The 144,179-nt window shown below is 46.6% G+C and overlaps 2 protein-coding genes across 2 annotated transcripts in view; both read right to left on the bottom strand.

Moving 5' to 3' along the window:
* The window catches only part of LOC137542259 (protein-tyrosine kinase 6-like), a 70,497-nt gene extending 16,632 nt beyond the window's left edge, over window positions 1-53,865 (bottom strand). Inside the window, exons 1-5 of the mRNA XM_068264038.1 lie at window positions 53,292-53,865; window positions 27,543-27,664; window positions 16,468-16,631; window positions 12,560-12,731; window positions 3,783-3,941 (exon numbers count right to left, since the gene is read on the bottom strand). Of these exons, the coding sequence (XP_068120139.1) occupies window positions 3,783-3,941; window positions 12,560-12,731; window positions 16,468-16,631; window positions 27,543-27,664; window positions 53,292-53,509 (835 nt within the window). The 5' untranslated portion in view covers window positions 53,510-53,865. The remainder of the gene's footprint in view (window positions 1-3,782; window positions 3,942-12,559; window positions 12,732-16,467; window positions 16,632-27,542; window positions 27,665-53,291) is intronic.
* Window positions 53,866-72,861: 18,996 nt separating this feature from the next.
* Window positions 72,862-117,981, bottom strand: LOC137540788 (tyrosine-protein kinase Srms-like). The gene is made up of 8 exons (XM_068261941.1): window positions 117,687-117,981; window positions 95,625-95,737; window positions 88,652-88,815; window positions 84,181-84,337; window positions 80,878-81,036; window positions 76,432-76,613; window positions 75,546-75,699; window positions 72,862-73,436 (listed from the first exon to the last, which is right to left on the bottom strand). Exons 1-8 carry the CDS (start codon window positions 117,905-117,907, stop codon window positions 73,270-73,272), a joined length of 1,317 nt encoding a protein of 438 aa, XP_068118042.1. The 5' UTR covers window positions 117,908-117,981; the 3' UTR covers window positions 72,862-73,269.
* Between the last annotated feature and the right edge of the window lie 26,198 nt (window positions 117,982-144,179).

Below are 144,179 nucleotides of genomic sequence, written 5' to 3'. Positions count from 1 at the left end.
TTTGCAGCCAAATATCAATTATAGTTTAAAGTACACAGCAAAAAATAAAAATGTTATGTATTTTCCCTCAGTAGGGGAAAGATTCTGAATGGTCCACAGGCTTCCTGGATTCTCCTGCAGCCCATAGTTCCAGCGCCTATACCTATCTAACTCCACGTGAGACTAATACGTTTCTTCTGGTCAGCACCGGCTCTATACTTTCTGCGGTAACAGTAAATTCGGGCGCCTGAGGCAAGTGGACAAATCGGGCGCCGCCATTCACTCCCATAATAAATATCGTTTAATGGGCGCCCGACAGGAAAAAAGGGCGCCGGAGAAAAATAACGTTTTATAAGCGGCGCCCGGAGACTTTTACTGTTTTATAACTGCTTCTCATGATTACACATTATTTTATGATTTATAATTTTTTAAACATTATTTTTAAACGAAAAACAGTACAATCTTTTTTAAAACATTATTTTTAAACGAAAAACAGCACAATATTTTTTTCACACGTTATTAATGCTTATCACAGGGGGGTCTTAGGTTTAGGCACCAACAGGGGGGTCTTAGGTTTAGGCACCAACAGGGGGGTCTTAGGTTTAGGCTCCAACAGGGGGGTCTTAGGTTTAGGCACCAACAGGGGGGTCTTAGGTTTAGGCACCAACAGGGGGGTCTTAGGTTTAGGCACCACCAGGGGAGTCTTAGGTTTAGGCACCATCAGGGGGGGTCTTAGGTTTAGGCACCAACAGGGGGGTCTTAGGTTTAGGCACCACCAGGGGAGTCTTAGGTTTAGGCACCATCAGGGGAGTCTTAGGTTTAGGCACCACCAGGGGGGTCTTAGGTTTAGGCACCAACACGGGGGTCTAGGGGTTAGGGGTAGGTACAGGGAGGGTTTCTTACTATTTTTTTTAAACGTTATTATACGTTTCACTTTTTAAACGGAAGATTAACGTTTTCACAATTGCCAATTTCATGCACATTATTTAATGATTTATAACTTTATAAAACATTATTTTTAAACGAAATATAGTACATTATATTTTTAAACGTTATCCATGTTTATCGTTTAAAACCCCGCGCCCTTTTTTCCCAGCGCCCCTTTTTAACGTACGCCTTTCTGCTGCCTGAAGCAAACTTTGGAGGTTGCACCAGACAGGCCAATCACAGCCGCCCGCTGCTCCTTTTAATAACTGGCTGTGATTGGCTGGTCTGGTGCCAGCACCCCCGCCTGATTGGTCATGTGCCACAGTTTTCCCACTGACAGGCCATGATGATCTCTCGCTGGTGATGGGGTATTACCATAGCATGCCTCGATGAGAGGCATGTTTTGATACCTCACAGAGGATGGGATGCGGGGTTGAGTGTGTGTGTGTGCGCCAGGAAGGTGGGCGGGAGAACGGGGAGGAGGCAGGTGGCCAAGGGCGTAACTAGAAATCACTGGGCCCCACTGCAAAACTCTGGATGGGGCCCCTCCCCCCTCGCTTTCTGCACAGGTAAACTGAAAACCAATGTTTCAAAAATTACACACTGCGCGCTGGCTCTCAACCCACTGGTTCGCCTCCTCTGTATATAAGATTATATGTTTGTACCCAGAGGCTGGCGCTCACAGCACTATGCACAAAAAATTGTATTCAAACCATATAAGAGGAATAACTTTACACAGGTAATTAAGTCCAGCACCACTCCTATATATGTATATAGTTGGCAAAGTTCATGTGAATCCCAGCCACAATTCCACACACAGCTGCAATATGTTCCACTGTTTAGGTAACGATGTCACACCGATTCCAATGCAGATCCTCAAATCTAGGTAACACTGGACAGGACAGCCTCCACCACACCCTAGTGAGAGCACTCACCGTGTGGTAAGACCCTCTGATAGGTCTATTGGTGCCTTGGGACCATTTGCTGGTCGTCCCCCACCACCTCCGCTATATCACAGATCCTCTCCTCCTTGCTCAATTCTTCTTAGTCAAACATACCTCAATAAAAAGGCTTAAAATAGTGTAATACTGTCGCTTTATTTAAAAGTATCAAATGAATTGCACTTACAATTTTCCGAATAAAACAGAGCGTAGAGTTTGCCACGGGCTCTCCCCCGTTTGGTGGCCGGCTGGCATAGATGTCACCCGAAGCTAAGGAATGCTGACCGCCGCACGCTCTGTCATCCACTCACTCCCACTGCCTTGGATCACGCCGTCACCCTCGTGCGTACTGTGGTCTCTTCCGCGTCCTGGCCCCGCCTTACATGTTTCGTCATACGTGACTCATCAGAACCTTTTTATTGAGGTATGTTTGACTAAGAAGAATTGAGCAAGGAGGAGAGGATCTGTGATCTAGCGGAGGTGGTGGGGGACGACCAGCAAACGGTCCCAAGGCGCCAATAGACCTATCAGAGGGTCTGACCACACGTTGAGTGCTCTCACTAGGGTGTGGTGGAGGCTGTCCTGTCCAGTGTTACCTAGATTTGAGGATCTGTATTGGAATCGGTGTGACATCGTGACCTAAACAGTGGAACATATTGCAGCTGTGTGTGGAATTGTGGCTGGGATTCACATGAACTTTGCCAACTATATACATATATAGGAGTGGTGCTGGACTTAATTACCTGTGTAAAGTTATTCCTCTTATATGGTTTGAATACAATTTTTCGTGCATAGTGCTGTGAGCGCCAGCCTCTGGGTACAAACATATGAAAACCAATGTTATTCCATTGGCTAGTGCACACTTGAATGTGTTTTCCCCATGCAGATAAAAATAGACAGCAGTGAAGCACAGCATGCATTTTCTCTATCGATTACATTCGCTTCTGTAATAAAATGTGTATGTTTTTAGTTTTTACACATACAGGCACACATGGTGTGCAGAAAAAGCATACAGAAAACCAACAGACGAGTGTGCTCCCAGCCTCAGCTTATTACACTCACTCTGTGCATCTCTGATGGAGCAGCACTGGCTCTGTCTGCAGACTCCTCCAGCATCACTACTGAGTACATAGCACTTGGGGAGGGGTAGTGAGGTTGGAGGCTGGGCGTAGTACACAAGAGCCTGCTGCCCACTGAATAGGGACTATCTACAAAACTTTGGATGATTCCTCATCAGTGGCTGAGCAGATGCAGTCATTAGAACAATTGTGCAGAGAGTAGAAAGCCTTTTCTCTGTGTCCTTAGATGCCAGTCTCTCAGGACAGGGAAAATAAACTTCTCCCCCAATGGGGCCCTCCGCAGCTTCTGGGCACCCCCGCGGATGCATCCCTTGCAGGGTCTATTGTTACGCCCCTGCAGGTGGCCCAAACTGTTTTTCCAAACACCACCACCCCCCCTCCCTAGATTTTCCCACCTGAATCACATGACTTAGGTGGCTTCAAGGTAGGTCAACCCTGCCATTGGTTGAGCTCAACTGACCCGGGCATGCGCAAGTAAAGTCTATGCATGCCTGGTAAAACAAAGTGCTTATGTAGGAAAAAAACAACCTGTGCATGAATGCTACTTCTACTGGGCATGTGTGGACCTGTACTCACCCATGCAAAGCAATACTAAAGCCATCTGAAGAAGAAAATAATAATAAAAAAAAATATATAAAAAAAAAATACTTTAGATATGCATAGCTTGCCAGAAATGAAGAAAAAAAAATCTCCTGAAGGTTCAGACTTTTAATATTCAGGATACAATCTTCTCAGAGAGAGTGGTCTGTGCTCCTCCCCCTTGTGGTGGAGTTTTGGACTTCAGGGGTTACACAATAACTGCTGCATGTTGCCCCTGAAAACCGACACAGTTTGTTTTTTATTGTACTACACTTACCTCTGAGGAATTTCAGTAGGTCACCCTTAGAAAGCAGCTCTGTCACGATGTAGTACGGATCTCCTATCGAGCACACGGCGTAGAGAGCGAGGAGGTTCCGGTGTCGCAATGTCTTCAGAAACGCCGTCTCCTTGCGAAAGATTTCCCGATTGGTGTCATCTGAAGGAAATTAGACAGAGTGTAAATATGTAGTGTGGCTCTGCACAGTCATCCTGTAGTCCAGTCCTGTGTAGTCGCCTGTGTTGCAGCTCTGCACAATCACTTGCAGGGCGCCTCTGCGCAGTCACGTGTGGTGCAGCTCTAGTCAGTCACTTGCAGGGCGCCTCTGCGCAGTCACGTGTGGTGCCGCTCTAGTCAGTCACTTGCAGGGCACCTCTGCGCAGTCACGTGTGGTGCCGCTCTAGTCAGTCACTTGCAGGGTGCCTCTGTGCAGTCACGTGTGGTGCAGCTCTGCACAATCACTTGTAGGGCGCCTCTGCGCAGTCACGTGTGGTGCAGCTCTAGTCAGTCACTTGCAGGGTGCCTCTGTGCAGTCACGTGTGGTGCGTCTCTGCGCAGTCACTAAGAACTTGCTAATGTTCCAGGTAAGTAAGTCACAAAGCAACAAAACCATATGACTGGGATGACATAGGAGTAGACACTTATTAATAATAAACAGCTGCCAGTTTTTCAAAACAAAATGGCTGATGATAGTAATCTGCTAATTACGATTATGCAAAATTTCACATACATTTTTGCAATTATGGCCATATGCAATTACGATTGGACATTTAACCGATTTCATGCTATCAATTTGTAATTTTGTGTTAGTTTCACGTAAGCTTGTGTAATTTTTGTGAAAATTTCATACCGACTTTAAAGAGAATCTGTAATGTCAAAAAGATCCCCTGGGGGGTACTCACCTCGGGTGGGGGAAGCCTCCGGATCCTAATGAGGCTTCCCATGCCGTCCTCCATCCGTCAGGGGTCTCGCTGCAGCCCTCCGTGGAGTCCGGGCAGCGGTGACGTCAATATTTACCTTCCTGGCTCCTGCGCAGGCGCTCTGACGGCTGTCGGCTCCGAACTACACGGAAATACCCGATCGCCGTCGGATCTGCTCTACTGCGCAGGCGCAAGTTTCCTGCGCCTGCGCAGTAGAGCGGACCCGAATGAGATCGGGTATTTCCGTGTAGTTCGGAACGGAAAGCCGCCACAGCGCCCCCGCTGGAGCCAGCAAAGGTAAATATTGAACTGACAGTCGGCACAGTCGCCGGCTGTTCGGAGGACTGCGGCGAGACCCCCGTGGGACAGAGGACGGCGTGGGAAGCCTCATTAGGATCCGGAGGCTTCCCCCACCCGAGGCGAGTACCCCCCAGGGGATCTTTTTGACATTACAGAGTCTCTTTAATGGTTAATTGCAAAGCACCCCCCACCCATACATGCTATCGTCACCAAAATTGCTACGCATGTTCAGTAGTGCTCATCACAACCTCGTGATCACAAGCCAATTTTTACAATCACGAGGTCGTGATTGGTACCGATCACGATTGCCGGTTTAGAATGCACTCGTGATCGCATTTGAAATCCGACTTGTGATTTAGATTCCAGCCGCAATCACGAGTCTGTTAAAAACCCACCGACTTTAGCGGTTAATAACAAAGCCCCCTTACATGCTAGAAACACCAAATTTGCCAGATATGTTAAGTAGAACAGTGGGAACAAGAGGACATTTTTTTTTAAAAAGACCTAATCGTTTCAATGTATACATTTAAATGCGGTAAATGACAGATAATGTAGCAAACCTGACGGTAGTGTAAATTTACATATAACAAAAGAAAGAGCAATTAATTTTGCGTACGTACAAAAAGTGCGCCCGGACAAAAAGGGCGCGGGGTGTAAACTCTAATCAATAATTAATCATTAATAGCGTTTATAAAAATAGTGTGCTATATTTCGTTTACAAATAATGTTTAACAAAATTATAAATCATTAAATAATGTTTATGAAATCGGAAATTGTGAAAACGTTAATCTACCCTGTTTCAAAAGTTAAACTTATAATTACGTTTATTAAAAAAACAATAATATATGTTTAATTGTTATAATTGTATATTATTGTGAATAACCTTCATTTATGGTTTGTTCTTATAATAAAATCTGAAAATCTTCTTTATAACGATGATATAAATATAACTACGTTCGTAATAATTGTTGTAAAACATTAGTAATTATTACTAAAATTTTACTAAAACTATACCTAAGCCTACTCTTACACAGAACCCTCCCTGTACCTATCCCTAACCCCTAGACCCCCCTGGTGGTGCCTAAACCTAAGACCCCCCTGGTGGTGCCTAAACCTAAGACCCCCCTGGTGGTGCCTAAACCTAAGACCCCCCTGGTGGTGCCTAAACCTAAGACCCCCCTGGTGGTGCCTAAACCTAAGACCCCCCCTTTATTATGTGGATAATAATGTTTTACTAATTGTGGATGCAAAAAATATATTGCAATTTACGTTACGTACTGATCGCTTTATTTTGTGAATAATAATGTTTTACAAACAGTAAGGAATAAAACTTTAAATAATGTTTTAACTAGTTAAATAAGATAAATATGTTTAGTATTTTTATAAACGTTATTCGGCACGGGTGCATTTTATAAACGTAAATCACCACAAGCACACTTATAAATCATTAAAAATCTCCGGGCGCCGTTTGTAAACGTTATTTATGTCCGGCGCCCTTTTTTCCTGCTCGGCGCCCATTAAACGTTATTTATTATGAGAGTGAATGGTGGCGCCCTTTTTGTCCACTAGCTGCCTGTGCCCTTTTTTCCCGCTTCCATTAATTTTATGATGGGGTTTCCAGTGCGTACGGACCCCCTGGGAACCCACCCCCCCTCCCCCGGAGCCGCAACACTTTGGCCAGAGATCGTTATACAGCCGCAATATGGCCATATAAAGATCCCTGGCAACTTTTCATATATATATAAAAAATATATATATATAAATTTAAAAAAATAAATAAAATATATATATATATATATATATATATATATGTATATGTTAAAAACATATATATATATATATATATATATATATATATATATATATATATATATATATATATTTGTTTTTAACTTTTTTTTTTTTTTTTAAATGTTCAGAGTGTGGGAAATTAAAAAAAAAATGACATGGGGTCCCCCTCCCAAGCCTCTTTAACACCTTGTCCCCCATGCAAGCTGAGATAGCCAGAATGCAGAGCCCGGGCCGACTGGGGCTTCGCACCCTGAGCTATACCAGTCCACATGGTCAATGGTATGGGGGGGCTCCGGGTGGGAGGGGTGGCCAAGCCTTTCCTCCCCTCCCAGGAGCCCTTGTCCAATCCATGCACAAGGGGCTCTTCCCACCTCGGGTGCACCAGGAGGAGGTGGGGCGACAACTCCCTGGGGGGAGGTTCATGGTGGCATCTGGGAGTCCCCATTAACCACCCTGGCGTTCTGATTAAATCGCCAGGGTGGCTGCGGGAGGGTTTTTTTTAAATAAAAAAAAAACTATTTCATGCAGCCAACTGAAAGTTGGCTGCATGAAAGCCCACTAGAGGGCGCTCCGGAGGCGATCTTCCGATCGCCTCCGGCGGCAAGAGATAACACGGAAGGCCGCAATGAGCGGCCCTCCGTGTTTCGCTTCCCTCGTCGCCATGGCGACGAGCGGAGTGACGTCATGGACGTCAGCCGACGTCCTGATGTCAGCCGCCTCCGATCCAGCCCTTAGCGCTGGCCGGAACTGTTTGTTCCGGCTACGCTGGGCTCGGGCGGCTGGGGGGACCCTCTTTCGCCGCTGCACGCGGCGGATCGCCGCGCTGCAGCGGCGATCAGGCAGCACACGCGGCTGGCAAAGTGCCGGCTGCGTGTGCTGCTTTTTATTTGGTTAAAATCGGCCCAGCAGGGCCTGAGCGGCAGCCTCTGGCGGTGTTGGACGAGCTGAGCTCGTCCAGACCGCTCAGCAGGTTAAGAAGGGTACCCCCAGATGCCCTCCCAGGAGAAATGAGTATAGGGGTACAAAGTTAACCTTTACCCATTTCCTCCCTACACGTATCACCCTCACCCATGCTGGCACTCATTGCACCTATGGGTGTGTGGCGATGGTGCATGGAGATCTTCAATCAACATGTAATTGAAGATTGCAAGATTACAGTATATTGGCGTTAGACCTTTCTGAGGATATTGGCATGGGAACATCTTTTTAAAAAAGTATTTCTGAAGTATTTAAAAATTACTTACAAACAAAATTAATTCTGATTTTTCCAGGAATTTCACATTATGATTTTGCATCTTTGTTGAGAATTACGATGCAAAATTACCGTTATGTGAAACTTGTGCTCATTACCTCTTGTTTCCCCCCATTCCTTTAGATCAGCGGTGTCCACACTTTTTCGGCTTGTGAGCTACTTTAAAAAATTAGCAAGTCAAAATGATCTACCTATGTACAATTTTAGGAGCACACTTGTATATACAGAATGGAAAATGTAGTGGGGTCGGGATCTACCATGAAGTCCTTTGCGATCTACCGGTAGATCGCGATCTACCTAATGAGCACCCCTGCTTTAGATTTTAAGCTTGCAAGAGCAGGGCTCTCACCCTTTTATGGCTTAGAATTCATTATGTTACTCTTGTCACTGTAATTACCAATTATTGAATCCATTCTGTATTTTGTATATTGGTGTATAGTACCATTAGTCTGTTAGTGTTGAGCCGAAATTTGCGTGATTTTGCGTTTCCATAATTACGGAACTGAATTTTGCTGCTACGATGAGAATTTGTAATTTCACAATTGCCATACAAACTGTAATCCGTAATTTCCATCACGTAATTTCGTGTTCTGCCGAAACTTTGTTTGAAGCAAAGTTTCGTAATTTAGTGTATTCCACAGAAACGAAGTTATTTTAATTACGAAAATGGACGTACATTTCATTTCTAATAGTAATCATGCAAATTTAAGTGATTACTAAACTCAGGAAAGTCTCTCATTTGTTTTCAGTTACTGATAATGCGAAGGTCCCTGCATGTGATGTCGCTTTAAATGTATCAGGAGGCTCTGGACTGGAACACAATTTCGGGAACGGGTGAATTTCCGCGTTCAACACGAAATTACGATTTAGTTTCCGTTATGGTGACTATTGTAAATACGAAAAACGATCAGAATTACGAAATTTTGCACAATTTGGCAAAATTACGAATTTCCGATTACAGCCGTAATCGTAATGTTGCAAATTACGCAAAATTTTGCATAATCGTCATTCCGCTCATCACTCTGTATTATGTACCCCATGTTCACTTCTTATTTTGTACAGTGCCACAGAATATGTTGGCGCTTTATAAAATAATAATAATAATCGCATCACGGTCTGTGAACTGTAGGACCAGAGCATGCAGTTTGTTATGCTGATACTGCCCTTTCGTGCTCATTGTTGGGAATAATAATGAAAATAGCGTGTAGAATATTTCCGAACTCCTTGGATGAAATCCTGGAGAAAGGAGATCCTTTGCCCTAGTTCTTCCACTAACCCCATTGTTTTACAGCTGTTATGGATGTCTCTCCATCTGGCTCTCTACCACCCTAGACTAACTGACCTGCAGGCTAACCCTTGGCCTGATATTGGCCTACAATGCATCTAATCCTCTGCGAAGGCAGCCAACAGCTCAGCTCCTCCCACCACGCATTCTCATACTTCTTGCATGAACACTTTAGAACATACATGGCAAACGCAGGCCCGTGGGCCAAATGTGGCCCTCAAAGCAATTAAATTTGGCCCTCAAGTAGTTTCCCCATTATATTATGGCTCCCTCTAGACCACCAGGGAAACAACATTGGAGGTGAAGCCCTAGATTACCAGGGAAGCCATATGGGGGAGGGAGGGGAAAGCACTAAACACCAGGGATCTGTATAGGGGAGGGTGGGGGGCTCCAGACACCAGGGTACTTTATAGGGCAGGGTGGGGGCCTCTAGACACCAGGGAACTGTATAGGGGAGGAAGGGAAGAGATTAGACACCTGGGAACCTCATAAGGAAGAGAAGTGGCAAGTAGACATTGAGGTTGGCCCTCGACTTTGTCCCAGTGTACAATTTCGGGCAACTTTGTTTTTGCGTTTGACACCACTGCTTTAAAGGGAACACACAACCTGGTATAATGGTATAACAAAAGGCAGAGGAAGGCCCCTTGCACACTTGCATGCTGCTTCACACCGCGGTACTCTTCCCGGGCCACAAGGGCCAAGCAAGTCTATGGAGAGGCATGTGGCGTGTCGGAAGTATCAAAATCAATGTAAACCCCGAGCATAGTCTGCAGCGCATTGCTGCATGATCCGTGTGTGCTGCACGCATCATGCAGTAATGCAAGTTTATCGGCGACACAGGCAGTGTGCACAACGGGAGTGCGGTGCAGTGCACATGCATGAACCGATGGGAGGAGTCAGCGGTGGTGGAATCGGGACATGTGTATTTCGCATGCGGTGACCATCCTAGGGAGGACATTTCCTGTTCTCATAGGCTTTTGTTGCGTCCGTACGCCCAGCGTTTTGTGGTCTGTTCCGGGAAAAATGCTGCAGGTGGAAACGGCAAACTGATCCGTTGTTTTTTTTGGTTTTTTTTTTCACAAGTGCAATCGGATACTATGTTTTAACAATAGGCTTCCTACGTTTCTTGGAGCTGTAGAAAACGTACCGATCGCATGCATTTTCTACACAAGACAAACAAAAAAGACAAATAACATTTATATTGCGCTTTTCTCCTTGCGGACTCAAAGCAGCAGAGCAGCAGCCAGTAGGGCGCGCTCTATTGGCAGTAGCAGTGTAAGGGAGACTTGCCAAAGGTCTCCTACTGAATTAGTGCTGGCTTACTGAACAGGCAGAGCCGAGATTCGAACCCTGGTCTCTTGTGTCAGAGGCAGAGCCCTTAACCATTACACCATCAGCCAACTGCAAAAGCACAGCTCAAGCACAACTGGAAACTAAGCAGTGATGATCACCAGATGAAATTCAAATAGGTTTTATTCGGATTTCATCCAGGTAATTAAAGCACCTGTGCAGGTGGGCGAATAGGTTTATTCAGATTTCATCCAGGTAATTAAATCACCTGTGCGGGTGGGCGAAGGGGGGAGGTTACTCTTACCCATCAGACCTCTTCTTTGATCTGTCCCACGGCACTTCCCACGATGCGGTCCACACGCATCACGTGACTACAAACACTTCCTCCTTTAACCCGGAAGGAGGAAGTGTTTGTAATCACGTGACCGCGGCTTGGAACACATTGTGGGAGATGCCGAAGGACGGATCAAAGATGATGTCTGATGGGTAAGAGTAACCTTCGCCCACCCGCACAGGTGATTTAATTACCTGGATGAAATCTGAATAAACCTATTCGGATTTCATCCGAATACGGATTTTTTTGAGGATCCCTGGAAGCAAGCTTTACTGCTGACATAAAGGGAACCTAAACTGAGAAGGATATGGATTTTTCCTTTTTAAATAATACCAGTTGCCTGACTTTCCTGCTAATCCTGTGTCTCTAATACTTTCAGCCACAGCCCCTGAACAAGCATGCAGATCAGGTGCTCTGACTAAAGTCAGACTGGATTAGCTGAATGCTTGTTTTAGGTCTGTGATTCAGCCACTAATGCAGCCAAAGAGATCAGCAGGACTGCCAGGCAACTGGTATTGCTTAAAAGGAAATATCCATAACCCTCTCAGTTAAGGTTTCCTTTAAAGTGAACCTTAAGTCAAATAAAAAAATGAGTTTTACTCACCTGGGGCTTCCCTCACCCCCCCTGCAGCTGATCGGTGCCCACGTAGAGTTGCTCCGATCCTCCTGGACCCGTCGGCGGCCACTTCCGGTTTCGCCGTCAGCCGCCGACAGGCTGGGAACGCAAGGGATTCTTCGCATTCCCAGCCACAATAGCGCCCTCTATGCTGCTATTGCGGCAAGGAAGGCCGCAATAGCAGTATAGGGGGTGCTATTCTATTGTGGCTGGGAACGCAAAGCATCACTCGCGTTCTCAGCCTGTCGGCGGCTGACGGCGAAACCGGAAGTGGCCGCCGACGGGTCCAGGAGGATTGGAGCGACTCTACGTGGGCACCGATCAGCTGCAGGGGGCTGAGGGACGCCCCAGGTGAGTAAAACTCATTTTTTTATTTGACTTAAGTGCCACTTTAAGCTAAAAACATAAAGCCATTGACCGAGCCATCTATCTCCACCTGGGGGAACTACGCCATGTTTTTACGAACAAGAGGAACAAGGAAGCAGTTCCACTCAGACTTAGGCCTCCTTTTCACAGGCAATTGAACTGTGTGCTCAGCGAGCAGTTGCCAGGGCAGTTACCAGGCAGCAGCGAGCAGTTGTGAGAGTTTGAGAGGCATTTCACTTCGCACATGTGCAGAAGACCCAGGCCGGACCCGACTGAGCCTGTTATTGGGGCTGATCGCGGCTCAAACAGAAGACTGCGGGAGGACGCCGTGGGACTCAGATAAGCTTATGCAGCTGGAGGAAGCCCGGGTAAGTATCAAATCTTTAGAAGTTGACGTCTCTAGTACACTTTAAATAACTGATCATATACATGTCTGATTATTTCCTCACCTCATGCAGTTCTCAAGAGAATAAAAAAAAGCCAGCTGAGTTCATCCAGGGGTACTGACTGACTCTGCCTGTGAAGCATGAGGGCATACGTTTGACTCCCATGTCAGGGGGGAAAAAAGGGGAAAAAAAATTCCAGTGGTTAAAGAACATCATCTGAGCACTTGCCCCACTCACCTTGTTTTATGGTTTTGATGGCCACTCTCATTTTCAGGCCACCCTGCCAATAGCCTTCATGGACCTGAGCAAAGTTTCCTGAGCCCAGCTTCTTCACCAGGGTAAACTCTTCTCTGGGCCTCTCCCATTCGTCCAGAGGTAGCGGGCTAAAGTCTGCAGCCACCGGCTCATCCTACCCACAGAAGATGAAGACAATTAGCTACAATATGTTCTATTTGCCTCCCGTACAGCCTTAGTAGCTCTTGTGTTACCTGAAATAAGCTGATCTGAAGAAGTATGACTGTAGGCCAAACAGAGCCCCCCTGCCACAGAAAGTGTAGTCAATGTACACATCAGCCACAGATCTGCTCAGGAAATCACTTTGTGTACATCTTGTCTATAATGGGAAAGATGTACAGGAACTGTGCCCTCTAGTGGCTGGAGGGAGCAGTTTGAGCCTCTTTCAACAACAGCAAATGCATATAATGGAATACAAAATACAGAGGACAGAGGAGAATATTCTAGTGGAATATGTTTTGGTCATGGAGAGGAATGAAGTGTAGGGCTATACTCCCTCATTTCTTTTTGAAAATGTCTACCAGTCAAGCTAAGTACACACATGTGAGAATTGTCACCCATCAGGGATTGGGAAATGATCCTTTGTGAATCGGGAAGGGGAGGCGGGGAGAATTGCGATCAGTAATGCTCAGGCATCGGGGATTGTTAAAGATCCCTCTGGTTGGATCCTTAAAGGAATACTGTAGGGGGGTCGGGGGAAAATGAGTTGAGCTTACACGGGGCTTTTAATGGTCCCCCGCAGACATCATGTGCCCACGCATGCTCCGGCCCCGCCTCCGGTTCACTCCTGGAATTTCAGACTTTAAAGCTAATGGGAACCGATTTAGAAATAAAAAAGTCAGATACTCACCTAAGGAGAGGGAAGGCTCGGTCCTAATGAGACTTCCCTCTCCCGGTGCCCGGTTCCGCTCAGGATCCCCGGTAGCAGTATTCGACCAGTTCGGTCAAATACTGTCACTTCCACCACTGAAGAGAGGTTTCGGAAGTCTTCGGGAGCACTCGGGCTCCCGAAGACGGGCCGCACCGTACCCAAACGCCCTCTATGACGCACTCGCGCGTGTCTATGATGCGCGTGCGCAGTACGGAGCCGCCTGTCTTCGGGAGGACTCGGCTCCCGAAGACTTCCGAAGTCCCTGCGGCGGGGGATTTGAACGGACGATCCTGAGGGCACCGGGAGAGGAGAGGGTAGGCTCATTAGGATTCAGAGCCTTCCCTCTCCTTAGGTGAGTATCTGACTTTTTTTTTCAGGAGGGGTAACCTTAGCTTTAAAGTCTGAAAACCACTGCGCCTGCGCGGCTGCACCCTCGCTCCCGCTGAAGTCACCAGGACAGGAGTGTACTGCACAGGCCCAGTATAGTCTGTTCCTGAGCAGTACATTCCTGGTGACATCAGCGGGAGCGAAGACACGGCAACGCAGGCGCAGTGGTTTTCAGACTTTAAAGTCAGAAATTCCAGAAGTGAACCGGAGGCGGGGCCGGAGCATCGGTGAGTGGCTGCGATGGCACAGGGCATCTGCGGGGGACCATTAGAAGCCTCGGGTAAGTTCAACTCCTTTCCCCCCCCACTCCCCTACAGTATTCCTTTAATGATGACCACAACGCCTGAGCAATAACGATCGGTGGACGCTGTATACACATAACGATCATTAGCCAAAATGGTTGTTAGCGGGCGTTTCAACCAATGGTTATGGCATGTGTATATGTAGCTTCAGGGTATACTTGGTCGGTCGGTCGGTCGGTCAGTCGGTCGGTTGAAAAAAATAAGTTGTTGGTGATGCTGCAAATAGTGATTGAGATGCTAATAATTGCAATTTGTATGCACATTTAATACAAATAGTATGCATCATCATCTCTTCTTCCCTGCAGCTGTGTGCTCTACGCTGCCCTCCTCTGATTTCCTATCACATGTAATCAGGAGTAGGGATGATCAATGAGATGCAAATTCTTCTGAAATTATGCACATTTTTATGCAAATATATGCAGCTTGAAAAAGGACCAATCAATTTAAACCTGGGTTTGAATTAATTGGTCCATTTTCAACCTGCACTTATTTGCAAAAAAATTTGCATCAACTCGGAAGAATTTGCATCTCTTTGATTATCCCTAATCAGGTTTGAGGCCGGATCCACACTATAAGCGCTTTTCTGAGCACTTTGTGATTGATTAGCGCTTTCTGAGCACTTGTTAAAAATGTCTCCCATTCACTTTCACTAGAATCGCGGTAAAAATCGTAGCAATTTTTCGCAGAATTATGTATTTATTCTTAAAAATGCGAACACAATTGCAAAAACACACGTTTTTCTTATAGCTTCCATTGAGGCAAAATCGTCCCAGAAATGGTACAGGCAGCGCTTTGCTGAGCGGATCGGAAATAAACCGCTCAGGTGTGAACTCTCTCATAGGGAATCATTGCACAAGCGTTTTTAGGGCGATTTTTGAAAATCGCCTGCGCTTGAAAAAAGAGCAAAAATGGCCTTAGAGTGAACGAGGCCAGAGGGCTCGTTCACAACCAGGGAATTTTTGTGCTTATTTTGAGCGCCGACGATTTTAAAAAAACGCCCTGAAATCGCTTGTGCAATTAATCCTTATGGGATAGTTCATATCAGCGCGTTGCGTCCTCTTTCTGCACAGAAAAGCGCTGCATGTACCATTTTTCAGGGCGATTTTGCTACAATGGAAGGTATAGGAAAAATGCAAAACAAATGCAATACATTGGGCTTTATTCACAAGGCGGTGCTAACCTACTTAGCACGCCTAAAGTAGTTTAGGCGTGATAACCTTTGCACTAGTAGATAAGCACCGTTTTCAGGAATAAAACTCGCGCGCGCAAAGTTTTGCGGGCAAAGTCCGGTGCGTGCAGAAAGTTGCATAGGGTTTAATGGGTGCATAAAACTTTACACGAGCAAAACTTTGCGCGCGGGAATTTCGCCCGAGTTTGTTTTTATCACACCTAAACTGAGTTTAGGCGTGATAAAGGGCTTTTCACCAGCGTGCACTGGCGTAACAATAGGGCCTGCAGCCCCTGCTCCCGTGGGGGGGCCCGCTCTGGGCCGTTTTGTGGGGATTGGAGGGGTGGCAGCATGAGGGGAAAGCCTTGGTCACAGTCGGCGGGGAGAGGGGAAGTCCCCCCCCCCCCCTCTCCCTCACCTCGGGGCTCTCCCCTCTGCGCTCCCCTCCAGCTTAAGTTACAGTGTGGGCAGCGGGCAGCGGCAGGCAGATACATACCTTCCCTGTTTTCCACCCCATACTCCTCGCTCTAGCGTCTGTTGTCACTTCCGGAAGTGACGTCAGACGCTAGAGCGAGGAGTATGCGGTGGAACGCACGGAAGGTATGTATCTGCCCGCCGCTGCCCACACTGTAACTTAAGCTGGAGGGTGGAGCACAGAGGGGAGAGCCCTGAGGTGAGGGAGAGGGGGGGGGGGGACTTCCCCTCTCCCCGCCGACTGTGACCAAGGCTTTCCCCTCATGCTGCCACCCCTCCAGCCCCCACAAAATGGCCCAAGCGGTCCCCAGGGAGGGGGGGGGCGCTCTGGAATTCTGCAGGGGGGCCCGGTGGGGCCTAGTTATGCCCCTGCCAGCGTGCTAACAGTTTGCATCGCTTTGTGAATCAAGCCCTTTGTATTTATTCTTTTCCGAGTGAAAGAGTTCACTTTCTGACTGACGTCAGGAAGTGAAAAAACATAATCGCTCTGAAAAAGCACTTAGAAATGCGCTTTGCACAAAATCGTGCAGTGGAGCAAAAAACGCGCAAAAAAAGAAAATCGCAGTCAGCGATTTTGATTTTAGATGTGAACAAAGCCTAAGTATCTACCAGGGATGAAATGCTAGAATGTGATATTATGGCAACTTACCTTCACACAGGGCTCGCTCAGCATCAGGCCCTTCATCACGGGTTTGGTCTTGTAGTGGTCGATGAGCTTGGTGAGATCTGGGAAGAGGTGTGTGTGGAAGAGGTGATATTCCCCCTGATCACTCCGCATGATCTTAAAGTGCTTCACAGCATCGCTCATTCGCACTGGCATGGAAAAACGAGCACATTTATATTACACTGAGATGTTTGTATAATACAAGCATTGTGGATAAAGTTTTTCTTATCGTCTTATCGAGCTACCCTAAATAGTCTGTGGGAGGGGCATACATAAAGGGTGGGTGGGGCGTCTGGACATGTGGGCGCCGGGTGGACTGGCTCCCATCTACACCATTAATGACTAGGGCTACCTAACATCCGAACCCTAGGTGTCCGATCATTTAACCCCACCACTGCCATCTGTCCCTCCCGTGCTATCTATTATTATTAATATTATTATTATGTATTTATATGGTACTGACATCTTCAGCAGCACATTACAGATTACATAATCATGTCACTGACTGTCCTCAGAGGAGCTCGCAATCTAATCCTACCACAGTCATATGCACTGGCGTAACTAGAAATCCCTGGGCCCCCTGCAAAAAAAAAGACAGTGTATGGGTCAGCGCTGTGCTTAGCTGAAAAATGCGTGCAGCAGTGCGATAGCGCATCACATTGCTGTGCAGCGCATATGATCTGAACGTCAGACGTGCTGTACTTCTGACGTTCTTGTGTGTCACACATTCTTCATGCTCCCAAAATGCGCATGGCGGCGTCTACAGTGTGGACGAGGCCTAAACCCTTATACTACATAGAGATGGTAAAATTGGTCAGTGATTGGCCAATCATAGTTGAAAGTGTGTACCAGGCTTAAAGTTAACCAGAGACAAAGTAATATAACTTATTGATGCTTACCTGGGGCTTCTTCCAGCCCTATAAGCAGGAGTGAGTCCCTCACCGTCTTCCCACGGTCTGCCGTTCAGCCATGATCAGCTCCGGTAATAGGCTCAGTTGTGTCGGTCCGGGTCTGCTGCGTATGTGTGGGAGGTCCGCGCATGTGCAGAAAACCCAGACTGAGAATGCAAAGTATATAAGCGCTGCATAAGTTGCTTATCAAAGCGTTTATGCAGTGTTTGGGGGGGGGGGGGGGGGGGGGGGGTTAGCGTTGTAAAAAACTTTAACCTCCCTGGCGGTACGATAAGTTCTGGATTTTAGGGTCTTTTCAGCATGTTTCAGACCCTAAAATCAGGAAAAAATCATGCCTCCAAAATGCCAGCAGCAGCCCCAGCACTCACCTTTCTGGGCACCAGCACTGCAGTTTTCCCTCCGTCCTCCGGGTAGTGCTGTAACTATGTAGTGAGATCAATGACAGCGATCTCACCAGAGTGATTCAGAGCCTCCGTGGAGAGGAAGTAGAATGGCTGCACGCGTCTGGATCCCCCGGGAGGTGAGTAAAAACGCCCGCTGCGCTCCATTGCTCTGCATTGAGCTCCTGGCGGCTAGCCTGAGCATAGCTTGGGGTTACTGCCAGGTAGGTTATTATACTTATCAGGTCTCTGTATTTCCTTATTCCGTTTGTAGCTCCGCTCTTTAAAGGATACCTGAAGTGACTTGTGACATTATGAGATAGACGTGGGTGTGTACAGTGCCTAGCACACAAATAACTAGGCTGTGTTCCTTTTTTTCTTTCTCTGCCTGAAAGAGTTAAATATCAGGTATGTAAGTGGCAGACTCAGTCTTGACTCAGACAGGAAGTGACTACAGTGTGACCCTCACTGATAAGAAATTACCCTTTTTACCTCTTGCTTGCTCTCAGATGCCATTTTCTGCTAGGAAAGTGTTTTATAGTTGGAATTTCTTATCAGTGAGGGTCACACTGTAGTCACTTCCTGTCTGAGTCATGACTGAGTCAGCCACTTACATACCTGATATTTAACTCTTTCAGGCAGAGAAAGAAAAAAAGGAACACAGCATAGTTATTTGTGCGCTAGGCACTGTACATACACAAGTCTACCTCATCATGTCACATTTCACTTCGGGTATCCTTTAAAGAATGAGGTCACAGGCGCTTCTCTGATCATAGAGAAGCACCTATGACCTCTTTCTTTAGGGGTGGGGCTATGGATGGGAGAAGGATGCCTGGTAAGTGCAATAAAGTTTTATCTAAAAAAAAAAATCCCTCACAAATCGGAAGTGCTGTATAGAGATGTAGCGAACAGTTCGCCGGCGAATGGTTCCAGGCGAACTTTGGGGGTTCGCGTTCGCCTGCACCAGGCGAACTTTTGCGGAAGTTCGATTCGCCCCATAATGATGTAACTTTGACCCTCTACATCACAGTCAGCAGTCACATTATTGCGAAACACATTGCTCCCCCCTCCCCCCTCCTCCAAGCAAGGTCCTTATGCCATATCACTCGCCTGCCTACACTAATTAGTTAAGGGACAGCTGCCTCCCTCCACCCTCCTACCGGAGGGAGGAGGGTCTCATCTGCCAGGGAATTATACTATTTAAAAAACCAGTTTACATACCATGGCTGGGAATCGAACCCAGATCTCACTGTGTGGTGGGCAAGTCACCCTAACCGCTGTACCACAACAGTACTAACTGAAACTGGCCTAGCATTTACTATTCATGCTCAATGCAATAGAAACATTAGGTTGCTTAAAGGGAACCTTAACTGAGAGTGATATGGATGTTTCCTGTAAACAATACCAGTTGCCTGGCAGTCCAGCTGATCTCTGTGACTGCAATAGTGGCTGAATCACACCCTGAAACAAGCATGCAGCTAATCCAGTCTGAGTTCAGTCAGAGCACCTGATCTGCATGCTTGTTCAGGGGCTGTGGCTAAAAGTATTAGAGACACAGGATCAGCAGGCGATTCAGGCAACTGGTATTATTTTAAAAGGAAAAATCCATATCCTTCACCGTTTAGGTTCCCTTTAAGGATTTGTAGCATAAAAGCCAACTCACATTGGCTGGGATTTGAACCCGGGTCTCACTGTGTGTTGGGCAAGCACCCTAACCACTGTACCACAACAGTACTAACTGAAGCTGGCCTAGCATTTACCATTTATGCTCAATACAAGAGAAAAAGTAGACAAGACAAATAACATTTATATCACGCTTTTCTCCTGTCTTAAGGGCTCTGCCTCTGACAAAGGAGACCAGGGTTCAAATCTTGGCTCTGTCGGTTCAGTAAGCCAGCACCTATTCAGTAGGAGACCTTAGGCAAGTCTTCCTAACACTGCTACTGCCTATAGAGCATGCCCTAGTGGCTGCAGCTCTGGTGCTTTGAGTCCGCCAGGAGAAAAGCATGATATAAATGTTATTTGTCTTGTCTACTTTTTCTCTTGTATTGAGCATAAATAGTAAATGCTAGGCCAGCTTCAGTTAGTACTGTTGTGGTACAGCAGTTAGGGTGCTTGCCCACCACACAGTGAGACCTGGGTTCGATTCCCAGCCAATGTGAGTTGGCTTTTATGCTACAAATCCTTAAAGGGAACCTAAACTGAGAAGGATATGGATTTTTCCTTTTAAAATAATACCAGTTGCCTGAATCGCCTGCTGATCCTGTGTCTCTAATACTTTTAGCCACAGCCCCTGAACAAGCATGCAGATCAGGTGCTCTGACTGAAGTCAGACTGGATTAGCTGCATGCTTGTTTCAGGGTGTGATTCAGCCACTATTGCAGTCACAGAGATCAGCTGGACTGCCAGGCAACTGGTATTGTTTACAGGAAACATCCATATCACTCTCAGTTAAGGTTCCCTTTAAAGAGGAACTCCAGTGAAAATAATGTAGTAAAAAAAGTGCTTCATTTTTTTACCATAATTATGTATAAATGATTTAGTCAGTGTTTGCTCATTGTAAAATCTTTCCTCTCCCTGATTTGCATTCTGACATTTATTACATGGTGACATTTTTACTGTGGGCAAGTTATGTAGCTGCTCCTAGCTGTTTTGGCTGTTAGAGACAGCTGTAAGCAGCTATTCCCTGTCTGTGAACATTGTTACATTGTGGCAGTTTGCCCAGAGTACCGCAGTACTCAGAGCTTCTTGTATGAGGGGTTTCAGCACAAAATCAGTCACACAGCGCCCCCTGATGGTCTGTTTGTGAAAATCATTATATTTCTCATGTAAAAGGGGGTATCAGCTACTGATTGGGATAAAGTTCAATTCTAGGTTGGAGTTTCTCTTTAAGCAACCTAATGTTTCTATTGCATTGAGCATAAATAGTAAACTCTAGGCCAGTTTCAGTTAGTACTGTTGTGGTACAGCGGTTAGGGTGACTTGCCCACCACACAGTGAGATCTGGGTTCGATTCTCAGCCATGGTATGTAAACTGGTTTTTGAAATCGTATAATTTCCTGGCAGATGAGACCCTCCTCCCGAATAGGAAGGAGGGTGGAGGGAGGGCCTCCAGGTATTAGAGCCCTTGAAACATGTTTTCTATCATTTTTGCAGCCAGTAGAATTTTTTCAAATTTTTAAAGTTCGCCTCCCCATTGAAGTCTATTGCAGTTCGCGAACTTTTTCGCGAGTTCGACACTCGACAGTCTTCACTGTCTATCAGCTGCTCATGTGAAAGGGCCCTTACCGTTCATCCACTCCTGAAGCTCCGCTAAGCACGTGTTTATAATGAATTCAAGAAGCCTTGACTTATTGCACTACATAAACACATTGCAGTGGATTACGGTATGGCATTTAGGTTATTATACTTGTTACACAGTGACAGACTTTTATCCTTTTGTTAGTACTGTATAGCAGAGTTTTACAACATTTTAAACACAGAGAGCAGCAGCCAGGATTATCATTTCCAGGAATAGTTTGCAGCGGAATCAGCAGAGAAATAGACTTTGTGGGGGGGTTGCATCGGCCGTACCTACAGTCCTGTTCACACATACACACATGAGCTATATTGCACTTACACTTTGTGCACAGATTTTGGCTGCTGGTTAGCAGTTATCAGCATAATAGTACAATTTGTGCTAGATTTCTCTCGCCTGTGCTTCTTGGTTGGTCCACCACCTCATTAGCTTCACAGTTGGTACATTTCTGAGAAGAACGTACCACTCTGGTCTGATAGTTTGCACATAAGAGAGAGATCCAGAGCTGTACAGTACTAGAGATTGATTGCATTTGTACTTTTTGATTCGTTAGAATTGTATGGGCACCTTAAAAGAGAACCAGAGATGAAGCACCCTCTTGTATTTTACCTTATAAATCAGTGGGAACATGACAGTAAACACCTAATCTGCTCTTTGTTTTATTGTTCTCTGTTTAATCTGACTGTTATCACCTCTGATAAGAATCCCGGACTGAGCATTCAGTCTGGCTTTGCTATGGAATGATTACAGCTGAGTCTGTCTTCTCTCGTGTCTTTTCAAGTCCAAGCCTGCCCCCTTGTGGCTCTGCTATAATGACTCAGCTATAATCATTCCCAGCAAAGCCAGACTGAGTGCTCAGTCCGGGATTCTTATCACAGCTGATAACAGACACTTTTAGCAGTGAGGATGAAACGGTGAGCAGGGTAGGTGTTTTCTCTAATGTTCCTACTGATATATATGGTAAAATACACAAGGGTAATTCGCCTCTGGTTCCCTTTAAGTGGAACTGGTGTAATCAATCTATAGGTTGAGGGTTCAGGGCCAAGTTCAGTATGAACGCATCACTAGCCTAGAGACTAGGGACACATCTGTCAGGATGGAGCAGGTAAGAAAGTTGATAGAGCGCCCTCTGGTGGTCGTGGTGAGTTGTGAACAATGCGTTTGGTGCAACCTCAGGAGGGCTCCCATACACCCACTAGATTCTCTCCAGATTGAAACCTTTATCAGCCGTCATGTACGAGTTTATTCCAGTGCGTGTACACGGCTTGAGGCTGAAGACAATTTTCTGACCGTTTTTTGTTTGGTTTTTTTTTAAAACGCTCTCATTAAAATTGTGGTAACATTGCAGCAAAATTGCCGCAATCGTGATTTTTTTAAAAAATCGTGATAACTGTTGCTGTTTTTTTTAAAACGATCTGAAAAGTGCTCTGCGGTGTGACAGCGCCCTTCAAGGTGCTCATCAAAGCTTTTATTGCAGCCAAATTAGGGCCCTGACACACTGGAGAGCGTTTTGCGGGTCTTTTTTTTTTTTTTTTTTTTTTTTGCCTCTGTTGACTCGATTGAGCAAAATAGCCTAAATAGCGATTGTTGAAAAAATTTATTTTAATGGAATGGAGGCATTTTTTTTTTTTTTTAATGAAAATGACCCTTAAAACGCTCTTAGATTTGTCTGGGCCGTCAGACTCAATAAGTCTTTTTGTATCCTGCAGCTGACATTTAAAAACAATACGTTGTATGAAGTGGTAGTAAAATTTGCTTCCAGTTCTTTCATATTCTTCCTCTTGGTAGCTTACAAATACAGGATCATCCTAGGCCTGGGACCTAGTGGATGTCAGGGGGCCCAACTGCCACTTTCTCTGTTCCATCTCCCACCTAACCTTCCCAAAAGGACCATCAGGATGAGCCAAAGTTTCTACCTTGCTTTGGGCCCCTTATCATCTAAGGGTGTATATACGCACATCCAATTTTGATTGGCCAATCACTGACTATTTTTGCCACCTCCATGTAGTATAAGGGTCAACAGAATGTGTACAGCCCCAGGCCGCCCATGAGGCAGTTTCCTTGGGCAGCGGAAGTGGTGAGGTGGCACCCGCCTGGCCGTGGGGGGAGGAGGGAGGGCTGCCGAGCTGGAGGGGTAGCAGTCAGGAAGGGGGCAGCGGGCACAGCGGTGGGGAGGGGGGTCCCGTTATGCGCTCCCCCTCCAGCTATTAGCGCAGTGTACAAGTATCAGGCAGCAGGGGGGGGGGGGGGGGGAACGATGACTCCCCTCCTTACGTTCCAGCGCTGCGTTCCACCGCTCGTCACTTCCTGCAATGCCACCTGCGGAAGTACAGTGGGCAGTACTGCAGGAAGTGGGGAATGCTGGGACGCAGTGCTGGAATGTAAGGAGGTGCGTCATTGCTTCCCCTGCCCACTGCCTGATACTTGTACACTGCGCTAATAAGCTGGCAGGGGAACGCAGACAGGGGGAGACCCAGAGGGGGGGGGGGGGGGGCATATAAAAAGTTTGCCTAAGGCAGCAAAAAGTCCAGAACCGGCCCTGATTGTGTATATACTATGAACGGATTGTGTAGGTAAGCTGTCATACTACATCAAAGTGGTAACATTGGACAGTCAAAGCCCAATCAAAATTGAATGTGTGTACCAGACTTTAATCCTTCATTGCTGCTACTTTCATTAGTGGCAGTGTGTGTTTATAGAAGCTCCCCGATCAGCCAGGACTGGCGATTCCATAGGGGCAAACTAGGTAGTTGTCTAGGGCCCCCTAACTGGCTCCCCCCTCCCCCCAATTTTTTTGGTCCCTAGAGGCCCCTGCAGAGTTTTCAGCAGTGGAGCGACTCACCTGTATGTCCAGCATGCTCCTCCCTCACTCCGTGCATTCCTTACAGATGATGTGCATTAAACCACTTCTAGTTGTGAAAGCCTAGCTGGTGCAAACATCCAATTTTTATTGGCCAATGACAGGCCTTTTATCACTTCCTTGTAGTATGAGGGCTTCCTGATGTTGAATACCGTAATAGTGTCGGTAAACTCTCATACTACATGGAAGTGGTGAAATTGGTCAATCATTGGCCAATCAAAATTGGATATGTGTATGAACCCTTGAAGCCTGGTACACACCTTCAATTTTGAATGGCCAATTTGACCACAACCCTGTAGTGTGTAAAATGAAGAGGAAAAAGAATGCCTATAAGGTCTTAAAACAGGAGGGGACAGAGGCTGCACTAAGCAATTATAAGGAGTGCAATAAAAATTGTAAAAAAGAAATTAGGCAGGCAAAGATTGAAGCTGAAAAACAAATCGCTAAGGATATCAAATCTAACCCAAAAAAGTTTTACAAGTACATTAACTCTAAAAAAAGAAAGGTTGACTGTATAGGACTCCTAAAGGATGAGGATGGGAACTCAATGGTGGATGACCAAGGTAAGGCAGAGTTATTAAATGCTTTCTTTGCTTCTGTCTTCACAAAAGAAACAGCACTGTTGCAAACTACAGAGGCGGAAGAGTCTCAATCTTCTAACTGTAATATTAAATACTTAACGCAGGAAGAAGTGAAGGCAAGACTAAATAAATTAAAAATAGACAAGGCACCTGGCCCGGATGGCATGCATCCTCGGGTCCTAAGGGAATTAAGTTCAGTTATAGATAAACCCCTTTATCTTATCTTTTGTGACTCTCTTGCAACTGGCAGAGTCCCAGTGGATTGGCGTACAGCCCACGTTTTCCCATTATTTAAGAAGGGCAAAAAATCTGATCCAGGAAATTATAGACCTGTAAGTTTAACATCAGTTGTATGCAAACTATTTGAGGGGTTACTAAGAGATACTATACATGACTTCATAGTAGAAAATAATCTTATTTCTCAGCATCAACATGGGTTTACTAAAGACAGGTCCTGTTTGACTAACATGCTCAGCTTTTATGAGGTAGTGAATGCTAATATGGATATTGGGAATGCTGTAGATGTGATATACTTGGACTTTGCAAAGGCCTTCGACACTGTTCCCCACAAAAGTCTGGTGCAAAAGTTGAGGATGCAAGGACTGGGGAAGAGTCTGTGTTCATGGATAGGGAACTGGCTAATGGACAGAAAACAAAGAGTTGTGGTCAATGGATCATACTCAAAATGGGAGACTGTTAGCAGTGGGGTCCCACAGGGGTCTGTTCTGGGTCCAGTGCTCTTCAATTTATTTATTAATGACCTAGTAGATGCAGTAGTGAGCAATGTTGCTATTTTTGCAGATGATACAAAAGTGTGCAGAATCATTAACTCTCAGGAAGATAGTGTCATATTGCAACAGGATCTGGATAGGATGGCTATATGGGCACATACATGGCAGATGAAATTCAATGTTGACAAATGTAAGGTCATGCATTTTGGACGTACTAATGGTCTAGCACCATACAAAATAAATGGGATACAGTTGGGGACATCAAACTTGGAGAAGGACTTAGGAGTACTCATTGACAACAAGTTAAATAATCGTACTCAATGCCAAGCAGCTGCAGCTAAAGCTAACAAAATTTTGGGATGCATTAAAAGGGAAATAAAAACTCGAGATGCTAGCATAATATTGCCCCTGTTTAACTCTCTAGTAAGGCCACATCTGGAATATGGAATTCAGTTCTGGGCACCACATTACAAAAAATATATTGCAGTTTTAGAGCAGGTGCAGAGACGAGCAACAAAATTGATGCGTGGGATGGAAGGTCTCACTTATCGAGAAAGGTTAGATAAACTGGGTTTATTTAGTCTAGAGAAAAGACACCTTAGAGGGGATCTAATTAACATGTATAAATACATCAGAGGGCAATATAATACCTTGGCGGATGAGCTTTTTGTCCCTAGGCCTTCTCAAAGGACTAGAGGACATGATCTGCGCATGGAGGAAAAATGTTTTAGCCATTTATTTAGGAAAGGGTTCTTTACAGTAAGAGTGATTAAGATGTGGAATGCATTGCCACAGGAAGTCGTTATGGCAAACTCTATACCTGCATTTAAAGGGGGCTTAGATGCTTTCCTTGCGTTGAAAGACATCCATGGCTACAATTACTAGGTAATGCCTAATGATGTTGATCCAGGGATTTTATCTGATTGCCATCTTGAGTCGGGAAGGAATTTTTCCCTTTAGGGGCTAATTGGACCATGCCTTGTAAGGGTTTTTTCGCCTTCCTCTGGATCAACAGGGATATGTGAGGGAGCAGGCTGGTGTTGTACTTTATACTGGTTGAACTCGATGGACGTATGTCTTTTTTCAACCAAAATAACTATGTAACTATGTAACTATGGATTACGTACACAATCCTTTGGAGGTGGTAAGTAAAATTGGCCAGTCAAAATTGGATGTGTGTATGCAGCCTAAAGCTTGGTACACAGCTTCAATTTTGATTGGCCAATGGCTTGCCATGTTTTACCACTTTCAATTAGTGTGAGGACCAACAGATTTTGAATACTATAAACAGATTGTGGAGGTTAAGCTGAGTACACTATGCAGAGTGTGGGGAAAAACAACTATAAAGCCTGGTAAACGCCTTCAATTTTGATTGGCCAATCACTGACCAATTGTACCACCTCTATGTAGTATGAAGGCCCAACAGCTTTCACATACCATGAGCAGATTGTGTAGGTAAGCTCTCATACTAGATGCAGGTGGTAAAATTGGTCATTGATTGGCCAATCATAAGGTGTTTACCAGTCTTAACAGGTAGTGTTCGGGCATGCCGGATCTCTTGCCGACGTATCTGGGCCTCTGTACACACACAAGATTTTTAGCAGGGGAGAGCTTTAGCGGTTGCCTTGGACAAGTTTAGTCTAGTGTGGGTACAGACCTTTCGGGCTTGTTCACACGAAGGTCGCTTTTAGCTTCTTTTTTTTTTAAACGTTGCGATTCTCAAAATCGCCCTAAAAGCGCTTGTGCAATGATTCCCTATGAGAGAGTTCACATCTGAACGGTTCGAGTCTGATCCACTCACCAAAGAGCTGTCTATACCATTTTTGGGTCGATTTGCCGATAATGGAAGGTATAGGGAAATCGCTTGAAAAAGCACTTTGTATAGCGGTTTCCTGAGCGCTTTGATGAATAAATACATTGTATTTATTCTTTTCCGGGTCTAAGAGTTCACTTCCTGACACTTGTGTCAGGAGTGAAAAAACAAATCGCTCTGAAAAAGCATTTAGAAAACCTCTGTACAAAAAAATCGCGACACACAGGTAAGCGTCGGGAGGCACTAAAAAGAATAGAGCACAAAATCGCAAAACAATGGCATCAGCGATTACGATTTTAGATGTGAACAAGGCCTTACAATAGCATGTTGTTCCCATATTTTTGTAGGCTACCTCTAGTCAGCCACACTTCCTCCCACAACCCCTCCCCACAAATATCCTGGTGGGTGAACAGACTCCCTAAATCAATCAATCAATCAATCAATCAAGTCGTAACTGGCGCTAAAAGGCAAGTCTGTGGGTGTTACCTGATAAGGCATAGACGAAGCCCTGCTTATCGCTGACTCGGATCAGGAACGACCCCGTCGTGTTGCCCTTTTTCATGAGTAGGTTGACGGCCTCGGTCCGCGAGAGATCTCCAAAGAACCATCTGCGAAAACACACATTTTTAGTGTGAATTAAAGACGAAAACATTTTTTGAATGGCAATACATATATGTAGTCCATGCACCATGTACAGTTAGAAGAACATAGAAAGTTTGCATCTGGTACATCATAGTGGATAGAACAGACTCACATTTATATCTGTAGTAGCACCTCCATCTTTCTCCTCATACTGATGCCGTGCAACTAGTACACCCTCAGCATTGTGTCCTTCCCTCCAGCCTGGTGCCCTCCCCTGCCATTTGCCAGCCTGGATTAAATTACATCTCTTTTCACAGTATGTAGGAGAAGAGAGACAGCAGAACAGCTGCAACCTGCCTTATTATGTTTGCTATAATTCTTATATCACATGTCTGTCTGCCTGCATTAAGCTTCGTACACATTTTCAATTATAATTGGCCAATCACTGACCAATTTTACCACCTCCATGTAGTTTGAGGGTCAACAACAGATATTGAATACTCTGAGCAGATTGTGTAGGCACGCACTCATACTACATGGAGGTGATAAAATTGGTCAGCCATTGGCAAATCATAATTGAAAGTGTGTATCAGGCTTTAGATTATGTCTCTCTTTACAGTGGCTGGGAGCATGACAAGGTCATGACATCAGTCCTCCAACATCCACAAAGGCTAGGAATGAAAAACAAAATTTCCAGGCTCAATTTCAGACAGAGGGCAGGACTATCAAGGCCATATGTGGAATATGTTTAGTGCCTCTTGTATAGGAGCAACATATCATTGATCATTCCTAACAGTGACCAATAAGAATCACTCTTTCATACCGCCAGGGTCGCCTTCAGGGCATCACAGAGGGGACTGCTGTATGGGGCCCGAGTGAATCTGGGGCCGGCGAACATTGCCTATTAATGTGATGAGAGATGCCGGATGCTCATCCAAGAGTCACCTTAGTCAGTTAGTGATGAGACAAATGGGAGAAAAGGATTTTTACTTACCCGGGGCTCCTCTCAGCCCCATGTAGCCCCATCAATATCCTTCTGGGCCGATCCGTTGTGCTACTGTGAAGTCCACACAACCCAGCTGCGTTGCGGCACACTGCGCAGGCACTGTTCTGGGCTGCGTGACTCCTCCATCATATCCCATAGCTGAGAGTGTTCTGTTCAAGCGCAGTTACAGTTTTAACAAATGGAGCATATGCCCAGCCAAGGCAGCACGAACGTTAGTATGTTCAGGCCTTCAAAGTGTGTGATTTGCCATGTGGGGGCATAGGGATGTAGGGGGGCCCAAGTAGGATTGCCCAGTATGGGGCCTAAAAATTTCTGATGGCGGCCCAGCATACCGCCAAACTGGATGAGAAATCTGAGAACTAGATTGGGGTAGGAGGTGCTTAAAGGGAACCTGAACCAAGTTAAATTATTTAAAATAAAACTTATGATTTAACTGCAAATTAATATTACATACTTAGCTTGCTCTCAGAAGCTCTTCTTACAAGGATTCCTTCCAGTCCTGATGAGATTTTCTCAGAACTGAAATATATTGGTTGCTGTCGGTTATATATCAGTTGCTGTCAGTTATAACTGAATGGACAACTGATGTGCTAGGTAATGTCCATGTCTCCCTATGGCTCAAGTGGGCGATATGGGAGGTAAGTATGTAAGTAAGTGTGTATGTTTATTTTAACTTTTAATTTTCAGTTCAGGTATGCTTTAAACAGATAAAATAATTACCATTGCTGCTTCTGCTGAGTATCTGTATTTAAGAGCACCACTGCATCATTTTGTGGAGGGAGTGTTATTAATGAAATGTGGTGTTTTTTTATACCAGGCGCACACACAGGGTTACTCTCGCAGACCTGGACTGGACTCGAGCCCTTGGACAGCAGTTTAGGGGTGAGTGCTGTACGGACGCATCGCTGGCTACGGACGCATCTGCAGATATGGAAGGGACTGGAGCAACGACTTCTGGTGCATGCTAGATCGGCTTATGGTGAGGAGTAGAACACTTCGATTAGAGTTCAGTAATGGGTCATTGTCGATAAAGATCTTTAGGCGACATTGGGGGACACACTGGACTCCTGGCTGAGATGATCCTTAACGTCTGTCTCTGCTGCGTGTCATTTAGCACGTGTACCTTGTAAAAGGGTGCACAAATCCAATTTTTTGATTGGCCAATATTCCTCTTTTGTGTAATATGAGAGGGCCAACAGTTTTTGGATACAGTGAGCAGGTTGTGTTGCCCTGTACTCGCACCGTCACGCAACAATCCTCCTTTCCCCTACCGCAGCCAAATGTTTGCCGCGAACAGCGGATGTGCGAATAGCGGAAGTTCGCAGAATACTGTTCGCCGGCGAACCGTTCGGGCCATTTCTAATGGCCACTACCTTGACCAACCCTTCCCCCCAACACACACACAGATGTGTCCTGCTCACCGCCCCCACCGATGTACAAAGTATATATGCACACAGGGAGATGTTGCTTGCTTCGAAGTTGGGAAAAGCTGTTATTTCCCACAATGCGACAAGGTTCACAGACAGCTAACTGTCAGGTCTGGAAGCAGGGACACAGGAGGACACGTGGTTTTATTATGAGCACAGGACCAAAAGAGAGCCAATACTGTTGTTGAGGGCCTTTTGGGGCCCCTCTGGCCCAAAGGTCCCGATGCAGTCGCAACCTCTGCAACCCTTATTGCTACACCCCTGTATAGGATTGGTGGTGCTGCTTATCAGGCTGTACCTCTTTTGGGAGGTTGATATTTAAAGGTCATTATTACATAACTTCCCACTGGAATGTGACCCAGAGAAAGACCTTTACAACTGACTGAGGATAGGTCAAGTTCCTCATTTGTTTTGCTGTGGTTGCTTTGTGCCCTGTATTATGAGTATATTTCTTGTATTTTGCGTCTATCCTTTTGCTTGTGACGTACTACTACCCCCATCTACACTATATCTGGCTCCTGCTTCTTTGTTTTCCTTAGAAACATAACTCTTTCACTGAGTGCTGAAGAGGACAAGGCAATCTGGTTGAGACACTTTGTTGCCTTGAACACATACCTCAAATATTGCATTCAAAGAGAAACTTTAACCTAGGAATGAACTTTATCCCAATCAGTAGCTGATACCCCCATTGCCATGAGAAGTATTTACCTTTTCTCTAATAGATCATCAGGGGGGTCAGTATGGCTTATATTGTGATGAAACCCCTCCCATAGTGTGATGTCATGACCATGGCCCTGACAGTTTCTTGTCTGTGAACCTAGTTGCATTGTGGGAAATAACGGTTTCCAACTGCTAAGCAAGCAGTATCTCCCTCTCTGCATAGAACTCTCAGTAACAAACATTCTGTACAGATCACCTGGCACGACTAAAGATGTCACCACCTGTGATAAATGTCAGAAAGTAAATCAGGGAGAGGAAAGATTTTACAATGGGCAAAAATGGGCTGAATAATTTATAAATGAATTTTGTAAAAAATACACTATTTTATTCATTGTTAATTTTATTACCGGTTCTCTTTAAGGCTAGGCTCACAATAGGCACCGTGTTCTCTGTAAATGCAGGAACACAACGGAATGGAAAAGTTGCGGATTCACGGTGCACTTTATCCATGTGCTGCTTCGCGTACAGTGAAGCATATGGTCCATGAAAAGTATGCTTCACTGTCAGTGCACACATTTTGCAGTAAAGTACTGCATGCAGGGCAACGCTGCACGCCATTAGACCACAGCGTCTGCACTATGACAGCTGCATTGGTGAAGCATTGCAGTGTGACGTTCCACAATTACATTGTGCCTGTTATGTCGCACAGCAACACCCCCTGTGACTGTAGCCAGTGAATCTGAGATGGTTCACTAGCCCCTGTTTATACTTATCCTGGCTTTCCTCCAGCCCCATAAGCACTGTGGCCTCCTTCACCGTCCTCCTCGGCCTCTCCGTTCAGCCACTATGACTCTAGGCAATCTGGGCAGTTGTGGGCTGTTGCGCATGAACGACTCGGCTGTGTGCGCACCCCTCCGCACAGAAGCCCACGAGTAGTCGGCGACTGACCGGATTACCGGGAGTTGTAGCACCAGATCGGAGGGGCTGAAGTGGACGGCGAGGGAGGCCACGGTGCTCATGGGGCTGGAGGAAGCCCCAGGTAAGTAAAAATAAACGCCAGTGTACCATTTCAGGTACACTTTAAAGAGGATCTGTACTCTCCAATTTTTACAATTAAAAACATACCAATTAAATCATTGTGATCTCCTGGATCCCTCTTTGCCGTTCCCCGCCGCGATCCTGGCTTACACACACACACACACTCACACACACTCACACACTCACACACACACTGAATTATCTGCTCTCTAGTCTGGGATTCTCACAGTATGTCAGCATGTGACAGGCAGCTCCCTCCCCTCTCAGCCTCACAAACTGCATCACAGACAACACTGAAACTGAGAGCAGGGACGCTGTCTGTGAGGAATAAACAAAGCACACAGAGCCTGCAGGGGGCGTGCAGAACTTGTCCCTATTACAACAGGGGCAGCCCATTCCTCCCTGGGTCGACAAAGCTTGACAAAGAAAATAAGATTAGATATATTACAGAGACAGTGCAACTAGAAAAGGCTGCAGTAATCCGGATCACATTAGGACACGTATAGGAACTTATAGGATAGAAGAAATAAGGCTGAAAATGTTGTTGAGTCTCTTTAAGGCTAGTATATGCAATTTTTACTTCAGCTCTGATTCGACCAAGTGATCACATCAATATTCAGACATCGATTGGATATAGCAGTGCTAGCATACACACGTATGCGACTTCTTCTTCAAATTCAGATCAGATTTCTGATCATTTTTCCAATTGGATATCGATTGAAAATGAATTTAAAGGACGTACACACAGAATGATAGCCAGTATTTTGATCAATATTTTCCAGCATGTCTTATGTTTTTGGGCTTGGATCAGTCGGTGGCAATCAATAGGCTGTATCATTGGCCAATCAAACTTAAAGGTGTATATTATGCTTAAAAGGAACCCGAGGTGTGACACCTAAGGAAGCTGTCATATTTATTTCCTTTTAAACAATACCAGTTGCCTGGCAGCCCTGCTGATCTTTCTGGTCAGTAGGGTCTAAATCACACACCTGAAACAAGCATGCAGCTAATCTTGTCAGATTTGTCAGAAAAATCTGATCTGCATGCTTGTTCAGGGGCTATGACTTAAAGTACTAGAGGCAGAGGATTAGCAGGACTGCTAGGCAATGTGCATTAGTTTAAAGGAAATAAACATGTCAGCCTCCATATCCCACTTACCTCAAGTTCCCTTTAAGCCTCGTACACCATCCCATTTTAATTTACCAATCAATGACCAATCTTGCCACCTCCATGTAGAATGAGGTCCAACAGATTTTCAGTACTATGATCAAATTGCGTAGGTAAACTCTCATACTACATAGATGTAGTACATTTGGCCAATCAGAATTGGATGTGTGTACCAAGCTTATAGTACAACCCACAAGGACTATGATCATACTTGCCTCTGTTCATCATATGTTGTTGCTATTGGTGATGTTTGCACTTGTTCTGACGAGGGATGGTCAATGAAATGCAAATAATTCTGAGTTCATAAAAATGTTTATGCTAATTACATGTGACTTGAGACATCATAAAAATTGACCAGTCGAGTGTTGCAGCCGCAGCAGCATTGGATTGGCCCTTTTCAGGCTGCATCAACTGACTTGAAATCGGCATAAACATTTGAACCGACTCCGTATGATTTGCCCTCTTATGGATCTTCCCTTCCCAGGGACACAAGTTTATTTGTTAATAGACTGCCTGGGCTCGACCTTATCAATATTATTGATTATAGTATTTGTTCTGAGCGATTGCGGAAGGTTTCTGTAATGTTCACGCGTGTTTAATTGTTTCCGCGTGTGCCGTTAGGGATTTGTGTGAGTTGAACGAGGCGGGGTAATTCCCGTGAGCTGTAGTCGTGGTGGTCACAGTCCAGTTCCAGGGGATAAAGCCGGCGACACATACAGTCGAGGGCAGGGGTGTAACTACAAATCACGGGCCCCCCCAGCCAAACTTTGATGGCTCCCCCAATGGTCACACCCTTTCCCTTGCCTACCCCTGGTGACCCTCACAGCATAGGGGCCCATCTCACAAGGGTCATAAAACAAGTGTGGCCATCATGATCGTCACTCTCATAACCTGTATCCACATACATGGCAGTGGCGTAGCAATCACCTCTGCAGGGGATGCAGGCACAGGGGGGCCTGGAGCAGAGACCATTAACGAGGGAGGGGGGGCCCATCCAAAGTGGCCAAGTGATTTCTAGTTGCGCTCATGAGACATGGGTGTCCCCAGTATAGCCAGCAGCCTTTACTCACCTCCCAAGCTCAATCGATGAGCAGCTCTACCCCTCTCCGCTCTGCCTGGCATCCCTGCTCCCACTGCCACTAAGTTCCGGGTCCCAGCTTGATGACGTCATCAAGCTGGGACGCACCATTAGAGGCAGAACGAGGCAGGGAAGTCGGGCAGTGCGGAGGGGAGTGACGATCACCGGGTGAACGTCAGGAAGGTGAGTCCCGGTCCTCTTCTTTTTTTTTTTTTTTTTTTTTCCCCCTCCTACCGCAGCTGCTTACGGTGATCACTGCGATCGGCTGGTGATCATGTGATCAGGAGCCAATCGCCATGGCTCCTGATCAGTGAGGGGAGATGTCAGCTGTCGCATGACAGCTTTTTCTCCCCTCTCGGGTATGCGCGATCGTGGCGGGAGTGGTTAAAGCAGGTGGCGTAAATCCTACGCTGCATCAGGCTCAGGCAGCCACAAGTGCGGTGTAGGATTTACTGCACGCGGTCCCCGGGAGGTTTAACATATGCCTTGGTTGCCTGGAATACCTTGTCCCAGCCCTGCTTGTAGCACATATAGTTTCTTCTGTCTGCTATACACCTGGAAAGCTTGTGGTAGATGGTAAATTAGTAACTACAAGTAGACGATAAAGAGTCTAAAGTCTGCGTAGAAGTTGCTTAAAAAAGATATGAAGTCTCCTGTACTGCAGCTCAGCAGCATTAAATGACTTGAAGTCCTATTGTGCAACATATCTCTGTCCTGTAACATGAGACTGCCAAAGGTTGTTGGATAGGGGAATATTCCGGAGCACCTTTTATTCCACTTGCTCCCAATTTCCTCTCTTTTCTGCTGCATGATGGGAAGTCAAGACAAAGAAATATAACTGAAGCTATAATATAAAATATGCTTAGGAATTATGCATTTAGCAGGAGTGTAGTCATAGGATGGCTGCAACAGGGCCCCAGGGAAGAGAGGTGGGTATCTCAGTGGCAGAGTCCAGACTCAAAGCTTCATGAGATGCTTTAGGTCCATATATATAGATTCCTGAACTTTCTCGGATTACAAAGTACACAGGTACTTACCTATAAAGAGGGAAGGTGCTGGGTCCTATAGAGCCTCCTCGTTCCTCTCACGCTCCCCTCGTTCCAGCACTGGCACCGCCGTTCAGATCTCCCACCACAGGAGGCTTCAGAAGCTTTCTGGAGCCTGAGTGCTGCCGATGACAGGCGGTTTCATACTGCACATTTTGAATGCATGAGAGAGCATGCTCGCGCATGCGAAGTCCGGAGCACCCCCTGGAACTGGAAGGCTCTATAGGATCCAGAGCCTTAGGTAAATATCTGGCTTTTTAATATAAATATTTATTCAGGTTTGTTTTATGAAGTGGCTCTCTGTAGTACAGGAAAAAGGGGTTACACCCCTCCGCCAGGGAGGGATAGCAATAGGTATGAATGATCAAAAAACAGAGGCGCCATTAAAGGCGATCATTAAAAGCAGATTGAGTGGGAGGTCCTAGTGGACTTACCTGCAGGTAGTCAGATTCAATGAGTTTCATTTTAAAAAATACCTTTTATTTTCACACACAAAAACAACTGCAACGTGTTTTGCGAGATAACCGGCTTATTTAGGCAAAAAAGATTTACGTATCTGCTATCCAAGGTTTGAAGCTTGTCACAGGAACCCATATTATTCAGGAACCCATCATGTGCAGGAACCGATATGAAGCAGGAACCCATATTATGCAGGAGCCCATATTATGCAGGAACCAATATTATGCAGGAAGGAACCCATATTATGCAGGAACCCATCACGTGCAGGAACCGATATTATGCAAAAACCGATTATATGCAGGAACCCACATCACATACAGGATCCCTTATTATGCAGGAATCCATATTATGCAGAGAGCTATCACATGCAGGAACTTATCACGTGAAGGAACATATGTGCAGGAACAGTTGGGAGCCTTGCATGACTTATGTAAGGGTGGGTGGCTGCACAGTACATTGAAGAAGAGAAAGGACCTTGTGCTGGAGCAGGTGAATGACTTCCTTACTCTGTTGTGCCTCTCTGCATCGGGGAAGGGGTGAGAGGTCTGTGTCCAGGGCTGAATTTACCATAAGGCACTGTAGGCGAGTCGCGCCTACAGGCACTTGATGAAGTAAAGGCAGTGCCTCTCTCTCTCCTAACCTATGCAGAGTCTTGATGAGAGTCTAAATGAGAGTGCCACTGATGAGATCTCCTTTCAATCAGGGGCATCTCTAGCTACTTAATACTGAGAGTACCTCTGGCTACCTAATGCTGGGGATACATGGGTCGACCGACCGGTGGCTCGATTAGCCGCTGGATCGACCCCACCCGCGTCCCCGCCCGTCCGCGTGGATCGATTACCGCTCGCCCCCGCCGGCGCTTCCTTATCAGCGCTCGATTCCCTGCCATTGTCCGCAGGCGGGAATCGAGTGGGCGGGGGTCGAGCGGCTTGATCGGGCCAGCTGAATATTATCAGCTGGCCGGATCAGCTGGTCGATACATGGTACAGAAACGTACCGTGTATCCCCAGCATAATACTTTGGGGCACCTCTAGCTACTTAATATTGAGAGTTCTTCTTGCTACCTCATACTTAGGAACACCTGTAGCTACCTACCTATGGGCAAGGTAAGTAAGGGAGAAGTGACAGCTGGGCCAGCCAGCACACTTGCGGTACGGATCGGTGGGGGTTTGTAGGTTTACGGAGAGTGAAGTCGAAGGTGCCAGGACATCTGTGCCTATAGGCTCCTGTGAGTTTAATCCAGGCCTGTGTGTGTCAGTTAAGGGTGACATCACTTGGGTAAGGGGGCTGGATACGCTGGCCAGCCCAGACCTACCACCTCTGCTGTCCCAACATGATCTGATCTAGCGTTTTGTGTCTTTGCCTCTTATATTGGGGAAAGAAGTGGCCACTCCCCTTGTTTGCCCCAGGATTAATCGGGAGTATCTTAGTATCAGTATCTTAGCAATTATAGCCATTGGCAGCTTGTTTATTCGTTGATGAGAAACCTCCCGGAAAATCTTGTTTTTCTGCCAAACTTCCTCCTCAGAGCTGCTTCTTATAATGCCTATATTATTACTAGTCCATACACTAGTATGAACTCTTTCCAAGATATTTCCCATACCTGCTTCCCTGCCCTCCCCCTCTGCATGCCATAAACCATATAAATAGGACATTTTCCCCCAATGATGCTGTGACCTATGGTTAGTTTTCTAAATTAGGTCCTATAGGTGTTGGTAGCTGTTTACACCCTCCTCCACTTACTCAGAATTTCTGCTGTGTGTTCTAATTCCTTCCCCCAGTTTCTGTGTCAGTTCACTGAGAATAATTTCTGTACAGAAAGACCCTGAGATTTGCTATTCTATGGAAACTCACAAATACTTGTTAGTGTATAGAGAGTCACTGAGATTTGCTACCCTACAGGGATTCATTACCATACTGGGAGTCAAAGCAATTTGTTTTTCTGCAAAGAGTCACTAAGATTTGTTACTCTATAGAGACTTGTTGAGATTTGTGGCTCTCTAGAGAGTCACTGAGATGTATTGGCAAGAAGTTTTGAATCAGGATGATACCATTTATTAGCTAACTTAAAAAAATAAACGTAAGCTTTCGGCTATTCTGCCTTCATCTTATTCGAATCCTGTATGATGTTAAAGGATACCAAAGCCGAGACTATTAGGAGAAACGCAGGGGAGCAGACATGTATGGGGACCTGTCCTTGATAGCTACTGCTCCCCCTGTTCTCCTTTGCTCCCACCCCCCTTACGTAAAGACCCCGAGCGGCCTCTTCCAGGTCGCTGGAGTTGGGTCACATTGTGCAGGCGTTAGCCCGGCTTGCGTGCGCCCCTCAGTGCGCAATCACAATGTATAGGGTCGAACACGCCATATGTTCACCTGAGGGGGCGAATGCGAACATTTGTTTTTTGCTGCGAACTATTCGCTGGGGGAACAGTTTGGGCCATCTCTATTTAGAATAACAAAGAAGGGCTGAATAGCATTTAAAATAATATGGCAGGTGGTATTCATAACCTTGTTACTCTCCCTAGCGCTCAATTTCTGCAGGATTTCTGCGCAAAAAGTGGTTCAATTAATTTTTGTGAAATTTTTGCTTGCAACTTACTAAAATCCATCAAGCAAGGGTCTAGTATCCATTTTGAGTATAATAAAAGTTTTAAATACGAAATCATGTCAAAAAGTTAAATGAAAATTTCTAAAATAAACTTTTCAATCACAAATAGAAAAATCTTCTTTAAATATGGATGAAGAAATAAATCTACAGATGCAGAAATAAATACTGTCCAGTGTTTACCTAAAACATCTTCCTTGTGTGGTACAACTACTAAGGGCCCACGCACACGCACACTTGCACGTCATTTACCGCTGTTTATGCTAAAGCAGTATTTTGATCTTTATTTTTCCCACTGTCTGCAAGCAGCATGGTCTGGTCGTTGTGGGGTCCATTAGCTCCGCACTCCTGTATCCCCCGTCACACATCTTTCTCTTGTGGTAGTACATACACCGTTATAACTCTTTCCATGCCAATTTTCAGCGTTGACGAAGCTAACTCGTCCATACCGTTTGTAGCAAGTTTTTTAACAACAAGTCAGCCTTGTCCTTACTAGTGTTGGGCGAACAGTGTTCGCCACTGTTCGGGTTCTGCAGAACATCACCCTTTTCGGGTGATGTTCGAGTTCGGCCGAACACCTGATGGTGTTCGGCCAAACCGTTAAGAGGGCATGGCCGAACGTTCCCCGAACGTTCGGCTAGCGCTGTGATTGGCCGAACGGGTCACGTGGTTCGGACCCGAACGCGCTCTGATTGGCCGAACTGTCACGTGGTTCGGGTAAATAAATACCCGAACCACGTCATATCTCCGCCATTTGTCTGTGGGTTTAGCTTTGGGTAGGCAGGCAGGGTAGTTCGCGCTCCAGCCACGCTAGCCAGGGTTCCCCCAGTCATTGTGTCGCTGCTGGGAATAGTAGTACACCGCTCGCTCAGCCACACTATATAGCATTCTGTTTACTGCCACTCTGTGTACCTCGCTCAGCCACACTATATAGCATTCTGTTTACTGCCACTCTGTGTCTGCTGGGAATAGTAGTACACCGCTCACCCGCCACTGTATAGCATTGTGCTCTGTGTCGCTGCTGGGAATAGTGGTACACCGCTCACCCGCCACTGTATAGCATTGTGCTCTGTGTCGCTGCTGGGAATAGTGGTACACCGCTCAGCCACACTATATAGCATTCTGTTTACTGTTCTGTGTCTGCTGGGAATAGTAGTACACCGCTCGCTCAGCCACACTATATAGCATTCTGTTTACTGCCACACTGTGTACCTCGCTCAGCCACACTATATAGCATTCTGTTTACTGTTCTGTGTCTGCTGGGAATAGTAGTACACCGCTCGCTCAGCCACACTATATAGCATTCTGTTTACTGCCACACTGTGTACCTCGCTCAGCCACACTATATAGCATTGTGTTTACTGCCACTCTGTGTCTGCTGGGAACAGTAGTACACCGCTCGCTCAGCCACACTATATAGCATTGTGTTTACTGCCACTCTGTGTCTGCTGGGAACAGTAGTACACTGCCGCTCACTCAGTCACCCCATTACTATATAGCATTGCTGGGATCTGTAGTACTCTGCTCACCCACCCATACCATTGTACTGCCAGTCACTGTGTATATTGCTGGGATCTGTAGTACTTCACTCACCGTCAACCACTATATAGCATTGCGTACTCTGCCAGTCAGTGTGTATATTGCTGGGATCAGTAATACTCCACTCAACGTCAACCACTATATGAGCTCACCATGAGTTCCTCAGAGACCTCCGCTGTGAGCAGCACTCCCAACAACAGCAACAGCCAACGCCCCACGCAAGCTATAACATAAACCCCAGCAGCCAGTGGTCAGCAGCAGCCCTCCCCGGAGGAGAACGTTGTGTCCATCGGTCCGGCACCAGAGCGATTATTGAGGGCTGCCATTGAGGAGATGATGGGGCCTGATGAGGAGGAGGAGGTCGGGCTCAGGCCAGCATCCCAAGTTAATGTTGAGGACGATGAGGGGTCTGTGTCTGGGGATGTTGGGGTGGCAGAGGTGGTGGGTGGGTCAGACTCAGGAGAAGAGTTGTATGATGAGGATGATGATCGGGACCATCTGTATGTGCCTCAGAGTCCGACCCCGGAAAACATGTTGTATCGTGTGTTTAGGTACTAAAATCTGCGTTCCCACTTCCCAGTACTGTCCGGGTCCACCGATCCATATAATTTTTTGGGCAGCACTATCAAACTGTGGTACTATGAGTGGGTTGCCATGGTCCTTCTGTGCTGTCACACTCACCGTCTGTCTGCAGATGGATTGTTCAACACAGCTACGCCATCTGACATGTAGTCCTTGACCATCTTCTCCAGGCGATTGGTGTTGGAGGACGTGGAACTGCCCGATTGCTGTTCTGTGGGCTGCTGCATGGGTGTCAGAAAATGTTCCCACTCCAAGGACACTGCCAATACCATTCCCTTTTGGGCACTAGCAGCAGCTTGTGTTCTTTGCTGCCCTCCTGGTCCTCCTGGGTTTGCTGAAGTCAGTCTGTCGGCGTACAACTGGCTAGAGAAGGAGGAGGATGTCAATCTCCTCTCTAAAGTCTCCATCCTCAAGGGCCTGCTGGAATTGTTCCATTTTTGACCTGTCTGACACTTTCTTCAATCAGTTTTTTAACATTGTGTTTGTATAAACTGGGTATAAACCCAGTAATTGGTGTTGTCCAGAATAATAAATAATAATGAATAGTGAATAATGCGCGGGCCGCGTTCAATGCAGTCTAGCATGAATTGAGCCATGTGTGCCAGAGAATCCTGCCAGACTCCTCTGTCTTCATGTTCTTGTGAGCGTTGTGATTGTTGTGATGCACCATATTCGTCACCAGCATCACTTTCTTCCTCTTCTGCTGTCCATTCCCGATAAATTGTGGAAGTCCAACGTGCACCGCTCTGTCCCTCGGCAGTGGGGGCATCCAATTCCTGCTCCAACTCCAGCTGTTCCTCGTCCTGTTCTTTGTCATAGCTGGGACCAGCGTTTCCTGAGGCAGGTTGCCTGATGTGGGTATCATCACGCTGATCGTTTTCATCTTCAGATTCCCCCACTTGCATCATGCCAGCGGTTTCCATCTTCAACATTGATTTCTTCAGTAAACACAGCAGTGGTATTGTAATGCTGACTGTAGAGTTGTCACTGCTCAGTCACAAGCAACGTGGATTGCTCAAAATTTTGGAGGACTTGGCAGAGATCCAACATGGTGGCCCAATCAGATCCACAGAAGCTTGGTAGCTAGCTGCTGGAATCGCCTCGGCACTGCGCAAAAGCGTGCTAGCATGTGCAGCGTAGAATTCCAGCGCGTAGGGAGGGACATCACCCAGCGAGCGATGGTGCGCTAGATTGAAGCGCTCCTGCATCTCTTGGTGAGTCCTTCAGAAGCGGTACTGGACTTAATTAAAAATGTTTTTTTTTTTTCCTTCAACAGAAGATCTGCCACGTTGGATTGAGGAGGACGCCGCCGACCCCGACACCAAGCTGAACCCCGGCGAACTCCAAGCAGAGGATCTTCAGGAACCCTCAAGGCTTTGAGCAAGCTGAGGAGGATCAGCAGTACCGACGAGACCTCTCCTCATATGTGACTGTGTGCAGTGGAGTAGAGCTCCCCAGAACAACCTCTCACTTGTCACTTTGTCACTGGTCACTTTGTCACTTTGTCATTTTGTCACTTTGTCACTTTGTCACTGGTCACTTTTCACTTTGTCACTTGTCACTTGGTCACTTGTCCAGATGATCTCGGTACACCTCCTGCGATTCAAATTCCTGCACACATTGCTCTGGGATTTGGGTGTGATGAATGATGCATCTAACTGGCCACCGGAGGCAATTAAGGCCTTCAAAACATTGAAAGCAGCTTTCTGTTCCGCCCCCATTTTGCGTCATGTTGAGTTGTTGACGTCATGTTCATCCTCGGCCTCGCCTTGCATTTCAGTGCGAGGTGCATTTTCCACAGAAAAAGGTTGTGAATCCGGGCACAACATTTGTGGCTGTTCCATTGACCTTTCACAGGTAGAAAATTGTGGGGGTGGGAATAGCTCCTCCGAATAGCCCATTGTGTCCTGAAAACTACTCATTGCATTGCTTTGCGCACGCATTTTTTTGTCCTCATGCAAGGCCTGAGTTGCGCCTGAAAGCGTGGCCTTCTCCTCCTGCGCCTCCTCCTGTTCCATCACGTCTGCTGCTGCTGGGTTAGCGTTGCCGCCTGGTCCCTGTTTATTGAACCTCTTATCTTTATTTCATTTATGACTGCATGGCGGTACAAAGCATGCTATCCGCACGCTTCTTGTCCTCATGCAAGGCCTGGGTTGTTGTGTCTCAAAGCGTGGCCTTCTCCTCCTGCGCCTCCTCCTGTTCCATCACGTGTGCTGCTGCTGGGTTAGCGTTGCCGGTCCCTGTTTATGGAACCTCTCATCTTTATTACATTTATGACTGCATGGCGGTAAAAGGCATGCTATCCGCACGCTTCTTGTCCTCATGCAAGGCCTGGGTTGTTGTGTCTCAAAAAGCGTGGCTTTCTTCTCCTGCGCCTCCTCCTCCTGTTCCATCACGTGTGCTGCTGCTGCTGCTGGGTTAGCGTTACCGGTCCCTTTTCCTGGAACCTCTTCTCTGTATTACATTTATGACTGCATGGCGACAAAAAGCATGTTACCTGTGCAAAGAAACATGACATTTTCCACATTTAAAAGACAGTTTTTCCTTTGAAACTTTACAATCAATTTTCTCAAAAACTATAAGCTCTTTTTCAAATCTTTTTTTTTCCTCTTGTACCCACTCCCAAGGTGCACATACCCTGCAAATTTGGGGTATGTAGCATGTAAGGAAGCTTTACAAAGCACGAAAGTTCGGGTCCCCATTGACTTCCATTATGTTCGGAGTTCGGCGCGAACACCCGAACATCGCGGCGATGTTCGGCGAACGTTCGCGAACCCGAACATCTAGGTGTTCGCCCAACACTAGTCCTTACCACCAGGGAAGCTACAGCATACCTTAGCAAATTAAAAAATGTAAGAACGGGGGGCAACAGGCATGTGTAGTGGGCTCTCCTGAGGCTCACCGCTCCCCCCGCCTCCGTTCTCCTCCATCACTGTATACCATTCCCCCGAACTTACTTCCTGGTCCGGGTTGGTTGTGGCTGACTGTGCAGGTGCTGCCCAGAGGACGCGCATCCTTCATTGCACGCCCTCAGTCGGGAGCGCTCTGCGCAGTTATGATGTAGTGAGACAGTGTGCACGCTCAAGGATGCACGTCCGCTAGGCAGCACCTGAGCAGTCAGCTGTGACCACACCGACCAGGAAGTAAGTTTGGGGGATCGGTACACGGTAATGAAGGAGAACGGGGGAGCGGTGGGCATGAGGAGAGCCCGCTACACATGCCTGCTACCCCCATTCTTACATTTTTGTATGTGCTAAGGTATCCTTTAAAACTGTAATTGATCTATATTGATTGTTGCGTACTTAAGTTCCAGATTTCCTGGATAGTATTCTGACACGTAAAGACTCAGGCTGTACGTAAACCGTATCATTGTTTTCATGAAGTGGATACGCACACAAGTTAATGATTAGAGGAAGGGTTTGTTGTGTTGGTTTAGTAAGTTTGGGTTGATGATCTGTGTCTGGCCTGGAAATGATTTGTGTTTCCTTTCACAGGAGTATTTAGAAAAACAATTTTGTATTTGTATAAAACATATCAATTTGTTATTGGTGCCGGCAAAAAGAATAGATGTAAGTTATGTTCTCCCTATTTACAAGATTGGGGGTGCAATAGATTCCCTGCCTGGGGAACCAAAATGACCAGAAATGGCCCGGGGTACATGATTAATTTTGGACGTATCCTACATGGCATGCTATATATGACTTGTCCTATGTGACGCAACGGAGACATGGAAAAGCAGTGCAAGCATTGTACTACGCAGGGAGCGGCCCCCTCGTAGTGTATACCACATACATGAAAAATAGGCACCTGGAAAAAAGAGTGAACGGATTGTTGCAAGTAAAGTATTGCTAAAATTAGCGATATTGTACAACTGGATTTTGATGGTAAATATTACCAATATTTTACTAATTTTTTGCTATGGCTAAACCTATTCCTCACACAGATCCCTTGTGCCTAACCTTAAGACACCCCCTATGGGGGCTAACCCTAAAACTGAGGCCTCGCTCACATCATATGCGCTTCCGTGTGCATTTGGAAGCGCGTATGATGTGCGACATGCAAGAACGAAAGAAGGGCGTAGACGGCTCTTCTGCCGTTCACATCATATGCGCTGCGCAGCAGTACGATGCGCTATGATGCTATGTTGAAATATTATCTCTAGTGTCCATTCTAGTGTCTATAGCATCAGGTTTCGTTGAAGTTAACCACAGTCAGTGGTGCTCAGCAGAGCTCGAATATTCGAGTAGCTCGAATATTCGAGCTCTTTCTCAGCTATTCGAGCTCGGTATTCGAGCTCCGAATAGCTAGAGCTATTCGAATGGGGTATTCGAGTACACTCGAATAGCCCATTCACTATTCGAGCTATTCGAGCAAACGGCGCTATTCGAGCTCGGTACCGAGCTCGAATAGCGTCATAGCCCAGATTGATGTCCTTAGAGCCAATCAGAGGGCTCCCAGGCCCTCTGACGGCAGCCAATCACAGAGGGGGACCCTGGCCAGCCCCTACCCTATAAATAGCGGCCGCCATGTTCCGTTTCTCCGTGCTTGCCTGAGACTTGTACAGAGAGAGAGTTGCTCCTTTGTGCTTTGGCTTAGCAAGAGCTCTATTGTGTTCATTTACCTAGCGTTTTTGCTCACATACACCTCCTATATACACCTATATTGTTGTTAGTTAGATAGACATTGTATTTTAGTTAGTAGCTTTTGTGTTACATAGACAGAGACACAGCTGCTGCAGGCTTACACAGCTTTAGGCCTCAGGGCCTGCCTGTGTGGGCAGCTGTTCTCTCCTGTCCTCTGTTAGTATATTTCTCTCATCTATACCAGTATTTCTGCTGCTGTCCTTTACTACTGATTGATTCTGTATTTAGTATTGTAGTTAGGCTAGGACACTCACTGTCACTGTTCATAGGCTAAGGCTAAGGCTACTAGCTCCTGCGTGTGTGTACTCACTGTCTTGTACACACACACTCTATTTCCTTCTGATTAGTGATTGATTATTGTAATTAGTTAGTTACTTACTGTTACTACTTGTTACTCTTACTGTACTAGGAGTCTAGGACACTCAGTCACTGTTCATAGGCTACTAGCTCCTGCGTGTGTGCACTCACTGTCTGTGTACACACTACACACACTCTATTTCCTTCTGATTACTGATTGATTATTGTAATTAGTTAGTTACTTACTGTTACTACTTGTTACTCTTACTGTACTAGGAGTCTAGGACACTCAGTCACTGTTCATAGGCTACTAGCTCCTGCGTGTGTGCACTCACTGTCTGAGTACACACTACACACACTCTATTTCCTTCTGATTACTGATTTATTATTGTAATTAGTTAGTTACTTACTGTTACTACTTGTTACTCTTACTGTACTAGGAGTCTAGGACACTCAGTCACTGTTCATAGGCTACTAGCTCCTGCGTGTGTGCACTCACTGTCTGTGTACACACAACACACACTCTATTTCCTTCTGATTACTGATTGATTATTGTAACTGCTAGTTGTACTTCCTGACTGTTACTACTTACTTACTGTACTAGGGACACTCACTCAGTCACCTCACCCACCAACCCACTCCATTAAAGTACCCCACTTTTCACCCGCCCTTTTAAAAAACTTTTGTCTATACGCCCAAAACATCGAAGATGTCTGGAAGTGGCAGCCAGCGCGGTTTGGGCAAGGGGAAGGGCAGCAAGGGAATCAGGAGGAGAGGGAGCAGCATTGTGGCAGGCCGCGGCCGCGCCACCATGCACAGTTCCGCAGCAGCAGCAGCAGCAGCGTCAGTGGCTAACATTCCTCCCATAGCCACTGGCCGTGGACGCCTTGGGCGCCGCCCAGCAGGAGCATCTGCAACTCACGCTGCAGAGACACAGCAGCAGCAGCGTGTAGCACCTGCTCCGATTTTCCTCCAGCCGGGTCGGAAACGTCCCATTGAGGAAAAGGATGCAGACACTGTGGTGCAACTCATGACGGAGGATGAGCAGCCCGCCATCAGCTCTGCATCCGAGGCCTCCACCCTCACCACCACCACCACCACCCCTGTTCGCAGCAGCCGCCCAGCAGGGCCTGGGGGGGAGGAGGAGGCCAGTTCACCGTCACAAGTTGGCGACTTGTCACTCAGCAGTATTTTTACCCCAGGCACCATCAGGGTATTGTCTGCTGTTGTTGGCGATTTTGAGGAGGAGATGCTGATGGGCACTTTGGGGGATGAGGGATTGGACAGCAAGACTGTGGCGAGAGTCAAGCAGCCCATCCATGCATCAGGAGAGGAGTTTGGGGGGTCATCATCCCAGCAGGACATGTTTCAGGAGGGGGAGGATGATGATGACACGGTGACAGACAGAGACTGGGTGCCACCACCTCCAGGGGATGTCGTCCTCAGCAGCTCTGAGGAGGAGGAGGAGGATGCGCTTGTGGGCCTTGCAAGGAGGCGCATCATTGCAAGCATTGGCAGCAGTAGGCAGGTCCCACAGCCTGCTGGTGTCTCAGGCTCAGCAGCAGCAGCATCTGCCAGTACCACCACCAGCCGCACCCAAGCCCCCCCCCCCAACCACCACAGGGAGACAGGCAGCAGCGGTTCCATGCCGTAGGGGGTCGTTTTTGTCACCAATCTGGCGTTTTTTCACCATGCCCACAGTGTACAGCAAGTACGCCACTTGCAACCACTGTCAGCGGAAGTTGAGCAGAGGTGCAGACCCCTTAAAGTTCAGCACCAGCTCGCTCATCAACCACCTTGCTGCGAAACATTTCCACCAGCATGAGGAGTTCCAGAGGCTGAAGGCATCTGGTGCTGGCAGTGGCACCACACCCATCACTGCACAGCCTTCAGCAGCAGCAGCAGCAGCAGCAACAGCAGCCACCCGCCCTCCTGCTCCTCCAGCAGCACCAGCAGGAGTGCGGAAACGCACTGCTCCTCCCCCCTCTGCAACTCCAGCCGCCGACACTGAGGCCTGTTCTGGCAGCCAGTCCTCAGTGGCCTCCTCCGCTGTGTCTGCTGATTCCCGTGCCAGCAAAAGGCCACGCCAGAGCCTTTTGAGCGAGTCCTTCCAGGGGGTGGTTAGGGCTCTGCCTCCCAGCAGCCGTCGCGTGCGGCAGCTGAACGGCTTGCTGGCACGGGCCATGTGCTCCCAACTCCTGCCGTACACGCTCGTGCAGGAGGGGGGTGACATTCGTGCGCTGCTTGCTTGCGCAGCCCCAGACTGGCAGCTCCCCAGCAGACACTTCTTTGCCCGCAAGGCCATTCCTGCACTGCACCGCTTTGTGATGGCCAATGTGGAGCGAGGGCTGGAGCACGCGGTTGGTGAAAGGGTCCACGTCACCATGGACTCCTGGAGCAGCCGCTTCGGGACAGGCCGCTACCTGTCCTTCACTGTCCACTGGGTCAGCTTGGTGGAAGGGGGTGAGGATGGGAGAGCAGCAGCGGGCACAGCAGCAGCAGCAACACAGTGGGTGGTGCCACCCCGCAGGGTCAGGGGAACTGCAGCAGGTTCCTCCGATCCTCTGCCATCCTCCGGCACACCTGGCCAAACCCCCCGCCTCAGCAGCAGCGTGAAGGCCCGCCACTGCCAAGCGCTGCTGCACTTGGTCAGCCTTGGGAAGACCAAGCTGACGGCAACCCATGTGTTGGCCAAACTCCAGGAGCAGGAGAGGATTTGGCTGACCCCCAGAGGCCTCAGAGTCGGAGAGGTGGTGGCCGACAATGGGGCCAATCTGGTTGCCGCAATAGACAGGGGAAACCTGACCCACATCCCCTGTCTTGCCCACGTGCTGAACCTGGTGGTGCAGAAGTTCCTGCGCACCTACCAGGGGATGGGCGAACTGCTGGAAACGGCAAGGAACGTTGTGCGTCACTTCCGGCGCTCGGCTGCAGCCTGTGCGAGCCTGGAAGACGTGCAAAAGGAGCTGGATCTGCCACGCCATCGGCTGATCATTGACGTTCCGACTCGCTGGAACTCCACCCTGCGATGTTGGAGCGTCTGGTTGAACAGAAGCACGCTGTCAACCAGTACCTTGCCCTGGCCACTGTTTCCGCCGCTCAGAGAAGGGACAAGACCAGCAACATCCCGTCCATCGTCCCCGATGATGACTGGAGGCACATGCAGCAGGTGTGCTTAGTGCTGGCTCCCTTTCTGCAGGCCACCAACATGGTGAGCAGGGACCATGCTATGGTCTGCGAGTGGGTGCCCCTGGTTTGTCTGCTGAACAGGGCCCTCGATGCTTTGCTGGAACAGGGAGCGGCAGCCTTGGACCAGCAGGAGCGGCAAGCAGCTGCACAGTCCACCTCTGAGGGGGAGGAGGAGGAGGACTTGGTGGAGGTCCCTGACCTTGCTGCTGATAAGGGGGAGCAGCACAGTGCAGCTGAGTTGGTGCGGGGGTGGAGAGAGGATGAGGCTGACGAGGCAGAGGAGGAGGATGAGGACAGCAGCACTGCCGTCGATGTGCCAGCAGACGTGGCCCGCCTCTTCCCAATGGCAGCGCACATGCTGACGTGCCTGCGCAGGGACCCCAGGGTGATCCAGATGAAGCAGAGGGAGGACATCTGGATCAGCATGATGTTGGACCCACGCCTCAAGGGGAAGTTGAGCCAGTTCCTGCCGCCTGCAGGAGGAGACCCAGCGCAACAAATAAGGAGCTTGCAGCAGGCCCTTGTTGAGCGCTTGGAGGAAGCCTTCCCCCAGCCTTCCACCCCCACTGTCCAGCAGCCAGCACAGAGGCAGCAGCAGGTGCCTGCATCCAGCAGCAGCAAGCGCCCCACAGACCTGCTGTCTCTCAGCCACGAGCTCTACAGGACTGTAGAGGCTCCGGCAGCAGTGACTAGAGAGGAGGTGCATGCAGCAGCATCCTCCTCCGGTCACAGCCAGCGCCTGACCCGCATGGTGGCTGACTACATGGGGTCCTACAGCGGGCTTGACAGCGATGCCCCTGTTGATCCCATGGAGTATTGGGTCAAGCGCCTGGAGATCTGGAGCGAGCTGGCACAGTACGCCCTGGAAGTGCTGTCCTGTCCCCCTTCCAGCGTGCTGTCCGAGCGCTGCTTCAGTGCAGCTGGTGGCGTGGTCACCGAGAAACGCTCACGTCTGTCTCACAAGTCTGTGGACAGACTGACGTTTCTCAAGATGAACCAGGCGTGGGTGGAAGGCGAGTTCCTGGCCCCTGTTGTCGGCGAGAGGGGGACATGAACTGGCTAAGAACCATCGTTAATGTGCCTTACCACCCTTTACCACCTCCTGGCTCCTGCTCACTAAGCCAGCCTGGTTCACTTTGACTATTACGTCGCCTGCAGCCACACATTTTACACCTACAGTGGGCTGCTGTGTGCTGCTGCTGCTGTCTGTCTGTGTTTCCCACTGCCAGGGTACACAGATTTACCTTCTGCTGCCACTCTGCCACCAGCTATTACGTCAAACAATAGCTATATATCTGTGTAATTTCTTTTACAAAAAAAACCATTAAAAAAAAAAAGGTTTAATTTTTCTGAGGTGCCCGGGTTGAAAACTGTGTTGTCCCAGTTGTGTATTGGACACAATGTGGGCTGCACGACCGCTGTCTGGGACCTCCTGTTGTGTTTATTTACAGCCCTGGTATCACCGCTAGGTACCAGGGCTATTATGTCACGCTGCCTACCTGCTGCCACACTCACACTACTCCTCCATTCCTCCTGCTGCTGCTGTCTGTCTGTGTTTCCCACTTCTAGGGTACACAGAATTACCTTCTGCTGCCACACTGCCACCAGCTATTACGTCAAACAATAGCTGCTCACAATACTCCTCCATTCCTCCTGCTGCTGCTGCTGTCTGTCTGTGTTTCCCACTGCCAGGGTACACAGATTTACCTTCTGCTGCCACTCTGCCACCAGCTATTACGTCAAACAATAGCTATATATCTGTGTAATTTCTTTTACAAACAAAACCAAAAAACCATTAAAAAAAAAAAGGTTTAATTTTTCTGAGGTGCCCGGGTTGAAAACTGTGTTGTCCCAGTTGTGTATTGGACACAATGTGGGCTGCACGACCGCTGTCTGGGACCTCCTGTTGTGTTTATTTACGGCCTGGTATCACCGCTAGGTACCAGGGCTATTATGTCACGCTGCCTACCTGCTGCCACACTCACACTACTCCTCCATTCCTCCTGCTGCTGCTGTCTGTCTGTGTTTCCCACTGCCAGGGTACACAGAATTACCTTCTGCTGCCACACTGCCACCAGCTATTACGTCAAACAATAGCTGCTCACATAATTACTCCTCCATTCCTCCTCCTGCTGCTGCTGCTGTCTGTCTGTGTTTCCCACCGCCAGGGTACACAGATTTACCTTCTGCTGCCACTCTGCCACCAGCTATTACGTCAAAAAATAGCTATATATCTGTGTAATTGGTTGTAAAACCAAAACTACAAAACCATTACAAAAAAAGGTTTAATTTTTCTGAGGTGCCCGGGTTGAAAACTGTGTTGTCCCAGTTGTGTATTGGACACAATGTGGGCTGCACGACCGCTGTCTGGGACCTCCTGTTGTGTTTATTTACAGCCCTGGTATCACCGCTAGGTACCAGGGCTATTATGTCACGCTGCCTGCCTCATTGACTGCATGCTGCCACACACTCATCCTCCTCCTCCTGCTGCTGAATTTACCTCCTGCTGTCTGTGTGTTTCCACTGCCAGGGAGCACATACAATGGCGCTTCCAACATGCGTGCGCCACCAGCTATTTGTTGTTACGCTCAAAAATAGCTGCATTTCTTTAAAAAAAAAAAAATGAAAAGAGAAATAAGTGAAGAAGAAGACGATATAGAAGAAGATGAAGAAGAAGATGAAGAAGATGAAGAAGATGAAGATGAAGAAGATGAAGAAGAAGATGAAGAAGAAGATGAAGAAGATGAAGATGAAGAAGATGAAGAAGAAGAAGAAGAAGAAGAAGACAATATAGAAGAAGAAGATATAGAAGAAGATATAGAAGAAGAAGAAGAAGATATAGAAGATGAAGAAGAAGAAGAAGAAGAAGAAGAAGTATATACAGTACTGAACAAAATTCTGGACACAACTTCTCTTTTCACCTTTTTTTTTTTAAAGGAACATCCCCACATAATCACTTGCTGTTGTTACGTGGAAAAAAATGTTTCTTGCATCATTCACCCTCAAAACAAGTGTTGGGAAGCTATTTAAGGCCAATTCGAATAGTCAGCTCGAATAATGAGCTCGAATACCGACTCGAATAGTGAGCTCGAAGTCCGAGGTCGAATCGAATAGTAAAATTTATTCGACTCAAATATTCGACTGACCTCGAATAATTTACTATTCGAATTCGACCAAACTCGAATTTTAAAAAGGGGTATTTGAGCACCACTGACCACAGTGACTTAAGTTTACCTCTATACTGTGCAAAAAATTATTAACAAACAATATTTTAGTAAAAAAGGTGGTGACTGTGGGGACACCATGGTCACCTGTATGACATGGAGAGACCAGGAGCCAAATGGTGCAGTACTGTGGGGTATTAGATGTTAGATTGTAGTACAAGAGTATTTTTACTCACAAAGGTGGGCTGCAGTCCCTGCAACCACCGTATATCGCCAACGGGGAAATGACCGCCCCCGCTCTGCATTTCAGGTCCTACTGGTACTGGATGGCCGCACTCCTGGTTGGTCCTTCTTGGTTGTAGATAACGCCACACCCGGAAGTTGAACACCTCTAAAGGAGATGTAATGTATAGTACTGCGGGTGGAAGCGCGCAAAGATAGGTAATGTGATGAAACAACAAGATAATAATAAAGTGGAGGGCGGTATCTTTATCACTCCAGATAGAAGAACCCAATCCACAGGGTAAATGTAAAAATTATTTATTCAGCACGATTAAAAAGTGAATGCGTTTCAAGGGTCTCAGTCCGCTTCATCAGGTCAATACAAGTGCCTTTAAAATATGGTCACAAGCATGGATGCCAGAATTTCTGGCACTTGTATTGTGTCTAGTCTAATAGCAATCAGTGTGTGACGGCTAGGGTGGGAGGGATGGAGGGGCATACTTTGGTGTCTCAGCCTTGGGTGCTGGATGACCTTGTCCTGGCTCTGATCAGTAGTGTCTGAATCACTCACATGAAACAAGGATGCAGCTAATCCAGTCACACTTCAGTCAGTGCACCTGATCTGCATAAAATATTAGAGGTAGAGAATTATCCATAGACCCTGAACAAGAATGCCGAGCAGATGTTACTGACGTCTGACTAGATTACCTGCATGCTTGTTTAAGGTGTGTGATTCAGACACTACTGATGCATGAAAGATCAGCAGGATGCCAGATAAATGGTATTGTTGTAAAAGTAAAATAAATATGGCAGCCATTATATCCCTGTCAATTCAAGTGTATTTTCCGAAGTTTTTTTCCCACCCCAAAATTGTGTCATCTCAGGGCTCTTCTTGACTCGACACACCTGTTGCCTTCATCAGAGACGGATCATCCACAAGTCAAACCTAGGCGCCCGAGGCGCTATACTTGCTAATACCGAATTTCTGTTTGTTCCCACCCTATTGCCTGATGAAGCGGGCGTTGCCTGCAAAACGTGTTGCACTTTTTTTGGGTACTAATTAATAAATGTGATTGTTACTATACAGTCTTTCGTGTCTGCTTTCTGGAGGTAAGTCCACCACTTCCTCCAAGCAATTTTTAAACGTCTTATCCATTTTTATCCTGCTGGCGCCTCTGTTCTACAATTGTTATACCGTGTCCACCTCTGGTGGAGGGGTGATCTACCCCTTTCTTCTGATCTACAGAGAGCGACTTCTTAACCCTGAGTGAGGACAGGCCTAATCTCCTCACCTTCTTATACAGTGGTTGCCTGTGTGGTAACCCATGTTTGTGAGTATAACCTTCTCACTGCTCGACATACTACACTATATTGGGCTCTCGGTCTCTCCAATTTTTACAAGGCAAACCTAGGCAGTTGCCTAGGGCCTGGAGAGTGTCTAGGGGCCTGGTGAATGCTAGCCCCCAAAAACTGCTATCTTGCCTAGGGCATCTTAATCCACTTTTGGCCTTCACCCAGTGCTTGTACTTACGGCTGTTCTTGGACAGATCCTTCTTCTCCCAGGTAGTTAGCGGGTACATATCCTTTCTCACCGGTTCTGCTGCCGATAGCGGTAATCCTCTCCACAATCCACCACTCCTTGCTACTGTCCACAGCCTGAAAGCGGTCCCCTGTCTTGAAGCTCAATTCTTGCTCTCCACACCCCTCGAAGTCCCACAGGGCGATGTATCTCTGCACCACCTTGCTCATGATGACCTAGCCTTCTGCGGCCAACAGACAGATCTAACCAAAAGCTGTCGCTGCTACATGACTGGGGCCGGCATGTCACGGCCCGGAATTTCCAGTCGAGGAACCCTGCAAGGAGGACGAGAGAGACACGAGACTACAGGGAGTATGCGAATGGAACCGGCTGATTGAGTCTTTAGGTGTTATTAGGTCACACGATTCTCCAGGTACTTCCTCATTGCTGTCATTTGCTACCTGCACACGCCTCCACACTTCTCGTAAGAAAGATGAGGAGAGGGACTGGGCAGAACTTCACCTGCTGTTTCTTCACCTCAGGAAGGAAACGCGTCTCCTCACAGCGGGAGATTTCACTGCTGACTGGCGTTCCTCCAGAGAGCTGGTCACATGGCGCAATGTGATTTCAAAACTTCAGGGAAAACAAGGATTGGCCAATTGAAGCTGCCAAAGAGTGACAAAGTGCGGTGACACACGCTGCAAGCTCTCAGAAATCATGTATAACTCACCTCCGAGAGGTGGCTGCTTTACTGCGCTTGCCATGTCCTCATCGCCCTTCACCCTCATTTATGAAGTGGAGCTGAACGTTACAAGTCAAATAGTGTCCTAGGAAGTTATTTATTTGTATATAGATTTTTACCTAGAGAGATTCAAAGTACTGTACAGTGTACACAACTGTCATAGACTCAAAGCAGTGTCAGTGTAGCTGGGGGACACTTACCTGTGCTCCCTATGTGCACAATGCAGGGTCAGTGTAGCTGGGGACACTTACCTGTGCTCCATCTATACATAATGCAGGGTCGGTGTAGCTGAGTGACACTTACCTGTGCTCCATATGTATACATTGCAGAGTCAGTGTATCTGGGGGACACTTACCTGTGCTCCATATGTATACATTGCAGAGTCAGTGTAGCTGGGGACACTTACCTGTTCTCCATACGTAGACAATGCAGGGTCAGTGTAGCTGGGGACACTTACCTGTGCTCCATATGTATACATTGCAGAGTCAGTGTATCTGGGGGACACTTACCTGTGCTCCATATGTATACATTGCAGAGTCAGTGTAGCTGGGGACACTTACCTGTGCTCCATATGTATACATTGCAGAGTCAGTGTAGCTGGGGACACTTACCTGTTCTCCATACGTAGACAATGCAGGGTCAGTGTAGCTGGGGACACTTACCTGTGCTCCATATATATACATTGCAGAGTCAGTGTATCTGGGGGACACTTACCTGTGCTCCATATGTATACATTGCAGAGTCAGTGTATCTGGGGGACACTTACCTGTGCTCCATATGTATACATTGCAGAGTCAGTGTATCTGGAGGACACTTACCTGTGCTCCATATGTATACATAATGCAGGGTCGGTGTAGCTGAGTGACACTTACCTGTGCTCCATATGTATACATTGCAGAGTCAGTGTAGCTGGGGACACTTACCTGTGCTCCATATGTATACATTGCAGAGTCAGTGTATCTGGGGGACACTTCCCTGTGCTCCATATGTATACATTGCAGAGTCAGTGTATCTGGGGGACACTTACCTGTGCTCCATATGTATACATTGCAGAGTCAGTGTATCTGGGGGACACTTACCTGTGCTCCATATATATACATTGCAGAGTCAGTGTATCTGGGGGACACTTACCTGTGCTCCATATATATACATTGCAGAGTCAGTGTAGCTGGGGACACTTACCTGTGCTCCATATGTATACATTGCAGAGTCAGTGTAGCTAAGGGCACTTACCTGTTCTCCATACGTAGACAATGCAGGGTCGGTGTAGCTGAGTGACACTTACCTGTGCTCCATATATATACATTGCAGAGTCAGTGTATCTGGAGGACACTTACCTGTGCTCCATATGTATACATTGCAGAGTCAGTGTATCTGGGGGACACTTACCTGTGCTCCATATGTATACATTGCAGAGTCAGTGTATCTGGGGGACACTTACCTGTGCTCCATATGTATACATTGCAGAGTCAGTGTATCTGGGGGACACTTACCTGTGCTCCATATGTATACATTGCAGAGTCAGTGTAGCTGGGGACACTTACCTGTGCTGTAGAAGGTAAAAGAGGCGCCCAATTAATATAAAACAATTTAAAATCAATAAAATGAAAAGAATTGAGGTGGCTTACCTTGCCCACTTCCTCAGGCCAAATAAAGTGCCTTGACAGTCTATATGCCGCACTTGGGGCGCCTCTAGGATGATTGTACTTTGTACTGTGTATTTTATAATGTTATTTGTGTGTATATATGAAGCACTGAGCACCTCTTTTTGCTATCTATAGGCACTTTATTTGGTCTGAGGAAGTGGGCATAGACCCACGAAACGCGTTAAGCTAGAGGCTCCCCAAGTGCGGCATATAGACTGTCAAGGCACTTTATTTGGCCTGAGGAAGTGGGCATAGACCCACGAAATGCGTTGCCTGTGCTTATTATTCTATTAAACTTCCTTACCTATAGTGAGTTTGTCGTCTCATGAGGTAAGCCACCTCAATTCTTTTCATTTTATTGATTTTAAAGTGTTTTATATCCATTGGGCGCCTCTTTTACGTTCTACTGTACCTATTTCCCCCGTCCTCCCCGGAGGGGGGCCTTGCGCACCCACCGAAGGAGTGCAGGTTTTTTGCTAAGAGAGACAGAGTCCAGGATCTCTGGGAAACCTGAGTGGAGTCAGGTTTTAAGACACTCCACGTGCCTAAAGTGGTCGGTTGCCCCCTGGTGCAATGCAGACTCAATGTAGCTGGGGACACTTACCTGTGCTGTATATGTAGACAATGCAGACTCAGTGTAGCTGGGGGACACTTACCTGTGCTGTATATGTAGACAATGCAGACTCAGTGTAGCTGGGGGACACTTACCTGTGCTGTATTTGTAGACAATGCAGAGCCAGTGTATCTGGGGGATAATGACCTGTATAAAACCAAGAACGATTCTGTGCGCAATGCCACACACACTGCAATCTCAATCTAAATTGCTACCGATCCTAATTGATGCTCAAAGTCAATTTCCGAAGGTAACCAAAAAGTCTATGTTGAATTGATCAGCACAGAAGAATCCTCAAATAAGTTCACAGGCTTCAATATCCTCGACCACACCAACTGTAAACACACTCACCAGCTCCTCAGATCATAAGAAATGATCATACGCGCTTGTCAAATAAATATCAGCCCGTCTGGTCAAAGTTGGGCTCCTCCTTTATCCTCTTCAGTTTCTCATTGGCATAATATAGAATATAAAATGCTCTACATAGCAGGGCCGGGCCGAGGCAGAGGCTGAAGAGGCTCCAGCCTCAGGGCGCAGTGTAGGAGGGGGCGCACAATTCATTCAGCTGTCATTCACAATTGTGTTTGAAGCAGAAAGAAATAAGAAAAGGGGATACATGGCAGTGACTGCAAGCCAGATAACTAGATATTAAGGTGTTGGGGAGGTTGGGGGCCCTGGGGCGCCTATTAGTCTAATAGCAATCAGTGTGTGAAGGCTGGGGTGGGAGGGATGGGGGGGGGGGGCGCACTTTGCTGTCTCAGTCTTGGATGCTGAAGGACCTTGTACCGTCTCTGCTACATAGCGTAATAAAGTCTCCTAAAATTTATTGTTCGTATAAAACAAATAAAACACACTCACATGTTCCCCATGTATGTCTATTATAGGCATACAGGTTAGTGCAAGGTTAGAAGGCAGCAGACCGCAGACGGCCATTCACTCCACGCAGCACCGGCGTTCCGCTGACATCCGCCAGTTCCTCCATTCCCTCACCTGCTCTCTAGCTCCCTCCCGACTGATTTCGTCCACGTGACTTGGAACCCCTTGAGAAAGTCACGTGGATGAAACCCGTCGGGGAGGAGCTACAGAGCAGGCGAGGGAGTGGGGGAACTGGTGGATGTCGGCGGTGCTGCAATCCCTACATCTTTGTGTGTGTAGATAGATAGATAGCTACACAATGCAGAGTCAGTGTAGCTTGGGGACACTTACCTGTGCTCCATATATATATACATATACACAATGCACAGTCAGTATAGCTGGGGGACACTGACCTGTGCTCCATATGTAGACAATGCAGACTCAGTGTAGCTGGTTGACACTTACCTGAGCTCCATATATATACATATACACAATGCACAGTCAGTATAGCTGGGGTACACTTACCTGTGCTTCGTATGTAGACAATGCAAAGTTAGTGTAGCTGGGGGACACTGACCTGTTCTATCTCTATCTATCTATCTATCTATAGTGAGAAAGTGGCTGGCAAGTGTCACTCTCTTTGTCACAAGTGGTGTGTGATGGACGGGATGTTGCACCCGGGATCAGACGCTACATCTTGTAGCAGCTCCGGAGTATAGGCTTCTGCTGACTGTCAGGAGTGACGGGTTAAAGCCTTGAGATTGGGTCCGGAGCTGACCAGATTTAGGGCAGGGTGAGTGCATCTGGTCGCCAGGTCCTGGGTGGATAATTTTGCATTGCATTTGTGGGCTTCTGCCTGTCTAGCCCACAAAGGGTTAACAACAGAGCTAATAATGCTCTGGAGAGGAAGAGGTGAGAGAGATGGGTGTCCAGCAGGTTCTGTCAGTCTGCATGGAAAGGAAATCTGTCCAGGAAGTAGCTCTGCTGAGAAGCTGCTGCAGGTGACTGATGATTTTGTGTTACTCAATGCTGAAAGTAAGCACCTGGCCAGAGTTGACCTTACCTTTATTTTGTGGATTTACTTTCTGACTGAACTGCAAACTGTTGTTTGTGAACCTGCTGTCAAATAAACTTTGGTTAAGTTTGGATACAACCCTGCTTTGAGCTGCTCTATTCCCGATAAATGCTTACCATCTGAAGCTGATCCCTCACAATATATATCAGGGGATGAGCAGCGCAAACCAAATTTTATGCAAAGCATGCACGCAGCACTGGAGAACCCCAATCTCCATAAGAAATATATAAATACAGAGGGGCTGATGCACACAACAGGAAAACAGTGACAGGGGCTCTTGGTTACGCTTTAACGCGTTTAAGCTCACCAACTGCGCCAAAGTGTCTCCAATCTGGTGAGTCCTACTCTAACCAGGCAAAAATACTAGTTTTTATCAGCATTCTAGTGGGAACCATGCCAAAAGCCCAGGGGTCAACTAAATGGGAGAAATGAAATACACCTCACCTTCTACTAGCTACTAACTAAACTATGAGCTCTTAACTCTCTCTCTCTCTCTATCTATCTATCTATCTATCTATCTATCTATATATATATATATATATATATATATATACTGTATTTAGTGTTTTGTTTTATGGTACCGTACTCTCTATTATAGTGTTCTCTATTATACTCCAACCCCCTTTGCGACAGAGCCAGATTACCAGGACTGCGCACAGGAGTACGGAGGTACTTCGGAGGACAGCAAGGGACTTAGCAATAGAGATGCCCCGAATGGTTTGCCGGCGAACTTCCGGGGGATCGCGATCACGGAGAACCGCAAACTTTTCCGGAAGTTCGGTTCTCCCCCATAATGCACCATCAGGGTCAACTTTGACCCTCTACATCACAGTCAGCAGGCACATTGTGGCCAATCAGGCTACACTCCCTCCTGGAGCCACTCCCCCCCCCCCCCCCCCTTATAAAAGGCAGGCATCGCAGCCATTTTACTCACTCCTGTGCCTGCAGTAAATAGAGAAGGGACAGCTGCTGCAGACTCTCTCATAGGGAAAGATTAGTTAAGCTCTTGTAGGCTTGTTAGCTTGCTCCTTGCTGATTCTTATTGCTAAAATGGCACCCCTCAACAGCTCTTTTGAGAGCTAATCTTGTTCTTGTGATCTATTTTTTTTTTTCCTGTGTGTCCCACTGACACTTGTGTTGCATAGACAGCCTTGATAATTCATACTGTGTGTGTGCCACTGCCAGGCACAGCACATTCAGTGACTACCTGTGTGTGTGACAGGTGCACATTGTAATACCCAGTACTGCATATACCTACCTACCTGTTGTTTACAGTGCACCCACCTACCTATGTGAGCGCATGCAGTGTCACTGTGCCTGTCCGCTACCTGTCTGTGTGTGACAGGTGCACATTGTAATACCCATCACTGCATATACCTACCTACCTGTTGTTCACAGTGCACCCACCTACCTCCGTAGGTGGCTGGATGGTGTAGTGGTTAAGGGCTCGGCCTCTGAGACAGGAGACCAGGGTTCGAATCTCAGCTCTGCCTGTTCAGCAAGCCAGCACCTATTCAGTAGGAGACCTTTGGCAAGTCTCCCTAACACTGCTACTGCCTATAGAGCGCGCCCTAGTGGCTGCTGCTCTGGTGCTTTGAGTCCGCCAGGAGAAAAGTGCGATATAAATGTTTTGTCTTGTCTACGTGAGTTGAGCGCACGCAGTGTCACTGTGTCTGTCCGCTACCTGTCTGTGTGTGACAGGTGCACATTGTAATACCCATCACTGCATATACCTACCTACCTGTTGTTCACAGTGCACCCACCTACCTACGTGAGTTGAGCGTCACTGTGCCTGTCCGCTACCTGTCTGTGTGTGACAGGTGTACATTGTAATACCCATCACTGCATATACCTACCTGTTGTTCACTTCAGTGCACCCACCTACCTATGTGAGCGCACACAGTGTCACTGTGCCTTTCCGCTACCTGTCTGTGTGTGACAGGTGCATATTGTAATACCCATCACTGCATATACCTACCTGTTGTGTTCAGTGCACCCACGTACCTATGTGAGTGCACGCAGTGTGGTATACCACTCTGTGCATACCTGTTAACTGCACCTGTGTGATTGCACATTGTATTAGTCAAGTCAGTGCATACCTTTCACTTCATCCCCCCGATATGGACACAACTGACAAAACAGGCAGAGGTAGAGGCAGACCCAGAGGAAGGCCACCCGGCAGGTCTGTGCGAGGTCGTGTTGAGGTGATTTTGTGCGGCCCTGGCCCAAAGTACAGTTCTCAGAAAAAGGCACGTCCCATAAACTCCCAAGATTCTCAGGACGTGGTTGACTATTTAACACAGAACACCTCATCTTCCGCAGCCACCAGCGCGACTACAAGCACCACATCCGTTGCATTTGACACTTTGCAGGAGTTAATTGGTGAGGAATTAACTGATTCACAGCCATTATTGTTACAACCAGATGAAGGCGCTGAGCAAGTTACACCACCTCATATGTCTGAGTTAGGCGGCGACACTATGGACGTAACGTGTGAGGAGGAGGAGGATGAAGTACCTGCTGTTGGTGCAGTTTTGGAGGTGTCTGAGGCAATCGAAGCTGGGCAGGATGATTAGGGTGATTATGATGATACGGATCCCACATGGGTTCCTAATAGACAAGATGACCAAGGGGACAACATATGCCCTTCAACGTCAGCTGCTGATACCCACCATAGTGCCATCACCCCGGGGTGGCTCAGCGGTTTGGAAATTTTTTAATGTGTCTGCCTCAGATCGGAGCAATGCCATCTGTTCTCTCTGCCTCCAAAAATTGAGCCGTGGAAACTAAGGCCAACTCTTACGGAGGGAGTCTAGGGACAAGTGCCTTACGAAGGCACATGGAGAAAAGGCACAAACTGTAATGGGAAGACCACCTGAGCAAAAGCAACACACAAAAGAAAAGCCACCCTCCTTCTCCTCTTCCTCCTTCAGGTGCAGCATCTTCAACCGCTTTCTCCCTTGCACCTTCACAGCCACCCCAGGACCGCCATCAGATTTTTCTGGGCCCCATACTTGGCAAACCTACAGGGCCCCCCTCATGCCAAATAACAATCTGATAGGTAGATTGTGTGGGGCAGAGCCACGGTATGTGGGGTAGAGTCAAAGCAACTTGCCTGTCGCTCGTAGCACCCTTCCCCCTGCATTGATGCGTGTTCAACAATCAAGCAGCAGGGAAGAGGGAGATGAGCACAGAACTCCTGTTATGCCACGGTAGAATTGCCAGCAGAGGCTCGAGTGGCACTGCCACTGTTTGGGCCCCAGACCCTTCCTGGGCCCCATACTACTGTCCCTCTTGTACCCCCCTGATGGCTGCCCTGAGCCACCCTCCTCCACTCCGCCTCTGACCTTGAGCGGTTCCTGCTCCTCTGCCCAGAGCAGCAGTCAAGTGTCCGTGAAGGAAATCTTTGAGCGTAAGAAGCCAATTTCTGCCAGTCACCCCCTTGCCTGGCGTCTGACAGCAGGCCTAAGTCTCAGTTTCTTTAGGTACCGTACCACAAAAAAACAGTTTAATGAAAACACAAGAACCCGGGTTCACTGACCTGTTCCTACTTGGTATCAGCAGATGCCTCTCTTTAGGACAGCCTCAGGCCTGCAACCACACTTGCAGCCTTGATGGGTAGCTGGCGTAGAATCCTAAGCTCAGGGCAGCTGACTGGGAACAATCTCCACTCCAGCAAGCAGGATTCCAGGAGAAAACAGCGAACAGCCTCTCTACAGCTTGGATGGATCCAGATTGTTCTTTTCACAGACAGCTGTACACAAAAACAACCATGTCTGTCTCTGTCTTCTCTTCCTGGACTCTCTAGAGCTGCCAGGCCCCACCTCTCATGCTTGTTCATCCCTCAGCAGCATTAGGTTACCACTTTCTGATACAGGCGGCATCTAGTGGCCAAAATGCAAACTGTCACTTCAGAACTTAATTCAGACAAGATTCTTGACAATCTCACATGCCACCCCACTAGAGGTTGTCGTCCTCGGCAACCCTCCCCAAACAAACTCATCTCGTGCGTAGCGCTGTGGAGGCACACCAACATTAGGCCTCGCCGATCTTCGCAGCGTGGGAGGCTCAGAAACATCAGGTATGTCAGGCATATGTGGTAAGGGAGGAGCTGTTGACTGCTCAGCATTACACCTAGGAGGTAAACCAGCCACAGCTGGAGCCCCTGCAGACATCTGGGCAGGGACAACCCACCATTCCTCTTCCTCCTCATCTGAGGCGTTTCCCCCCATACTCTCAACATGCAGGGGTGCCTCCTCCTCACACACTGGCTCCTCAAAATGACAATGTCTCAACATATTACGGTGCAAGTTTCGTGAGGGTCCCCCGGTCCCTACCGGCTCTACCTCATAGACCGGAATAGCAGGGTCAACCCTTCTTTTCACTGTGTACGGAACGGCCTCCCACCGCCCATCCAACTTTCCTGACGGCCGTTTGGCTTTGACCATGACTCTATCACCTGGGGCAAACCCATCCCTTAGTACTGGTTTTGGATTAGGGTGTATCACTCGTCCCAGGCGTTCCCCCACAACCTTATGCACGGTTCTCAGGCGGCGGCGGTGCTCCTGCACCCAAGCAGTGGTACTTCTTGGTTGTGGTCCCATTGGATTGGGCATGTGGAGGTCTTCAATCTCCCGTCCGGCTCTCCCAAACATGAGCATGTGTGGGGAGTACCCGGTAGTACTATGTACTCTATTGTTATAGGCCCACATCAACTCAGGCAGGTACTCGGGCCACCGAGCCTTTTGACTATCCTCTAGAGTCCGCAACATCTGGAGCAAAGTGCGGTTGAAACGTTCGCAAGCCCCGTTTCCTTGGGGGTTATACGGTGTGGTGCGGGAGCGTTCGATCCCATACAGCTGGTACAACTCATTCATGAGAGTACCCTGGAAACATGCCCCCTGGTCCGAATGTATTCTCTGTGGACACCCAAACACCTGTATAAAGTGTTTGCAGACCGCTTCAGCAGCCGACTCTGCTGTCTGGTCCCTGGTGGGTACAGCTACTGCATACTTTGTGAAATGGTCTGTCATGACTAGACAGTATGAGTGTCCTGAGGTAGAGTACCCAATTTGCACATAGTCAATCATAAGAAGCTCTAGTGGTGCTGAGGTGCAGATGGCCTGTACAGGAGCCCGCTGTTCAGTGCTCTTACTCAGCCCGCAGAGTCGACACCTGAGACATGCAGTGGCCACCATATCACCCAGATCTGGACAGTATACCAGACGTTGAAGCCACTTGAATGTCTTTTCACTCCCGAAATGAGCATCTTTTTCATGAGCTTCCCTGGCGGCCTCTGGCCCCAATGACATGGGGATGACAATCTGTTGTCGGTGCTGCAGTTCTGACTGTAAGTATATGGTCCGGCACAAGAGGCCCTGAGTAACTGTCAGCTTGTCCCATTGCCTCAACAACTTTTGACCCTCTGGGGTCAGGCCAGCCTGCTCTTCTGGCCGAGACCATATCTTGTTCTGAACCCACTCTTTTACTTTCCACAAATCCGGGCAGGCATTCTGGACTCTCTCCCAATCAGCCAGAGTTTTTCCCAGCACTAGTCATCTCAGACGCCACCCCACTTGTATGTGCCACATCCTGGAACATAGGTAGGCGACCGAGGTCAGGAGTTTCAGTGTCTTCTAACTCCTCATCGATTCTCTGAGCTGACTGTCCTACAGGGACCCGGGAGAGTGCATCGGCGTTGCCATTCTCCCTACCGGACCGGAACTTGATGCGATAATTGTACTTGGAAAGGCAGGCCATCCATCTCTGCTCAAGTGCACCGAGCTTGGCATTCTCCAGATGTGCCAACAGGTTATTATCCGTCATCACAGTTACTTCTGCACCTGTCAGGTACTCGGCAAACCTTTCGGTCATGGCCCACACCAGCGCCAGTAGTTCCAGTTTAAAGGAGCTGTAGTTATCAGGGTTGCGCTCTGAATCTCTCAGGGACCGGCTCCCATAGGCGATGACTCTTTCCTGTCCATCCTGGATTTGGGATAAGACAGCCCCCAGACCATGAAGGCTTCCATCAGTGTATAGGAGGAATGGGGTGTCGAACCGTGCATTAGCCAAGATCGGGGCACTGGTCAGTGACTCCTTCACCGCTTCAAAAGCCTCTTGTTGCCGAGGTCCCCAGTCAATGGGACGCTTCTTTGGGCCCCCAGACGTGCCCCTTAGTAACTCATTTAATGGGCCCACCAGATGGGCAAACTTGGGTATAAACCTCCGGTAGTAGCCAGCCAGTCCCACGAACGCCCGCACCTCTCGCAGTGTACTGGGTTTGGGCCACTTCTGGACAGCCTCCACTTTGTTGGGGGCCGGCTTCACTCCCTCTGAGGTGACTACATGTCCTAAGTACTCTATCTGCTGTTGGAACAGTTGGCATTTCTTGGGCTTGATCTTGAGCCCATGCTCTCGTAGTCGTCCTAGGACTTGTTATAGCTTCTGGAGGTGATCGTCAAAGGAGGCCCCAAACACTACTATGTCATCCACGTATATCAATACTGACTCAAAATTGAGATCTCCCAGACAGTGCTCCATCAATCGCTGGAATGTTCCCGGAGCATTGGAGAGGCCGAATGGCATCCGATTAAACTCATAGAGCCCCATAGGTAGAATGAAGGCTGTCTTGGCTTTATCTTTCTTGGCCACCGGCACCTGCCAATACCCACTAGCCAGGTCAAGAGTCGAGAAGAATTTTGCTTGACTTAGGGCTGACAATGACTCCTCAATCCGCGGAAGGGGGTAGGCATCCTGGACGGTCTGAGCATTCAGCTTCCGGTAATCCACACAGAACCCGAGACTCCCATCTTTCTTCCGCACTAAAACTACTGGAGCAGCCCAAGGGCTCTGACTCTCCTGTATCACCCGGTTTTCCAACATGCTGGCCACCATATTTTTCACCTCCTGGTACATCTTAGGTGGGATTTGCCGGTAGTGTTGGGCGAACATCTAGATGTTCGGGTTCGGGCCGAACAGGCCGAACATGGCCGTGATGTTCGGGTGTTCGAGCCGAACTCCGAACATAATGGAAGTCAATGGGGACCCGAACTTTCGTGCTTTGTAAAGCCTCCTTACATGCTACATACCCCAAATTTACAGGGTATGTGCACCTTGGGAGTGGGTACAAGAGGAAAAAAAATATTTGAAAAAGAGCTTATAGTTTTTGAGAAAATTGATTGTACAGTGGTGGGTGAGCGGTGTACTACTATTCCCAGCAGCGACACAGAGCACAATGCTATACAGTGGTGGGTGAGCGGTGTACTACTATTCCCAGCAGCGACACAGAGCACAATGCTATACAGTGGTGGGTGAGCGGTGTACTACTATTCCCAGCAGTGACACAGAGCACAATGCTATACAGTGGTGGGTGAGCGGTGTACTACTATTCCCAGCAGCGACACAGAGCACAATGCTATACAGTGGCGGGTGAGCGGTGTACTACTGTTCCCAGCAGAGACACAGAGTGGCAGTAAACACAATGCTATACAGTGGTGGGTGAGCGGTGTACACAGAGTGGCAGTAAACACAATGCTATATAGTGTGGGTGAGCGGTGTACTACTGTTCCCAGCAGCGACACAATGACTGGGGGGACCCTGGCTAGCCTGGCTGGAGAGAGAACTACCCTGCCTGCCTACCCAAAGCTAAACCCACAGACAAATGGCGGAGAAATGACGTGGATCGGGTATTTATTTACCCGAACCACGTGACCCGTTTGGCCAATCAGAGCACGTTCGGGTCCGAACCACGTGACCCGTTCGGCCAATCACAGCGCTAGCCGAACATTCGGCCATGCGCTCTTAGTTCGGCCATATGGCCGAACGGTTTGGCCGAACACCATCAGGTGTTCGGTCGAACTCGAACATTACCCGAACAGGGTGATGTTTTGCAGAACCCGAACAGTGGCGAACACTGTTCGCCCAACACTATTTGCCGGTAACGTTCCCTGATTGGTGCAGCATCGCCAGTCGGGATTTCGTGTTCAATGGCAACAGTACACCCAAAGTCTTCATCATGTCTCGAGAAGGCTTATTGAAACTCCCAAAGGGTTTCTTCCAGCAGCTTTTGTTCCCCCGGAGTCAGCGTCCGGCAATCCACTCCCATCCGGGCCATAATCATTTGACCGTTCCATTCTGCTGTCGGGGTTTCCTTTTGATGAGTCTCCACAGCGTAGGTCCAGGCTGTTCTCCTATCAGGCTGTAGTGTGAAACCCCTGCGTCGAACAATACCACCATCAAACACACAGACTGCGGCCAGCAAGGTGTTTCCAGGGACGGTCAACTCGCAGTCCACCACATTGCGGTAGCGTACGGGTACACATCCATCCTTCACAATGGCCAGGGCCCGGGCTACCTGCGGATGAGTCGATGGTTCCCCCTGATAAGCGGGCTCGATCAGGACCTCCAGCCCATTCAACCTTCGTCCAGCCCCCATCGGCAGCATTAGCACTCGTTCTTGTCGAGGTGGGATCTTCACCGGGGAACTCCGTGGCACCCTGACCTTTCCAATGGGCTGACCAGATAGGTTACTCTTTTGCAGGCTACAGCTTTTACAACAGATGGTGAATCTGTTGTAAAAGCTTCTGAGTAGGCTGGTGCGTGGTGGCCCGTTGCCAGTACTTCGGCCCTTCCTTGGCATAGAGCTGGTGGTCTAAGTCTCTCAATACATTCCTACCCAGGGTCACATCCATTCCTTTTCGTGCCGAATGGTCAACCAGCACGACCCCCTTCTTGCCGATGTCTTGTCCAAACAGTCTGACCTGCATCCAGACTATTCCTCGGACATCCATCTCCCTGTTATTGGCAGCTGTCAGCCGGATAACGCTCCCATCTTCGGGTTCAATCATATGCTGGAAGTGCCTTTCAAAGAACTCTAAAGGCATAAGGGTGCACTCTGACCCTGTATCAACTAGGCAGCAGACCTTCAGCCCTTCCAACTCAGCTTCGATAACGGGGCTGCTAGCATACAAGTCATGGTCTTCACGCATAGGGCTTAACTTCTGGTGTACCGCTGCAGGATGCCCAGCTACTGCAGCGGTTGGGAGTTTAACGGCGGCTCAGGTGCTGCCTGTCTGAGGCACTCTCTGGCGATTTGGCCGTATTCACGACAAGCCCAACAGAGCGGCCCTCTTCTGATGGGCCCCCTCCCCTGAGTCACCCTGGGTGGAGTAGAACGAAGTGTGGAGATTGTTGCCAGAAGCTGGGGCGGCTTTGCCTTCATCTGAGACACTTCCAGCCGAAGCTCTTTCATTTCTGCCCACAGAGCCTGGACTACATCCTTTAGAGTCTCCGATTCTTCAGGACCCGGTTGATCCCTTGTAGAGTGCGTGCTATTCACTACCCTCGCAGCCGCCGGTAGGGGTTCTTCTTCTCTCTCTACCGCAGCTAGGTAGATGCTATAGAATGTCATATCGGCCGTTGTTCGGGTCATCTCATGTAACTTATCTTGTAAGAACTTATCGGAGAGGCCCACTATGAACTGATCTCGTAGTAGTCGATCCACTTCCCGGAAGGCTCCCATGGCATTGGGGTCTCGCCGTCGTATCTCATTCAGCGTCTCTTGTAGAGCATTGGAGTATTGCATCAGTGTCTCACCCTCTCGCTGGGGCCAGTTAAAGAAGTGACTGTACCACTTTGGCAAGCCCCCCTTGGGCCCTCTCTAGCAAGGAGAATATCTTCTCCAGAGCATCTCTCTCGGAGTCGGGCCTTACCATTACTGTCCGTCTGACGTCACCCTCTAGGGCTCCCAGCGCAACCTCTGCCTGCAGCTCGGGAGTCAAGTTACACATTTTAACTGCGCTTCGCACCCTTTCCATCCAGTCCTGCAATGTCATGTTTTTACCATCATATTTTGACAGATGATGCAGCAGTGCCCCTACAGGGATATATCCTACTTGGGTGGGCATGTTGTTGGGGACAAGCTGGCCTTGTACCTGTGCACCCGAAGCTGGGCCCTGAGCCGGTGCCCCTAGCGCCGGGGGAATGGTCTACCGCCACGTTCCCGTCCATATCGGTCGCTGTATCCTGCCGAACTACGCCAAGTTGTAAGACCGTGTACCGAGGGGTACCTCAGGATACAGCGAAGTCACGGAACAAGGAAGGTGATACAGACACCAGCTTAGTGCAAGCAAAACTTTCTTTACTGGAAAGTATTAACAGGAACAGTTACAAACACAACAACAACAACAACAACAACAACAACAAATAACATTTGTAAAGCGCTTTTCTCCCGTGGGACTCAAAGCGCATAAGCATGGCTCAGACCATCGTGGTACAGAGGAAGACATTTTATAAATCTGGAAATGCCAGGCTAAACAGGTGGCTTTTCAGTCTGGATTTGAATAGCTCCAGGGATGGTGCTGTCTTTACTGGGTGTGGTAGGGAGTTCCAGAGAGTAGGGGCAGCATGGCAGAAGGCTCTATCTCCAGATTTTTTGAGGTGCACTCTGGGAGTGACCAAGTTTACAGAACTTGCTGATCTGAGGTTGTGAGAGGTGTGGTGCAGCTTCAGCAAGTCCTTCATGTATCCAGGGCCTAGACTGTGCAGGGATTTGAATGTCAGCAGTCCAATCTTGAAGAGTATTCTCCATTCTACTGGTAGCCAGTGCAGTGAGCGAAGGATCGGTGTAATATGACAGTGGCGAGGCTGGTTTGTTAGCAATCTGGCAGCAGAATTCTGCACTAATTGCAGGCGACGCAGGTCCTTTTTGGGGAGGCCAACATAAAGGGCATTGCAGTAGTCCAGACGTGATGTGATGAAGGCGTGGACTAGGGTTGGAAGATCCTCTGGGGGAATCAGATGTTTAATCTTTGCAATGTTCTTCAGATGACAGAGGGAGGATTTAACTACAGATGAAATTTGGTTTCTGAAACTCAATTCCCCATCGATTAGTACGCCAAGGCTGCGCACAAAGTTGGAGCTGTTTATGTCTGAATTCCCAATCCTGATTGGTGTTGCTTTAGGATAGAGCTGTTTTGATGGCGGGCACTGGCTTTGGACAAACAGGACCTCAGTTTTGTCAGCATTCAGTTTCAACCAGTTATCATTCATCCATGCCTGTAGCTCAGCTAAGCAAGAGTTTATTTTTGGGGTAGGGTCTGTTCCACCAGGTTTGAAGGACAGGTATAGCTGTGTGTCATCAGCATAGCAGTGGTACGTCAGGCCATGTCGTTGGATAAGTGTGCCGAGTGGCAACATGTAGACTGCAAACAGCAGAGGGGATAGGATTGATCCTTGTGGCACTCCGAATTGTAGAGGTGCAGGTTTGGACATTATGGGTCCTAGGGATACTCTCTGTTTTCTGTCAGTCAGGAATGATCTGAACCACTGGAGGACTGATCCACTGATGCCACAGTACTCCTGCAGTCTGTTAAGCAGGATTTCATGGTCAACTGTATCAAAAGCCGCTGAGAGATCCAACAGGATTAGGATGGAGCATTCCCCTCTGTCCCTTGCCATGCCAAGATGTGCAATACACAGGGTACCCTATACCCCAGAGTCCCCACTTCTGTCCAACAGGACACCTCTACCTGATGGCAGTTTACAGTAGAGCCTCAAGTCACACTGAACTGCAGAATCACTCTTAGCCATTAGCAGACACAGCAGAGCGGACAAGTCATGCTGAACTGCAGGATCAACCCTATCCGTTGGCAGTGTACAGTAGAGCCCAAAGTCTTGCTGCACTGCAGTATCAATCCAGTGTGACCTGCTAAAAACAGTTCCTAACTATCTACCTAAAGCAGGCCTAAGTCTCAGTTTCTTCAGGTACCGTACCACAAAAAAACAGTTTAATGAAAACACAAGAACCCGGGTTCACTGACCTGTTCCTACTTGGTATCAGCAGATGCCTCTCTTTAGGACAGCCTCAGGCTTGCAACCACACTTGCAGCCTTGATGGGTAGCTGGCGTAGAATCCTAAGCTCAGGGCAGCTGACTGGGAACAATCTCCACTCCAGCAAGCAGGATTCCAGGAGAAAACAGCGAACAGCCTCTCTGCAGCTTGGATGGATCCAGATTGTTCTTTTCACAGACAGCTCTACACAAAAACAACCATGTCTGTCTCTGTCTTCTCTTCCTGGACTCTCTAGAGCTGCCAGGCCCCACCTCTCATGCTTGTTCATCCCTCAGCAGCATTAGGTTATCACTTTCTGATACAGGTGGCATCTAGTGGCCAAAATGCAAACTGTCACTTGAGAACTTAATTCAGGCAAGATTCTTGACAATCTCACACAGCACCAGCTGGAGATCGGCAACGTGGTGTGTGACAACGGCAGCAATCTCCTTTCCGCTTTGAATCTGGGAAAGCTGACACATGTACCCTGCATGGCACATCTGTTGAATCTAGTCATTCAAAGAATTGTGTCAAAGTACCCAGGCTTAGAGGACGTCCTGATGCAGGCCAGGAAGTTGTGTGGGCATTTCAGGTGGTCTTACATGGCCATGGCACACTTTGCGGACATTCAGCAGAGAAACAACTTGCCGGTGAGACGCTTGATATGTGATAGCCCAACTCACTGGAATTCGACCCTGGTCATGTTCTCTTGCCTGCTAGAACAGGAGAAAGCAGTCACCCAGTATCTGTACAATTACAGTAAAAGGACACTATCTGGGGTGATGGGGATGTTCTGGGCCAACAACTGGACACTGATACAAAATGCATGCAGGCTCATGTGGCCGTTTGAGGAGGTGACCAACCTGGTGGGTCGCAGTGAAGGCACCATCAGCGACTTGATCCCGTACGCTTACTTCCTGGAGCATGCCGTGCGTAGAGTGGTGGATCAAGCTGTGGAGGAGCGTCAAGAGAAACAGTTACGGCAGGAACAGTTGTGGGAGCAATTTACATCAGAATCAGATGTTTCCTCAACACCTGCAGCAGCACAGAGGGGGGAGGAGGAGGAAGAGTCGTGTGGGGAAGAGGAGTCAGACTCGGATGATGAGGAAGGTGTTTCTTTGGAGGAGGAGGAGGCGGCAGAAGAACAACCACAGCAGGCGTCGCAGGGGGCTTGTGCTGCTCGACGTTCCCGTGGTATTGTTCGTGGCTGGGGGGAGGAGGAGGACTTACCTGACGTCACTGCGGAAGAGCAAAAGGAGATGGATAGTACATCTGCATCCAACTTTGTGCAGATGGCGTTTTTCATGCTGTCCAGCCTGTTGAGGGACCCCCGTGTATAAAAAGTCAAGGGGAATGAGCTGTACTGGGTGGCCACGCTACTAGACCCTCGGTATAGGCACAAAGTGCCGGACATGTTACCATGTTGACTGAAGAGCAACATTGACTGAAATAATAAACTCGTTACAACCGAGGTATGCAGCAAAGCATTTGTGAAGCCACAACACGCACAACCTTGAGGCGCATGGGCTACAACAGCAGAAGACCCCACCGGGTACCACTCATCTCCACTACAAATAGGAAAAAGAGGGTACAATTTGCACAAGCTCACCAAAATTGGACAGGTGAAGACTGGAAAATGTTACCTGGTCGTATGAGTCTCGATAGAGTCAGAATTTGGCGTAAACAGAATGAGAACATGGATCAATCATGCCTTGTTACCACTGTGCAGGCTGGTGGTGGTGGTGTAATGGTGTGGGGGGATGTTTTCTCGGCATACTTTAAGCCCCTTAGTGCCAATTGGGCATCGTTTAAATGCCACAGGCTACCTGAGCATTGTTTCTCACCATGTCCATCCCTTCATGGCCACCATGTACCCATCCTCTGATGGTTACTTTCAGCAGGATAATGCATCATGTCACAAAGCTCAAATCATTTCAAATTGGTTTCTTGAACAGGACAATGAGTTCACTGTACTACAATGGCCCCCACAGTCACCAGATCTCAACCCAATAGAGCATCTTTGGGATGTGATGGAACGGGAGCTTCATGCCCTGGATGTGCATCCCACAAATCTCCATCAACTGCAAGATGCTAAACAATCAGTAGTGGATACCCCCTTTCCCATGAGAAATCTATTCATTTTCTCAAATAGATCATCAAGGGGGTCTGTATAGCTGATATTGTGGTGAAACCCCTTCCACAGTGTGATGTCATGACCATGGTCCTGACAGTTTACTGTCTGTGAACCTTGTTGCATTGTGGGAAATAACAGGTTTTTCCAACTGCCAAGCAAGCAGTATCCCCATTAAAGGGATTAAAACACACCCAACAGTAGATAAAACTTGGTTAAAACGGCTAAAAATAGACATTGTGATTGACTGAGGCTCTGGCTTGTTGTGATCTATCCCTACTGTAGGTTTCTGAAATCAGTAGCAGATATATAATCATTTAACACTGTGCATTCAGATTTTCTGCAGTTACATTGCAAAGTATGTTTGGTTGTTTTGTATCTGGAGAGGTGTGGTTGGTTCATTCTGAACCAGAGCTCAAAAACTCCACCTGGAGACCAGTGTTCTTATTGCCAGCAGGCAGTGATCTATTCTTCTTGAGGATTCCAAGTTGGAGATGGTCAACTAGAGAGGAGGGCAGCAAGGCAACTGTTCCCACCCAGTAGTCCTTATTAATCATTTCAGCTTACATGCTAATTTTATGCAGTTTGACCTAATTTCAAGCGAAATCTCAGTGTAATCCCACCTGCAGCCCCCATTGGTGTTACATTTTTGTTTTTGGCTGGCTAGCATTTAGACCTTATCCTAAATAGTTATGGACATTTTTATTAATTTATTTGCAATAAAATAGACATATATTGAGTCACATTGTTTGACCCACCAAATAGAAAACAAATGATCCAAAATTCAAAAGTTCACCCTGAAACCTGGTGGAAACCGTAGGTTTGGAAGAGTGTTTTTTTTTTTTTTTGCAAAGTCTGACTTAGGATATTTTTGGAAAACTCTCCAGTTAAGAAAGTGCTGGTTGGCCAAAGCTGCACAGTTTGCTGAGAGAGGTCCTGGGTATCCGTGGTTGAAACCTTCGCTTCCAGGGGCCCAGCGCAATATCCGAGGTGTCGTCCATCTTGGCCAACAATATATTGTTCCCTCGGAACTGTTAATCTAACAAACCGTGAAGTATCCATCGATTGAATAGTTCGTTTTGTGAATTTCCACAACCACTAGAAGAATATTTTGCTTTCCACTATCTGCTGGAACGTTGGTCTTTTACGAGGGTCTTCATACCAACATTTCAGCATTAGGTCGTAGACGTCAGCGGGGCAGAGAGGGGGCATGGGCAGCCTATATCCCGCCAGCATGTTCTTGGCTGCCTCTTTTGAGGTTACACCTGTTAAGAGAAAACAAAAATAGACATTAATCATGTTAAGGGAGTCCATAAACCAAGAGAGTCTTGTCAATCAGATGCTAAAAATTCCCCATTCATTCACGTATGATGCTTATTTTATACTGCTTGAAAATATACTATTCGAGTGCTACAGCTGTTGTATTTGCACTAAATTAGCACCAACTTGGAAATACAAGTATTGGCATCCCACTAATCTCTGACCCTTCTTGTTCAGAATCTAGTCTAATCCTACCATAGTCATAGTCTAATGTCCTACCATAATTCTTATTATTTATATAGCACTGACATCTTCTGCAGCACTTTACAGAGTGCATAGTCATGTCACTGACTGTCCTCAGAGGAGCTCACATCCTAATCCTATCATAGTCGAAGTGTAATGTCCTACCATATTATTATTATATATTTATATAGCAATGACATCTTCTGCAGCACTTTACAGAGTACATAGTCCTGTCACTGGCTGTCTCTCAGCAAAAGTTTCTAATACCCAAAACTCAGTAAAGCTAGGTGCTCAAGTTAGATTAAACTTGGCTGTGATGGCAACTCAGGGCCGTTGGAGGAAACAGGACTTCCTGGAGAAAATGCAAACAAATTTGGGGAAAACTGCATGCAAATCTTGTCCAAGCCTGAAAATGAACCCGGCAGCCTAGCACTGCAATGCAAAAATACTTCTGTGACTAGCATGTGACATAGCTTCTCAATAAGGAATTGTTTGATGGCTCCCTCCACTGCCTTTCCGATGGCAGTCACCAGAGCACTAAGTGTGGGCTCCTGCGGCAAGTAGACTAATTGGGCACTGCCATAGGTGCCAATGCATTTTATCAGTATTTGGGCACTAGAGCGGAAATTTGGGCGACCAGTAAATTATATTGGGCACCCAGAAGCCGATATTTGTGTAGGCGCCTACGGCTAGGTGTCAGGGAGGTAGCTGGGGATGGGGAGGTTAAGGGTTAGGCGCCAGGGAGGTAGTTTGTGGGGGGTGGGTTAAGAGTTAGGCATCAGGGAGGTAGTTTGTGGGGGACAGGTTAAGGGTTAGGTGTCAGGCAGGTAGTGTGTGCGGGGCGAGTTAAGAGTTAGGCATCAGGGAGGTAGCTTGTGCAGGGCAGGTTAAGGGTTAGGTTTCAGGGAGGTAGTTTGTGGGGGGCGGTTAAGGGTTAGGTGTCATGGAGATAGTTTGGGGGGGGGCGGTAAGATTAAGGGTTAGGTGTCAGGGAGGTAGTTTGTGGGGGGCGGGTTAAGGGTTAGGTTTAGGGAGGTAATTTGTGTGGGGGGGGGGCGGGTTAAGGGTTAGGCATCAGGAAGGTACTTTGTGGGGAGGGGGTGTTAAGGGTTAGACGTCAGGCTGGTAGTTTGTACAGGAAGGGGGTTTTAAAGAGAAACTGTGACCAAGAATTGAACTTCATCCCAATCAGTAGCTGATACCCCCTTTTACATGAGAAATCTATTCATTTACACAAAAGGATCATCAGGGGGCTCTGTATGGCTGATATTGTGGTGAAACCCCTCCCGCAAGAAACTCTGAGGACCATGGAACTCCTGGCAGTTTCCTGTCTGTGAACCTTGCTGCATTGTGGGAAATAGCTGTTTACAGCTGTTTCCAACTGCCAAAACAGCAAGCAGCAGCTACATCACCTGCCAGCAGTAAAAATGTCACCATGTGATAAATGTCAGAATGTAAATCAGGGATTTAAAAGATTTTACAACGGGCAAACACTGACTAAATCATGTATGCATAATTATTGTAAAAATGAAGCACTTTTATATTACATTATTTTTACTGGAGTTCCTATTTAAGGGTTAGGCATTGGAAGAGGGAGCGATCTGTGTGAGAGTAAGGTTAGGTTTAGCTATAGTAAAATATTGGTATTTAATACCAATATTTTACACTTCATAGTAAAATATTTGTATTAAATACTGATATTTTAATATCTGCACTACTGGGCGCCCAATTTCCGCGTGCCTTTATTTTATGGATTGGACGCTGATGTCACTGATCTGTTTTTTGGACTTGAAGGCAAAGTGACGTTAAGCGATTTCTGCCTGTTTCGTGAAAGTCATTCTGTGCTCGTGTAAACAGGAGAGTTTGGTTACCTTTATAGGGGGTTTGTCCCAGAGAGAAGATCTCGTACAGGAGAATCCCGAAGGACCACACATCCGTCTTGCTGGAGACCTCCCCCTGCTCTATAACCTCTGGAGGCATCCACTTCACCAGCATCTTTTTACCCGGAGGCCAGACGTGCTTGCCCTGTGAGGGTAAAAGTTCTGTTTAGGAGGGTTTTTTTATCTTGAAGGACATCTGAAGTGAGGGATATGGAGGCTGCCATATGTATCTTCCTCTTAATACCAGTTGCCTGGGCTGTCCTGCTGATCTTTCATGCATCAGCGGTATCTGAATCAAACACCTGAAACGAGCATATGGCAAATCAAGTCAAACTTCAGTCAAACATCTGATCTGCATGATTGTTCAGGGTCTATGGCTTAACGTATTCGATCATACATGTCAAACATACATATCAAAATCTTGCCTGCAGAGCCATCAAATCTGTCCAACAAGTGGTTTCCCCACTTTGCATTATGTTTGGCCCACTCTAGACTACCATGAAAGCCATATGGGGGAGGGAGGGAGAAAGCACTAGACACCAGGAACTGTATGTGGAGGGGGTCACTAGACACCAGGGAAAAGTTTTAGGGGTGGGAGGGGAACCACTAGACACCAAGGAACTGTATAGGGAGAGGGAGGGTGGTCAATAAGGAACTTTATTAGGGAGGGAGTTGGCAACTAGACATTGAGGTTGGCCCGCGGCTTGGTCCTTTGGTAGCTACTCGTAATCGAAATTGAAGTTTTTGAGTTCGGGCTGCCTGCGGCCAAGAGGGGAGGTTAACTTCTAACCTCCGATTTCTATGAAATGCACCAGCACAATATTGAAAATTAGAAATATTAAATTTGCATTGTATTAATAAATAATTTAAGTGAAACCTTTTCCTGGATAGCGAAGCCAAACTGGGAAATCTTGCAAACGAGATCATTCCCGACCAGGATGTTGCGGCAGCACAAGTCGAGATGCAGCACGCGTTTCGCCTCCAGGTACGCCATGCCAACCAGCACCTGGTCTGCGATGTGCAGGAGCTCCGATTCTGATAGACGATGACCTTCTTCGCCTAAACACAGAGATCAGATTAGAGCAATGCTCGCTGCAGATGACTGCACATCATATGCCTGGTCTACAATGTGATAGCTAGGCATAGAAGTCCAGCACAGGGCAAATTGTGGTTCTGTAGGTACCAGAATTTGTGGGGGTAATCTTTAGGGGTTTTAACCAAATTTAGGAATTATCTTAGCCCTCAGGCACGGGCTACACTGGGGCACCCTGGGTCGCATTGCACTGCTACCCCCAATATTCAGTGTGAAACCAGCCTGAGTCTACGTAAGTGTTAAGTAAACCAAGGGTCTTATCTATTTGCCATAAATACCTCACAATCCTTACAAGATCCCTTGTTCTGTAGGTACCACAATTTGTGGAGGTAATTTTAAGGGGGTTTAACCAGATTTAGGAACTGTTAGACAGCTTTCAGGCAGGGGGTCACTCTTGAAATCACAAGAGTTTTGTGGGGGGAGGAGGGGGGCTTTGCTGTTAACCACTAAAGTCAGCATGAAATTATGCTTAATTATAAAATTATGGTTCCTGATTATGGTTACAAGTTAGTTAAGTTATGATTTTTTTGCTCCACTATTCCCCTTAAAGCAGACCCAAACCAAACATTTTTTTTTATTCAAAATATATAGTTGCACCACTCTGACACATACAAAGATAAATAAACACTCCTTCAAACCTATGAGCATTTCAGTGCATGCTTATCACCTTTCTCTTTTCATAACTAGGGTTATACAGGTGGCAGCCATTAGCAATTCCTCCATTGCCAGACACCATCTACTCCACCAGTTTGCCGGATTTTTCCTGGCAATTTGAAAGGAAGGGAGGGGTTCCTCCAATAAATGTAAAATATTTTATATTTGTCATCATGCAGCTAAAAAAAGGCTGCTATTTATTATTATAATTTAGAAAATAGATTTTATTTCTGAAATCTTGTATTTTTAATTTGGGTCCACTTTAACATACTTAGCAATTTTGGTGACAATAGCATGTCTGGGGTCTTTGCTGGTAACTGCTAAAGATGGCACAAAATTACACGTAATTATGGTTACAAATGAAATTAATTATGAATGTATTCACCCCTGGTACTATTTAAATCTTGGTGCAAGCTGGCCTTACAAGCAACTTATTGACCTTCTCTGTGTGCTAACTTGGCCTTGCTGACTGTTATGCTAGACCAGGGGTCCCCCCAAACCTTTTCGGTCAAGAGCTAGAACAACATACTTCAGATTGCTGGGGGGCCGGAACATACATAAAATGATGCTGAAAAACATTACATTGCATCTAGGTATTGGTTGCCACCAATCATGCCCGGAGGAGAACTCCCAGCAGCAGCCATTCAGTCATGCAGCGCGTAAAGAACGTCTTTGTGTACCAGACATTGAAACATACCCAGGTGACAACCTGCCGTCCAATTGGACAGCAGTGTCACCTGATGTAGAATTGGATTGGAAGCCAGCGAATTACTGCTCACTGGCTTCTACAGCATGTGGATGGGTGGTTCCAGCACTGGGGGGCCAGTGAAAATGCCTCGGTGGGCCGCAATCCGCCCACGGGCCATAGTTTGAGGACCACTGAGCTAGAGTATGAAATGTGTCGGCACAAGGCTGCACACCCTACCCCTCCCTGCAGGGGCATGACTACTGGCTATCTGTGCACAGAAACTTTATCGGAGTTTAGTGGATCAGGCCCATTGTCTTTCTATTATTTCCTGATGAGTAGCGGCAAGGTACTAATGATGACTAGCGATGACCACAAGATCTGTAAAAATGGTTCCAACAGAATATCTTTCATACGGTTTGCATTTACACAAATTCACAATCGCCACACATGTAATGCAAGTCAATGGCATCGCCTGTCGCCTGCAATTTTCATGCGCAGACCGTCTGCAGAAAGTTAACAGCCTGCATGTATGCTTCTTTCGCTCTGGAAATGCGATTTGCAAATGGGATTTTTGAATTTCCACGTTCAAACGTGACGTTGATTGCATACAATTTCATGTAAATTAACTTCATTGGTATGCACAGAATTTGCATGAATATAGAATAAAAGAATGTAATTTCGTGAATATATTTTTGAAGTTGAAAATGGCATTTTCGATATGAAAATGGCTGAGGCAAAAATTTGCAAGCAACGCTAATGGGAACGAGTCAACATTTTTTTAAGCAAAATGAAAAATGTTTTTTAAACTCAGTAATATGACATTTTGGTATGCAAAACCAAGTTTAAAAAACATTTTTCCTTTGAATTTTTAAAAATCAATGTTCTCAAAAACTAAAAGGTCTTTTTGATAAAAAAAAAAATTGACTTGTTCCCACTATTGCCCTTAACTTGAATAATAGTAACTGTTACATTGCAAAATCTTAGTCATATGTCGCCATAATTGTACAATTTTGATTAATTGCAATTAGCAGATTACAATCCTCACTATATATGGTATAATATAGTATAATATGTGTGGCATCACTGCGGAGGAGGGGCATAGCTATATTTGTGGGATATGGTTATTCTGGAGTAATGTGATAACATTGCCATGTGGGAGACGAGGGCCTCCGTGTCAGGGCCGGTTCTAGATCTAGACTCTTTGCTGCCTGAGACAAACTTGAGGATAACGCCCCCCCCCCCCCCCAATCCATAGATAGCCTGGAGGGGGTAGCAGTCAGGAAGGGGGAGCAGTGCACACAGCGGGTGGGGAGGTAAGTCAGACCCCCCCTCCCTCACTTGGGGCTCCCCCGTCCGCTCTCCCCATCAGCTATGATTGCTAAATTTAGAGCCGGCGAGTGAGCGGGGAAGCCATTCCTCACTTACTTCCTTGCATGAAGTACAGTGGGCGGTATTGCAGGAAGTGGCGAGGCGAGCAGTGGAACGCAAGGAAGTAAGTGAGATATTGCTTCCCCGCTCGCTGCCGGCCCTAAATGTAGCGATCATAGCTGGAGGAGGAGTTCAGACAGGGGAGCCCCAGGTGAGGTGGGGTCTGACACTCCTCCCCACCACTGTGCCCGCTGCTTCTCCTTCCTGGCTGCTACCTTCTCCAGCTCAGCACCCCCCCCCCCACGGGCAGGCGGACGCCGCACCACCATTTCTGCCGCTTAAGGAACCCTCCTCACCCCACCTCATGGGCCTCCCAGGACGGCTCTGTGTCCATACTTAACGTATGTGGGGCAGACTTTGTGGCTTCACTTATGTGGCCCCCTAGCTGCTTCGCATACATGCCTCTTGGGAATGAAGGCAGACTAACATTTTTTTTGTGTGTGTGTGTTCATGATTTGTGGCTGGGGTAGTTAACTCCCCAAAATTTGAAATCACAATAACAGTTTCTGCTGAAGACCGCTAGTTTTACTGCAGAAGAATTTTGGAATTGATTGGCTCTCTAATGCCTACTAACTAATTACCGTATTTTTCTGACAATAAGGCGCATTTTTTCTCCCCGCCCCCTCCAAAGATGGGGAGAAAAAGTCTGTGCGTCTTATGGTCTGAATATGGCCCCACATCTATGCAGACGCAGAGAGGCTCCCAAATTAGCTGCAGCCTGCAGCCCAGCTATGTCCTCTTGCATTTTCCTCTGTCCCCCTGTGTGCCTTTGTGAATTCCTATGTCTTTTTGTCCCGTGTCCTCCTCTTCCCCCCCCCCCCCCCCCCCGAGAAGAGTGAGTGCAGCAATTGACCCAATGACGGAGCCATAGTCCCGCCCACAAGACCATCAGCGCCAATCAAAAGAAAGCCTTTGAAGTTACTGGCTCCTCCGCATAGCTCCGGTGTCCCGCTGGTTTCTGCGGCTCATCACCCGCTCCAAGCTCAGCACACAGGACCATGGTAAAGCTGGGTACATTGTGTTAGTTCTGCCACGACGGTCACCCCTTCCTGCTCAGCGGCGTGTCGTCCTCCCCTGCCCCGCCCCCTCGCAGTCACAGTGGGAGACACTGTAGCTTTGATAGGGGGGAGTTTCGAGGGGGAAAGAGGAGGACCCCGGGGAAAGAAAGGGACATAGGAATTCACAGAGGCACACAGACAGTAAGGTGCTGGAACACAGGAGATCGCAGAAGGACAGAACACAGGGGGACACTAAAGTTACAAGGGGGAAACGGGGTACACAAGGGAACATGATAATTCAGGGAAGAAGATCAACAAAACACTCCTGCACCTTGATTACATTAATTTAGTATATATATTTTTTGTCCTCTAAAACTAGGTGCATCCTATGGTCAGGAGCATTTTCATGGTCTGAAAAATACGTTATCTTCATAAAGGCAATATATGGGTGATTGAACTGACCACACAGGAAGCTCTGCAGATCTCCTTTCTCCATGCATTCAGTCACGATGTAGACCGGATCCTCTGTGGTGCACAGTGCATAGAGTTCAGCCACGTTCCTGTGGCTCAGGGTCTTCAGAACCTCCATCCCACTCATGAAATGATTCCTTGTGAAAAATTCTGTGGAATATAATGAAGGGGTTTTATGAGAACGCATGGTGTGATGTGGTCTTCAGTCAACCTCAGGGGAACAATGGCCCATTAGTAAACGACAGGGAAGAATTGGCAGCGCTCCTAAACCAAAATAATAAAATGTGTAAACCATTTTATGGCCAACTGCCCCCAGGTTCACTCTTTGTTTGGTAATTAGAAGTTAGGGTCCCTTCCATGAAGGATGACTTCATTGGGGTGGAAGGGTCTACTACGGAACACTCTGCATGCAAACTCTTTCTGGAAGCTTACATCCTCCCTTATGTTAATTTTGGTGCATCTGTTTTGAATGGAAGTTGTGTATCTTGCCTATAATTGGGCTCTGCACATCTATGCTGCTAGTCATTAAGATGCAGCATGTCTTGGGAAGCACTGCCACATCTCCCTGCTATCAATAAACAAGGCAGCATTGTTAGAAGGAACTGGGAAGAAATATAATTCGTAGGACCATGTTTAAAATGACGTGTTTCCTATAAGCTCCATGTATAAAATGGAGATAATAAAACAATCTTGGGCAGTATAAACTTGGCATATGATAATGTACAAAATTCCAAAATTATTTTTGTTCTAGCAATACTTCACCAAGAAAAAATAATAAACAAATTAGAATTGTTGCTAAGAGCATTGAAAGATGGCTCCTCCTGTTTGATCTTACAAGCTTCGCTATTGGTTCTTTGATGTGATGGAGGATCTCTCTGACCAACTGGGAGTTGCGGACCTCTGCTTGCTTTACTTTCAGTTCAACTTTGCCTTATTACCTCTTCAAGTAGGCTTACACTCTGATGTAGTTACTCCTCATATGCTCAGTTTCTGGTTTTGCTTCTAGTTGAAAAACAATATTTCTAACAATAAATGGACTCAATCTCTTTTCTGGGTTTTCATACCAAATTTCTACATTTCAACTTTTTTGATATTTGGCTTTTTTTTAACCTAAAATTCGATCATGACGCTTTTCTGGCTTGATTGAGTGCTTTGTTGGTGACTGTATAGGCAAACACTAGTGTTGACGATGTATTTGGAATTCACAAAATTGGAACCTGAATCTTCATACGCGTGCACCGCAGTGGGAGGTGGTAGCTCAACCTTGTTGCCACCTCTGTGCACTGACCTCCATGTTGCAAAAGGAAGTACACTATATGAGAGCAGGAATGCAACATGGAGCGCAACAAATTATGTTTGCGGGAGAGTTCAGACAATATTATCAGAATATCTCTTTTCTCTTTTCAGTAAAGCAAGTCTGGGCACTTGTGTCAAAGCTACAACCTGGCTAAAAGCAGGATCCTGAAATACTTGGGGAAAGAATGCGCCACCTGCTGGATTTGCAAAGTAAAGGTGATTGATTCATAGTTCATATTGCATTTTAAACTGTTTCTAAAACAAATCCAAATGTTTTTAGCATAAAAAAAAAATTAAAATGTATCTCTGGAGACAGGAATAGGACAGTGTTGCTTTCCATGTGGAAATCCAGTGGCCTGATATATACCGTATTTTTAGACATATGAGAATGAGACTTTCCGGACTGTAAGATGCACCTAGGTTTAGAAGGCAAAAATAAGGGGGGGGGGGGGGGAGGTTTAATACTAAACCTGGTGCATTTTACACCCCTCCTCCCCCAAACTGTCTCTAAGATACTCTATCTAAACTACACTGACCAGCTACACTACCCTAATCCCTGCTGCCCCCACCAGTTACACTACACACTACACTACACACTACACTACTGCCTGCTGCCCTACCAAGTAAGCTACACAGCACTACACTGCACTGCACTACACTACACTGCACTAACACTTTAATACTTTACCTGATCCTGCTGCTGCGCTCTTCTCCATCTGGCTCTGGTCCTGATGTAAGGCAACTTTTATTCTCCTGCAACTGCCGATATCCAGGGACACTGCGGCGGCGTGCCGCTATATAGCTCCACTGGATCCTCTGTACTTGTGGTGGTGCACATCCTGATTACTGTTGTGTTCACCAGCGGCACGCATGGGATCATCTCATGCATGACCCCGGGACACACATGCACTGTGGCGTTACCATCAGTGATGAGCGAAAATGCTGATATTCTTTTCACATTCATTTTTGCGAAAATAATGTAAAATTCGACTTTCGAGCAAAAATGCCGTCGAAATTCATTTTGCAATAAGTTTGACCTTTTTTTTTTCTTTTTGCATTTCTTTCAGCAATTTTTTTCAGGGTAAAATTATTTTACCACTTTTCGGAAATTTTCAAAGTAATAAAATGGCATTTTCAATGCAAAAATGACTTGCTGTAAATTTGCAAGTAACACTGGCTACAGTAACACAACAGTAATCAGGAGGTATACCACTAGGAGTACAGAAGACCCAGCAGAGCTGTATAGCAGCAGGTGGCCACAGTGTCCCTGGATATCGGCAGCTGCAGGAGAAGAAGAGGAGCCGTCTGACAGCAGGACCGGAGCCAGGAGAGAGGAGCGTGGCGGCAAGATCTGGTAAGACCTTCAGTGCGCACTCTGCTATTCTGTATTAGAGAGAGATCTGTTGGCTGCCCATACACCGCAGGCCTATTCCCGATCAATTTCATGCTGAAATCAATGCAGAATTGGCCTTGCGACACCGCATCTGACCGCCTTGTCGATTTCCCCTAATATTACATGTCCCCCTGGTACCCAGTGCATGTTATACATTACCTGTCTGCGGCCTCTTCTCTCCGGGCTTGCTCTGTTCTTCATATGCGCGTGCCACGTGGTTGCCTAGTAAGAGCATGTGTGTGGCGTCAGAAGTCACACATGTGGCCAGTCCACATTACTAGGCTACCATGTGGCACGTGTGTATGGAGAATAGAGAGAGGCCGGAGTCAACGGAGCCCGCAGACTGGTAATGTATAACATGCACTGGGCACCAGAGGGACATTTAACATTAGGGGAAATCAGCGGGGCAGCCGGATGCAGCATCACGAGGCTGATTCCGGAACAATTTTAGCATGAAATTGATGGGGGATCGGCCTGTGGTGTATGGGCAGCTGACAGATCTCTCCTCTAATCAGATTTCATTACGTGGAGGATGAAGGGTAGTTGATGGTGGTGGTGATTTTAGCCGCTCTTAAAAAATCTTTTAACGGCGGCCAGCTACAGACCTCTAGACATGGTGTGGACAAGGACTTTCCTCCTTCCTTCTTTCCAGCTGCTCTCCCAGCGGGTGAATCTGTAGTGGCTGATGTCAAAGTCACTCACTTTCCTCACGAGTGTGAAATCTGAGGAGGGCCTTTCCCAGTTCTCGCTGCTGCTTAGACTCTATGAAGACAAAATAGCCAAAGGAAATATGTTGAAAAGATAAGCTGTATGAGAAGGAGTTACCACGATAAACGTTCTGCCTTATAGTAATGCAGGAATGGAATTGGTTAATTGGGATTGGTGTCCCTTGTCCTGTGTGCTGTGATATCATATGGACAGTCACATGTCTTCTTATGTCAGTTATTCTATCTGATCAGTATTTCTTGTTGGAGACCTCAGGCTTATAGGGAGTAAACGCTAACCTGGAAGTACCAAGCCTTCAATGAGCAAATGCCAGTAACACCAGACTGTCAGCTACAATACCAGGGCTGGGTCAGCAATGCCAGATTAGGCCAATCCAGCTAGCAGGACATCATGCATAGCACCACTACTGCCTAAGTTGAGTGCATAGGAGTTGCTGATGGTAAAAATATCGGTGAATTCAATTAAGAAAACTCAAAAACGAACCCCCCACCTAATGCCTAAAATTAATCTCCCCTCCTAGCCCTCCCCACCTAACGCCTAAGCCTTACCTCTCCCCTCCATCGCCTGCTATCTGTAGCCAATTAGCTACTCTAGTATAAACCTATCTAGTATCCAATCAGCTAATTATGTCAGTTACTACTCCCACATCAGGCACTCAACTCACAGCCTGGAGGCTTGATTACGATACTGGGCATTGACGTCAAGTAGCCGGACATATGAATCTCCTGCTTTGCAGATTTATACCTCTTTGCAACCATCTCCCCAGCTAACTTTCTTGAATGGTTTTCTCCCATGCATAGCAGCACTCCTACCTCCTCTCCTTCCCTACTTTTTTTTTTAGGATTTGAAAGGAAGCTTCGCTTGGGGGGGGTCGCCTGCACCCCCCAGCCTCCACCTCCAGGGTGCTGTGGCGTTCCCGAGCAGTGAGGGCTCGGGGCCCTGTGGCTCCCCGGTTGATGGGGACAATGCGGCGCCTCCCCGTGGCGTCCCTGGATAGTGCTAAATGTTGCACAACCTAATCCCTTCAGGGCAATCGTTTTGCTGTATTAGTTTTAGACCCTGCATATTATGGCATGCGAAAGCAAATGCAAATTTGCACGAGCAGTGCCCCGTGATTAAGCCAATTAGGCCAGATTTGCAAAGCCCCATGTACATCAGGCTTTAGCTTGGTGTTTGATGCACACATTTCTCTGCTGTTGTGTAGCCACTTTCTATTTGTTTGGAGGCAGGTGGTGGATGGCTTTCTCTGGGTGGTGAGAGCCCTAGAGCGAGCTGTCTGTGCCTGTCCTGCCCCCCCCCCCCGGGGTGCATTGCGTGGGAGCCGCCCCTGAGCCCCACAAGCTTGGAACGGCTCATGCTTCACTCCCCTTTCATGTGTTGCTCCCAAGTTGTGCTCATATGGCAGAGTATAATATACACATGGTAAGGTAGGTGTCTACTTTGTGGGAGGCGGGTGCGAGCGGCTCTTCCCGGCGCTGGCCGGACAATGTGGATGCTCCCCGTGGCATCCCTGGATAGTGCTACATGTTGCACAAACTAATCCCCGCAGGGCAATCGTTTTGTGGTATTAGTTTTAGACCCTGCATATTATGGCATGTGAAAGCAAATGCAAATTTGCATGAGCAATGTCTCGTGATTAAGCCATTTAGGCCAGATTTGCAAAGCCCCATATCCATCAGGTTTTAGCTTGGTGTTTGATGCACACATTTCTCTGCTGTTGTGTTAAGGTACAAACACGTCTGATTTTTTTTCAAATGACCGGTCGTTTGGACGTCAATTCGGGCGTGCGTACAAATGGTCGTTCAACTGACAAGGCTGATTTTGAGGAATCCACCAAGCGGATCCGTCAAAACCAGCCTTATCAGCCGAATGATTGTTTGTACTCCTGCTCGATTTGACGTCCAAACGACCGGTCGTTTGGAAAAATCAGACGTGTGTATGTACCTTAAAGAGACACTGAAGCGAAAAAAAAATGATGATATTATGATTTGTATGTGTAGCACAGCTAAGAAATAAAACATTAAGATCAGATACATCAGTGTAATTGTTTCCAGTACAGGAAGAGTTGAGAAACTCCAGTTGTTATCTCTATGCAAACAAGCCATTAAGCTCTCCGACTAAGTTAGTCGTGGAGAGGGCTGTTATCTGACTTTTATTATCTCAACTGTTCCTGGACTATTTGCTTTTCCTCTGCTAGAAGAGAGGTCATTACTTCACAGACTGCTCTGAAAGACTCATTTTGAATGCTGAGTGTTGTGTAATCTGCACATATTATAGAATGATGCAATGTTAGAAAAAACACTATATACCTGAAAATAAAAGTATGAGAATATTTTCTTTGCTGCTAATCTTCTAGTAATTATTCATAGTACACAACCAATTCACTATATCATATTTTTTTTTCGCTTCAGTGTCTCTTTAAATCTCTAGTTATCTGGCTTGCAGTCACTGCCATGTATCTCTCTGCTTCAAACACAATAGTAGAATGATAGCTGAGTGAGGAGCAGAGGGGGCCCAGGTGGTACTTCATGTATTTACCATTAACCATTTTGTGTCTCCCCACCCTCTTTCTTTGCCTCAGTGCCAATGAACTATGTGCAGTGTTGATTGCATGAGAATGTAAATAGCTCCAGTTAACTCATATCCATAGGCTAGTGGCAGGTGGCATTGCTTAATCACTTCACATTCAGATGTTTTCACTTTCTGCATCGGAGCAATGTTCACCTCCCATTCATTAGCCTATAACTTTATCACTACTTATCACAATGAACTGATCTATATCTGTTTTTTCAGCCACCAATTAGGCTTTCTTTGGGGGTACATTTTGCTAAGAGCAACTTTACTGTAAATGCATTTTAACAGGAAGAATAAGAAAAAAAACTGAAAAAAATTCATTATTTCTCAGTTTTCTGCCATTATAGTTTTAAAACAATACATGCCTCCATAAATAAAATCCATTGTATTTGCCCATTTGTCCCGGTTATCACACCGTTTAACTGATGTCCCTATCACAATGTATGGCGACCATATTTTATTTGGAAATAAAAGTGCATTTTTTCCGTTTTGCATCCATCACTATTTACAAGCTTATACTTAAAGGGATACTGTAGGGGGGTCAGGGGAAAATGAGTTGAACTTACCCGGGGCTTCTAATGGTCCCCCGCAGACATCCTGTGTTGGCGCAGCCACTCACCGATGCTCCAGCCCCGCCTCCGGTTCACTTCTGGAATTTCTGACTTTAAAGTCAGAAAACCACTGCGCCTGCGTTGCCGTGTCCTCGATCCCGCTGATGTCATCAAGAGCGCACAGCGCAGGCCCAGTATGGTCTGTGTCTGCGCAGTACACTCCTGGTGACATCAGCGGGAGCGAGGACACGGGCGTGCAGGCGCAGTGGTTTTCTGACTTTAAAGTCAGAAATTCCAGAAGTGAACATGGAGGCGGGGCCGGAGCATCGGTGAGTGGCTGCGCCAACACACGATGTCTGCGGGGGAACATTAGAAGCCCCGGGTAAGTTCAGCTCATTTTCCCCCGACCCCCCTACAGTATCCCTTTAAAAAAAATAGAAATATTTCTTCTTTACATTGATATTTAAAACGTTTAAACCCTTATGTAAATATTTACGTGGTTTTTTTTTTATTATTATTGTCATTTTTGTTTTTATTAAACATTTTATGTGGGTATTTTTGGGAGGGTGGGATGGAAATAGTATTTTTTATATAAATATATGTGTATTTTTATTTTGTTTTACATTTAGATGTAGTTTTACTTTTTGTCTACAAGATGGCAGCCATGAGTTTGTTTACATGACGTCACTCTAAGCGTAACATGTACGCTTAGAGTGACGTAGGGGAACGCAAGAGGCAGAAAAAGCGAGGCTTTCGAGAGAAGCTGTCGCTTTTTCTGCAGGGGAGAGGAATCCATCATCGGGCACCAAGTCTCGATTGATTCCTGGGCTAACGATCTGCGGCCAAAAGCACGCGTTCACACGCGGGAGCGCACATGGCCTCCTGGACGTAACTTTTACATCCAGGAAACTTAAACAGTTAACAGTGCCTCCATCTGAGGGCCCCATGAAAGTTTTTTTTGCTATGATCTCAAGCTACGCCACTGCTGTATGGGCAGCCAACAGATCTCTCTCTGATCATTTTTGATCAGAGAGAGATCTATCTCTTGGTCGATCTGCCAATCATTGTTAGATGTATGGGCACCTTTTCAGTTATGGTGATAAATAAGGTGAAATAATTCATGAGAAACACTTTGTGAACCCCACCACGGTATAGTAGAGGTCATGTGACCTTGCCTTTTTGCACACAAGCAATACTCAATACAGTTGAGTGTTCCATATCTTACACTGAGAAATGGTACGAGCGGAAGGCACTTGTGATCTTCAAGGTGGTAGCGGTGGTAGAGAACCAGATCGTGGACACAGGTGAAATATCTTCCTATGTGAATGAAGAACCCTTGTGTGACGTCTCTCTCGATGTCGTAGTGAATGACCTGCTTGTTCTTCCGCACTGGAAGGAGAAGAAAAGACACCAGGGCCCATATGCAATTAACTTTTTCTCCTGAATTTTCTCCTAGGAGATAATATTCATCTTCTCTTTAAATTAACCTTCCATCATTTTACAAATAAAAAAGCACCCAAAAGTTGGTGAAAAAGTACCCCCCAAATTATTTTGAATATTTTCTTGCTTGTTGGTGGCTTAAAAGTATGAAACACTGACCGAATGGAGGGGGGGTACCGAAGAAAGAAAATACAAACACTGTTCTCTAGAAGATGTGCCCTATCGGTACATATAAAGTCATATACACTTTATTATTAAAAACAAATCAGTCTATAGCACAGACGCCACTAGTAGTGATTCATCTCCTGTGAATGCCCAATGTAGGGACTACAACCCGATATCACCTATGGGGGTCCTGGCTCATCCCCCTCCACTTGTGTTAATGTAGCAAGTGGGGTGTAGCTATCCCACAGGTGGGTTGACATATTCACTGAAAGTTTGCAGGGTTAGAGTGTGTTTGCTCCACAGGCCAAAATCAGGTACTATTGGCAAACACCTCAGAGTACTGGCCCCACAAACTTCCGAAGGTAACAAAGGAGGCAAAAGAAGGGTGCTACAAAATGTGCATAGTGCTGTACATGAACCTTATGTGATCACAGTTCACTTAAACGGCTTCCTCAGAAGGTGCTATATTTATATACAAAGTGCTATACAACATACACATTCCACTCTGTCGTACAGGATATATACTGCTGGATGATTATGAGGGAGGGCGGAGATTAAGGTAGTGGTCACACCCCATATTGGGTCATACCTGGTTAGGTGCTATAGTATACTCGTACATGTAGCGGAACCACCTCAGCATCAGCTCCGCTCTCTGTATAGCTTATAAGAAAAAATTATGGCTGCTGGTATGTCCATTTGCACTCCTGGAGTATGTATTAGATTTCAGGGAGTGGCCTCTGAGAAAGGAGGGGCGAGCGCATCATATCCGTCCTACATAGGACGTATGCCGGGCTGTGGAACGCAACATGCGTTCCAATGCTAGAGAGTGGGGTCGGGTGATTGCGTATTTCCATCCACGTGTTGTGAAGGCTATTGATGTGGCCAATGAGACGGGTTATACGCGTGCCCACTGTCATAGTGGGTGGGTGCGACGAGTTGGGGGCAAACCTCTGAATAGACCCACCCATACGTATGATTGGTAGATGCCGTGTAACCATGGTTACCCAATGCGGCTGTCAATTCTGAGGGGGTTATTTTGACCATCCTGCTCCAAAATATTCAACACCAGGGAATAGCAATAATCCTAAAGAGAAATGTAAAATGCTGAGGGAGAAAAACCCCATCCAAATAAATTGCCCACTGTATCCAATATATATATATGGGGACAATATTCCAATCCTCATGCAGGCTGGAGTGAATACAAATAAAAAGATGACCTAACTTCTTGTAGGGAGAATTGCATCAGAAGACTAATCTGTAGATATGCACATACATAAACATGTTCGATTGTGCACACATACATTCAAAATCGGCACAAACATTCAAACACATTTAGACAGGTCTATGACCACAGATTCATTCAGGATTGTCTATATATGGTATGGATTCCCAGCGATGAAATACGGTGCAAAGTCGTTGTTACAAAAAACAGGCTAAATTAAAGTCCTCATTCAGGCCCTTGGGTGTAACCGTTTCCAGCTGAAAAATCCACTGTGATTCAATCTGAGTCAACTTTTGGTTGAAATTGCCACCCCTAAAATCCCTCTTCCAGCATTGTATTTCCCAAAATGAGATGTTGAAATGATTTGCCACATGCATCTCATTCATATGTCGGGCAATAGGAGTGTCCCATTTATGTTTGATGTCACCCACATGTTTGAGGACCCGGTCTTTGAGTTGCGTCGTCGTCTTACCCACATACCACAAATTGCATGGAGATCTGGCCCCTTATACAACCCCCGTGTGCCACAGTTAATAAATGATTGATGGACAGAGGTGTGAATTGTTTTACTGTAGGCATGTAAGTACACGCCTTACATTTTACACATCTAAAGGAACCCATTGGTTTGGGGGGTAGCCACGTCTGCATAGATAGGAGTAGTTATGTGAGAGAATGTACTGTGGACTAACATGTCCCTGAGATTTGATGATCTTCTGTATGTAATAGCAGGATTTGTAGGCAGATGTTTGGCCAGATCCCTATCCTAATGAAGGATCGGCAAGTAATGCCTAATGATCTCAAAAACTGCATGTTATTGTCCGGTGAAGGTCCCTATCAGTCGTGTTATATTCTCACTTTTATTTTCCCAGCTTGAATTCTTTCCTGTGATTTTACTGTTTGTCTGCTAGAGTTTCTGATCTAGGGGTCCCCTTCGCCCGTACATATGATCTATTGACCACCTGGTCGGGGAAACCCCTCTTTTTGAAGCGATGTGTTAGGAGTTGGCATTCTCTGTCAAAAGCTTCCTCCGTAGAACAGTTTGTCCTGGCCCGACTGGGATGCTCCTCCATAGGGAGCTAGGATGCAAGCTCTCCCATCTGAGTAGGGCGTTGGTGGATGTGGGTTTACGGTAGATTTGTGTCTGTATTTTACATTCTTTGATGGATATTTTGAGATGCAGAAAGTTAATTGAATCAGTCTGGATTTCATGAGTAAAACGCATACCAATTTGGTTCACGTTAAGAATATCAACAAAATCCTCAAAAACATTTTTTGGGGCCAACCCACAGTATGATCACATCGTCAATAAATCTGCCCCAATACAAAACGTGGGATGTGAAAAAGGCCAGATCCTCGGAGAAAACGTGACAATCTTCCTACCAGCCCAAGAACAGGTTGGCATACGATGGGGTACACGCCATCCCCATCGCGCTGCCCCTGAGCTGGTGGTACAACTGACCCCCAAACAAAAAGACATTATGTGTGAGGATAAATTCAAGGAGGGTAACAAGTAGCTGATTATGTGCCTCGAGATGTTTACTCCTCGTTTTGAGAAAATATTCAACTGCTGTGATCCCTAAATGATGCTCAATGTTACTATAAAGGGTTTCAACATCTGCGATTCATTTTTTTCACCTAGGAGATCATTTTCATCTTCTCTTTAAACTAATGGTGGCCATACATCTAGCGAGTTGTCAAACGACCACCCGATTAGATAATTATTATCGATCGGATGCAAATCGATGCCACGAAGTGCATGCCCAAATGATGATGCAACCAATTTCGGGCTGAGCAAAATGTCGGACCCTCTTGGTCGGTCATGCACACGACGTTAACTGTGAGCAACATCGGGACAAGTGATGAACGTGACAAAACCCCCAACACTGTCCCCCCTAATATTTAATGTGCCCAGTGCATTGTATATATTACCTGTCCATGTCCGCTGCTGTCTCTGCCCTCTGTCCATACACATGCCCTGTTTGGTTGTAGGCGTACATGTGGGCAGGTGAGTGACATCATATACGTGCCCACATTACTCCAGCGACCACATGGGACGCGTGTATGGACTGAAGATGCAGCCCTGCACTGAACCAGGGCTGCTCAAATCCAATCCGAATGAAATTCGGATAGTCGCTATCCGGATTTCTCCCAGTAAACCTTTGCGGGCTGGGTGGGGGGTTTAATCTTACCTATCATGATGTCTTCTTCGTCCATCCCTCGGTGCCTCCCACAATGCAGTCCAATCCGGCGTCACGTGACTATACACTTCCTCCTTCAACCCGGAAGGAGGAAGTGTTTTTAGTCACGTGACGCTGGATTGGAGCACATCGTGGGAGGCGCCGACGGACGGACGAAGAAGACGTAATGATAGGTAAGATTAAACCCCCCCGCCCAGCCCGCAAAGGTTTACTGGGAGAAATCTGGATAGCTACTATCCGAATTTCATCCGGATCGGATTTGAGCAGCCCTACACTAAACATTAGGGGGACAGCGTCAGCGGCGCTGGATGCGGCCTCACAAGGCCAATTCAAGATCGATTTCAACATGAAATAGATTGGGAATCGGCCTTGCGGTGTATGGGCAGCTGTCGGATCTCTCTGTAATCCGATTCGATCAGAGAGAGATTTGTTCTTAGTGGAATCTGCCCATCATCGCTAGGGGACGTTAAATACTATCCCCCTCTGAGTTGTAGCAACTCGGAGGGAGATGTAATTCGGAGTCTGGCAACCGCCGGAGTCCCGAATTACCATTATGTGGGGTGCGCAGCCTAGCATTGCTGCCATGACGGCGCCCAGCTTCGGCGCTCAGCGCCGCGCACAGAACTAACCTGCTTCGCTCACAGTGTGTCTCAGGCCTAAAGTGTACCTGAGATGGGGATAGAAAAAATTATACATGCCTGGGGATTCCTCGCCTCTTCAGGCTGATCACTCCCTCTCCATCCTCCTTCTGCACTGCCTGGGTCCTCCATTATTTGGCCCGGTGGGTCTTCTAATTAGGGTGTACTGCGCATGCACGGGCCAACTGTGCGCTCCCGCCACTGGGAGCGATCTACTACCCCTGCAGATGTGGAATCTTCCCAGTGGCAGGAGCGCAATGGGAGCGCGCACACAGCCGGGCCGCACATGCGCAATACACGCTAATTAGAAGACCTACCAGCCCACATAGCAGAGAATCCAGTTTGCGCAGGAGGACAGCGAGGGAGCGATCAGCCTGAAGGGGCTGGAGGAAGCCCCAGGTATGCATATTTTTTTTCTATCCCCCCCATCACGGGATTCATTTAAAGTGAGCAATGTAAGCTCAATCAATGTTTGGCTAGATCATCGATCATTAGATCGATCCCTCTTTGATTGTGACAGACCAGGAGTTTCGTTGACGGATAGGTGAGCCTTTAGCACTGCACATGGGCAAACAATATTCAAGTCTTGATTAGCACTTCCTGGCTATAGTTACATTGTTAGTCCACCCCTAACCACCATCAGTTGGACCACTGTGACAATGGACTCACACGTCTGTGGGGCATTGCCTAGGCTCCCCTCATCTTATAATCAGTCCAAGCCAAGTACACTTCTCCATGTAGTAGACTTCTTCATTAGTAAATACAGTACCTCCAAACTTTTTGAGAAAAGGAAGAGGGACACTTTGACATGCCCCTGCCACACCTCTTACCACACCCCCACCACGCCCCTCACCATGCATATCCCAAAGGATTCAGAATCAAAAGTTTTATCATTCAAACCACACTGGTCCAATTTATCATCATGAGTTTTCCTTCAATTTAACATTGGAAAATAAGAAAGAAGGGCAAATGAGTAGGAAAAAGGGACAGAAGGATTTGGTTCCCAAAGAGGGACTGTCCCTCCAAAAGAGGAACAGTTGGGAGCTACGCTAGTACCATAGTGGATAGTTTTCCTCAAAACAATACAGTTCATAGCACAACATGTATGTTTAAAATCAACAATGTATTACCGGTAATCTATTGCACTCACAGATCCCTTGAGTAAAAACGAGAGTTTAGTCATCGGGCTCTCCCTGGTCCCCAGGCGTGTGAGACCATTGTAACAGTGGTCCAACTGAGTCAGCGACCACAGGATGCTGGTGGTCACTATAGCGAGGAACCGCAGAGCAAGACTTTGGTTTGCCTAGGATGTCACATCATACAAGAGTCAGACCACCTCACATCCTGTCTGTATGGAGCATGCAGTGCTGTGCTGATAACATCTACATATGTTTCAACTCCTCTGTTAGAGCCCTTTTCCACTAGCAATCGCAAATCACAAACGCCAGTGATTGCAATTTCTCTAAAAAAATGTTGCAATTGCATTTATGCTCTTTCAATCGCAATATTCATTTGCATTGCATAACTGCACTTAAAATCGTTTCAGAAAGCGACTGCGCTCCACAGAATATCAAAACGCGGTAGTGGAAAATACAGCAATTCTTATGTTAAATAGCGATTTAAAAATCACTGGCGTTTTGATCGCAATCCCCTGCAGTGGAAAAGTCCCTTAAGGTGCCCGTACATTACTAGACTTGCTGTACAATTGGTAATTTGATGCCATCATTTTATTGGATTGGGGGAGAACCAGTTATTTTTCATTCTACTCAATCGATGGAACTTGGCTGATATCTGGTCGAATTGACAAATTTATGTGATCGGACAGAATGGAAGATATTGGTCGATCGTAAAGGAATTGGCTACTGTTCACATGATTTTGATTGACGCAGAACAGATTTTTGGTTTCAGAGCATAAAGGCACAACATCATTGAGATCAATTGGTGAATAAGCAGAAGTAGAATAACATAGGATAGGATGTATGGTTACCTTTAAAGCCCCTCCCCCCACCAACACCCCACAAACACTGCAGTTACTCCTCCTCCTCCCCTTCACACCTTCTATTCTACACCCCACAAACGCTTTCCCCGGTTCCCTCTACACACCTTCTCGCTACTTTTCCTCTACACCCCCATGCTTGCCTACCTAACTTCTGCTAACCCCCCCCCTCCCCCCATACACACACATGTTACACACAAACGCATCTTTCCACTACTTCCCTCATCCCACGCTGTTCCACCCACCTGCTACTTCCTTTCCTCCCTCCACACTCCACACCAGTCCACCCCCTAATTCTCCTCACACTCTCCCACTGCTTTTACTCTACACTACCATACTCCTGCTACCATAAACTCCCCCCTCCCCCCCACACACACCCCTTTCCACTACTTCCCCCACACTGTTCCACTCCCCTTATACTTCTCCTCTACCTCCACTACTTTTACTCTCCAACCCCCCACCCATCCTCCTGCTACTCCTCCTCTCCACCTCACCGATCCTCCTGCTACTCCTCCTCTTCCCTTCCCATGTCTGCTTACCTGAAAGACAATAAGATAAATCTCTGCCAGGTCGGACAAGGAAAGAACCATCTATGTTTGGTTCGGATAGGAGAAGCTTCTCTGTCTCTGCTTTATCTATATCCATAAACCATCTGTGAAAAAGAAGATAGCAGTTACTGACAGCAGCACAGCAACAGGGAATAGAGTACATGATGAATAAATCTAATATGCTTCCACCAATTACAAGCCAGCATTCCACTGAAGTCTCTGGGGGGCTGGACAACTGTTTGATGCAGCTCACCTTGCTGGCAGAGGCTGCACCAAGAAGCTTCCGGGGGGGGGGGGGGGGGGGGGGGGGTGTAGGAATATCCCAAATATAACTCACATGGGTCAGGTTGGCATCATAATGACGATTTGGTTAAAAAAGGCATCTGTAATGTTCGCACATGTCTTGTCAGCTCAGGAATAGAATTCTCTCGGGACGTCTCTTAAACTCTTCTCAAATGCATGCTTTTGTATTGCCTAGTAATTTTATTATATTTTGTAGAGGTCCTCCACCAAGCACAACCCACTCCCACTCCCCATGCATGGCCCGCTACACATTTACACATGTACAGAGGTTTAGTAATACTGTGCACAAAAGTGGTGACCTTGAGTCATCAACAGCAGTAGTTCTAATGGGACAATGACATTGATAAGGACATAAGGAGGTGATGATAGATGAACTCTTAATTGTCAAATGTAGAAAAATCATTAAAGGTTACCCGAAGTGACATGTGACATGAGATAGACATGTGTATGTACAGTGCCTAGCACACAAATAACTATGCGGTGTTCCTTTTTTTCTTTCTCTGCCTAAAGAGTTAAACATCAGGTATGTAAGTGGCTGACTCAGTCCTGACTCAGACAGGAAGTGACTACAGCGTGACCCTCACTGATAAGAAATTCCAACAATAAAACACTTTCCTGGCAGAAAATGGTTTCTGAGAGCAAGAAAGAGATAAAAAGGGAAATATCTTATCAGTGAGGGTCACACTGTAGTCACTTCCTGTCTGAGTCAGGACTGAGTGAGCCACTTACATACCTGATATTTAACTCTTTCAGGCATCGTGTCACATGTCACTTCGGGTATCCTTTAAACATATAATTGGTTGGTGTGAAGGGTCACATCTATCCAGGTCATGAAATATCCAATAAGAAATGACTTCAGCTGTTTTGTGCTCTAGATTTTGTGACTCTAAGAACCTGAGCCCACCAATGCAGTTGTATCCGCTTCTGTCCGATTTTCAGCATCTCTAGCATTGATGTGTAACTAAAAAGCGGACACAACTGCGTCAGTGGGCTCAGACCCTTAGTGAGCAACTTCTTCAGCTCTAATGAGATGAAAAACATGTAAGGGTATTCCCAGACCCGGCGCTACCATAGAGATAAAGGGGGCAATTACCCCAGGGCATCCAAGCACGGCCGCCCCCCCCCCCCCAGATCTCCCCCGACTCTTGCTCCCCGGGGCCCCAGCAGAGTACATACTGCAATGCCGCCGGATGATGCCGCTAGCAGTAAAATATTGGTAAATTAAAATTACAGATATTTTACTATGCACAACCTGGCACCTATCCTAGCCTTGACCCTCCACTTTAAGAGTCTAACCTTAATCCCACCCTGTGGTGCCTAACCTTGCCCCCCTCCATAGGTGCCTAACCCTAGCCCCCCCCCAACGGAGCCTAACAACCCCCCCCCCACACACACACACACACACACCTAATGCCTAATCCTAACCCTCCCAAAGGAGCCTAACCTACCCCCACACACACACCTAATGCCTAATCCTAATCCTCCCAAAGGAGCCTAACCTACCCCCACATACACACCTAATGCCTAATCCTAACTCCCACTGTAGGTGCCTAACCTTAACCTCCGTACCTAATGCCAGCTACAATCGCTGCTTAGGCGAACTACAGCAATGGATGAGTGACAACTGGCTGAGACTATATGCAGATAATACTGAAGTCCTTCTGATCGGAGGGCAGCGCATGACAACAAAACAACTTCACCTGCAATCTTCACCACTGGCAATAGGAGGCACAGATCTACACAGCTCTGAGTATGTGTGTAGCCTGGGAGTTCTAATTGATCGGGCTCTAAACTTCAGAACTCACATCTATGCTGTAGTGAAATCATCCTATTTTCACCTGAAGAACATCGCAAAAATCAAGCACCTCATCCCCCTAGAAAATCTGCCAACCTTAGTCCATGCCTTCATTACATCCCGACTGGTCTATTGTAATGCTCTCTACATTGGACTTCCAAAAAAGGACTTGTACCGCCTACAGCTGATACAGAATACTGCTGCTAGATTGTTTACCAACCAATCCCGTCACTGCCTCATAACACCAGTCCTACACTCCCTTCACTGGCTACCTATAAAATGGAGGGTCCTATTCAAGATCGGCCTACTGACATTTAAATCACTTCATAATCTGGGTCCTGGATACGTGAAAGAAATGGTGCCGTTTCGTAGCAATCCCTGCAATCTCAGATCCACAAATTATCTAGTCATACCCAGAGTCCACCTGCAAACTTTTTGGTCCCAGAGCCTTCTGTCATGCTGCTCCTACATTATGGAACTCCTTACCTCAGCAGATCAGGATAGCTCCATCTCTGGACATGTTAAAATCCAGACTGAAAACCCACCTGTTCAGTTTGGCATTTGCAGAAATATAATTTTTGTTGTGTGAATACTTCACCCTACTACCAATTACTGAATTTGAGAGAGCCTAAGCGCTTTGAGGTCCTATGTAAGAAAAACGCTATAGAAATTATATTGTTGTTATTGTTAAAGGGAAGGTTCAGGGAGGGGGATAAAAATATTAAAATCAATATCCACTTACCTGGGGCTTCCTCCAGCCCGTGGCAGGCAGGAGGTGCCCTCGCCGCCGCTCTGCAGGCTCCCGGTGGCCGACCTGACCTGGCCAGGCCGGCTGCCAGGTCGGGCTCTTCTGCGCTCCAAGGCCCGGGACTTCTGCGTCCCACGGGGGCGCGCTGACGTCATCGGACGTCCGCCGGGCTGTACTGCGCAGGCGCAGTTCTCCTGCCTGCTACGGGCTGGAGGAAGCCCCAGGTAAGTGGATATTGATTTTAATTTTTTTACCTCCCTCCCTGAACCTTCCCTTTAATGATAGGCTGGGCACCCGATTACTGAAAGTTAACACGGGTGTCTATGAAACCCCTGCCAATCGTGATGCCGAATTGACCTAAAGTTTTGTCAGCAGAGCAACTTGCCTATCCTGCCACGCTGCTCGGTCCATGCTCCTCGTCTTCATTCCCGCTGCTTGTCTCTTCTCCATGACCCATCACATGGCATTACGCATAATGTGCCGGGTCACTGAGAAGAGGCAGCCAGCAGGTGCGAAGATGGGGAGAACAGATGGAGCAGTGCATCGGGAGCAGGGCTGGCTGTATTAACAATGGGACCCCAGGGCAAAATTAACCTGGGGCCCCCAACAGACACTACCAACCAAAAAGCGGCATTAAGGGCTCTGTGTTGCAGCCAAATTTCCCTCCTGGACCCCTGAGCCGGCTGCTGACCCTCCCTCCCAATCGCCTCCCAACTAAACTGTGCTCCCCGGGGTTGCCTGCACAGGTGAGACACTACTCTGCCAAAGACTCTGCAGAGGCCCCGGGAGCAACAGTTAAGATGGGGGGAGACACCCTGGGGGCCCCTACAGGCTCTGGGGTGATTGCCTCTATGGTAGCTCTGGCCAGGACAGCAGGTGAGTTGCGATGCTGACAAAACTTGGCAGGGGCCCCAGTGGGCAAAGTAAAGTTGAGGGGGGAGTTCTGGGGGAAGGGGTGTTGCCGCTAGCTGGCTTCGGTGCCCAGGGGGTGAATTTAGTGCAGGGGGGGGGGGGGCAATTTCATTTTGTCCCAGCCCAGGGCCCCATTGTGGCTTGAACCGGCCCTGATTACTTTTACATCACAAGTATCAGATCATCAAAACAGGATAAGGGCTAGCGCAGCACACCCAAATCGCAATTATAATCGCTGGCACTTAGCGATTTGCGATAGCGATTTTGTAAAGTGATTTTTGAATGGATGAGTATTTTTGCTCATTCACTCAAGCTTAATTGCTCCAAAAAATGTTACATGCAGCACATTTGGGATTTTAGAAAAATCCCAATGCTGTTGTGAGAACACCCTCACAGGGTTGCAGTAGCCATGCCCTTTTCAAAAGGCTGGCGACCTGAAAAGCGCTCTTGGAGTGCACCAGCCCTAACTTGGAACTCCCTATTTAGGCCTCTAGGTTCTAAATAATCCAGGCTTCTCGCCACAATAGTTATTTATGGCAATCAAGATGCCCTTTAAGACTCTGAACTTTTACTGGTGTCTGAAACGTCAAATGGCTGACATTGTGTTTGGCACAACTTTTTGTACAAAGAGTTAAAGAATGGCTGACAGCCTATCAATATGCGATAAGAAAAAAACTTTGTCGACCAATCTCTACCTTATCATCTTTTTCTTGCAAAACACAATGTCAGCCAGCCGAGGTTTCAGATACTAGAACAAGTTCAGAGTTCTAAAAGGGGTGGTGATGGTCATAAAAAAAAAAAAGAATTGTGAATATGGAAGACTTAATGTACACAGCTCAATACAGAGAGGAGTCGTACTCCAAAACATGGGCCTTCTGGAATATGTTTAGGCAGAGCAGGGACAAGGTCCTCCAGCACCCAAGGCTGAGACACCAAAGTGCGCCCCTCCATCCCTACCACCCCAGCCGTCACACACTGATTGCTATTAGACTAAGAGGGCCACAGGGCCCACAACCTCCCCAACACCTTAATATCTAGTTATCTGGCTTGCAGTCACTGCTATGTATCCCCTTTTCTTATTTCTGTCTGCTTCATACACAATTAGGAATGACAGCTGAATGAATTATGCGCCCCCTCCTACACTGCGCCCTGAGGCTGGAGCCTCTCCAGCCTATGCCTCGGCCCGGCTCTGTGTTTAGGGGACTGGAAGGTTTTATAAACAGAATGGGGTTGTTTCATAAAGCATTACCGCATTTGGTAATACAGAAAACAGCTGACTTTACCGATCACTTAGGAAAATGTCAATTCATAAAAGCTGTTACCGCATGAAAAGCTAAAATTACCGAGCAGTGAGGTAAATTACAGACTTGTGCGGTAAATACCTCAACATATGTCAGTAAATGTCAATTCATAAAGCCTACAACATGCGGTAAAGCCACAAAGCAATACTGTCTGCTTTCAAGTGGTGAAAAGAGTGAGGAGTCTGTGTGAGGAGACTGTGCTGGGAGCTGACTCACAAGCAGATGCAGTAATGGCTGTGACAGACAGGAGCAGGGAGCCAATAGAAACAGCCCCTGTGTTCTCCTGCAAGTCTGGATGATGGAATCTGATAGGACCCGCAGCCTTCTCCGGTGGGACAAGTTTTTAAACCCCCCAGGCAGCAGCAGAGCGAAATCGGGGAAAAAAAACAGGCTTCACCTGAATACCTACAGCTGTGCAGCGGTTTAACCTCATGTATTCATGTTTGAAAATGTGTAGGGGCTTGTGGGCAAATATCACCTAAGTATGGCAAGTGTAAAGTTTCTTTGAAGTTCTTTGAAGCTGTGGCAATTACCGTAAATAGAATGTTAAGAAAGACTAATAGATTCAGAGCAGATTCAGAGGGAGCAGAGGCAGTATAACAAAACATGTGCATCTAAAGGGATGTCTGGGATGCCTCTTCTACTGTAATGCCCTTACTGCACGGAACAGCAATTTTTCCTGCCGTTACTAACAGGTTTTTGTCAATGGGCACCGAACTGTTATTGCACCTGTGAAAATTTGTATGAATGCACACAAGTCTAAAATACCGAATGCTGTATTTTCCCAACCAGATTTCTTTTTCGCACTGCTTTTATGAATCAACCGCAATGATAAGAAACTGATACTGTAGGTCCTGGCCAGGATGGTTGATATGGGCCCATAGTGTTGCTGGTTTACAGATGATGATGAAGATGAGAGAGATCTAGAGAGTAGAGACAGACTGCATCCAACCAAAAGATCTGGTGGTTACTGTTTAGTATTTTCACTTTGACTCCTATTAGCCACGCCTCTCTCAATAGTTCTTAGTTATGTTATATTGTTAACTTTCGTCCAAGTCAGTATGGAAGTCTGACCAATATCCAGAATGATGGACGATACGGATGTCTATAGAAAATAAGTCAATTATGATATACTGTTAGATTGTATTGCTTTCTCTTCTGTTCTTTATTAAAGGACAACTGCAGTGAGAAGAATCTGGAGTCTTCCATATTTATTTCCTTTTAAACAATACCAGTTTCCTGGCAGCCCTGCTGATCTATTTGGCTGCAGTAGTGTCTGAATCACGCCAGAAACCAGCATGCAGCTAATCTTGTCAGATCTGACAATAATGGCAAAAACACCTGATCTGCTGCATGCTTGTTCAGGGTCTATGGCTAAAAGTATTAGAGGCAGAGGATCAGCAGGACAGCCCCTCTCATTTCAGTTGTCCTTTAAGATGTGTCACTTATATCTGATGCTTGAATACTGATGTGGCATTATGTATGAATATCTGTTGGCAACAAAATGAAAATAAAGAATATTAAAAAAACAAACCGTCTTGTCTAGCTTGTTCCACATCAGGTCCTCTTTAGTTTAGGGTCTGGGATTGCTGAATTTTGAATGTATATTTTATTGGTTAAATTGGCATGTCTAGTACATATGAGGCGGTCCGTGCACTGCGTCTTTAAATCACATTTATTATCCAAGGTTATCACCAGCAGACATTGACATAGTACGCGTGTTCACAACATGTATGAAGCGGAACAATCTGACCTGTGTCCAAGATGGATGCGGGGGTGTGACCAGGGGATGAGAGGACGGCACAACAGCCGTTTCACGCCGGTGTGGCGCTTGCTCACGTGCGTATGTCCTTGGCCCAAGGACATACGCACGTGAGCAAGCGCCACACCGGCGTGAAACGGCTGTTGTGCCGTCCTCTCATCCCCTGGTCACACCCCCGCATCCGTCTTGGACACAGGTCAGATTGTTCCGCTTCATACATGTTGTGAACACGCATACTATGTCAATGTCTGCTGGTGATAACCTTGGATAATAAATGTGATTTAAAGACGCAGTGCACGGACCGCCTCATATGTACTACATATCTTCAGTTGCCCATGTTGGCCCGGATGCACGCCTCTACACATATTGCTGAGCAGTGAAGCTTAACAGACGGAGTTGCTTTTTAAAAGGTGCAGGGACCAATTTCCACCCCCACTACTGAGTGCCAGGCACATCTACTTCTTTTGTGTAAGGCCCGGTTCACATTAGCGGTGGCTATCCGGAATAGCCGTGCCGGAGCCGCACCGCATGCTGGCCGGACGAAACGGACGCACGGCATAGCAATGTAAGTCTATGCCACCGTTCACATGCGTCCGTTTCGTCCGGACCGGAGCCGGACCGGATCCGGACTCCGGCGTCCGTTCCAACATGCGCTATTTTTTGGTCCGGCTCCTCCGGCAGCCGTATCCGGGGCGGAGCCGGACTGCACCATCCGGCCAATGGAAACCAATGAGAACCGGAGAGCGCACAACACACTGGCAAAAAATCCGGATGTTCTACCCCACTTCCTATGCGGATTTTTGCGGCGATATTGGCTGGGGACACATGGGCAAGCATTTTGGAGTGGAGCAGCACAGCTGGATCCGGATCCGGAGATTTTGGCAGCATGTCGGAGGTGGAGGTGAGTGCTAAACAGCAGAGGGCCTGATTCCACAGGTCCCCCTTCTGCTGACCTCCCAGACCCCAACATTTTTTTTTGTTTTTATACAGGTTGTTACTCTTTAAGAATCCGGATCCGGACCGCAACCGTGTTCATACCGCACGGAAACCGTATGCAACCGGACCGGATCCGGACAGGAACCGTACGGTTCAGGTCCGATCCGGCTCCGGTGCGGTCCGGACATCCGGTGCGGTTTTTGCAAAACCGCAAGTGTGAACCGGCCCTAAATTGGCATGTCTGTTTGGGATAAAAACTTTGCAATGTATTGAGTTACTTATTGATGCAGTATAGCCTGTCAAAGGGACATCCGCTCCAAAACATTAGTTTATTGTTGTAACGTGTGCTATTATAATACAGACCGTTATCTGGATGGTGCCGGCCTTTGCCTTTCTTCATACAGTTTTTAAATTGACAGTTTTTAAATTGTGAACATAAAAAATGCAGACATTATGCTCTGACCATTAAATTGCATAGCATGTCTATGTTATTTTAGGTATAAGGACACCTTCTGTTTGCAACTGCATGGTACGGTAACGGGTTCAAATGTCGCTGCCTCAGGAGCAATGTTAAAGTGGTCTGAAACTCTGGCATAACATTCAATAAAAATGTGTTTTCCTACTTTTTATTACCCATACAGTTATCATATTTGCTATTGTGCACAAGTAATATTGTCTGTCTACAAAGTACAAGTTTCCAAAGTGTATCTTGCCCTGAACGCTGGCATTGCATTTTATTATATATTAAAATCTTCTAGTGAGCTGTTCTGAACTGTGTGCATGCTAGAAGCAGTGAGAGCTTCTCAGAGAGTGTTTTCTGTTGTTTACACACAAAGGGCTTGATTCACCAAGCGGTGCAAAGTGTTTGCACGCTGGTGAAAAGGCCATTATCACGCCTAAACTCACTTTAGGCATGATAAGAAGAAACTCGCGCGAAGTTGCCGCGCGTACGCGCGCAGCACCCGACGCTTCGCGCGAAGCTCCCATTAAACCCTATGGGACTTTGCGCGCGTACGCGCGGTAACTTCGCGCGAAGAGCAGGAAAAAGCGGTGATAACTCAGTGGTGAAAAGGTCATCACGCCTAAAGTCTTTTAGGCGTGATAACTGGGTTATCACCGCTTTGTGAATCAAGCCCAAAGATAACATTGGAATGTAAACAAATATACTGTTATCTCCAGTCTGGATGTGGATCTCAAGCTGAATAGCCTTTCCATCAGTGGACAAGTGGACAAGGTGCTGTGTTTAACTGTTTAAGTGATGTTCTGCTACAATTTTTTTTTCTGTGATAGTAGCTTTAAAGGGAACCTTAACTGAGAGGGATATGGATGTTTTCTTTTAAACAATACCAGTTGCCTGGCAGTCCTGCTGATCTCTTTGGATGCAGTAGTGGCTGAATCACACACCTGAAACAAGCATGCAGCTAATCCAGTCTGACTTCAGTCAGAGCACCTGATCTGCATGCTTGTTCAGGGGCTGTGGCTGTAAGTATTAGAGACACAAGATCAGCAGGAGAGTCAGACAACTGGTATTAATTTAAAAGGAAAAATCCATATCCTTCTCAGTTTAGGTTCCCTTTAGGCTGCTTACACACTAAGACGTTACAGGCGCACGTTAGTGCAGCCTGTAACGCTCCCCCAACGCACAGCAATGTAACACAAGTGGGCTGTTCACACAGCCCACGTTACGTTACATGTAACGCTGCACGTTCTGCCGAAAGTGCAGCATGCTACGGCGTTACAGCGGCTTAAGCCGCGTTAGACTGTTTGCACATGCGCAGTCATGTTGGGGAGGGGCGGAGAGCAGCCAGGCACATGGCTAATTAATATTCACTGCACGTTGTGACGTGCAGTGTTTACTTCCTGGTGCGGCCGCTCTGTGCAGCGATTGGCCGGCGGGACCACGTGATGCCGCATGCGTCCAAGAGTACGAATCACGGCTTTACGGACGCCAGAGTGAGCTGCACAACGCGGCTCACTCTGACGTCCACATAGAAGAGCACCAGGCCTTGCGTTAGGGGCACGTTATGCGACCTTAACGTAGCACCTAACGCAACGTCTTGGTGTGCAAGTAGCCTAAAAGCTGTAAGGAATCTTTTACAGCAAAGTAAAAATGCTGACTTTCAGACCACTTTAAAAGATATTTAACATTACGAAATATAGGTGTGGGGACACAGGGCACAAAGATACCCTTAATATTATAGTCTTTATAGATTGAGATATTTATTGGGATAAAATTAGAAATTAGAATGTAATCAATTAGGCTGGGAACTGCGTGGAACAAGGAGATAATTAATACTGGATGAGAATGATGTATGGAAGAACTAAACACAAAAAATATAGATGTTACAAAGAGATCACCAAGCGTTTGGGTTGTTTTTTTTTTGTTGCTGTTTTTTCTTTTTTTTAGCAAGTTCGCCCCTAGCTTGAGTATATGCCGTATGAAGCCTATTTGAATAGGGATTTGGCATCTGTGCTGCCGTGTGTTGCACTGATGATTACATTCACTACATTGAGCGGATCAGTGTTGCGCTTCGTTAGAGAATGCTTGCAACGATGCAATAGCGGATGTAGTCTGAACATCGGACAGTACAGTCCATGCATTTCATATAATCTAGGGTGTTGCACGCGCTGCGCGTTGCCGAGATGCAGAGATTATGATTATTACATTATTAATACTTATAAGTATTTATACAGTGCTGACATATTCCGCAGCGCTGTACAAAATATATTGTCTCGTCACTGGCTGTCCCTCAGAGGGGCTCACAATCTAATCCCTGCCATAATCATATGCCTATGAACGTACCGTACAGTGTATGCATCACAGTCTAGGGCCAATTCAGGGGAAGCCGATTAACTTATCTGTATGTTTCTTGGATGTGGGAGGAAAACGGAGTGCCCAGAGGAACCCCACACAGATACCGGGAGAAGATGCAAACTCAGTGCAGAAATGTTAGTTTTCCAGTACAGGAAGAGTTAAAAAATCTTCAGTTGTTATCTATGCAAAAGAGCTTCTCTGAGCTCTCCGACCCAACTTGGATGGAATACAGTCCTGTTTTCAAAAGCACTAAAACAGCCAAGAAACAGTGAGAGACAGCTTGAGATTTTACTGCAGGAAAGTTCAAAGGGTCATTATTTCTGCTTTTTTTTTATAGCTGCAAAGACAGAGTTTCATTTCAAAACTGAAAATATGACAAATGATGCAATGTTATTTAAAAAAGCAATATAACTGAAAATAAAAATACGAGACTCTTGTCTTTGCTACTAATGTTCTATTCCTTATCCATACTACACATACAATTTATTGTATCGTAAGTTGCTGAGGTTTTTTTTCGCTTCAGGTTTGCTATAAGTCTACCAGACTTACATAGTTACATATTTATTTGGGTTGAAAAAACCCATCAAGTTCAACCAGAAAATTTGGTACAACACCAGCCTGCTCCCTCACATATCCCTATTGAGCCAGAGAAAGGTGAAAAACCCTTACAAGGCATGGTCCAACTAGCCCCAAAAGGGGGAAAATTCCTTCCCGACTGCAGATGGCAATCAGATAAAATCCCAATCGTCTCTGCACCTGCTCTAAAACAGCAATATCTTTCCTGTAATGTGGTGCCCAGAACTGAATTCCATATTCCAGATGTGGCCTTACTAGAGAGTTAAACGGGCAATTTTATGCCAGCATCTCGAGTTTTTATTTCCCTTTTAATACATTTAAATACCCAAGCTGAAATCCCATAACCAACGCTTGATCAATCACTTCCTAACTGCCGCGAGATGGGTCATCTCACAACACTGGAGAGACTCTCTCCCTCCAAGTATATCTGAAGTGCTAAATAGACTGAAATATATTTATAAATTGGAACATCTTACAGCTGTTATACAATATAAAATGCATACTGTATATTCCAAAGGGTTTGGAGGGAAACCAATCTGTAATTCGTAGTTTTTAGGTGAGGTCTGGAGCTATAGATGGCTGGCAAGTTCTTTTTCTATCTCTTTTCCTTTCTCTATCTCTCTCCTTTTTTTCTTTTCTTTATCTATCTCTTTCTTTCATTTCTCTATCTATTTCCTTTATGGGGACCTTTTCCCCATTAAAGGACACAATCTGTTGGGGACTTTATTTGCCAATCAATAAATTATCGTTCTACAACCCCTATGGGTTCAATCAATGGATAATGAGGTTCCCCTGCAGACTGGTAATTGAAAGCTCCACTTGGTTATGATATGAGACAATCTTTGTTCTGATTATAATATAGGGTTACTTACTGTTCTCATTGTTCAATTCATTGGGTTTTATGGGTATATTGTATTGTAAGTATTGTATTGTGGATTGTATACTAATGTTTCTTTGCTCAGAAAAATAATAAAAAATTTAAATACAAAAAAAAAAAAAATAGGATTATTTAGCTTGTTGTTGATGAGTACTCCTAAGTCCTTTTCCAAGTTTGATGTCCCCATCTGTACCACGTTTATTTTGTATGGTGCTAGACCATTGGTACGACCAAAATGCATGACATTACATTTTTCATCATTGAATTATATCTGTCATTTATGTGCCCATATAGCCATCCTATCCAGATCCTGTTGCAATATGTCCCTATCTTCTGAGAGATGATGATTCTGCACAATTTTGTATCATCTGCAAAAATAGCTACATTTCTTTCTACTGCATCTACTAGGTCATTAACTACTTTGCTTCCAGCCAGACCTTGTTTCCCACTTACAGGGGCCCCAACCGTTCCAGATTCGTCGGGACGGTCACGGGTTGGGGAGGGGTCCCGCTGTCCCGGGATACCTCCCCTTGTGTCCCGGCAGGCAGAGGAGAGAAAAAAAAGATCGAGGCACCAACCACGGACAGCCGCTGAAGTGTACTAATGTGGCGGAGAGCAGAGCCGACATCACCCCTTCCTCCCTCCCTCTCCATCATGGCCCCCCTTGTGAGTCCCCATGAAATGCAGAGATCGTGCGCAGTGGGTGTTTAGTTTACATTACAGTTCGGTGACCGGCTTCCTACTTCCTGTTTCCCATGACGCGAAACAGGAAATAGGAAGCCGGCCACCGGAACGGTATGTAAACTACGCCCGCTGCGCACGATATCTGCATTTCATGGGGACTCACGAGGGGGGCCATGATGGAGAGGGAGGGAGGAAGGAGTGATGTGGGCTCTGCTCCCCGCCGCATTAGTACACTTTTGGGGCTGGTGCCTTGAACTTTTTTTCCCTCTTCTGCCATAGCTCCCAACTGTCCCTCTGTCCCTCTTTCACCCTCATGTGTCCCTCTTTCAGGACTTTGTCCCTCTTTCTATGTAAATATATATATTTCTATACTAAAAATGTGTTTGATTGACTCTAAACGTTATTCCCAACCTTTCAATTGATATATTACTAATTTTAAAATGTGAATATGAAGGAAAATGAACCAGGATAGAAAAAAACAGTGTGGTTTGAATTATAAAACAACATATGTTTCTTATGAAATCTTTATGGTGTGGTGAGGGTGTGACCAGGGGTGTGGCAGGGGCGTGGCTTAAGGGTTCCTTTTTCTCATCTCAAAAAGTTGGGAGGTATGCACTTATGGACCAGAGCAGTTTTGACAGTTTAGCTATGTCCTTATTTAATCAGCAATAACTTTATCCCTACTTATGATACAGAAATGAAATAAATATTGTTTTTTTTTCAAGACAAACTAGGCTTTTCATTGTATGCCATTTTTTCATTCGAACAATTTTGTTTTCTATGAATTTTAATGGGAAAACAAGGGGAAAAAAATGAAAAGCAAAAGGGAAAGGCATCTGACATCTTTGAGTCATCTGACTTGAGCCTAAAGAAGCTAATCCCCAAATTGCTGGGGGGGGACCTAGGACTTTAGTTGGGAAGATCAGAAGCCCTTTATCAGAGTAGAACTGTGTTTGATGGGATCCCACGTGTGGCAGAGGTGTGATAGTGCTGAGTGCATGAGCCCAGCCGGCTGTGCTATTTACAACTAGCAGCGTGTTTTATGATTTTAAATTTGATACAGAAGTAACATGCAAAGTGTGATATACCTTTAATAAAGTTTTGTAAGTGATTTTGAAGCAGAGGTGATACTACTTTTTTAGAAAAAAATGAAAAAACACATTATTTCTCAGTTTTGCCAATTCCAGATTAAAAATAAAAAGTGCTACTGTAGATAAAAAACACAACTTTTGTTTGGCTATTCACAAAACTTAGATTATGTTCCTGTATACTGTAGTGGTGGATAAAGTGGTTAATAAATAGATTGAAGAGACTTGCTTGTTCCAGTTTGAGATATCCCATCAGGATCCTAGATCCCGTACTTCTTATACGTGCATATCTTCTTTTTTTGGACCAATACCATGCATATGGTGGCAGGAATATGACCTCCTGTATACCCCAGCACTGGCATATATTATGTGAGGCCTTTACAGAAATTTGGGATTTCTTCTGACAAATCCTATGCCTACCTACTGTAGGGATCCAACAGTGGCCAGAGGTTGGTTTGAGCTGTTCAACCATCATCCTTCACATTGCATACTTGTTTTCTCCTAAGCTTTATCCTACAAGATCATTGTTTATCTTCAGTTCAAAGTAAGTTTTCAGCACTGTGCAATTGAAAAAATACCAAAAAGTTGGTGACACTGACAACGTACTGTTAAAATTATTCTGAGTATTTTCTTGCTAACTGGTTGCTTAAAGGGCATTCTATTGATACGGTGTGAAAATATCACCTAGGAGAAAACTTTGGAGGAAAAAAAGTGAATTCAATAAGGCTAGAGTATTTTTGCTGGGTATCTTCTGAGATGCTATTGTGGCAAGATTTATGTACGTGGAAGTATCAGAGAGGTTAGTCACAGGGTGGCGCAGCCCGAAACTCTGTAGGAAGCAGAGGAATTACCCATTGCTTGGATCTGGGCCATTCAGGTTCTGAACTTAAAGAGAACCAGAGACGAAGCACCCTCATGCATTTTATTACATTTATCAGTGGGAACATGACAGTAAACACCTACCATGCTTTTAGTTTTATTTTTCTCTGCCTAATCTGTCTGTTATCAGCTGTGATAAGAATCCCCGACTGAGCATTCAGTCTAGGTTTGACCTGGAATCATTATAGCTGAGTCACTCTTCTGTGGAGTCTTTTCAAGCCCAAGCTTGCCCCCTTATGGCTCAGCTTTCCTGCTTTGCATACTTAGAGCTCTGATGACATGGGAGGGGCTGCTGCTGTCAAGAAATAAGCTCTAAAACAGACAAGTGTGCACTGTTCAGCCAGTCATTATCTACTGTATGCAGTTTATTTTCTATGAGAGACACTTCCTACAGGCAGCCACACAGCATGCCAGAATAATAAAGTTGAAAGCACACAGATGAAAAGCTGCAGCAGCCCTGCTTGTCTATAGTCTCAAAGAGGCTAGACAGCACATCCAGAACAGCTTATAACCTGGAAGCAGAAGGGATATGAGCCGGCAGCCATATTGGATTTTTCCTGGAGCAATAATGGATAATGGAACACTCAAAAAGGCACACCAGAGTGGCAAAATTATCAGGTAGAGCATTTATTCTTTACAAGCTATCAACTGATATGTTTATTTTGTGTGAATTGTTCATCTCTGGTTCTTTTTAAAAGACAACTGAAGAGAGAGGGATATGGAGGCTGCCATATTTCTTTCCTTTTAAGCAATAATAGTTGCCTGCTTATCCTGCTGACCCTCTGCCTCTAATACTTTTAGCCAAAGCCCCTATACAAGCATGCAGCAGATCAGGTGTTAATGACATTATTGCCAGATCTGACAAGATTAGCTGCATGCTTGTTTCTGGTGTGATTCAGACATATCTGCAGCCAAATAAACCAGCAGGGCTGCCAGGCAACTGGTATTGTGTAATAGGAAACAGATATGGCACCCTCCATATTCCTTTCACTTCAGTTGTCCTTTATCACAAAGTTGGTTAAGCGTGGGTTATCCAGATCTGGCGCCGCAGATATGTGAAGTTTTTTTTTTTTTATTCGCAAGCTCAATAATTTGCACCCTCAAAGATTAATTTTCACTATAATTTAAAATTATTTTATGATTTATTTACAGATCCTTCATCATTCGATATTTGAAAATAGATCCGTTGACTGGATTGGGCCATGTGTACAGGTTGCTGTCAGATAAGTCCAGCAGCATTTGTGATTTATTTTTTTGTACTTCATTGCGATTTCCTGTTTTCTTGTAACTATTCCAACCCTAATGTCATTTCCTCTTTAAATTTGTAACAATTTCTGATGCACCATTTGATGAACAAACTTGACAAAGAAATGCGAAGAGAAGAAACCTGAGACCGTCTTCAAGTTTGTATTAAGCTCTATTATTTAAAGAGAATCTGTATTGTTAAAATCGCACAAAAGTAAACATACCAGTGCGTTAGGGGACATCTCCTATTGCCCTCTGTCACAATTTCGCTGCTCCCCGCCGCATTAAAAGTGGTTAAAAACAGTTTTAAAAGTTTGTTTATAAACAAACAAAATGGCCACCAAAACAGGAAGTAGGTTGATGTACAGTATGTCCACACATAGAAAATACATCCATACACAAGCAGGCTGTATATACCCTTCCTTTTTAATCTCAAGAGATCATTTGTGTGTTTCTTTCCCCTTGCAGCTATCTTCCACTGAAGTGTCAGGCTGTTTCTTACTGCAGAGTGCAGACAGCTCTGCCTGTATGTAATTCCTCAGTATATGAAAGCCCAGCCAGCTCAGAGGAGGATTTATCCAGCTTGTAAAAGATAATAGAGCAGAGAGAAGCTGCACTAATCTAAATAACACACAGGCAGTGTGCAGAGAGGGCCCTGGAGGGGGGAGATGCATCACAGAACCACAACACTGAAGAAATTGGCAGCCTTCCAGACACAGGCCGACAAGTCTGACAGGAGAGAGATAAGTTGATTTATTACAGAGATGGTGATAGTAGAACGTGCTGCAGTAAGCCAGAGCACATTAGAATAGATTTTGGAACTTGTAGGATGGAAGAAAACCGGATGAAATTTTTGTTACGGAGTCTCTTTAAAGGATACCACAACTGACATGTGGCATAATGAGATAGACATGGGTATGTACAGTGCCTAGCACACAAATAACTATGCTGTGTTCCTTTTTTTTCTTTCTCTGCCTGAAAGAGGTAAATACCAGGTATGTAAGTGGCTGACTCAGTCCTGACTCAGACAGGAAGTGACTACAGTGTGACCTTCACTGATAAGAAATTACAACTATAAAACACTTTCCTAGAAGAAAATGGCTTCTGAGAGCAAGAAAGAGATAAAAAAGGGGGAAATTCTTATCAGTGAGGGTCACACTGTAGTCACTTACTGTCTGAGTCAGGACTGAGTCAGCCACTTACATACCTGATATTTACCTCTTTCAGGCAGAGAAAGAAAAAAAGGAACACAGCATAATTATTTGTGTGCTAGGCACTGTACATACCCATGTCTATCTCATTATGCCACATGTCAGTTGTGGTATCCTTTAAGGCATAGCAGGATACAACATAGGGCCTGCCCCTGCTTTGCCTTAAAGGAAACCTAAACTGAGAAGGATATGGATTTTTCCTTTTAAAATAATACCAGTTGCCTGACTCTTCAGCTGATCCTGCATCTCTAATACGTTTAGCCACAGCCCCTCAACAAGCATACAGATCAGGTACTCTGACTGAAGTCAGACTGGATTAGCTGCATGCTTGTTTCAGGTGTGTGATTCATCCACTATTGCAGGTAAAGAGATCAGCAGGACTGACAAGCAACTGGTATTGTTTAAGGCTAAGTTCACAGTGGGACGTTAAAGTCGCGCGTTAAAACAGCATTTAACGCAGAATAACTCACTGCAATGAAAAATCAATGCCCTGTTCACAGTGCACACGTTGCGTTGGTGTCTAACGCTGCACGTTAAGTAACAGTACTGCATGCTGTGCGTTATACACGTTATTAGCTGCGTTGGACTGTTTGCACATGCTCAGTAATGACTTGTAAGCATACTTTTCATTGCCTGTATTTTTCACTGTATCTGCTGTATGCGACGGTAACGCTGCGTTGCCACTTTTTGGGCGCGTTGCGTTGTAAGCTTGCGGTGCGACTTTAACGTGTCATCAAAACGCAACGTCCCACTGTGAATCTAGCCTAAAAGTAAACATCCATATCCCTCTCAGTTAAGGTTCCCTTTAAAGAGACACTGAAGCGAAAAAAAATATATGATATAGTGAATTGGTTGTGTACTATGAATAATTACTAGAAGATTAGCAGCAAAGAAAATATTCTCATACTTTTATTTTCAGGTATATAGTGTTTTTTCTAACATTGCATCATTCTATAATATGTGCACATTACACAACACTCAGCATTCAAAATGATTCTTTCAGAGCAGTCTGTGAAGTAATGACCTCTCCTCTAGCAGAGGAAAAGTAAATAGTCCAGGAACAGTTGAGATAATAAAAGTCAGATAACAGCCCTCTCCAGGACTAACTTAGTTGGAGAGCTTAATGGCTTGTTTGCATAGAGATAACAACTGGAGTTTCTCAACTCTTCCTGTACTGGAAACAATTACACTGATGTATCTGATCTTAATGTTCTAAGCCGCATCTACACGAGTAGATGCGGCCGCTATGCTGCTTATCAATCGAGCCGCTGATGCGGCTCGATTGATAAGATCCGACAGGACGGATCTTCCTACCGCCGATTCCCTGCTCGATCCCCGCGAGGGGACAATGGCAGGGAATCGTGCGGGAGATAAGCGGCGCCGGCGGGGACGAGCGGGCACGAGCGGGGAATCGAATGCGGCGCACGCGCGGCGAGCGGGGACGCGGCGGGCACGCAGAAGAGGCGATCCGGCGGCTAATCGAGCCGCCGGATGGCTACAATGTCCCTCCATGTAGATGGGGTTTTATTTCTTAGCTGTGCTACACATACAAATCCTAATATCATCATTTTTTTTTCGCTTCAGTGTCTCTTTAAATAAGAGTTTAATACAAACTTGAGGATGGTGCCAGGTTAAGGGTTGCTCATCCGGATTCCGGATATCCAGGTAACCTGGATATCCGAACTTTTTTCAGCTATCCGACCGGATTCGGATTCCAGATAGTTGGGCCCAAATCCGGATAGCTATCTGCGGATAGTTGGGCGCATAACCCAGATTTTCGCAGATATTGCGGATATCCGGATCCGAAATACTGTAACTAAGGAGCTGACGTCCTGGAGCCAATCAGAGGGCCCCCAGCAGAGGCTCTAGCAACCAATCACAGAAGGGAACCTTGGCCAGCCCCACCTGACCTTATTGAGCCAATCAGAGGGCTTCCAGCCTAAACCCTGGCACCCAATCTCAGAAAGGAACACTGGCCAGCCCCCCTGTATAATAAGGAGGGCTGCCATGATGAGACAGATCGTCCTAGCTTGCTGAATGCTCACTGAGAGACCTGCTCCAGTGCTGATGGCAGGGTTGCCTTTACTCAGTTTTAAATCTAAGCTGTTCAGTGATTAACCCCTTCACTATCACTACACTATATTTAAATCGTTAATTAGCTTGATTTCATTGTCAGAGTGTGAGCTCCAGTGCTGCTGCAGCTGCTATGTGTCTGTGTGTGTCCTGTGCACAGACCAGGCCAGCTGCTGCCTGCTGGCCAGCTATTAGCCTTAGCTAGCTACAGTTTAGGTTAGGTTAGGGTCGGGAATAGCATTACTGTGTAATTGTGTAGTTACTACTAGTTAGTACTGTAGTACTGCAGTCAGTGCTAGTAGTTGTTAGAGTAGTAGTACTACTGTGTTAGCTTACTACAGAACTGCTGTGCTGCTGAGCAGTGCCAGTGTGACAGTTAGTATCCTCTCCTCTGCTGTCGGACTGTCACTCGGCACATGGCACTTGATGAGTGCAAAGTGCCACATGCAAATACTTGAAAAGTGGCTTGTGCAAACACGTGCAAAGTGCCACGAGCAAAGTGCCATGTGCAAACACGTGCAAAGTGCCACGTCATGTGCAAAGTGCCATGTGCAAAGTGCCACGTGCCACTTTGGACTTTGCACGTGACTTTACACTTTGCACGTGACTTTGCACTTTGCACGGGACTTTGCACTTTGCACGTGACTTTGCACTTTGCACGTGGCACTTTGCACGTGGCACTTTGCACGTGTCAGGTGGCACGTGCAAAGTGCCAAATGCAAAGTGCCACGTCCGGCATGCTCCTGGCAGACGTTACACCTGCTGTGGCTGCTGCTGCATTGCCCTGCTCTTGCTGCCTTTGCTGCTCCCACCACCAGGGTGCCACAGGCCACTGCTGCTGTGCTGATACCACCTAAATTTAACCCAAAACACAATTGTTGCGTAATTTTTTGGAGGTGTCTGGGCTGAAAATTGCCATGTCCTAGTTGTGCGGTTGGACTTTGGACACAATGTGGGCTGCATGACCACTGTCTGGAACCTAGTCCTGATGTTAATTGACAGCCATTTTTTTTTGGGGGGGGGGGGGGGGATTTAAAGTCCCCACATCATCAATTAGTGTTCCCCTTTACAAAATAATGATGCTACATGCCTCATTTACCCTAAAAAAAACTTTTTAATGCAATTTAAAGGCCACTTCTGGTTTTCTATCCGGATATCCGAATCCGCCGGATACTAGGGTCAGATATCCGATTCGGATTGGAAAATTTTGAACTCTGATATCCGACCCGGATCGGATATCGGGGTATCCGGATCCGAATCTGATCCGGATTTTGAAAAGGGATATCCGAGCAGCATTGGCCAGGTTTCTTTTCCCGTTTTCCGCATTTCTGCAGCTGTTCCTGGGGACAGAGGGACACTGACCTGAGCACGTCCCACTTAGACGATTGGGTGCTGCCTACTATCTGGTTGTCCAAATGGGACTGCCTGACCCAACATATAAAAATTAACCAAAATTAATTATTATACATTTTATTTATGTGGTAATAACAGTGGGGACTGAGCTGAAAGTTGATCCTCGACCAGAAGGTATTGCAAGTTCTGAGTTTCTTTCAACCAGTTTATTACAATCGCTCTCACATAAGGTGCTAGCTCTGCCATTCTCTCCACCATAAAGATTCTGCTTATTTTATATTGGGCCTCCTCAAGTTCTCTGTAGATAACAGCTGAACAATACTTCCCAAGGACATCCGCATTGTGTCAGAGAGGTGTAAGCTGGGGGAGGGGGAACAGTTTGTTAATGATTACAACTTAATTACCGCTGTTCAACGCATATGAAGAGGTGAACGTTTACTAGTAGAGCACCAGTGAAATATCAAACTTTAAATGGCTGCAGTGTCAAATTTTAAGTTCATCTGTATGATAGCCTAGCAATGGGAAACTTCTTAGCCAAGTACCACTATCGGATTATCCACAAGGCATACCTAGGCAGTTCCCTAGGGCCTGGAAAGAATATAGGGAGCTGGTGAATGCAAGCCCCCACCAAACCCACAAAAAAAGCCAGGTAACCATCATTGGCGAGCAAAAACTGCTGTCCTGCTTAAGGGCTCATTTCATCTTAATCCTTTACTGCTATTGTGCACCAAAATTGAGGCCCACAAACATATACTACGGGCAATGGGTTGTCAGGGATGAAACCGGTTCCTGTGCAATAAAAACGCCTGCTTTGCCCTGATGGTCTCCTCTGCTCCAAGGGGCCTTCATGCGGTAGCAGCCTCTGCATATTCAATTGCTACGGTACTGATACTAACATAGTAATATATCTAACATCAACCTCTTCCACAGCATGGTAATTACACAGCATAAAATACTACAACGCACTTAAACAAGCATGGCCAGAAGACATAAAACTCATTTTCATGAATGTATACGCAATACAGTGACACCGAAGAGCACTGCCCTTACCCGATTATAGTATAAAGGTCCCGTTAACCGTGCCATATTTAGCGAACCATTGTGTTTTTGATCAGATCATTCAAATGAAAAACAAAATCGTATTTTATCATTCCACAGCAATAACGGATCCAAATTGTTTGCTATCGAAACACAATACAATTATACATTATGAAGAGAAACTATCCATCTTGGCGATTGACCAGTTAGGGAAACCATGGATAATGCGATCGTTCAGGCTTGACCGGGGTCCACCAGCTTCTCTGTTATCATACACTACGATCTTAATCATCTGATCAAACATACAAATGATGACAAAAATTGCACCATTAATGGACACCCTTATGACGGGTCCTTCTACTTGATTGCACTTGGGTAACTATTTTTCCTTGCTGCCATCTTCTTTTTATTTGATTGGGTAATAAGCACCATGACTTGTAATAGTAATGAGACTTACTGTTGCTGCTCCACTGGCATCTCGTTGACCAGACAGTCCCGGGGTACGTAGCCCTCCGGAGGGTCCAGAACTTGTCCACTTAGGTCCACCTTGCTGACCCTCCAGCGATCCCTTTCCATGAAGAGAACTTGAACTCGTTCCTTGACCTTAATGCTGATCTCATCTTCAGACGTAGCCTGGAAGTCCCTCATGGCCACGTACCTGTTGGACAGACCGCTCATTTTGGCATCTCTGGCAAAAAAATCTGTAACATAAAGACTTCCGTGGTTGCTGCTTCAGAGGGACGTGCAGGAAACAGAGTTTAAACCTTTTGTGCAGCTGTAAGATGACAGCGTCATAAAAGCAGTGATCAGAGGTTACAGACTCCTCCTTTATCTCTGGTAAATCCAAGCTGCAAGGAAACACGAGAAATAGATTATGCCTCAAAGGTAAACCCAGAAGCAGATGTGCTCCAGGCGTGCTCCTCATCGTTACGTTCTTACAGCAGAATGAAACTACAGAGAGCGCTAACTTTACTTTATTACCCATAATTCCCTGTAATTAAAGCACATGTCACATTTTATAATTCATTTTTTGTTGTTGCTCCTTATCCTCCTGTCTACTAACTACAACTTTATTATACTCACCTGGACTCCATAGGTTCCAGCACTTAGGTCACATGGGGACTTTGGGCTTGGATTCTGTAGGCCTCTGGAGACGGGTCCACTTGTGTGATTTCTGTAGACTTACCTCCCTTTGGCGCTTCCGGGAGGTGCAGTGGTGCTCACATTATTCAACCCCTCCTGTCATTAACACTTTGATAATAGGAGCTAGGAATGGTCAGTGTGATATAAATAATTCCAGCTCTCAGATTGTATGCAATTTGGAACTGGGTCAGTGAAACCATCTCTGGTGATCAGTAGTGGGGCATGGCTATAATATATTATGCAATGAGGAGCAAGGTGATCTTAGATCAGCAAGCAGGATTGGCTGATAGCTTGTGAGGGGGTCATGTTGAAACAGTGAGGTTGAACTCCAAGTAACATAGAGAAACAGTGGTGTAGCTAGAGATTATGGGGTCCCATAGCAAAACTTTCATGGGGCCCTCAGACGTAGGAACTCTTTAGCTATGCCATCTTCCCCTACCCTATGGATAGGAGTTAATTGGGCAATTTACATTCTTGTGCAATCTACACTGCATGTAGTCCATGGGCACTGATACTCAGAGGGTGGAAAATATCAAGTACCTCCTGGGGCCTCTCTGCTCCAGGGCCCCATAGCAGCTGCTATGACTATTGCTACGCCCCTCTAGAGAAAGGTGGTGGTTGTGTTTATGTGACCTGAAAATTTAAAGGGAACTCAAGGTGCGAGACATATGGAGGCAGGCATACGTCCCTGTACTAAGGCTTCAAATTACCTAAAAAAAAAACCAACTTCTTCAGATGGATATATAGTGGGATAAAATACACACCCAGCATTCAATTAAAATGCACCTGTCTACCATTGGAGGATGTTGGTTTCCGTAATAGCTTGCATGCAACTTATTACGTACTCGTCCCTCCCACTGCGAAGAAGTCATCCCCCATGGGAGGGTCCCTAACACTAACTAAGCCTACATTATGCATATGCATAGCCTGGGTGCACTACCAAGTAAAAATTTAAAATTGCACAAAGGTGGGAATGACTTCTTCGCAGTGGAAGGGACGAGTACTCAATAAGTTGCATGCAAGCTATTACGGAAACCAACATCCTCCAATGGTAGACTGGTGCATTTTATTTGAATGCTGGGTGTGTATTTTATCCCACTAGTGGGGCTTGCACTCTCAAGCAGGTAGTCATATGGATGCAATCTGTTTTTAAGTAGCGCTGTTCCTTTCCTCGCCATGTACAAATGTAAGTAACTTTGGTCAGCTGCTCCCATGTAATAGCATTGCTTACTGATGTTTATGCAGAGCTTCTGTTTGGTTTCAAGGTGCGTTTGTAGTTTCTTGGGGGGGCTCAGCGCACCTCTGATTGGTGGCCATTCGGAGGCGGCCTGGTGATGCGCTGATCCACCTTTGCACAATTGTAAATTTTTCCTAGGATTTATTTGTTGAGTGTTTTTTAACTTTTTTTGTATCACTTGATGAATTATGTTTTTATTATTATGAATAGTTTATGACTCTGCACTTTTTACTCTTTCCTTATTGATTATACTAGAAGCTGATGTCACACACTGGGGAGGGCGCTCTTTTCTGAATGCTCCTGGCAATACACACCTCTCAGGGATGCTGTTTCCCGGGGCGATTTCTCTATACATCTTGCAGTGCAATTGATGCATGTGTAAATTTTTTATTATGGTTTATTAACCTTTTCGGGACCACGTGCATTAGATTCTACGCCGCACTTGTGGTTGTTCTAGCCTGATGCGGCGTAGAATCTATGCCGGCCCGCAGTTTCCGCTCCCGACGCGATCGTGCGCACCCGGAGGGGGAGATTAAGCTGTCATATGACAGCCGACATCTCCCCCGAGTGATCAGCAGCCATCGCGTATGACTGCTGATCACATGATCACTACGATCGCCGTCCGATCATAGTGATCAGTTTGACAGCGGTGGAGGCAGGGAGGAAAAGAAGAGGATCCACTCAACTCCCTGCCGTTCCCGCGACGATCGGCGCCCCCCTCGGCTCTGGCCGGCATCTCCGCTCCGTGTGACGTCAGCCCTGGGTCCCGGCCTGATGACGTCATCAAGCCGCGACCCGGAACTGATCGTCAGACAGAACGGAGATGCCGGCCGGAGAAGAGGGTCCAGTGCGGCTCATCGCTGGAGCCTGGAAGGTGAGTGAAGGCTGCTTGCAGAAGGGGGGGGGGGGCACAGGCCACTATGGGGGGACACAAATCCAGCCAGCCACAGACGGGATCCGGCCGCCTGACCCGCCCAAACGCGCGCACCCCCCTCCCGCGCAAAATGCCTGGTCCTTAAGGGGGGGTAGGCGGCCGGTCCCGAAAAGGTTAACCACATGCATTATACATTGTATCAGTGATTGAGGAACTGCACGTTTTCATTACTCTTAATGTCAGTTTTGTTGCTTTCAATCATGTTGGGACTATTGAATAAATTGTGACTCAATTTTTGACCAACTCACACAATTACCTTTTCCTCCAATGCAGGGGTCTCAAACTCAATTTACCTGGGGGCCGCAGGAGGCAAAGTCAGGATGAGGCTGGGCCGCATAAGGGATTTCACAAAAAAAGTCAATGAGCACCTACCGCCAAGACCCCTGCTCTAATGTCTCCTCTCCACTCCCTGCAACTTCTCTTAAAGGGCCCTTTTCCACTAGCAATCGCTAGCGTTCACGCTGAACGCTAGCGATTGCTGAATCGCAATTACCGGCTATTCCCCGACGTTCGCGGCCGCGATTTTGCTATGCTATGCACTGCATAGCAAAATCGCGGCAAATATCGCTCCGCCACGCGTTCGTGTTCCCGGCAAAAACGAATTGCGGTAGTGGAAATGACCTACCGCGATTCCTATGTTAAAAAGCAAACCGTAGCGATTGTAAAATCGCTAGCGGTTTGCGTTTTTGCGATTCAGCCAGCGCAAACGCGCTGGTGGAAAAGGGCCCTTAGTCTGTGTTACATCACTTCCTGTCTCTGTGTTCCATTCGGCAGAGGTGAGTCCACCATCTGGTGGTGAATAGGCTAACTGCAGCTTCTGTTTTTGGATTCACCTGCAATCAGCCATATTATAACATTAGAAGTAGTATCATAATTAGTGATATTAAGGGGAATCAGTCCTCCTCTCCTGTCACAGGTGCATCAACCTTCTCCAAGAAGTGACTTAAAGGGACACTTAAGCTAGGAATAAAAAAACAGTTTCACTTGCCTGGGGCTTCTACCAGTCCCCCACAGCCGTCCTGTGCCCTCGCAGTCACTCACTGAGCCTCCGGTTCCCCGCCGCCAGCTAGTTTTGTTCTCGCTGATGGAGTCGGCGGGCTTTCTGCGCCTGCGCAGGCCTGGCCACATGTATCCTTCTTCGTGTTCCCGTCCTGAATAGCGTCCTGCGCAAGACACTATTGCAGAGAGGAACGCGAAGAAAAATACACATGGCCAGGCCTGTCGGGCCTGTCAGCGAAAACGAAATTAGCTGGCGGCAGGGGTCCGGAGGCTTCGTGAGTGACTGCGAGGACATGGGACTGCTTCAGGGGGCTGGTAGAAGACCCAGGAAAGTAAAACTGATTTTTTTATTCCTGGCTGAAGTGTCCCTTTAAATGAGCCTTATTATTAAGATGTAATATGCTGGGTGTTTTTCTGCAGCCCTGCCTTAGTGCATAGCGCCCCATGAAGCAGGTGATTGGAGCATCGCTCAACCCCGCGCTGTGCCTGACCTGGGCGCCATCATACACTCATACCTCCCAACATTATGAGATGAAAAAGAGGGACACTTAAGCCACGCCCCTGCCACACCCCTGATCACGCCCCATCACACCCCTAGTCACACGTACCATAAAGATTTCATAAGAAAAATATGTTTTATAATTCAAACTACACTGGTCCTTTCTATCCTGGTTCATTCTCCTTCATACTAACATTTTAAAATGAGTAATATATCAATGTAAAGGATGGGAATAAAGTTTAGAGTCAATCAAACACATTTTAGTAGAGAAATATATATATATATATATATATATATATATATATATATATATATATATATATATATTTACATAGAAAGAGGGACAAAGTCCTCAGAGGGAAAAATGAGGAGGGACAGAGGGACAGGGCTCCCAAGGCGGGACTGTCCCTCCGAAAGATGGACAGTTGGGAGCTATGTACACGCAATGGTATCACATCTATAGCAGTGCAGCAGGACTTATAGCACTGCAGCCTGCAATACATGATATATTTGTATAGAGATGCATGATTATTGGACATCTTAATGCCCTGGGTTTCCTAGAATAATGATGTTATGCTTGATCTCACCTAATTTGATGCCCCACCTCCTATACCCCTTGCAAACCCTCCCTAGATATACCCCCTCCCCTCGTCCTTCTGGAAGTAAATTATGACTGTGGGATTGTGGGTTAAGTAGATTTGGAGAGGGCATTGGCCTAGATTGGCCACCAGCCTGCTATACAAGGCAAAGGAGGAAGGTGGATTGGCTCTGCCTGAGCCTGAAAGTCTACCAGCTGGCTACTCATCTTAGGCCCGGTTCACATTAGCGGTCGCCGTCCGGAATCGCCGGAGCCGGACCGCATGCGAACGGACGGAACGGACGCACGGCATAGCAATGAAAGTCTATGCGTCCGTTCACATGCGTCCGTTTCGTCCGGACCGGAGCCGGACCGGATCCGGACTCCGGTATAAGATCCAACATGCGCTATTTTTTGGTCCGGCTCCTCCGGCAGACGTATCCGGAGCGGAGCCGGACTGTTGCATCCGGCCAATACAAAGCAATGAGAACCGGAGAGCGCACAACACACTGGCTATAAAAACCGGACGTTCTACCCCACTTCCTATGCTTTTTCTAGTGGCCATTTTGGATGGGGACCACATGGGCCCAGCGTTCACAGAGTGGAGCAGCAGGGATTTCATGCTGGAGCTCTTTGGCAGCAACATGTCTGATGATATGTCTGATAACGAGGAGGTGAGGCCTTCTCCCCACATAGTAGTAGGTGAACAACAGGAAGGAGAGAATTCCCAGGTACGAGTAAAAAAATGACTGGATCCATGGTCCCAACTGCAGTCTCTGTATCCACGGATGGTCTCCACACGTCCACCTGTCTCCAACAATGACCCCAGAGCTTCTGCTGACCTCCCAGACCCCAGGTATTTACAGGTTGTTATCTCTTTAAGAAACCGGATCCGGACCGCAACCGTGTTTATACCGCACGGAAAACGGATGCAAACGGACCGGATCCGGACCTGATCCGGATAGGAACCGTACGGATTAGGTCCGGTCCGCATCCGGTGCGGTCCGGACATCCGTTCCGGTTTTTACAAAACCGCAAGTGTGAACCGGGCCTATAGAAGAGGGAGACCGCTACACTCACACAATCGTCCAAAAGGGAGCTGGGAGTTCCAAAGCCAGAAGTCCAAAGGTAATGATAAAATCCCGCTGCACCAGATGGTAGGGCAAAGTGAAAAAATCTTTATTTCGTTAATCCATGTCAAATGTTACAGATAAAAGCTCACGCGTATCGGAGCAAGAGATGGCTCCTTAATCATAGCTTGCAAATACATATATTGCACAGGTTATATAGTATACAAAACCACACCCATATGGGTGCTCATCTTGGTCTTAAAGTTACAGACATCACAAATTAAAATGGTGTGAACCAATACATTGTACATAAAACTACATATAAAAACACATGCAAATCCACATCACACTGTCGCAAATCAATCATTGTGGAAAATTAATGATGATATATATATATATTCATATGTATACGGCGGCCAGATATATATTGATGAGGAGAAGAACAAAAAACAAGCAGGTCTAAAATTCAAAGCAGAAATCAGCAAACCCAGAAAAAATGCATTCTAAGCAAGGGGATGAGAACACGCAACAAAGGGATGTACCCTGGAAGTTACTTGTTATAAAATGTATTGAGGTCCATCCTGGAGTTGAGTCCTACAGGGGAACGTGTTCCCAGTTTCCAAATCCAGAATGCCTCTTTTTTCAAAAGCTTATTGTATAGGTCTCCTCCCCTTGCAGAATGCACCACTCTCTCTATACCCTGAAATTGAAACCCCGACATATCACCAGAATGATCAAAATAAAAGTGTTTAGAAACGCTGGAAGCGCTAGTGATGTATGCAGCATTCCTAAGACATCTACCTGCCCCATTATAATGTTCTGAGATTCTTTGACGAAGGGGACGGGTAGTACAACCCACATATTGTGTCTCGCACTTTACACATGTTACTAAATAAACAACATTGCAGGTTTGGCAATTGATATATTGTCTCATATCATGGCTACTATGGCGGGAAAGGGAGACCACTTGGCGTGTCTGGTTGTGTACTCTACAATACCTACAGGTGTTGTACCCACATCTGTAGGAACCTTTGTGTGTCAGCCATGTGGGCTGGGGCCTATCAGTACTCTGAAATAGGCTAGGGGATAGACTCGTGCCTAATGTGGGTGCGCGGCGTGAAGAAAAGGCGCAGCCATCTGATAGAACGGCATGAAGTTTTGGATCGGAATGTAGGACAGGTAAATATTTTTTAATGATGTTGATAATCTGGTTGTATTCCAGACTATATGAGGTGACAAAGTGTACACCTCTACCATGTTGTCTGTCCTTCCGACTCGGCCCAGAAACAAGTAAGTCAGTCCTTGTCTTCTGTAATATCCGATTCCTCACTGTCCGAATATGATCCTCCCGGTACCCCCTATCAAGAAGTCTGGTTTGTACCATATCTAGTTCTTGTTGTACTTTAGTTGGGTCAGAACAGTTCCTGACTGCTCTAATCATTTCCCCATATGGAATAGATTTCAGTGTATGTTTGGGATGACAGCTCGTTGCAAGAAGCAACGAGTTGCCTGCACATTGTTTCCTAAAAGTTCTAGTTTGTATCCTCCGTGATGTGTCATGGCTATACAAAGTAAGATCCAAATAATTAATTTCAGTGGCACTATGAGCCATCGTGAAGGATAAATTGAAATCATTATCATTACAATATGTAAGGAATCTGGTTAACTCTTGTTCAGGACCCCTCCACACAAGCAGCAGATCATCTATATATCTAGCATACCAAAACAATGAATCAGAGTGGGGGTTGGACTCTCCAAAGATGCGGAGCTCCTCCCACCATCCCATATACAAATTGGCTAGGGATGGGGAGAATTTGGCTCCCATAGAAGCTCCGCATCTTTGGAGATAGTACACCCCATCAAACATAAAATAGTTATGGCTAAGGAGATAATCCACTGCCAGGAGGAGGAAGTCACTGGTGATAGAAGAGAATGACCCATACTTTTTAATGTGGAAATTCAGGGCCTTAAGAGCTAATTGGTGAGGGATAGAGGAGTATAGGGAGGCCACATCCATAGTGACCCACCTAAAAGACACCTCCCAATGTATGTTTTCCAAGCTTGACAGCAAATGTGTTGTATCACGTAGGAAACCCGGGAGGCGACGCACCAATGGTTGGAGGCACCCGTCCACCCACTGTCCCAGACGCTCCCCCAAGGAACCAATGCCTGCCACTATAGGGCGGCCCTTGGGGGGAACGTCTGGTTTATGAATCTTAGGTAAGTGATGGAAAATGGGCACGACGGGCGCCTCCACCAATAAGTAGTCTCTCTCTTTAGCACTAAAAATTCCCAGTGAAACCCCTAAATTCAAGAGTTGTTGAAGTTTAATCTTGAATCGACAAGTGGGGTCACCGGGCAAAACCTCATAAGTAGTGGCATCATTTAACTGGCGCAATGCCTCCTCTTTATATGCCACCGAGTCCAGAACCACTACAGCCCCTCCTTTATCTGCATTACGTATGACTATCGTTTTATTGTCCTGGAGGGACTGCAGTGCCTCCCGCTCTTGTTGTGTCAAGTCCGAGACTGCGAACCGGGCCTAACCTGGTTGAGAGACTGGACTCTGTTATAAAAAGATTTTTTTTTTACAAAAGCCTGCGTGCTGAAACGTTGTGCTATCTAGTGGCTGTGCTACTAATAAATCAAGCTATAATTGCATAAATCCAGGTCGAGACCCAGTTGTTTGTTCTTTTCACATTGGATTTGTACACCTTTCGCTGGTATCCAGGTGTTGGCTGGTTGACTCCCTGGTAGAGAAAATATTTGTGGTTGGAGACTTGGAGTGATTGGGCAAATCATTTTTTTCTGTGTAGACTGGGCTCTGATGTCTAAGCAGAGGGTGCTATTGCAGAAAGACAATACTGATGGTTTAGTAAGAGCTTGGCTTTTGAGGTGGGCTATAGTTGTATATATGGGTTACTCTGTCTTTGGGACAGCCTTGTCACACAGCACAGAATTTCTACTCCCCTAGACCCTTTAACACCATTATGGGATAATCTCCCTTTCCCACCTGGCATTTCTGTTCATTTTGCGTGTCGCCGCATGATGGGCAAAGACATTTAAAGGACAATTGAAGCGAGAGGGTTATGGAGGCTGCCATATTTATTTCCTTTTAAGCAATACCAGTTGCCTGGCTAAACCTCTGCCTCTAATATTTTTAGCCATTCACCCTGAACAAGCATGCAGCAGATAATATATGTGACATTATTGTCAGATCTGATAAAAGTAGCTGCAAGCTTTTTTTTGGGTGTGATTCAGACCCTACTGCATCCAAATAGACCAGCAGGGCTGTCAGCAAACTGGTATTGTTTAATAGGAAATAAATATGGCAGCCCCCATATCCTTCTCACTTCAGTTATCCTTTAAGCGTTTGACATTCTTTGCAATAATGATATATATACTTGGAGTCCAAATGCCAGGGTGATTTGATGAGTCCATTTGAATATCAGAAATGAATACACTTGCTTAGGAAACTCCTACATGGTGATGGTATGCTCACCAGAGATTCCAGGCATCTTGAGGAGGTGATATTCTCTGACCAGCAGTGGCTTTCCTGGTCATGTAGGGGGAAGGAGAACGCATACAAAATATTGTCCCGATGGTATAGGACCCTGGCTGGAGATTACACATGAGTTTAACCCTTGGAGTTCTCCACAATGTTGGGGCTATAATGCTAATATTGGGGATATGACCCATATGTGGTCCTCCTGCCCCCAACTCTCTGCTTTCTGGCCCACTATCTGTAAATCATATATGATTGCCTAGCAGTGGAAATCCCTAACTCACCAGTCAAATGCATGGATGCTGTGGTCCATCTACAAAGAGTGGGATGAAGGGAAGGTGGTTCTTGGCTCTTGAATTGACTTGGTGCCTAGATACTAAACTGGTCATGCTCTGTTATCTCTTCCACTGGGGAGGGGGAGGGGGGGGGGGTGGGGGGTGCAAAGTTGGGGTGGGTGATGGGCAATCCCTCAGTTGGTTTGCACTTTTTTAAATGCCTCTCATATTTTGGATTATGTTGTGCTTTGGCTATGTATCACCTCTTGGACTGTATCTTGGTTATACTGGATGTTTTATTTGCTGATTATGAGGCCTATGTAGATTGGCTCTGTTAGGCTATGTGATGTGCTTGTCACCCACTTGTTCAATAAACACTATTGAAATAATCATTTAACTACTTACGGACCACGCTAATTGAAATCTACACCCTGTTTTGATGCTGATCTGGCTGCCAGGGCGTAGATTTCAATTCACTTCCCCAGTGCGCATCCGCCGTTTTCATAGCTCCCGCTAATCTTGCCGCTGTCTCCCGTCGCAGCTCACTTGATCTGCCTGTCTCTGATGACAGAGCCTTGTGAGCCTAATAGGAGACGATGTTATTGACTCCTGGCCGTGTCTATCAATATAAAAGACAAAGACAAACACTTATATAGCGCTTTTCTCCTGGCGGACTCAAAGCGCCAGGGCTGCAGCCACAAGGACACGCTCTATAGGCAGTAGCAGTGTTAGGGAGACTTGCCTAAGGTCTCCTGCTAAATAGGTGCTGGCTTACTGAACAGGCAGAGCCGAGATTCGAACCCAGGTCTCCTGTGTCAGTGGCAGAGCCCTTAACCATTACACTATTCAGCCACTGTGTAATAAGCAACTCCCATAGGCTTGCATTGATAGACACGGTCAGGAGCCAAGGAAAGCAGCTCCTGACTGGCTCACATGTGGCAGAATGGGTGTCCTGAGGATCTCAGCGTGCAGCATGGATGACAGTTGCAGTGGATATGTGCGTCGATTTGTCGATATTCAGTCGTTATTGTACCAGCGGTCTGTGGTCCTTACGGGGCAGAGACCGCTACTACTTAAGTGGGTAAAAAAGTATTTGAACTTGTATTTACATTTCAGGAGAGCTGTGGCTGCAGATCCTGCCTCATTTGCATAGATAAAGCACCTGGTTTATTAATCCTTGCAAAGGAAAAAATAAAGTTAATGCTAGACAAGTTGTAACTAGGCTTAGTACTATATGTACCCATGTTTATCTCATCAAGTCACCTCAGTTCAGGGACTTTAATGCTTTACCTTACCAATGCATTAAAAACATGACAGATCCATCCGAATTCTGTATAAAAATGCTTCCATGTGCAAAGGAACAGAACTAAAGAAAAATTGGATTGTAACAGTTTTATTAATGCAATAAAATATTGCTATTTTTAAGGAAAAAAAACTTAGGCGTAACAAATCAAAACCCAGGCAGGGGTTGTAAAAAACACAAACATCAGAAAGGAACACTTTTGGCCAACACATTTCCCAAACTCAACACAAATGTCTGACGACAAGTAGTTGTCAATGCCCCAAGCATTTCCCACACTCAGCACATTAAAAGGGCTTCTCACCAGTGTGAGATCTCTCATGATTGACAAGATGTGATTTATATGCAAAACATTTCCTACACTCAACACATAAAAAAGAGCTTCTAACCAGTGTGTAATCTTTCATGCCTGACCAGGTTTGATTCCTGCCCAAAACATTTCCCACATTTTTCGGTGTGGAGTCGCACTCACTGGTCACCCATCAATCTCGGATGGTCAGGTGTGCAGATCAAATAGTCCCGGACACCAAGGGACTTAAACTGTAGCAAAAGAGGAGAATGATCTGCACCACCTTCAAGAGGTAAGCTTAATCTGTTTATTGAAGTGAAAACATACAAAATTTAAAAAAAACATTTCCCACACTCAGCACTTGAAAAAGGCTTCTCACCAGTGTGAAATTTCTTATGACTGACAAGATGTGATTTACACCCAAAATGTTTCCCGCACTCAGCACATGAAAGGGGCTTCTCACTAGTGTGAGATCTCTCATGACTGACAAGGGTTGATTTATACCCAAAACATTTTCCACACTCAGCACATGAAAAGGGCTTCTCACCAGTGTGAAATCTCTCATGAATAATGAGGTTTGATTTATGCCCAAAACATTTCCCGCACTCAGCACATGAATAAAACTTCTCACCACTGTGAGATCTCTCATGACTGACAAGATATGATTTTTTTCTTCCAAAACATTTCCCACATTAAGCACATGAATATGGCTTCTCACTAGTAAGATCTCTTATGTGTGACAAGTTGTGATTTACGCCCAACACATTTCCCACACTCTGCACAAAAATAGGGCATCTCCCCAGTGTGGCATCTCTCCAGTCTGACAGGCAGTGTTTTAAACCTAAAACATTTCCCACACTCAGCACATGAATATGTTTTCTCTCTAGTGTGAGATTTCTCGTGTGTGACAGTATGTGATTTCCAAACAAAACATTTCCCACAGGTGGAACAGGAATAAGACCCTCCAGCAGGGGGAGAGCTCTGCTTGGTAGGAGGCCCCTCGGGGTTAGACAGGTGAGGGGAGTCTAGGGGAATATTTGGGGTAACCAGGATATCTGCAGGATCCTCTTGTCCAATGACATCAGCATCCGTTGTACAGTCTGTGGATAGAGAGAGACGAGTCATTGAGAGGTTCCTGATGCTAGGACTCTGTGCTGCAAATAGAAAAACATCATCCCTTCCTGTCAGAGAATTCTGAGGGGCGGAGAAAGCATCATTAGGGATGGTCAGGGAGCTGCTGATAATTCCAAGTTCGTGCAACATTTATGTAGACTGGAAATGCACCAAATGCAGCAGCTGCATAGCTTTGCATATAATTAACATACAAGTTGCACCATCTCAGAGTTATTGGCATGTCAGTGAGCAGACAGATTAAATTTAATGTAGATAAATGTAAGGTCATGCACCTTGGACGTGCCGATGGTAGAGCAGCATATAAGATACTTGGCTTCAAGACTTGGAGAAAGACTTAGGAATACTGGTTGGCACAAGTTAAAAAACCGTATTCAATGCTAAGCAGCAACAGCTAAAGCAAATAAAATTCTGGAATGCATAAAACGGGAAATAAAATCATGAGATGCTAGATTACTGCTCCCTCTGTATAATTCACTTTTCAGGCCACATCTGGAGTATGGGATACAGTTTTGGGCACCATGCTAGTAGAATCAGAATCAGAATCATTTATTTCGCCAAGTACAGTGGGTTGTACCCGGAATTATTTTTGGCACAAGCAGGGTCGGTGATGGTACAGTAAACATACGTTAAACATTGCACGAAGTTAAAACAATTACAGAACACAACCATTTAGCATTTCACAGAGTACGCATTACTCAAAACATACCTTACATAGAACACATTGACGAAAGAAAGACAAAAAGGGCCAGAGGGGTCTGTCCAAGGGCTATGTCGAGCGGAGCTGCCTGCCACACTCTGATCGGTGCTCACTGCTCTACAGCCCTCCAGACCCCCCCCCATATAATGAAAAATAGACACAGAGTCCCTTCGTCCCCATGGTTGAGAAAACAGTCCTCAACTCCATGACAGTCCCGGCCCCACAAACTCCCAATGCAGATTTGCAAATTTAGCCCCTGGCCTACAGGCCCCATCACAGAAGATGGTCTGGCAGGGGGCATAGATCCAAAGGGGCTGATGATGGTGCTGACCGCTGCTGTGCTATAATCGGTAGCGGCAGAGTGCCAGCCCTCCTGACCCGGCAGATGTGTCCCGGCAGAGTAACAGCGGCAGCCTGGACCTCCATGACTGCGATGGTGGAGCAGCACCCAGACCTGTTACCTGTTGCTGCAAGGCAACTGCGACTCCCGTGGTCCTCCATGGCTACACACGCGGGGTGGCTCTCCCTGGGGAGTGGAGCAAGAAGGGGAAGCGGCGTGCACGGGGGTCCGCAGCCAGCCACGTGGGCATCAGCCCGATCCCACAAACGAGCGGCCCCTTGTGATCCTTGGCGCCTGGCCTGCCTGTGTCCCTGGTTCTCTGGCAGCGGCGGCGGCTCGCTGGAGAGTGGAGCAGGAGCGGCGTGTCCAGGGGTCCGCGGGCCAGCCACATGGGTGATGGCCCGGTCCCAGGCCAGGTCCCTGACCAGAAGGGGTCTTAGGGTTAGGCTCCACCAGGAGGAGTCTTAGGGTTAGGCTCCACTAGTGGCGGTCTTAGGTTTAGGCACCACCGGGGGGGGGGGGGGGGGTCTTAAAGTTAGGGTTATGTACCACCATTTTTCCTTGTGCCTCTTTTTCATTCATGCATTTGAGATTGCATAAAATCTGTATCTCATTGACTGTACCTATCGAGTTGATTTTATTTTTTTTAAACTTAGAAGGCATGAGTATTTGCTTTCTCCACAAGAGGGCACCAGAGATAAATGCATAAAAATCCTCATCCTCTTACATCCCTCATACTTACAAGTAGCAGGCTTTTGTGGTCAGAGGTCGTGACTCGTGATTCTGTGTTTGCCTATTTTTAGCTTACTATGTCAATGAATGTATTTTGTCAGATTAAGTTAAACAAAATAAAGCAGAGGTGGAGCTAGGAATTATTGAGAGAATGTGTGAGTATATGAGAGATTTCCTCCTTGGCTACATAATGCTGAGCTGTGAATGGGGGGTGGGAGGGAATTTGGGTGACTGAAGCAAATAAAGTATCTGGGCGGGCATCCCATAGGCGCTAATGCAAAATATTGCCTATTGGGCGCCAAAAGCAGAAATTTGGGAGCCGGATAAATAGCGGGCACCAGTCCCGTCTAACTGAAATTTTTGTTTTGAAGTTTGTTTTGAGAATTATAACTTTGTAAATGTGTTGTTTTAAAATTTGTTTTAAAAATGTATCGTTTTTTGGATTTACATTATTTCATTTGCAGCAGAGGAAAGGAGTTTGAGGGTTAGGTGTCAGAAAAGGGGGGTTTAGGTTAGGCGTTAGGAACGGGGGTTTTAGGGTTAAGCTTCAGGAAGGGGGGTTTAGGGTTAGGCGTCAGGAAGGGGGGTTTAGGGTTAGGCGTCAGGAAGGGGGGTTTAGGGTTAGGCGTCAGGAAGGGGGGTTTAGGGTTAGGCGTCAGGAAGGGGGGTTTTAGGGTTAAACTTCAGGAAAGGGGGTTTAGGGTTAGGCATCAGAAAGGGGGTTTTAGGGTCAGGCGTCAGGAAGGGGGTTAGGCGTCAGAAAGGGGGGTTTAGGGTTAGGCGTCAGGAAGGGGGGTCTAGGGTTAGGCGTAAGGAAGGGGGGTTTAGGGTTAGGCATAAGGAAGGGGGGTTTAGGGTTAGGCGTAAGGAAGGGGGGTTTAGGGTTAGTCGTCAGGAAGGGGTGGTTTAGGGTTAGGCGTCAGGAAGGGGGGTTTAGGGTTAGGCGTCTGGAAGGGGGGTTTAGGGTTAGGCGTCTGGAAGGGGGGTTTAGAGTTAGGCGTCAGGAAGGGGGGTTTAAGGTTAGGCGTCAGGAAGGGGGGTTTAGGGTTAGGCGTCAGGAAGGGGGGTTTTAGGGTTAAACTTCAGGAAAGGGGGTTTAGGGTTAGGCATCAGAAAGGGGGTTTTAGGGTCAGGCGTCAGGAAGGGGGTTTTAGGGTTAGGCGTCAGGAAGGGGGGTTTAGGGTTAGGCGTCAGGAAGGGGGGTTTAGGGTTAGGCGTAAGGAAGGGGGGTTTAGGGTTAGGCGTAAGGAAGGTGGGTTTAGGGTTAGGCGTCAGGAAGGGGGGGTTTAGGGTTAGGCGTCAGGAAGGGGGGTTTAGGGTTAGGCGTCAGGAAGGGGGGTTTAGGGTTAGGCGTAAGGGGGGTTTAGGGTTAGGTGTAAGGAAGGGGGGTTTAGGGTTAGGCATCAGGAAGGGGGGTTTAGGGTTAGGCGTCAGGAAGGGGGGTTTAGGGTTAGGCGTAAGGAAGGGGGGTTTAGGGTTAGGCGTCAGGAAGGGGGGTTTAGGGTTAGGCGTCAGAAAGGGGGTTTAGGGTTAGGCGTCAGGAAGGGGGGTTTAGGGTTAGGCGTAAGGAAGGGGGGTTTAGGGTTAGGCGTCAGGAAGGGGGGGTTTAGGGTTAGGCGTCAGGAAGGGGGGTTTAGGGTTAGGCGTCAGGAAGGGGGGTTTAGGGTTAGGCGTCAGGAAGGGGGGTTTAGGGTTAGGCGTCAGGAAGGGGGGTTTTAGGGTTAAACTTCAGGAAAGGGGGTTTAGGGTTAGGCATCAGAAAGGGGGTTTTAGGGTCAGGCGTCAGGAAGGGGGTTTTAGGGTTAGGCGTCAGGAAGGGGGGTTTAGGGTTAGGCATCAGGAAGGGGGGTTTAGGGTTAGGCGTCAGGAAGGGGGGTTTAGGATTAGGCGTAAGGAAGGGGGGTTTAGGGTTAGGCGTAAGGAAGGGGGGTTTAGGGTTAGGCGTCAGGAAGGGGGGGTTTAGGGTTAGGCGTCAGGAAGGGGGGTTTAGGGTTAGGCGTCAGGAAGGGGGGTTTAGGGTTAGGCGTAAGGGGGGTTTAGGGTTAGGTGTAAGGAAGGGGGGTTTAGGGTTAGGCATCAGGAAGGGGGGTTTAGGGTTAGGCGTCAGGAAGGGGGGTTTAGGGTTAGGCATAAGGAAGGGGGGTTTAGGGTTAGGCGTCAGGAAGGGGGGTTTAGGGTTAGGCGTCAGAAAGGGGGTTTAGGGTTAGGCGTCAGGAAGAAGGGTTTAGGGTTAGGCGTCAGGAAGGGGGGTTTAGGGTTAGGCGTCAGGAAGGGGGGTTTAGGGTTAGGAGTCAGGAAGGGGGGTTTAGGGTTAGGCGTCAGGAAGGGGGGTTTAGGGTTAGGCGTCAGGAAGGGGGGTTTAGGGTTAGGCGTCAGGAAGGGGGGTTTAGGATTAGGTGTCAGTTAGGGGCGCAGCTAAGGTTTTTGGGGCCTCCCTTTGGAGGGGGGCCACAAAAACCTTAGCTGCGCCCCTGGTTTGGGGCTTGGTTTGCTTGTACCCTGGCAGCTCCCCTGGTGTCAGGAAAGGGGTTTTTAGGGTTAGAGTTTGATGGGGACAGTTCTGCATGAGAGTAGAGTTAGGTTAAGTTGTAGTAATATATTATTAATATATACTGATAATTTACACAATTTACACTTTAAAGGGGGGGATAGACGAGGTACTCGTTTCTTACTGACACCATCCACCTCTTCAGCTAAAATCACCCAAGAAAACTGTCACCACCTGGCTGCAAAATCCCCTCCACCTCTTCCAGAGCACCTGTGTCACGTGATAAACACATGGCATATAACTTCACCACTAGAGGCCTCTAGTGATTGTCAAGTGACACAGGCATCCCATGAGAGGAGTGACAGTGAGCAGCACCCAGCGAGGATGGAGAGAAGACACACGGCCCGCGGTGAGGTGAGTGGAAGCTCTGCTGCCAACACTGCACGTCTCTTCACACAATCAAATGCCACTACAGCCTCTCTCTCCTGACCTTGTAGATTGAGCGATATCTTCCACCCAGTGCAAATGACCGATTTTGGACAGAAATCAAGCAGGCATCGTTTGTGGCATCAATTTCTAGAAGAATCCAATCTGCCAGATATCAGTGGGGAAACATATGGCCGCCTTTAGGGGGAAATTATATCTTACCACAGACAGAGGTATAACCCAACTGTCAGGCTATTAATAGAACAACCACATTGGAGGTATCTTCCCTACTAGAGACATGATAGGCTCTCAGTCAGCAGGAAGGCAGGGGGAGGGTTTCAGACTAACTAGGAGTGAGCAGGCAGTAGTAGATCACAAAGGCTGGGAACACACCAGAAACGCTAGCGTTGCAGAACACGCAGCGTTTTTGCCTGCAATGGTAGTCAATGGGCCGCATCAAAACATGCATATAAATAATGCATATGCGTTTTATAATATCCATTTTTAAAAACGCTGTTTTTGTTGCATATTTTTCAAAAACGCAGATAATAAAAGTCAATGGTGATGCATGTAATGCGTTTTGTATGCATTTTTCGTGCATTTTTTTTTTATGTTTTCTGATTTATTTCCGCTTTCTGTTGTCTTCCTAGTAATTTGCATAAACCGCAAAAGAAAAACGCATGGAAAAGGCATAGAAAATGCATATGTGTTTTGTATATGCGAACTACAAATGCATTAAAATGCACGCAAAACGCTAGTAAAACGTATATGCAGAAAAAAAAAGTAAGCGCAAAAACGCACATGACAGAAAACGGGACCTTTCACGCACCGACAAGTGTGCACCCAGCCTGAGGAGATAATGATCTATGAATCTGTGCAGTAAAAGGTTCTTTTTTTGTTTTGTTTTGTGTTACAAGCTTGGATCTGGACCAGCTCTACACTCTTCCTTTCCATGTCTGGTCCTGATGGATCTGGTTCCCTTGGTAACACAAAACCTAAAGAAGAAAATACTCTAAAAAGCATGTATTGTTACTGTTTAATTTATATCGTTTATATGCTAATCTCAACGTTTGCAACTCTCTTACGTGTTTGCGTAACATACAGATGTACAGTATGGGTGCGGAATTCACAGTTAGCAAAATATAATATAGAGAGTTCCAGCAACACAGGTTAGGGCCTGTTTATAAAGGGGTGATTGGACCAGATGTGAGGTATCCAGCTTTGGAACGAGCCAATCAAACACTTTCTTTTGATTTGGATTGGTCTAATTTCAGGCTGCATACACTTTGCTTTATATTTGTATGCAAACCTGAGTTATTTGCATCTCAGTAGTGACATTTGGGCAGGGACCCAAGCGTTTTTGTTAGTGTTTTGGATTGCTTTAAATCGCTAGCAATTTCCCAAAACTGGAGTGATTGCAATTAGGAAAATCGCAGGACATGCAGCTTTTTTGGAGTGTTACCATTCTAATATATTGTATAGGATAAGGAAAATTGCTTACAAAGCGCTACCACAAATGGCTAGCGATTGCAATAGCGCTTTGTAGTGGGTCCTTGCCCTTAGACTGGATACAACAGCCATCAGTGTCACTTGTTTCTTCGCTCGTCTCCAGTGCAGAAGCTTCCTCTTCCTTTCCGTCTCAAATGCTCTCCAAGTCCATAGCCACCGGCCCAATGCAAACATGCACAGAGAGCAAGATGGCTGCTGCACAGGCAGCTAGCAGCAGAGTACCGTGGTCAGGCGCTCGCCTGATCTCCCTGCATTGCAGCATTTGCAAGCTTGCTAATGCTGCACCAGGTTAGCGTGCCGCTTTGGTGCCCTTGCTCCTGTGGTGCCATGGCCTAGGTGACCTTGGCCACATAGAGCCCACACCTTGCCAATGGTATCCACCGGAGTGGGGACTCTCAGGATAGTCAGACTGTCATTGGCCCACCTTTCACTGTAGACGGTGGAGATTCATGTTCAGAGGATGTGCCACTAGCTCCAAAGGCTCAGCAAGAACTGCCTCTAAGCAATACACCTGTCCCACCACATGCATTAAATGCAGAGGGGACCGTGCACTGAACTGTAGAGATTAAGAGACACACCAGCTATACGGATTATGGTACAGCCTATTTCCTTGGCATCAAAGATTTTGCAAGAGGACTCCATTCCATGTCATCAGTTATCGGTGTGGATGATTTTGAAAATCTAAGCAAAAGTTTGACTCTTTAGTTATATTGGTCACCTACAGTTTGCACCGACCTAGAGGTCTTAACAGACAGTCTTATAAAGTATAAAGCATTGCTATGCACAAGAACTTGGTAAAACTGGAACCTGCAAGAGTCAGTAGTGAGTATGAGAGGGGATAGTTACAGCAACATCCAATAAGTTAAGTGATATTTTTTCTATTACTGTTTACAATGTCTTAACCACTTAAGGACCGGGCTATGTTCTTCTGATCTGTGCTGGGTGGGCTCTTCAGCCCACAGCACAGATCGTGTTTGAGGCAGGGCGACCAGACTTCCCCCCTTTTTTCCCCACTAGGGGGATGTCCTGCTGGGGGGTCTGATCGCCGCCGTTGTGTGGCCGAGCGGGGGGGGGGGAGCTCCTCAAAGCCCCTCTCCGCATCGATTTTCCGCATCCCTCGGTTTCCCTCCCTCCCCTCCTTCTCCCGGGCGGCGCAGGACGGTATTCCGTCCTGCGCCGCCTCTGATAGGCTTCAGCCTAACAGATGCCGGCGATCCCCGGCCAATCAGAGGCCGGGGATCGCCATACTCCTTTACGGCACTGCTGTGCAGCAGCGCCGTGCGACGTAAACACCGGGGATTTCTTCCCCTAATGTTTACATTTAGCCTGCGAGCCGCGATTGGATGCTCGCAGGCTGTTCACGGAGACACCCTCCGTGAACTGTCATGGAAAGGCCGCTCGAACGGCCGTTTCCATGGGAAACCACATACGACCTGCAGCCGCCTATCGGCGTTAGGCGGTCGTTATAGTAGAAATGTTTCTGTATTACAGAGATGTTTTTCAAGCCATATGAGAAGACTTGAGCTGTGTGTGTCACAAAGTTTTCTTTTCACCATAAGAAGTCTAATCATTTACATGGATTTTGAATGATGCTGTAACCTCTGCGGGAAAACCCTGGTATATAGGACAGGTCCAGATGTATCCGGGATCATGAAAGTCATTGGTGCCATGGAAAAATCCTGTTAGATGTGAATTGGAGGACACTATGGATTCAGGTCCTAAAATGCTGTCCATAATATTCTTCACGATGAGTTAAACGGCAGAATCAGGCAGTTTTTAATCAGGACTTTTTCAAATCTTTAATGAGGGCACTCTTTTTGTCAGTAATCCTGCGCTTACCATGTCGGTTTCTGCTGCCTCCGCTGGCTGCGCATCTGGCACTTCCGGTGCGGCTGCTTGCATTGTCAGGGATGGTGTCAGCAGTGTTCATGCAGAGATCCGGCCGCATGATTCTCAGACTGCAAATGAGGGTGGACACATGCGTTGTCGGCGACGCCCCTCTTATGCTCTAAGGAAGCGTGTCAGCTTATCACCTGTCAGCTGACACGCATGGCTCCACCTCCGGTGCCTGATTGGCCAGGCGGCTTAGGGGCGTGGTTGCCTGCTTACCTGGGCTATTTAAGAGCTGTGCTGACACTTGCTCAATGTCTGCTCTAGCTAACACTTTGCAGTGAAGGCTTCAGACCTTAGTCAGATCCGTGTGTGCTTTGATCCAGCAGGACCCCGGGGATTTCACACTAGCTTAGGAAAAATATATTATTATTGTTGTTTATTATACTGTGTTTGACCTTTGCCTGTTTCTCTGACTACTCTTTGCCTTACAATTCTGTACCTCTGCCTATCTGATCTGTTGCCGACCTCTGCCTGTATACTCACTCTATCTTGCCTGCCAATTTTGTACTTTATCTGTCAGATCTGTTACCGACTCAATTGCTTGACCATTCTTGTATCTTATTATCTGTACTTAGTGTTAGTGCTGCCTTCTACTAACACTGTCTGTAGACATTCCCATTGAGGGAACATTTGATATTTGTCTGTCTGCTAGTGCTCACACACTAGCAGATCGTTACATTAGAGTAGAGCAATATCAATATGGAAGAGCTTTGCAAGCAAATGCAAACTCTCACACTGGCGGTTGGTAACTTTAGCAATACTGTAACCAACCAACAGCAACAGTTGGACAGTTTGTCCCGGGCTGTTTGCGGACTGCAGCCGCAACAGCAAGTTCAAACTGCTCCACCGGTTCACCTGGTATCTGAGCCCAAAATGCCATTGCCAGAGAAATTTTCTGGACATAGAAGCGATTTCCGCAACTTCAGGAATCGCTGTCAGTCCTACTTTGAAGTCAGACCCATTTCTTCCGGCAATGCGCATCAGAGGGTCACCCTGGTAAAGACACTCTTGCAGGGTGATTCCCAAACTTGGGCTTATGATCTACCACCTAACCATGAGGCTTTAAAATATGTTAGTGATTTTTTTGACGCCATGGCGGTCATATATGATGATCCTGATACAGCTGCCACTGCTGTACGTAAGATCTGTAACCTCCATAAGGTTCACTGTCCTGCGGAGGATTATGCGGCAGAATTTTGTAAATGGGCTAGTGCCTCTAGGTGGGACGACTTTGCCTTATTAGATCAATTTATGGTGGGTTTATCTGATAATGTGTCTGAAGTCTTGATCAGTCATCCTGAGCCACGCACTCTGGAGGAAGCCATGACTTTGGCCATTAAAATTGACAGTAGAATCCGGTATCACCACCAGAGCCGTTCTCTGTCACCTTTACGCTCCTCCGCTAAATTGTCTGATCTTGAGAGACAGAGAAGGAAACTGGAGGGTTTATGTCTCTATTGCGGGGGAAAAGGGCATGTGGTACAGAATTGTGTTAAAAAGTCGGGAAAACTCCTCCACCTAGGTTCTGTCAGGGGTGTATCCCTACGCAGTTTTCAATCACCCCAAAATTCTGATAAATTGCTGCTGCCTATTAAGGTATTTGTGAAGGATTGTGAGTACACTTCTCAAGCCTTCATCGACTCAGGAGCAGCAGGACATTTTATTGATGCCAGGTTAGTAGAGGAATGGGGAATTCCTTTGATACCTATGGAGAAGAAACTCTACGTAACTGGTATTGATGACTCTTCTCTACAGGATCATCAACCCATTTTGCAGACAGCTCTCTTATTAGCCTATCATTACATATAAACCTGGGAGTAAGAACGTAAAGGCAGATGCATTGTCCAGATGTTTTGATCCTGTGGAGTCACTACCTGTCACTCCTTCCAACATACTTCCTGAACATGTAGTCATTTCTGCAACCAAATTATCGGCTGATTTGTTAGTCTTTAGCTCAATTTCAAACAGAAGCCCCGTCGGGGAAACCTTCTGAACGTTTGTTTGTCCCCTTACACCTACGACTATCTGTACTGAAGCAATATCATTGCAGGTAAGGTAGCTGGACATCCAGGTGTGTCCAGAACGTTGGAGTTACTCCATCTGCATTTCTGGTGGCCTTCCATCCGAACCGATTGTAGAGAATTGGTCTCTGCTTGCAATGTGCATGCTAGAAGCAAAGCGACCAGGAATGCCCCTGCTGGTACGCTACAACCATTGCCAGTTCCCACTATTCCCTGGACGCACATTTCTATGGACTTCATCGTAGATCTCCCTGTATCCCAGGGAAAAATGGTTTTCTGGGTCGTGGTAGATCGGTTCAGTAAAATGGTGCATTTTATACCCCTGGAGAAACTACCTTCTGCCAAGGAATTAGCAGATTTGTTTGTTGAGGGTATTTTTCGATTACACGGCATTCCAGAGATTATTGTATCCGACAGAGGGGTGCAATTTGTGTCTCAATTCTGGAAAAGCTTTTGTGCACAGCTGGGTATGACTTTATCTTTTTCCTCTGGATTCCATCCTCAGATGAATGGCCAGACGGAAAGGACTAATCAGTCCCTTGAGCAGTTTCTGAGGTGCTATGTTTCTGAGCCCCAGGAAGATTGGGTACAGTTTCTGCCATTCGCAGAGTTTGCACATAACAATTTGGTTAATGCCTAATCCAAACTTTCACCATTTCAAGTGGTTTTCGGGAGATCTCCCAAATTTTCGTTTCTCCCCTCTTCTGCCTCATCCTTCCCAGTTCTGCAGGACTGGGTGATCAGGATGCGAGAGATTTGGGCCTCAGTCGATCAGAATTTAAAGAAAACGGTCACATCTCAGAAACAACAAGCCGATCGGCATCGCTCTCCTCATCAGCATTTTTCTCCTGGAGATCGAGTAGGGGTCTCCACGAAAAACATTGGGTTGCGCCAGCCTTTGGCCAAACTCTCCTAAATGTATTGGTCCTTGCGGTATTTCTGAGAAAATTAATGAAGTGACTTATAAGGTGTCTCTGCCGGCTTCCATGAAGGGGAGCAAGGCTTTTCATGTGTCTTTGCTAAAAACTGCTGCTGATGCTGATTCCACTCCTCCCCCTTCCGTTATCATCGATGGTGAACCTGAATTTGAGATAGAGAAAATTCTGGATCCTAGGAAAATAAGAAATTCCATTCAGTATTTGGTACATTGGAAGGGTTACGGCCCAGAGGAAAGGTCATGGATTCCTGCTCATAGACTTCATGCAGAGGAATTGATTTCCGAATTTCATAAATCTCACCCGGATAGACCAGTCTTGGTGTGTTCGGAGTCCACGCCTCGTATAATGTCAGTAATCCTGTGCTTACCATGTCAGTTTCTGCTGCCTCTGCTGGCTGCACATCTGGGACTTCCGGGGCAGCTGCTCGCATTGTCAGGGATGGTGTCAACAGCGTTCATGCAGAGATCCGGACGCATGATTCTTAGACTGCAAATGAGGGTGGACACATGCGTTGTCGGCGACGCCCCTTTTATGCTCTAAAGAAGCGTGTCAGCTGACATGCATGGCTCCACCTCCGGTGCCTGATTGGCTAGGTGGCTTAGGGGCATGGTTGCCTGCTTACCTGGGCTATTTAAGAGCTGTGCTGACACTTGCTCAATGTCTGCTCTAGCTAACACTTCGCAGTGAAGGCTTCAGACCTTAGTCAGATCCGTGTGTGCTTTGATCCGGCAGGACCCCGGGGATTTCACACTAGCTTAGGAAAAATATATTATTATTGTTGTTTATTATACTGTGTTTGACCTTTGCCTGTTTCTCTGACTACTCTTTGCCTCACGATTCTGTACCTCTGCCAATCTGATCTGCTGCCAATCTCTGCCTGAATACTTACTCTGATTTTGCCTTACGATTCTGTACCTCTGCCTATCTGATCTGTTGCCGACCTCTGCCTGTATACTCACCCGGATCTTGCCTGCCAATTTTGTACTTTATCTGTCAGATCTGTTACCGACTCGATTGCCTGACCATTCTTGTATCTTAGACATTCCCATTGAGGGAACGTTTGATATTTGTCTGTCTGCTAGTGCTCACACACTAGCAGATCGTTACACTTTTCCATGTGAACTGGTATTGCTTGTTTGTGCCTGTGATTCTTGGTCTGTTTGGCAATAAGGGAATAGCAAAATAAGGACCGGATTTCCTTCTATAGAAAATATTTTTTTTTAAATAAAACCAGTCACAAAAACCACCTGCTTTTGATGATAAGTTTTAGTTATGCAGCTGCAGCATGGCTGCTAATGTTAATTAGGGTAACAGGGTTTCCTCACAAGACTATTGGTTAGGGAACAATGCAGGCCTTTTTGGCTTACCACAGTAGGTTGGGCGGGTAGAGTAGGATCAGCTTTGAAAGTCAAGACAGAGTCTCCACAAAATTGAGTTCCATTTGCATGAATTTAAGTGGATACTCTGAGCCAGGAGTATTATAAGGAACCTGCCTGAAAATGCTGATGTTTCCCCCGAGACCCAGGCGTAATCCCCCGCTTCCAGCTCTCGGCGCTTGTTCCCCGCTGATGACGTGCAGGCTGGGACACAGGCCGCACTTCCTGATAGGTGGAGGGCGCGTTTTCAGTACGCCCTCCACAAAGGTAAACAAGAGTCAGCTGACTGCGGTCAGCTGACAGTCCTAGCGTCAGCTGACTGCGCGCAGGGCCGGATTTATGGGAAGGCCACAAAGGCCATGGCCTAGGGCGAAAAATCAGATAAGATCAGAAGGGCGGCAGGACTTGGAGAGAGACGTGGTCATATGTCAAAGTAAATTATCTCTTCTGGTCCCGCAGCCAGCCAGCGCCCTGCTCTGCACTAATAGCTGAATTCCAGAGTTTCCCAATCCCTGCATCTCTCACTTCCTGATGTGTTATGACAATCAGCATCTGCTGTCATCTGATGATCCATTCCTCTGTATGATGGACAAACAAGTCGATGTAAGAAATACCAGGGATTTACATTACAAAGCAGATAGAACTAAGTTCTGCTGAGTTTTAATGCAGGCATTCACAAACATCAGTGAGCTCTGCTAGTTTCTGCACCTTCTTTTTTTCACAGCTGTGACACTGACCCCAGCAGCTGTTAATTACACTCTTATCTAACCCTAATTTATTTTTCTTTTGTTTTTTTTTCTCCCTAGCCAGCAGTGATCTCTTCTCTTCCTCAGTTAACTCTTTCCTGACTCATTTTCTGTCCTTCAGCTTGTTCCCAGATGCGTATCTGGAGGGGTGCATGCATGGAACATGACCCAGGCGCCATCCCTCTTCAAACAGCGGGGGGGGGGGCCCAGTGCTACTGACAGCAGCATTCCTCAGTCTAAAGGAGTAACAATCATCCAGCAGCCTGGCCGTCTCGGTCATATATCTACATTAGAAACTATTGAGAGGTGAGCTCCAAACTTTTCCCTCTCTCCCTGCCACAGATCATGTCTCAGTCCCCTGAGATAGCAGCAGATGCTTTTGGTCTGGAGGTTACAGGATCTCCCATTCATTCCTCTCTCTGGCATTCACACATTCCTCAGCCTTATCTCAATGTGCTGTTTACTTCCTTTTATTTATGACACTCTCTGCACTTTAATCATTATCCTGCTGGCATCTCTGTGGCCACTTTTAACAACTTCTCTCTTGTACAGTGTACCTCAATTGTTAAAACGCACATCATTTCTAGCTCAGTATCTATCTACTGATATTTAATAGGTTGTCAGGTTTTTATTATGTTATAATCGTCACTGCAAATGTTTCATTGCTTTCATTCATATGAGAGTGGTGGCTGGCTGCCATATTTATTTCCTTTTAATCAATACAGTTGCATGGAAATCGTGCTGATTTTTCTGGTCACTAGAGTCTAAATCACACACCTGAAACAAGCATGCAGCTAATCTTGTTAGATGTGTCATAGACAT

The sequence above is a fragment of the Hyperolius riggenbachi genome, chromosome 12, assembly GCF_040937935.1.
Source record: "Hyperolius riggenbachi isolate aHypRig1 chromosome 12, aHypRig1.pri, whole genome shotgun sequence".
In the NCBI taxonomy this organism is placed as follows: domain Eukaryota; kingdom Metazoa; phylum Chordata; class Amphibia; order Anura; family Hyperoliidae; genus Hyperolius; species Hyperolius riggenbachi.
This window is presented reverse-complemented; position numbering and strand designations above follow the sequence as displayed.

What these genes read in the sequence shown, in the direction of transcription:
- LOC137540788 (XM_068261941.1), bottom strand. Translation starts at nt 117,907, where the DNA reads ATGAGCGGTCTGTCCAACAGGTACGTGGCCATGAGGGACTTCCAGGCT. An exon ending in TGTCCACACCATGTCTAGAG is followed by an intron (nt 81,037 to 84,180) that starts GTCTGTAGCTGG and finishes TATATTCCACAG; the next exon opens with AATTTTTCACAAGGAATCAT. An exon ending in TCTGCAGAGCTTCCTGTGTG is followed by an intron (nt 76,614 to 80,877) that starts GTCAGTTCAATC and finishes CTCTGTGTTTAG; the next exon opens with GCGAAGAAGGTCATCGTCTA.